Here is a 144,179-nt window from a genome sequence, read left to right as displayed (position 1 = left end):
CCTTACCTTAGTTTTCTGGTGTAGTCACTCCCTACTGGAGTTTGGTACCTCAGCTCTGGGACTCATTACTGTTGAATGGCTGATTTCTTATCTTCAGGAAGAGTGCTGAAAAATAAAAGACCAATATATGGTTACTTTATATCCTCCTTTTATTTATTAAACTCTGGAGTTAGTTTATGCAAATAGCCTGGCCAATTTTCTTAAAGCTAGCCATTGTTTTTCAGAATCTATTTTTAGTTGGATCTCTGACAGTATTAATTTCAGTCTGGGGCCCAGCAGAAAACATAGCATTCTCAAAAGGACCATTTAGAGAGATATAAGAGAAGGGTAAGGAAAATGGTAATGGATGTTGAAGCACTCATAAAACAACAATGGTGAGAAGTCAAAACTACTAGTGACCAGAAGAACCAACAGGAGAGAATGAAATTACATGGGTGCAGCAATTTCTGGAAACTCAAAAGAAGTATTTTATAAGAGGTGGCAAGGGAATGCACTGTCACAGACACAAGAGAGACAGTAAAAATAAACAAACAGCTTGTTTCCAATATTCAGCAGGTGTCTAAGCCTAACTTTTCCAGAGAACAAAGTGTCCACAAAGTTGATTCCATAAGAACTTCATCCAGTGGGCACTGTGCAAGGCAAAGAAGGTAAAGAACAGATCTTGGGATCAAAATGTGATTAACCAGCCTAATTCTCAAAATGTGGTCATCAGACTATGTAGAAGTAAATTAATAGCTGCATAATTTTACTTGGTCTGGAGTTCGTACTCTTTTAGTAATATTATGTAAGAATGGCTTGTCACTATGTGGTATTGGAAAAATAATAAAAATAATAACAGCTTATCTTTTATATAATAGCTTAGAAATAGAGGTCAATTGATTTTCAACAAAAGTTCTAAGCTAATTCAATAGGGAAAGGATAACCTTTTCAATGAATGTACTAGAAAAATTGGTTCACTAATTACAATAGGAATCTCAACACTACTTTTAATAAAAAAAATAAACTGAAATGGATTACAGACTTAAATGTAAAGAGCTAACAATACAAAACTTGTAGAAGAAAACAAGATAAACTATTAGTAACCTTGGACTGGACAAATATTTCTTAAATAAGATGTAAAAACACTATAAATTTGAACTTTGAGAAATAAAAAATCATTAGTTCTCTAGTAGACAATGGTAGGTAAATGAAAAGATAAATTTCAGTGTGGGAGAAAATATTTATAAAACAAATATATTAAAAATTATTTTTATCGAGAAAACATGGGCTGTTACCACTCAATATTAAAAGCAACAAAAATGCAAATTAAAAAAAAGGGCAACTAATTTAAACATTTTGCTGGAGAACATATATAGAAGGAAAATGAGCATATATAGAATTTTAAGGTATCTTATGCATTAGAGAAATGCAAATAAAAAAACAGAATGAGATACCACTATAAATCTATTAGCAGAGCAACAATTAAAAAGACTTCACGAAGATGCTGAGAAAATGAAACCTGGATTTTCTGGTGAAAATGCTAAATGGTACAACCATTTTGGAAAATAATATGGTAGTTTCCTATAAGGATAAAAAGCACGCCCACCCTATCACTAACCTATTTTCTTATTAGGGTAAATATACACCTACCCTATTGCTAACCAATCCTGTTCCTAGATGTTTAACCAAGTGTAATGAAACATATGTCCACATCAAAATTTGTTAGTAAATTTTTTTTAGTTAGTAAATTTTTTTACCTTTTTTTTTTCTTTTGCAGTTTTACTAACAGAAGCTAAAAACTGATACATCTATTATGTGAATCAACTGATGGGTAAACAAACTGATGTGTATAATTGCAATAGAAAAGTATTCAGCAATGAAAGTGAACAAACACACATTGCACATGCAGAAACACAGGTGAATCTTAAATTATTCCTAGTGAAAAAAAACCACATTATTCGGATTCACAAAAGAATAAACGCCCTATGCTTTTATTTTCATGGTTCTATAAATACAAAATTACAGTGATAGAAAAGAGATCTATCACCAAGATCCAGAAGGCAGGGAAAGGGGATTAACTACAGATGAGTGTATGGAAACTTTTTCGTAGTGCTGAAAATGTTCTGCATCGTGGCAGTGTTGGTACTTCATTGTCTGCCAGACATAGTAATGGTCTTATAGTAGCTACCTATTCTACCTTTAATGGTTTAGTAAAAAAAAAAAAAAAAAAAATCTTCAAATTTTAGCTTTGTATATTACCATCAAGCAACAGATTCCATATCATGACATCACTTGCAGCAAATCTGGTCATGTAGCTAAATTCTGACTAATGTGAAACAAAATAAATGATTGCATTGATTTGTCATGTCCTTAAAATAATACGACTGCCTCTCCACTTTCCTCAGTGTTTTGAACATGTAAAGGAGGATAATACTTAAAGTTCATGATAGAGCAGAACAACAGGGAAGAAGGAACTAGATCCCTAACAACCTTACAGAATCACCTAGCCACCCTACACTGCTCAGTTACATCTGCTTACATAAAAAGAATGAAGTCTAGGATGTCATGTACATAATCTAAAGCATGTTAACCTCATTATATGTCAAGCTCATAGTTTTATCATCATATATTCTTCTTCTTCTTCTTTAGATTTTGTTTTTTTTTAATTTACTTGACAGATAGAGAGCACAAGCAGGCAGAATGGCAGGTAGAGAGAGAGGGAGAAGCGGGCTCTCCACTGAACAGGGAGATTAGTGCAGACTGATCCCAGGACCCTGGGATCAGGATGTGAGCTGAAGGCAGATGCCCAACTGACTGAGCCACACAGGCGACTCTGTACTTTCTTCTTGATACCAACATAATACTGGTATCTTCTATGTCTCTTTCTCTCCAGCCATATTGTAATAATTGTACTTGATATTCTACCACAAAACACATAAATGCAAGTACTATAGGGATTGAGGTTTTGTTGGGAGTTGGGTAAGTTTGTAGGACTACATTAGAACTGTTATCTTCGAAATTTAAGGGTTTTTGTTTGTTTGTTTGGTTGGTTTTTTGGGTTTTTTTTCTTTTTGCTTCAGGTATTTATATTTGCTTTTGATTCTCCCTGGAAAATACCTTGTCTGATCATGTAGTTCTTAGCTCAATACCATCTCCTCATAGATGCCTATGTTGTAAAATCTATCTTGTATTGCACAATCCGTCATTTATTTACTATATATTTTGCTTATAAGTACTGAAAATCTTATCATTGATTTATATGGGGTTTTGTTGTTATTATTTTCACTTAGCATATGATCTCAAAGAGTGCTGGAACTTTTCTCAACATTATATATCCCTCTAAAATATTAAATGATGTCTGATAATGTTAATGATGTCTATATAGCAGGAAATAAGTAAACACTGTGGCTTGAGGTTATTTAGGTAATTAATGCTTACAGACTAGAATTTGAATGTTCTGTGTCAGAGATAATATTATACATTTATTCTTCAAAAAAAATATTGAAAACTACTCTGTACTGAGGCTTTAGAAAGGCTCTTCCCTCATGGGGCTTACATTCCCAAAGAAAATAGGAGGTATAGTGATAAAATATATGTTTCATACATGATAATTATAGCTATAAAAAGAATAAGCATGAGGCTTTTGGTGAGTTGAAAGGGGACTACTGATTATCATGGGCAGGTAAACTGAACATATAAGCTGATATCTGAGGAGAAAACAAAAGGTAGTATAGGAAGGTAGTTCAGGCAGATGGAGCTGAATGGCCCAATTCACTGAGTTAAGAGGTATTTATTTATTTAGAGGAGGGGAATATTTTCTAATAATAGAAAGAAGACTAATATCTCTAAAGAGTGTCAGGGAAAATGAAAGTACTTATAGAAAGGAATGGAAAGTCCCTGGGAGTGAAAACATTTAGAACATTCTAGCTCATAGTAAAATGTTAGTTTTTACATTATATTAATTAGAAGCCATACACAAATCACGACCTTAACTGCTCTTAATATTTTTCTAAATGTTTGAATCTGGGCTGAATAATTTAAAGGCAGATGAATGGTGAGTTGGAAAAACATTTAGGAAGCTACTGCCATATCAAGTTGATATAAATTTGTGGGTAGGAACAAGATGAAAGCAATGAAGGTGGCTAGAAGTGCTGAGATTCTACTATATAGAAATATAGAGTGTGCTGAAAGATTACAAGCCATATATGAAAAAGAGAACAATAGCTGTGATAAATCTATATTTTTCCCACAGAAGATGGACAACTATAGAAGCTTAGGGCAGCCATTTACTGGAATGAAGTAGCCTGCAAATGAGTAGGCTTGGATGTGGAAGAAAGATCAAATTTTGTTTTCTTATGTGCAGCTTTGAAGAATCTTTTAAGCATTAGATTGAGTAGTTGTGTAAGTGGCTTTGAGCTTAGGATAAATTTCTTGAGCTTATGTGATAAGCCCAAGAGTAGACTTACTAAATTGCATTGACCCCCACAGAGGTGGAATGTAAAGCCGTAAGATTGCATGAGATCACTAACGAGTGAGTGAACCCTTCTGTATCACTCAAACCATTTGGACATTTTAGAGATGAAGAAAATTCCTGTATATGAGATACTGGAGTAGCAAAGTCATTAGGAACAAGATATAGGGTATGATCATATGAACGGATGGCTGACATGAGCTGAAAACATCAACCCTGGGAGGAAATATATCAAGGAACTGAAAGAACAAAGTTTTGAAGTCATTATCTCTGTGGAACTCATCAAGAATTGTGATTAGAGTGGAGTTGAATAAAGTTGTAATGATCCAGTAGCTAAAGTTTTCAAGGAATGGTGAGGGCTAGATCTGGAATCTATAGATAAGAGTAATGAGAAGGAACTACAGCAAAATATGCTTATCTGCTTCTTAATCTGGCTGATTTTTAGTTTAATAGACCATACATTCTTTGGTTCTTCTAAGGTAGGTCATTGGCAATTATGCCTGGTCTCCTTTAGAGATGTAATTCTGAATTATAATTTTATGTTTTCATAAATCATAAAATGTGAAAACAAGTGTAAATGGATTAAATATTAGCAGATAATTTTCATCAAAATATATAAATCCTTAACATACTTCTTAAAATTAAGCTATTATATATTTTTCAAATTTAATTTATTGCCTAATCAAAACAAAAATTTTGATCCCAATAATACCAACAAATCATGGTTATTTGCAAATACAATATATCAACAGGGTGTAAGTATTCATGTACCATATTATCAATAACTTTGTGTTGTTACTCACAGATTAATGAGATCAATATTCTCAAGCTACATTATTATTTGGGAAATATAGGGAAATTGGGCCCTATACATTTCAGTTACATAGAAATATTTTGTAGCATGGAAAAAAAATTCTGCCTTTTGCTGGAAGTAATTTCTAATCATATCTTAAACTATTTAATATTTTGGAGTAGAATGAAGGCATAGAAGTACATATTATGTTCTTTTAACATTAAATAGGCAAATGAGAAAAAAGCTCTGAGAAAAAAGCTCCAAAAATAAAATTCACATTTAAGCAACATAGCAACTTTTCAATAACTAACAACTAAATATAAATATATTCACATAGATGACAACAAACAAAAGTAAACCACAATGAAAAAAAGAAATCCAGGAAGTGTCTCTGGTTCAAAATTGAAAACACAGACCTGATAAAAATTATTAAGATTTCCTTGAACATGCAGACAGCAAAACTGCATCATTTTATTTTTATAAAAACAAACATGGTAATGGTAGTACAATTCCGTAAATATCCTAAAAAAACATTAAATTGCATCTGTCAAGTGGGTGAACATTATGGCAGGCAAATTATATTTAAATAAGACTGTTTAAAATATATATGTATATTTATATATGGGTGTGTGTATGTGTATGTATCTCTAAATATGGATGTGTATACATGCACATATATGTGTATAATATGTATGTAAAACCATTACCAAAAGTTGAATATATGATGAAAAGCATTTAGAACAATCTTTGTAATACTACAAAAGGTGAAAAGACACCAATGTAGATAAACTTCTATTTCCAAAGGGATCTAACAACAGAAAACACACACACACACACACACACACACACAAGTTAACCTATACAATTTATATTCTACCAGTGGTTCATGTAGGGTAAAAAAAAATAAAAAATAAAAAACAAAGGCAACTAAAAGAAGAGAAACAACAAAAGCCCCTGACGATTAATTTCATTTATTTCTTTGCTATAGAAACAGAAAAGTATAAATTTCAGGAGGAAAGCATAGGTTGAAAGTGGAACTCATCTCATTCTAGTGTTAAAATGGAGAAACGTCTCCCAGATAATTATGGTACAGATTATTTGAAAAGTATTGAATATAATAAAAAAGAACTTAGATGACCTCAAAATAAACAAAAGTCATGAGCTTTTACACACACACACACAAAATTAAAAATAAATTAAAGACCTAAATGTGAAACCCAAATCCATAAAACTAGCAGAAAATAGGCAGTAATCTCTTAGACTTGGCCTTAGCAACATTCTTATGGTTATGCCCCCTCAGTAAGGTGACAAGAAAACGAATATAAACTATTGGAAATACACTAAATAAAAAGCTTTTGCATAGTGAAGGAAGCCATCTACAACAATAAAAAGGACAACTTATTGAATGGGAGAAGTTATTTGCAAATGATACATTCAATATCCAATAAGGGGTTAATATCCAAAATATATAAAGAAGTCATACAACACAACAGAATAAAAACAAATAATCTGATTTAAAAATAAGCAGAGGACCTGGATAGACATTTTTCCAAAGAAGACACACAAATGGCCCAAAGATATGTGAAAAGATGCTCAGCATCACTAACCATTAGATAAGTTTACATCAAAATCACAATGAGATATCGCCTCACACCAGTCAGAATGGCTAGTATAAAAAAAAACAAGAAATAATAAGTGTTGGTGAGGATGTGGAGAAAAAGAACCTCTCGTGTACTGTTGGTGGGAACATAAATTGATGTAACTACTGTGGAAAACAGTATGAAGGTTCTTTAAAAAAATTAAAATTAAAAATCCCATGCAATCCAGTAGTTCTATTACTGGATATCCGTCAAAAGAAAACAAAAACACTAATTTGAAAAGGTATATGCACCTCTATGTATATTTCAGCATTATATACAATAGCCAAGATATAGAAACAAGGCAAGTGTCCACTGACACATGAATGCTTAAAGATGTGGGACACATACATATATATGTGTATATTACATATATATACACATTATATATTTGTATATTTTATATTATATATATATAATTATTCAGCCATAAAAATGAAATTTTGCCATTTGCAACAATATGGGTAGACTTAGAGGGTATTATGCTAAGTGAAGCAAGTCAAAGAGCAAAAGACAAATACCATATGATTTCACTTATATGTGAATTCTATAAAATAAAATGAACAACACAGAAACAGGTTCATAAATTAAGCAAAGAAACTTGTAGTGGCCAGAATGGGGGGAGTGGGGAGATGGACAAAACAGGTGAAGGGGAATAAGAGGTACAAACTTCCATTTATAAAATAAACAAGTCAAGAGGATGAAAAGTATAACATAAGGATTATAGTCAATAATACTGTAATAATGTCATATGGTGATAAGTACACTTATGCTGAGAATTGTGTAACATTGTATGTCAGCTATTCTTCAATAATAATAATAATAATAATAATAATGTTTTAAAGCCATAAAAAAGGCAATTCAATGTAGATTAGCTTAGTTCTCCCTTGTTTTAACTATACTCTATGCCCCTCAGTCCCTAGTCCTACCTTCATTGGCTTTTATTTTCCTAGTTGTTCATACAAATATTTAAATCATTTTACGTTTCTTAAATGTGTATTTCACTAGGAAAACAGATTTTCCTTGAAGATTATAGAGCCCAAATTCAGAGTTCTTTACTTTCATGGCTTCACCCTGTTTCTGAAAGATAGTAGCTTTTTCATCTAATATCTAATGTCATCAATTCATAGAATATTTAAGATTAGATAAGATCCATGAAAACCTCTGAGCCCTAATATCCTAAAGCACATATAAGAACAAGTTTGGTATATTTTCAAACTTGAGAGTTGTAAAAATGTTCATAAAACTAGAGCAGTTAATTAAAATAGGTTTATGTATTGGAGGTTTGTAACATTTTTGGTATTTCTCAGCTTTTTAAAATAGGTAATTTGTGTGATTTATTTTCTAACTTTCAATACATATTAAGTCTCATATTAATTTAACATTCATATTTTTGAATTTTAAAAAACCCATAAACTTGTTGATCTGTGGTGATTCCTCCCCATATCTCTAATTTACGGTGTGGTTTTTGTTCCCACTGGATTCATGGACTCATCCCTTGCCTCCATTCTTCCTTCCATATTTCCTCTTAGTATTGCTTCCAAAATGTGTCTTTCCAACATACAATTTTGATTCCAAAAGATCATAAATTAAATTCCCCAGTTTTTTTCTTTTTCTTCACATGCAAATTCCAGAATATTAAATACAATGTGGCTTTTCTTTTGTGAGGTGTCTGTTAAGGTCTTTGGCCCATTTTAAAATTGTTTATTGTTGAATTTTAAAAGTTCTTTTATATTTTGTAAAACAGTCTTAACAGCTACGCATTTTGCAAATACTTTTCCTAGTCTGTAGTTTGTCTTCTCTTCTCTTGACACTGTCTTTCATAGACAAGAAGTTTTTAATGTTAATGAAATCCAGCATGTCAATTACTTCTTTGAGAAATTGTGTCTTTGGTGTTAGATCTAAAAAGGCACCACCATCCCAAAGTCATTTAGGTTTTCTCCTTTGTAATCTTCTAGGAATTTTATAGTTTTGTGTTTTACATCTGGGTCCATGACCCATTTTGAGTTAGTTTTTGTGAAGGGTGTAAAATGTGTCCAGATTATATTTTTTTTCTTTTTGCATGCTTCTGTCCAATACTTCATAGATTTGTATTTTAAGGATGGATCATTTCAATACTACTATTTATTATAGTTTATTCTATCATTGTCTTCTATAGTGGGCTTTTTTTTTCTATAAGAAATTATGCTGTCTTTTTAAGATTTCAAGTAACATTTCAACATATATATTTCTTTAAAAAGTGATACTGAATTTGTAAAACACACATCATTGGCAATATTAAAATAGCAAATATAGAAAGAGATCAAGATACATATAAGAATTGGGGAATACAAAAAATGAATGAAATGTTCAATCCTATTACATAATTTTAAAGATGATAGTAAATATTTGATTTCTCTTTTTATTATTTGTATGTTGGTAAATTGTAGTGAAAAATTGTCAAATGACTTGCATTTTTGTTATTTGTTAAAAGCTTTTTCATGTGGAAAGTTGTCCTACACTGTGTCAAAGGAATAAGCTGTCAGATTGCTAATGTTTAATACATTCTGAGAATAACTGCCATATACTATACTAATTTGACCTTTTCAGAACTGGAAATTTGATTGGATGGATAATTTCTCTCCTATTTAAAAACTCAAACCCCTGTTGGGAAGAGCTAGAATGACCATCTGTTGAAATTCAGAATACTAAAAAGGTTAAAGTACACAACCGAATGCTTCAGAGGATATTTCATAATTAAATTTTTCCATCTCATTTCCTGTCAAAAATTATGAAAACTTGAGATGATGGTAGGAATTCAGCTTTCATTATTCAGAAAATATAAAATAAGGTGAGCATGTTGTACTAATAAGGGTTATATTGAAGGTTTATATAAAAATGTTTCATACTTTTAAGATGTCAGGGATTAGTCTAAGATATAGCTACCCTAGTACAAAAGAATACTTTATTCCAGTTCAGAATGACATTTAGATAAAGAAAAACATGTTAACATTTGTCCTTCATCAATTCTAAGAATTTAAATCACCTGCTTTGACATTGATCATGTCAATGTTTAATGATAGTTTATATTATCTCACAAACTTAGATTAGGAGAAATTAAAGCACAACAGCTGATATAGCAGAAATCATAAATAATTATTTTATTTTTAAAAAATGCCAAAGCTGATTTTTTAAAAATAGAATTATGTCTTAGACTGGGCTTCCCGAACAAAGTACCATAGACAGGGTAGTTTATAAAAAACATAAATTTGTCACATTTTTGGAAGCTGAGATCATGATGCCAGTATGGTCAGGTTCTGGTGACAGACTTTTCCAGCCTCTTGTTATCTTGCTGACTTTCATGTATCTTTGCCTCTTCTAAAGGAACTAATCCCAAGCATGAGGCTCCACTCTCATAACTTAACTACCTTCCAAAGACCCCACCTCTTAATACCATCACAATGGGTACTAAGTTTCAATATGTAAATTTTGGTGGAACATAGATATTAAGTCCATATCATATTATATAATCATTTATATGATTCAAATATGATTTCTGTATATTTCATAGTAATTATAAAAAGAAATGTTATTAGCATGATCATATAAATTTCATAAGGTTTCAAAATGTATAAACTATTAATAGAATTTGAAGGCAAATTTAGTGACTATGATTTTTTCCATTAAATAAATATAATTAAAATAAATGCCATTCAATAATTTGGTAATAATAGATGTCCTTATATTTGCTGAAAAAAATTCAGCAAAATTGACATATTTTAGCAAAAGTTGAGAAGTTTTAATAATATTGATTTTAATTAGAAAATAGAACTCCAGGGGTGCCTGGGTGGCTCAGTGGGTTAAGCCGCTGCCTTCGGCTCAGGTCATGATCTCAGGGTCCTGGGATCAAGTCCCACATTGGGCTCTCTGCTCAACAGGGAGCCTCCTTCCCTTCCTCTCTCTCTGCCTGCCTCTCTGCTTACTTGTGATCTCTCTCGGTCAAATAAATAAATAAAATCTTAAGAAATAAAAAAAGAGGACACACACGAGATGGCGGAGAAGTAGCTGGCTGAGACTGCTTCAGCTAGCCGGAGATCAGCTAGATAGCTTATCTAAAGATTGCAAATACCTGAAAATCCATCTGCAGATCGAAGAGAAGAAAAACAGCAATTCTGGAAACAGAAAAACAACCACTTTCTGAAAGGTAGGACCAGCGGAGAAGTGAATCCAAAGCTACAGGAAGATAGACCCCGGGGGGAGGGGCCGGCTCCCGGCAAGCGGCGGAGCAACCCTACACAAAATCAGGAACGGGAAAGCCGGCTACAGAGACAGAGCCGACAGTAAGCTCGCAGCTCGGGGTGACCTTGAACCGGTTGCAGGCTCGGTGAGCTCGGAGCACGGCCGGAGGTCAGGCAGACGGGAGTAACTGGGTGCTGTTCTCTGAGGGCGCACTGAGGAGTGCAGCCCTGGGCTCTCGGTTCCTCCGGGCCGGAGACCAGGAGGCTGCCATTTGTATTCCTGTCCTCTGGAACTCTACGGAAAGCGCTCAGGGAACAAAAGCTCCTGAAAGCAAACCCGTGCGGATCACTCACCCCGGCCCCGGGTAAGGCCGGTGTAATTCCGCCTGGGGCAAAGACACTTGAGAATCACTACACCAGGCCCCTCCCCCAGAAGATCAACAACAAATCCAGCCAAGACCAAGTTCACCTACCAAGGAGTGCGGTTTCAATAATAAGGACAGCAGCAGAATTCCAGAGGAGGAGAAAGCCAAGCACGGAAATCATGGCTTTTTCCCTGTGATTTTTTTCTTAGTCTTGCAGTTAATTTAATTTTTTTTCTTTTTCATTGTTCATTTTTTGTTTTTTTTTTTTTTTTCTCGCCTTCGGGTAAAATTTTTTTTTAACTGTTACCTTTTTCTTTTTTAAAGATTTTTTACTAGTTTATCTAATATATATATTTTTTCTTTTTTACATTTTTCTTAGGTGTTTTCTTTTTTTAATTCTTTTCTTTTCTTTTTTTCTTTTTTTTTTCTTTCTTCCTTTTTGAACCTCTTTTTATCCCCTTTCTCCCCCCTCACGATTTTGGATCTCTTCTAATTTGGTTAAAGCATATTTTCCTGGGGTTGTTGCCACCCTTTTAGTATTTTACTTGCCCCTTCATATACTCTTATCTGGACAAAATGACAAGACGGAAAAATTCAACACACAAAAAAGAACAAGAGGCAGTACCGAAGGCTAGGGACCTAATCAATACAGACATTGGTAATATGTCAGACAATTCTCAAGATTCTAGCTGGGCTCGAAAAAGGCATGAAAGATATTAGAGAAACCCTCTCGAGAGATATAAAAGCCCTTTCTGGAGAAATAAAAGAACTAAAATCTAACCAAGTTGAAATCAAAAAAGCTATTAATGAGGTGCAATCAAAAATGGAGGCTCTCACTGGTACGATAAATGAGGCAGAAAAAGAATTAGTGATATAGAAGACCAAATGACAGAGAATAAAGAAGCTGAGCAAAAGAGGGACAAACAGCTACTGGACCACGAGGGGAGAATTCGAGAGATAAGTGACACCATAAGACGAAACAACATTAGAATAATTGGGATTCCAGAAGAAGAAGAAAGAGAGAGGGGAGCAGAAGGTATACTGGAGAGAATTATTGGGGAGAATTTCCCCAATATGGCAAAGGGAACGAGCATCAAAATTCAGGAGGTTCAGAGAACGCCCCTCAAAATCAATAAGAATAGGCCCACACCCCGTCACCTAATAGTAAAATTTACAAGTCTCAGTGACAAAGAGAAAATCCTGAAAGCAGCCCGGGAAAAGAAGTCTGTAACATACAATGGTAAAAATATTAGATTGGCAGCTGACTTATCCACAGAGACCTGGCAGGCCAGAAAGAGCTGGCATGATATTTTCAGAGCACTAAACGAGAAAAACATGCAGCCAAGAATACTATATCCAGCTAGGCTATCATTGAAAATAGAAGGAGAGATTAAAAGCTTCCAGGACAAACAGACACTGAAAGAATATGCAAATACCAAACCAGCTCTACAGGAAATATTGAAAGGGGTCCTCTAAGCAAAGAGAGAGCCTACAAGTGGTAGATCAGAAAGGAACAGAGACCATATATAGTAACAGTCACCCTACAGGCAATACAATGGCACTAAATTCATATCTCTCAATAGTTACCCTGAATGTTAATGGACTAAATGCCCCTGTCAAAAGACACAGGCTATCAGAATGGATAAAAAAACAAAACCCATCTATATGTTGCCTCCAAGAAACTCAGATTTAAAGTGAGGGGGTGGAAAAGAATTTACCATGCTAATGGACATCAGAAGAAAGCAGGAGTGGCAATCCTTATATCAGATCAATTAGATTTTAAGCCAAAGACTATAATAAGAGATGAGGAAGGACACTATATCATATTCAAAGGGTCTGTCCAACAAGAAGATTTAACAATTTTAAATATCTATGCCCCCAACGTGGGAGCAGCCAACTATATAAACCAATTAATAACAAAATCAAAGAAACACAGCAACAATAATACAATAATAGTAGGGGACTTTAACACTCCCCTCACTGAAATGGACAGGTCATCCAAGCAAAAGATCAGCAAGGAAATAAAGGCCTTAAACGACACACTGGACCAGATGGACATCACAGGTATATTCAGGACATTTCATCGCAAAGCAACAGAATACACATTCTTCTCTAGCGCACATGGAACATTCTCCAGAATAGATCACATCCTCGGTCCTAAATCAGGACTCAACCGGTATCAAAAGATTGGGATCATTCCCTGCATATTTTCAGACCACAATGCTCTAAAGCTAGAACTCAACCACAAAAGGAAGTTTGGAAAGAACCCAAATACATGGAGACTAAACAGCATCGTTCTTAAGAATGAATGGGTCAACCAGGAAATTAAAGAAGAATTGAAAAAAATCATGGAAACAAATGATAATGAAAATACAACGGTTCAAAATCTGTGGGACACAACAAAGGCAGTCCAGAAAGGAAAATATATAGCGGTACGAGCCTTTCTCAAGAAACAAGAAAGGTCTCAGGTACACAACCTAACCCTACACCTAAAGGAGCTGGAGAAAGAACAAGAAAGAAACCCTAAGCCCAGCAGGAGAAGAGAAATCATAAAGATCAGAGCAGAAATCAATGAAATAGAAACCAAAAAAACAATAGAACAAATCAACGAAACTAGGAGCTGGTTCTTTGAAAAAATTAATAAAATTGATAAACCCCTGGCCCGACTTATCAAAAAAAAAAGAGAAAGGACCCAAATAAATAAAATCATGAATGAAAGAGGAGAGATCACAACTAACACCAAAGAAATACAAACTATTATAAGAACATACTATGAGCAACTCTACGCCAATAAATTTGACAATCTGGAAGAAATGGATGCATTCCTAGAGACATATAAACTACCACAACTGAACCAGGAAGAAATAGAAAGCCTGAATAGACCCATAACCAGTAAGGAGATTGAAACAGTCATTAAAAATCTCCAAACAAACAAAAGCCCAGGGCCAGACGGCTTCCCGGGGGAATTCTACCAAACATTTAAAGAACTAATTCCTATTCTCCTGAAACTGTTCCAAAAAATAGAAATGGAAGGAAAACTTCCAAACTCATTTTATGAGGCCAGCATCACCTTGATCCCAAAACCAGACAAGGATCCCACCAAAAAAGAGAGCTATAGACCAATATCCTTGATGAACACAGATGCGAAAATACTCAACAAAATACTAGCCAATAGGATTCAACAATACATTAAAAAGATTATTCACCACGACCAAGTGGGATTTATTCCAGGGCTACAAGGTTGGTTCAACATCCGCAAATCACTCAATGTGATACAACACATCAATAAAAGAAAGAACAAGAACCATATGATACTCTCAATAGATGCTGAAAAAGCATTTGACAAAGTACAGCATCCCTTCCTGATCAAAACTCTTCAAAGTGTAGGAATAGAGGGCACATACCTCAATATCATCAAAGCCATCTATGAAAAACCCACCGCAAATATCATTCTCAATGGAGAAAAACTGAAAGCTTTTCCGCTAAGGTCAGGAACACGGCAGGGATGTCCATTATCACCACTGCTACTCAACATAGTACTAGAGGTCCTAGCCTCAGCAATCAGACAACAAAAGGAAGTTAAAGGCATCCAAATCGGCAAAGAAGAAGTCAAATTATCACTCTTTGCAGATGATATGATACTATATGTGGAAAACCCAAAAGACTCCACTCCAAAACTGCTAGAACTTATACAGGAATTCAGTAAAGTGTCAGGATATAAAATCAATGCACAGAAATCAGTTGCATTTCTCTACACCAACAGCAAAACAGAAGAAAGAGATATTAAGGAGTTAATCCCATTTACAATTGCACCCAAAACCATAAGATACCTAGGAATAAACCTAACCAAAGAGACACAGAATCTATATTCAGAAACCTATAAAGTACTCATGAAAGAAACTGAGGAAGACACAAAGAAATGGAAAAATGTTCCATGCTCCTGGATTGGAAGAATAAATATTGTGAAAATGTCTATGCTACCTAAAGCAATCTACACATTTAATGCAATTCCTATCAAAGTACCATCCATCTTTTTCAACCAAATGGAACAAATAATTCTAAAATTTATATGGAACCAGAAAAGACCTCGAATAGCCAAAGGGATATTGAAAAAGAAAGCCAACGTTGGTGGAATCACAATTCTGGACTTCAAGCTCTATTACAAAGCTGTCATCATCAAGACAGCATGGTACTGGCACAAAAACAGACACATAGATCAATGGAACAGAATAGAGAGCCCAGAAATAGACCCTCAACTCTATGGTCAACTCATCTTCGACAAAGCAGGAAAGAATGTCCACTGGAAAAAAGACAGCCTCTTCAATAAATGGTGCTGGGAAAATTGGACAGCCACATGCAGAAAAATGAAATTGGACCATTTCCTTACACCACACACAAAAATAGACTCAAAATGGATGAAGGACCTCAATGTGCGAAAGGAATCCATCAAAATCCTTGAGGAGAACACAGGCAGCAACCTCTTCGACCTCTGCCGCAGCAACATCTTCCTAGGAACAACGCAAAAGGCAAGGGAAGCAAGGGAAAAAATGAACTATTGGGATTTCATCAAGATCAAAAGCTTTTGCACAGCAAAGGAAACAGTTAACAAAATCAAAAGACAACTGACAGGATGGGAGAAGATATTTGCAAACGACATATCAGGTAAAGGACTAGTGTCCAGAATCTATAAAGAACTTAGCAAACTCAACACCCAAAGAAAATATAATCCAATCAAGAAATGGGCAGAGGACATGAACAGACATTTCTGCAAAGAAGACATCCAGATGGCCAACAGACACATGAAAAAGTGCTCCATATCACTCGGCATCAGGGAAATACAAATCAAAACCACAATGCGATATCACCTCACACCAGTCAGAATGGCTAAAATCAACAAGTCAGGAAATGACAGATGCTGGCGAGGATGCGGAGAAAGGGGAACCCTCCTACACTGTTGGTGGGAATGCAAGCTGGTGCAGCCACTCTGGAAAACAGCATGGAGGTTCCTCAAAATGTTGAAAATAGAACTGCCCTATGACCCAGCAATTGCACTACTGGGTATTTACCCTAAAGATACAAACGTAGTGATGCAAAGGGGCACGTGCACCCGAATGTTTATAGCAGCAATGTCCACAATAGCCAAACTATGGAAAGAACCTAGATGTCCATCAACAGATGAATGGATCAAGAAGATGTGGTATATATACACAATGGAATACTATGCAGCCATCAAAAGAAATGAAATCTTGCCATTTGCGACAACATGGATGGAACTAGAGCATATCATGCTTAGCAAAATAAATCAAGCAGAGAAAGACAACTATCATATGATCTCCCTGATATGAGGAAGGTCAGGAACACGGCAGGGATGTCCATTATCACCACTGCTATTCAACATAGTACTAGAGGTCCTAGCCTCAGCAATCAGACAACAAAAGGAAATTAAAGGCATCCAAATCGGCAAAGAAGAAGTCAAATTATCACTCTTCGCAGGGTTGCTGGGGGGAGGGGGTTTGGGAGAAGGGGGTGGGATTATGGACATTGGGGAGGGTATGTGCTTGGGTGAGTGCTGTGAAGTATGTAAACCTGGTGATTCATACACCTGTACCCCTGGGGATAAAAATATATGTTTATAAAAATTAAAAAATTAATTCAAAAAAAAAGAATACACTCATTTATTAAAAAGATTAAAAGAAAAGAAAATAGAATTCCATTAACTCCTGATCAAAATTATTATACTTAGCTATATCATATAAAAAATCATGCTGAATTCTTTGTCCCTTTTTATGCCCAATATAAATCATCTACTTAAATTACAACTGTTCATATTTTAAAAGGAGATTAAAAGCAAAAAATAGCCTTTTAAACAAAACAGTCATAAACTACTAAATTTGAAAATAAATATGTAATATTTACTTAAATATAATTCATTAGTTATAGAATCCAGAATACAGTATCAAAATTGACCCAAGAAAGCCCATATATGTACAAATACACACACACACACACACTTCTTCACAAAAAAATATATAGAAATCATACTTCAGACTGCTCAAACACATTGTGTCAAATTAAGTATGATAGTTCTTGCTACCTAACATAACTGTAAACAGAATTTGTATGATTCCTGGGATAAGGTGATAAACAGTTTCAGTAATTAACTCAGATAAAATGGATTTTATGCTCTCATATATTTCAACCCATGAATAGAAAACCTCTAAAAGTCCATTTCTGACCTATGCCAGTTTCATCCTATATGATACGAAGATAAACAAATACGTTAATCTCATTGTGGAAAGTCACATTTTTATTTCTAGCAACATGTCAGACTAAAACATGGATAGTCCTTCAGTTACTATTTTAAATACATAGGAATGTTGTATAAAATGTACATTAACATATTAAAATGTACAATGAGATTAAAGAAGGAAAGATAAACTTCTAGTTGATGAGAGAAATACGTACCTAAATTTATGATACATTGGCACTGAGATGTGTGGTAATAAGTTAAACACAAAAGCACATATTGTAGAGTAAAGGCTGAAATTTTAATGCTAAACTAGGCACATAAAATAAGTATATTCTTGAGAATACAAAAAGAAACTGCAAGTGGGGATAACAGAAAAAGTTAGTGGAAAGGAAGGGAAGGAGTGGGAGAAAGGTTATTAATTGGTCTAATTTCTTTTCTTTTTTTTTTTTTTTTTAGATTTTATTTATTTATTTGACAGACAAAGATCACAAGTAGGCATAGAGGCAGGCAGAGAGAGGAGGAAGCAGGCTCCCCAAGGAGCAGAGAGCCTGTTGCGGGGCTCGATCCCAGGACCCTGGGATTATGACCTGAGCCGAAGGCAGAGGCTTTAACCCACTGAGCCACCCAGGCACCCAAATTGGCCTAATTTCAGTACTGTTGTGTCTCGGGGTATAGGAAAGCCTGGGGAGATATGGAGAGACATGGGAATGACCAATGAGTGGCACAGTAAGAACACACACATTTATTGACTAAGTCTGGGTGTGGGTATGATTCATGGTGCCCCCAAACAATTACAATAGCACCATCAATGATCTTTGATCACAGACAGCCACAACAAATATAATAACAAAAATGTCTGAGATATTGTAAGGATTACCAACATGTGGCAAAGAGACACAAAGTGAGCAAAAGCTCTTAGAGAAATGGTGCTAACAGACTTGCTCAACACAGGGCTGTAACGCTCAATTAAAAAAAAAAAAAAGAGAGAAAGAAAAGAAAAAACCCAAAACAAAAAACACAGGATCTGTGAAACACAAAAGGAAGCACAATGAGGTATGCCTGTATACGATTTAAAAATTCAAATAATAATACTGCATTTAAGTTTTTTATCAGAGTTTCTAAAGGGCCATCCATTATATTTTATTACTTAATTTTATTAATTAATATATACTAATATAGATTGAAAACACTTTGTTTACATAAAAAGATCAGGTTCAATAGTGGTCTAGGTTCCCTAATGACCCATAAGTCTCTCCTAACAGTTTACACAGGGCAATTAACCTATGTAGCCCTTCTTGTGCTGTAGTAGAAAGACAGAGTCCTCCCACCCCACAGAGGGCAGATACCATAGTGGTGTTGGTCCAGCTGCCATATGAGACTCAAACTTCAAGAACAAAAGAACATTTTGAGCCTGAAATAAGACATTACCACAGAAGGGATAAACCCAGCACAGGTTGTGTGGGCTCTTTATCTCCTGCTAAAGAAAAGTTCCAAACCCAAGATCCATTCTTATGCGTCGGAGTGAATATAAAAGACTGTACATATGATCTACCTTTTCCAACACAATGTATTTAATTTGAAAAAATATTTTGCTTTATTAAAGAGAAAATTGAGACTATCAGAAAATAACCTCAAATCTCATTTCACTACTAATCCAGATTTCTTTCTGTTATCTCCTTATTCAATTATGAATGGAAGAAGAAAAATTCTCTTCATGTCTTAACTACCTCTATTTCCTATGAGATCCTACTCTATCAATTATCTTTTGTCTCGTTTTTCTTCCTTTACTACCTCACCATTGACACATGCATTAATAGTCTTAAGATAGAGGAGATTTCGGGATATAGCCACATTTTTCACTTTCCTTCACAGCCCAATGATATTTGTCTACCTCCAAGCCAAACCTCACCCAACCCACAAAAATCCAACATCTGAGTTCACAAACACACTATTTTCATTAAATTCATTTTTTGGTGGTAATTGGTAAAGTCATATGATTCAGTTTTTATATTTTTAACAACCTCTTCTCTGCACCTCACAGATAAATGCAAACACTGACAAGATAAAAATATATGTTTATAAAAAATAAAAAATTAAAAAAAAAAAAAACACTGACAAGAGACTCAGCATCAGACCAACTAGACTGCTTAAGTAACAGATATTTCCTCCTTATTTCCAAAGTGGCAAGTACATAATTCAACATTTGTCTGGTAATTTTATTCTTTTTTGGTGTCACCCGTGTGCTCCTCTATTTGTGTGTATATATAAAACAGGACATGCCATCTCTATACATAATAGGCTTTAGAAATGTAACTACAACCCTGCATTTTAAAAACTCTAGTAGGGGGCTCCTGGGTGGCCCAGTGGGTTAAGCTTCTGCCTTCAGCTCAGGTCATGATCTCAGGGTCCTGAGCCCCACATCTGGACTCTCTGCTCAGCAGGGAGCCCGCTTTCCCCTCTCTGCCTGCCTCTCTGCCTCCTTGTGATCTCTCTCTCTGTTAAGTAAATAAATAGAATCTTAAAATAATAATAATAATAATAAAAGAAACCTTGAACAGAACTTGAAAGAATAATGATAAAGCACAGGACAAGTTTTCAGAGAATGAAAATATTGAGGTAATTCATGAAATATTTTTGAAAGTGTTGAGAAACTATTGGCTAAGTCCCTGAAATTCCATAATTATTACATCTGCAATCAGATGGATTACCGTAGCCTTATTTAACACTGATTTTAGCAGGTTGTAGGGTTCCAGTCCCAAACAATTTGGTTAGGGACCAGAATCCAGAGTTGGAAATGCTTACTAAGGAAAGCCAAGTGATTTGGTTTAATAAGTTATGAGATGCATGGGCATATACCCACTCATCTGAATGGAATGATCATTGTGATTACATCAAATAAGTAGACTACTCTTGAACTATTGAAGCCAACTCAATTCACTCCATTATAATTGCTCATATAATATCTCTAATACAGCAGACAGCTTAGAGTGAATTGTCATTTTAGGATTTGTCCATGATTCTGCAACACATAATTTCAAAGAAATGTCCTCTAGATATATGCTAAATCGCATGTGGTTTGATGTATTTCCAGAGGTAATTAGACAAGAAATGTTTTTAAAATTGAGAAAACAGTTATCTGGGACATGAAAATCTTTTTTTCAACAACAACAATAAAACTTTAGGACCTTACTATTTTATAAACAGGTATTATGCTAAATTGTTTTATCAATACTCAGAAAATATATATTAATACATTTTGTGTACTTATGTATCTCTATAAAATATATTTAATATGTAGGTATTATACTAAATTGTTAGGTATTATACTAAAAATTCTTAGATCTAATTTGTCTCATCAAGTTTCCAAAATATTCACATTTTCAATCAGTACCTTACAAGTGATTTTATAGTCATTATTTCATTGAAGAATTGCCAAGAAATAACCAAGACCACATTAAATGTTTGAAAAGAATGTATTTGAAGTATTTTGTATCCCAATTTTTTAAAAGGAAATAATCATTGTAGTGACTCATATTTAAATTACTTTTTGTTAAATGTCTAAATTATTTATCTCTAAAAATGTACTTATAAATTGACCTAATATCTAACATACACTTGATATAGAGAAATATAAATTATAAAATTTATTCAAAATAATATTTATTTATTCAAAATAATATTCAATGATAAAACATTACCATGAAGGATAATTAAATGTTAAACAGTATTTTAAATCTAGATAAATTATGTAAAATTAGCATTAAGAAACATTTTTCCAATTGTTTAAAGTGTCAGAAGTTTCTGTTCTGTATTGTAAATAAAAGAACCATCATTTTTCTATCATTACAAACTATTCCTGTCCCTCTGATCATCATGTGCATAAGAAGCTTGGCTCTCTATCAGCTATTGGCATCATAAAGAGTATAAAGTATCAAGAAATCTGAGAACAATTTCATATTATCTGTGAAAATCTTCTTCACAGGTTGTTACCTTGAGAAATTGATTTTCCCAAAAGTAAACTTCAAGAGCCCTGAGATATTTATTTATTTTTTATTGGGGTATCCCTAGCACACAGAACAGTGTGAAGCTCATGGAAGGCATTTACTAAATAGTTTGGAATTAATTTTAAAAGAAAAAAATCACAAGTCTATTGAGTTGACTTAGAATCATTGTTTAGGTGATTATAATGTGATTAAAGAAATGTACAAAATTATGAATAGCTTATGTCTGTCAACATACACATGATTACAACCAACATGACTTTATAAATTATGCAGTAAAATCACAGATAAATGTATATAAATATTTATTTTATGTTAAAGCTTATTCTCTTTTTACGTAATATGTCTAAAATATAAAGTTAAATATTATATAAAGTTAAAATGACCTGTTAATATCTTGAGCTATCATTCATTCTTTCATGTGGAATTAAACATTGAAAATATTCATATTAATGCTTTTTTCACTTGATTATTTCTCTTTTGAATATCATCTTTATACACAGTTCCTATTTTTGATGGGTCACATACTTTAAGATTGAAACTCACTGTATAATCTGAAAGAAATATGATTTTGTGAAGTCTTTTGGGCTTTTAGAAGTTGAAAGTTGATGTATGCCCTCCAAGTTCCCACTGCTACTTAATATATGGCTAGTTTACTATTTTCTCATTTTATTCTTTTTTGTAAGTCAAAAACAATTTTTTAAAAATTTTAATTGAATTTTATTTTCATTGTTCCAAAATCCATTGTTTAGGGAGAGAGAGAGAACACAAGTGGTGGGGGGAGAAAGGGGCAGGGAGAGAGGAAGAGAGATTTTAAGCAGGTTCTACCCACATTCAGCATGAAGCCCAGGATGGACTCAGTTTCACGACCCTAAGATCATGACCTGACCCAAAATCAAGAGTCAGACCCCTAACGAATGGACTGAGCTACCCAGGCACACTCCTAAGTCAAAAACTATTAAATAAATAGGTTGATTATATCACTATGTCATTTTTATGATATCACATCAGACTCAAAATCAAGGGAAATTAATTTTCTATAAAAATGAATTTATAGTTTTTTTTTTTTACTACAGAAGTATATCTTAACTGGTAAAAATATTTTGATATAGGCACAATGTTGGAAAAATATGGCTCATGGCTACATTCCTTCGCCAAATATGTTTATCGATACATTAAAATTAACACTTTAATGATGACATCAACCTGATTTTTAAATGTTTTAGTTATAAAATATGACACACATAAAATATAGTATATTAGAAGTATTTATATAAAAGAGAAATAACCAAATAAATACATATTTTTCATTTACAGATTAAAGCAACTGTGCTACACACTGATACACTCTCTTCCCACCACACAATAGATTTTACAACACATAATCATTAGTTCCATTCTTTCAAATGTTTATATAAAGGAATGGTATACATTTTTTTCTAAAAAAAAGTTTTTTAAAGATTTTATTTATTTATTTGACACAGAGTGAGAGAGCACAAGCAGTGCGGAGCAGGAGAGGGAGAAGCAGCTTCCCCACTGAGAAAGGAGCCCCATGCAGGACTGGATCCCAGGAGGCATCACGGCCTGAATCAAAGGCAGATGCTTAACCAACTGAGTGACCCAGGCATCCCTAACATATTCTTTACTCATCATTTTTGACATTCATTCTCTTCAATAAATGTAGCTTTATTTTATTTCACAACCACATATTATAATAATGAATACTTTATTCATACACTTAAATTTCCTTGGTCATTTTTTTTGTTATTAGAAATGATAAGTTATTGTGTAGAAGATGTAAAAGAAGTACAATTTTATTTACATTATGAACATGCTCAGATTTATTTGTTAATGATTTATTGTTTCCTAAAGTATGTTTTCCAAACGTAGACTTACCAACATTATATGACTATTCATTGGTTTAGTATCCTTACAACACCTGTTTTATTTGTTCGTTTACTGAATCATGTGCTATTACATGTGACCATACTTACTTTTTTGTCTTGTGTATATTATTGTCTGGCAGAGGGAGAGGGAGAAGCAGGCTCCCCACTGAGCAGGGATTCCCCAACTTAGAACTGGATTCCAGGACCCCAGGATAATGACCTGAAACGAAGACAGATACTTAACGACTGAACCACTCAGGTACTCCTATCTAACATTTTTTTGGCTTTTGTTTGAAGAAGCATTTTCTTTCATTTTACTTTCAACAAATAAGTGACATAATATTTAGATATGTCCCCTTTAAATAGCACAGGACTAAATATGTTTGTTTTATAAAGTTTGAGACTATACAATTTTGAATTGAAAAGTTAAGTCCCATTGCCTTTATTGTGATTCCCCCCACCCTGCCCCATATTTGGATTATTTTCTATCCTTTTATTTTGTGCTCTCTTTGTTTTGCTTTTCTATGTTTCTTGCCTCCAGTTTTTTGAGCTGATGTTTCCCCCACTTGATTATTTTTCCTCCAGAATTTTGAATTTTGAATGTTTTTCGCTGTATTTAGTTCCAACTTGCATCAAACTGGGAGCTTCAAGTATAAACAAAAGGCCTCTGTTGGGGGTGGTACTTCTACAAAGACTCCAAAAGAAGTCAGTCTTTTCTGCTGATTGTAATGCTGGAGGCTTTGCAGGGCTACCATACCAGGGGGTTCAGGAACGTGAAAAGTTGGGAAGAGCACCAAACCAAAATATCACAGACTCCTCTGTCTTACTGATGTATCCCTTAGATAGATGATATCCAGTTCTTTTTGTGAATTTGGTCAATTTCCAGAGTTCTAAAATGGTTACTTTTAGTTGTTCTGCCAGTATTTTCATTAGTTGGTGAAAGAGTAAATATACCAAAATCCTACTTCTGCCATTCCAGGAATCAAAATCTTCCCTTCATTATTAACAAATAAATGTGTTATTTTTTCTGCTAAGTATTATACCATATTATACCATATTATACAACAATAGTTGATTATTTGAATACAAAATTCAAACAAGATAAATTGATACAGACATAAAGATGACAAGAAAAGAAGGCTACAAAGTGTTCCTAAACGCCACAAATTCTTTTTTTTTCATATATTTATAGATATAATCTATAGACATGGCTATCCATATCTACATATATCTATAGACATAGATATGTCATATGTCTTTGTCAAAATTTGTAAAAAAGCGATCATACATCATGCATATATGTTGGAGAAATAAAGGGAAAAGAAGAAATCCTAAATGCAATCTTGAAAGAAAAAAATATGATTGTCAGGCTTCCACCCACTTAAGGACATAAGGTCTTTTATAAGAATAAATTTCAACTAATTATAAGATGTCAAAAATTCTTAGTTTCTTGGTTCATGTGTATAATAGTCATGTGTTTTGAGGGGACCTGGAGTACTACTTCTTTAGCTGCCCCAGTTATTTGAGTTATTCACTATATCCAATTGCCAGCAAAAAGCAACAACAAAACCAATGGCTACAGTAACATAAACCAGGTATTAATTTTGTGTAACTGGGAGTATTATTAAAAAAAAATCTTGGGGCACCTGTGTGGCGCAGAGAGTTAATTAACCCTCTGCCTTAGGCTCAGGTAATGGTCTTAGGGTCCTGGGATGGAGCCCCGCATAGGGCTCTCTGCTTAGCAAGGAGCATGCTTCTCCCTCTCTCTCTGTCTTCCTCTCTGCCTACTTGGGATCTCTTTCTCTATCAAATAAATAAATAAAATATTAAAAAAATATATTTCCTGGTCAGTAAAATCTCTCTATATTATGAGCTGCTAGGTTTCAAACCAAGTCTTTTTAAAAACACATGTATTATTTTATTGATCTCTTTTTGTTAGCCGCACTACACAATACACAATTTTTTTCCTTTTTTTTTTCCCCCCCTCTGGTCTCCTGAGTACTGACTAGAATAAGTTTGGGTATGCCAGCAGCATGATTTTTTTCTTATTATTACATTACATATACAGTTGAATCAAATCAAACTGGACAAATCACCTGCATTTAATTATAAAAATCTCTTACAGAATTATAGAATTTTAAATTCTTTCACTTATGGAACCATAAAGCTATGCCAAAACAAATCAGCCTTGATAACCCAATCACCATCATTTTAAGGAATTTCTATATGCTTATGAATAAATTTTAAGAATCACTGGCTGAAGAAAGTGACATAATTTACAGCCATGTTATACTTTAACTAACATGCTCTGATTCTATACAATGATTTCAACTTGCTACCAATCTTCTCAGCTGAAAATGTTGCATTTATTTAGAGTGTACTGTTTCAGTTATCAATAGATCAACAGCTCCTAAGTCAATCTTTCATCTGTTCTTTGATGATGGAGCTGGGTTTATAATATCTCTTCTTTGTATCCAGAAAAATATTATCCTTCTTGGTAAATGGCAATGTAGAGACATTAGGAGAGAAATATTTTATTTTTGTTCCTTTTCTTCTTCTAGTATACCCATCTAGCTGTGCTTCTTCACAGTGGCTTTTTACATCAGTGATTCTCCAAGTGGCATCTCCTCATGAACTTCCACCAGGATACACATCCTTCTCTCATAGTATCTAGGGTAAGTGGCATCTTTGTGTATTTTAGAAATGTGAATTCAGTGAAACTCTCAAAGTCAGCTAATGAGTCATATGAGGACTCTAGCTCCCTATCCAGATATTTCCCAGTGATGCCTTTCTCATGGCTCAACACTCCTACCCGCTTCTCTGAAGTCCTCCTGATAACTTGTTGGTCGACAACCAGTTCCAGTACTGACTTTTAAGTAAGGTAAAGGAATCCCCATAAGAAATTTATTGGCTAATTTGCCAACCTCCCAGAAGGTTTTTCTCTGCTTCCCATAAAACTCTGCAGACCGTGGACCAGTTGTTGTCGAGGACAATCCAGAAACATGTAGTGGGCGTTTAGCACATCTTGTCCAGTGAAGAATGATTCTGAGTCTTAGGAAACGATTTTTCCTTCCAAACTTCTCCCTTTCTTGGGTACATTCATTCAGCCTTAAAATATCCTTTAGAGTTACCTGTTTTTCTCTTAGACAATTTCCTGTTATTTAATCCCCTGCTAATAATCATTTACATTAATTTCCTCATCAAATTACTCTTTTGTTTCTGTTTATGGAACTCCAAATAAAAGATAATTGATAACAGAAGTAGTTCTTAGAGATTGACACAAAAGATGAGGTTTCGGAAATGATTTGGTCATGGCATTTGGCTTGAGTGCAGTGCTGATCTCCTTGCTAATAGGTAATGAAATGTTAGCAATCTATTATATCATAATCTATCAAGCTATCATGTGTGCTTGTTTGTGATGAAGTACTGAGTAAAGCACATACTTTGGAAACCCAAGGAGCTATTGCATTTGACCCTTAAAGTGATAATGATAACTATTAGACTATGCTATAGAATAGACTGTTTTAGAGCACACAAGAGCTAACAAAGCAAAATGGCAAGTTCAGGTCCATCAGGTTTTTGATCAAGTCATGGTGCAATGATCAGAGATCTTCTAGACAGTCCTAAAAGAATGCAGTATTCCTGGAGACACAGGAAAAATACTGCTGTAAAAAAACCACAAAGTTTATCTTGGAAGTTACAGAATTAAAACTACAGTTATAGAATTAAAACTACAGACTATAGTCTCCCCAAATTTCTAGTGTGAAATTTAGGGCATTTCTTGGTAAATGATTGGATCCTGAAAGCTGTAATGAAGACATTTGGTTGGGCTAAGATAAAACTGACACTGTGAACTCCCAAGTCACTCTGAGACCCACTTATCAGCAGAGCTAGTTTGCCTTCCAGTGTCTGACAAGATTAGCTTGCTTCTGCTCAAAAACCTGGGATAACCTCAACTAGAGAGAATGTCTTGAAAAGGGATACAATTTCCCTAAAGACCCACCACAAGCATACTCTCTTGCCACTAGAACGATGACTAAAATAAAACTTAACATCTCAAGGAACATATAGTCTTATCTGAAAGAAAAAAGCATATAAAAACCAAAAGGCATTGTTAAATATGTGAGTGAGCAGAGCACCCGCATCCATGAAAATCTCTGCGGCTGCTCTCTTTTGTAGGCAAGGTGAAACTGTGGGGGATGTCACCACTGAGACCAGCTCACTAACTCCAGTGGGGACAGAGAGTGTCTTAAGTGGCAGAATGCAAGCAGCAACACTTAACCATCAAAGCAAGTTTGCAACCATTATACTAAAAAGGGCAGCAAGGGAGAACTGGTAGTCAGCGTGCCTTGGCCCACAGTTATCTTTCTTGTTGGCTAATTGATCATGAGGTCCCTGGGAATGAACTAGATGTAATCTACAAGAGTAATTCTTGATATGTATATAGCAGAAAAACAAACACATAAAGTTCTGGTAGCCAAGACATCTAACTTGAGTCATCACAGTAGAAAATTGTAATTTCCTAACCAGCTTGCAGACTTGAATCAATTCACAGATCCAGAGGACACTGAATAATGGAGGTTGGTTCCTCTTGAAATAGGACCCTGCATCTTTGGTGTAAGTTTGCACTATGACTCTTACTCAGGTCCCTTACTTAAAGCGACCATAGGAGAGCTGGTAGTGCATTGGGGAAAAGGGAATACTCAAAATTCTCTGGGATTATGAGACATGAGCTTTGAATTAAAACTTATACTTGGCCACAGTGGTTCATCAGTTAAAATGGGGACTTGCAAAGACTGTTATGATGGAAGATGCTAAGAAAACTTCCTAGAAAGATAAGATCTTATAGATACCTTTGTATCTCTCCCACTGACAGAATATATGAGTCTGAAAGCCGAGTGTAGGAATTGGAAGACATTTCTCTCAATATAACACCTATTAACTAATTTGTAGATGATTTTTTTCTTTTCCATTCCAGTGATGTTGCGCTTTGTTTTTGCTGTTTGATTGTTTTAGTATCCACTAAGAGAATCCTGCCACGAGGGGACACAATAATAGATCTACTGAATTGCAAGATGAAACCTAGTCATTTTTTAACTCTTTGTGTCATAAAACCAACATAGAGAAAATAGGTTTCTCTGCTGGCTTGAGTAATTGATTCTGATTAGTGAGAGGAAAGTGAAATAAAGAGCACCAGGACTGGAAACCAGAGCATTCTCCGGCATCTATTAACTTTTCAATGCCCAATAATAAAGGTAAATGGAAAATTATAGCAACTTCCCCAAAAAGAAAGGATATTTGAGGACTCAGATATTCTGTAATTCAGGTTTAGGTTATTCCACTGGGTGAAGAACCTCAATCAGTTGATGTTTTTGAGCAATGTGGGGAGAATACAGAATGGATGGTGGAAGAAGAAACCATCCATATTCATTATTTCCAATCAAGGAAAAAAAAGATTGTAGTAGTTGTTGATATTTTTTGCTTTTTATGTGCATGCATTTATTTGTCTTTGCTGATGAATTTTTCCCCCTATTTAAAAAAAATATGTATAAACCTCATGGGAAGTTAACTGCCAATTTAGTGTTAGGTAACAGAATATTTAGTGGATGGAACTGTGACAGAACTTGAACAGTAAGTCATGTAGCCAGGGTAGATGCAACAGCTTGCAACTGAGAAAATCATTTTTGAGAAAATGATGAGAACTTTATTTGTAAGAAAGGTAGCTATATATTTTATTTACTTTAGGTGGAAATACAGGCTGCTTGGTTCTACAGGGAAGTTTAAATGTGTGTAGACTGGTGCATATAAAATCTGGATAATTAAATAGCCAAAGGTGCTGCGTTAGGTATTAATGTATTGCCTCCCTACTCTGTGACAATGGAGTTAGGGCTTGTATGTATGTATGTATGTATGTATGTATTTACTTATTTGCCAGCCAGCACAATGATAAGCCTTGTCAGCAGTGAATGCTAGAATGATTTTCTCGGGTGCCTGGGTGGCTCAATGGGTTAAGTCTCTGCCTTTGGCTCAGGTCATGATCTCAGGGTCCTGGGATCAAGTCCTGCATCGGGCTCTCTGCTTGGCAGGAGCCCGCTTCCTCCACTCTCTCTCTGCCTGCCTCTCTGCCTACTTGTGATTTCTCTCTGTCAAATAAATAAATAAATAAATAAATAAATAAATGAATGAATAAATAAATAAGATTTTCTCTTTCTGATTGGGATGGTACCTGTGCTCCTATGGAGTTGTGGTATTATTTAACAATGTCCTGATGGCCAGCAGCAAGAGGCACCTCCCCCTTGTTCTCCCAGGGCACACTTCCCCACCTGTCTGGTTTCCAGACATAACTGGCACTTCAGCATGGAAGACTTTGGGCCAGCCAAGAGATCAGTGGCACTCCTAAGGACACCTCAACTGGCCTGCCCATATTTTCCAAGGGACAGTTTGTTTCTATGTGAGTCAATACCAACTCCCCCACTTCCAACCCCAATATTTCCAGGAGCTTTCTGGTGAGTTTAGTGTTTTCAACTGGGTTTCCCGCAACTCTGGAACAACTGTACAAGCAGCTTGCTAGTGAATCGTATTCTCTCAGCAGGTGTTTCTCCACCTGTCAGCTACTATCTCTGGCCAGAAATAGTGGAAAATGTCTTCCACCTTTCTGTCAGTTTGGACCACTCTTTCCAAAGAGGTCTAATCTGATATTCTCATCCATTTTGAGGATTCTTTCTTCCAGCATCCTTGAGAATTCTCTCTCCAACCCCACACACAGACTTAACCAATTTATTGTTATTTTAATCCCATTAATAACTCTTTACATTAAACCTTTTTATTCAAATTAAAGGATAGTTTCTCTTTCTTTACTGTACCCTAATTAATATATTAAATTTCTTTCTTTCTTTTCTTTTCCTTTTTTTTTTTTTTTTTGCATAATTTACTACTAAAGAACAGATTTTACAGAGATTGGAGGGCACTACATAAATGATAGCATCTCCATGTATAGATTAATTCAGCTGTATGCTTCAGTGGAAAACTTACATAATAATGCTTTAAAATTTGATTTCAGTCTTCAATGTATTGTTTGTTACTTGCTTTTCATCTTTTAGTGAGTCCACTCTGTCTTTTATATTTTCCAGAACTATTATCTAATGATTTATTTACTTATGTCCTAACTTCTTAATTTACATCTTTTTATTATTTTCAAGATTTATAATAAAAGGGGATGGCTGCAGCCTGTACTCAGTATGCCATTTTAAACTAGAGGATGTGGTGGATACTTTCACGACTATGTTCATTCATTACTTACACACTTAGGAAATATATATTTTTATATATATATATATGTGTGTGTGTATATATAATATTTTAAAGAATAGTTTTAGAAAATTTCAGCCTTCATTCTCTAAGTTTATTTTCACATCTTGTTGCGATTGCTGAGTTTCATATTTCAGTGATTTTAATTCATGGGCATAAGTTTTTAAAACTCAGCAAACACTTGTCATAAGACACTACAGTATATCTCTGAAAAATAAGTAATAATTTTCTCCATGATACCTTTTTCTTTTCCCTTTCATAATTTATCTATTTATTGTCCTTCCTAAGTAGCATTTCTGTTATTCTTTGAATGCCAAATGACTACAATTTAACTCTCTTTTATATAATATTTTGATAAGATAATACTCTATTCTAAAGAAAATTTGTGTTATTCGTTAAGTAATTCATCCTTGTGTCTTTTTGTCAGCCTATGATTGTATTTATCATCCTCACTTTGGGAGCAAGAGATTAGAATTATTTTCTCTGAAATTCATGTTATTTTCTATGGCATCATTTTCAACGGAATTGTTCATAAATGTTATAGCTTGTTATTTTTAACATTGTATTTCTATTTTGTGAACTTTGAAACAGAAGAAAAGATAGCAAATATTTATATATTTCAAATGGCAGTGTTTTTATAAAACTGAAAATTTTTAAAGAGTTTTATTTAATCAATGGAATCCTTATTAAGAGTTGATTTGAATATTGACTATTTCTTTTTTTTTTTTTAAGATTTTATTTATTTGACAGATACAGATCACACGTAGGCACAGAGGCAGGTAGAGAGAGAGAGAGAGAGGAGGAAGCAGGCTCCCCGCTGAGCAGAAGAGCCTGATGTGGGTCTTGATCCCAGGATTCTGGGATCATGACCTGAGCCAAAGGCAGAGGCTTTAACCCTCTGATCCACCGAGGCGCCCTGAATATTGACTATTTCATAATGAGAGTGAAGGCAGAGACTTTTAATAACAAGGAGAGTAAAAGAGAACATAAATGCTACTCAGGATTATGTTAAGCAAAAAATATCCTTATCTTTTCATTTTTTTCATAACATTACTAGAAATAACATTATTTTAAAAATTATCTTAAGGAGTACTTTCTGTTTGTTTGTTTGTTTGTTTTTGTTTTTTCTCCAATCGGAACGTTTCTTTTCAGGATATTCAAGCAAAACTCATGGCCTGGTAGCCTACCTGCCTAAAATTCTCTTCTGGTCCCTACTTAACTGCCAAATTTCAGTTTCTAAAATGTTAGAAATAATGTTTATTCCTCAAATAGTTGTTTTGAAGATTAACTCAATGACTATAAATTCCATATCATAATTTTTATTTTGTTAAACCCAGCTATTAGATATCTTAAAGATTATTTTCTTTACCGATAGAACAGTATCAGTATGATGGGACAGGATGAGGCAGGATGTAAAGCTTTTCAGAGTGAATTTAAGTGCGGACATATTCAGAAATGTTTCTTACTGAATTGCAGTGTGAGAATGCTCAATATCGCAGGGATTCTGGGCCGGTTTCTGAGAAATAGAGATTGCTTACAAGTGAGGCTAAGGTTTGAGAAACAGTGGGAATGTCTTGAGACAAAGGGGGTGTTATCATTGTTGTAAGTAATGCATCCAGGGTAAAAGTCATGGGTGGCACAGGATCTTTCCAGCATGTGAATCTGTAGAGGACATCAAGGGTTGTGAGACTGACGAATGTCAGTGTTGAATGACATCTTGAGAACATGGGAAATAAGGGACAGGTAGGATGCTTTGGAATTGGATCCCTTGTGACAACGAATTTCCTTCTGGTCTTTCGACTTTTTTAAAAAGAATGAATTGAAGGAGATTTGACTTAAGTATCCCTATTTGAAGAAGAGCAATAGCAATCGTGCAAAATAATACCATAGAAACACATAATATGGTGACAAGTTTACACACAAATTGCCAGAAAATTTGCAGCTTTTTAAGTTTTAACTCAGGTCTCTCGAACCTCAAGGCACCAGAATTTGGAGAACACTTTAACTTACTAATTAACTTATTTTAGTCTCTTTGTGTTTTAAAAGCTTCTATGATTCTGTTCTATAAACTTGTCCCTTGGGGAACTTCCAATTTTCATTTTTATTTCTGTTTTGTTTTTGAAGTGCATATAAATGATAGAAGGATTGCCTGATTCTGTTTGTAACTGGAGGATAATGTTGCTATTTCAGCTTAGCTTTTTGTGTTGTTTTCAGTGTAGTCCAGGATCCCCACTGGAAGTCAGACAGTCTGGTCATCTTCATGGGTGATTTGCATTCTTGTTCCCAGAGGAGAGAAAAGTTTGGTTGTTGCTATCTTTCCATTGTTGCTAAAGATTTTTTAGTCATCCTCTGTTAACATGCTTAAACTGCAGACCTCCGAGTGCACACATTTCATTATGCCTTTGGATAAAGATTAGCCTCTTATTAGCCTTTGCTATCTGTTGCCATTGCCCCTTTTCAGAGGGCTCTCTGGACGTTGGCCCTCAATTCAGTGAACCCTTCATCACTCACAGAAATGGGGAACTTCTGCACTTATTTCATAGCAGAAAATCATTTATTAAGATTTAAGTCTCTTGGCTCATTCATCTTTCTCTGTCTACCCATGCAATACAGCTATTTTTACTTTGCTATAACTACACTTTTGTTATAAGACCATCCTGATTGACGTTAATGAATGTTTTTAAGGTTTCAGTTACCATCCTCTTCAGAATTTAAATTTGCAGGTTCTGTAGCCACGACACAATCAGTCTCTGACTATATGCATCCCTCCTGATTCTATCATTTCTCACCCTTTCCACTCAGAAGAAAAGGAGCAGGATTTTCTCACTTCTTGAGAAAATAAGGGCTACTTTTCTGATGATATGCTAAAGTCTTTCGACATGATAATGCTGAAATTCAAATAGGTTTGGCTTTTGTATAAAAGAATAGCACATTTTAAATATTTTTTTAAAGCACGGTTTTCAACAATGTATGACCATCAGCACTTCAAGGGTTTTCAAGGGCTGTGATATCTAATACAGTAGTCATTAGCCAAAGTGGCTACTGAGTAATTGAAATATGGATTGTTCAGATTCAGATATTCTGTAAGTATAAAACACACAACATACTTTGCAGATTAATGAAAAGCCTAATATCAATTACCTCAATAATATTCCATATTGATTATATGTTGAAATAATTTTTAAGTGTACTTGGTTAAAATTATTTTAATGTTTCTTTTTATTTTAAAAAAGTGCTTTCCAGAAAATTTAAATCTGTCTATATTGCTTACATTATATTTCTATTGGACATTGCTGTTCTAGGAACTGAAATGTGCCATCTGTGTGCCCAATCTGGACATTAACTCCTCATTTCTCTTTCATTTCCTCTGTAACAAACCTAATTTCTCCTGTGGCTTCATCTGGCAGAATAAATAACTGGAAAAGAAAAAAGCATGCTAACATATATATGTAACATAAAATACATACACATACACACACACACGTATGTGTGTGTGTGTGTGTGTGTGTGTATACACACACATATATATTTAAGCTTTTATTCTTTTTTCAACTATAAGCACAGAGACTTTGTAGGCACCTGGGGTACCAGAGATTTCCCTACAAAGTTTCCTTCAGCAATTCGATTATATGGTTAAGGCAAAAGGAACTACTGAAGGAGAATCACAGTTGAAAATTTTCAGTTTCACAGCCTGAAAAACACAAGGCATGTTAGGAGCTTACTGGCTATAGATGTTTGAGATCTTGAACCTAGAGGACATGATATTTATATTTCACTACTCATTATTTATATATATTTTTATGGAGGTAAAAATCTATATAATATAAAATTAACCATCAGTCCTTTTAAAGTGTCAGTCATTACAATCACAATGTGGATGTAACGTGGATATAGAACCACCACCCCTACCTAATTTCAGGGTATCTCTAAAAGGTTTTGAAAGCAGGCAAGCTCCTGCTCATAAGAATTCCTGTTCTCTCATGGGAGCCCATTTCATTTATAATCCTTAAAAATGGTATCAGATTCTTTTTAATATATATTTCTTCTTCAGTTATCTTTGGTAAGGTAATTATTTGGTGGGATTTATCTATTTTATAAAATTGTAAACTAATGTTGTTTATAATTTCCAGTTGTTATTTTCTGGACATCTGTAAGACATGGAGTGATACCCTTATTTTAATACTAGCATCAGTAACTTGTATTTTCTCTATTTTTTCTTATTATTTTACAGGTTTAGTAATCACATTTTTTCAATAGACTGTTTTAGCTTTGTTGATTTGCTCTATTGTATGTTTGTTTTCTCTTTTATTGTTTTCCTGCTCTTGATTTGGTTATTTATTTTCTTTTTTCCTTAGGTTTTATTTCCTTAATATTTTTCTAGCTTCTTGAAATGGAAGATTTCATCACCAATTTTCTTCCTTCCATCTTCTCCAGTGTATACATTTAAAGCTATTAATTTCCTTCTAAGTGGTACTATAACTGTACCTTGCAAAAGAACTGTTATGACTTATTATTATGTTCAAATATTTTAAAAATTTCTAATTTGTTTTATTATTTAGCTCATTAATTATTTAATAGTGTATATCTTTTTTTACCTGCAAATAACCTGGTTATTTTCTAGTTATCTATTTGTTCATTTTTAGATTCAATTCTAATGAAACACAAATGATTTTAACATTTTAAAATTGTTAGTTATTTGCTTTATGGCCCAGCATATGGAGCATTTGATAAATAGTGGGTGTATATGTGAAGAGAATGTGGATACTGTAATTTTGTATAAAGTGTCTGTGTCAATTAGGTGAAATCTGCTAATACTTATTTAGATATTGTATATCTTCATTGACTTTTTGGTTAATTCTATCAGCTATTGAGAGAACTACATTAAAGTTCCCCACTGGAGTTATGGGGTGTCAGATTTGTTTTTCTTTTTCTCCATAACTTTTTTCTTTCATGTATTTTGAAATCATATTATTGGGTACATTCAGAATGCTTGCTTATTATAAAGGTAAAAAACAATTTTAGAGGGACTATAGAAAGACATCTTCATGATATTGGGCTAAGATAGCTTTTCTTTCTTTTTTTTTTTTAAACATGTTATGATAAGCACTGATTGTAACAAAAAAATGAGCTACAATAAAATTAAAAATATCTGTCCCTCAAAAACCACAATTAAGAGAGTACAAAAACAAACCTATCAAATTCAGAGAAGATAGTGGAGGTTTCTAAATCTGATTTTTGTACGTAACAAATGAATAATAGATGGCCCAATAGAAATTAAAAAAGATCGAAAGATTACGTCACATAAGATGACATTTAAATGGACAGCAAACATATGAAAAGATGTTGTTTCATCAGTTTTCAGTAAAATGACATAAATTTACCCACAAAAAATGTTAAAATGAAAATAACTGACAGTTCCAAGTATTGACAGGGATATGGCAATACAATAACTTATACATTGCTGGTGAGTGTAAATTTGAAAGTTTACTCTGAAAAACTCTTTAAGATTATTTCCTAAAACTGACTTTATGCATCCCCTATGGCTCTAAGGAAATCCATACATTTGTTAACGAAAGCACATGTGCTAGAATGTTCACGGTTACACTATTCAAACAGCTCCTCTCCCCCCGCAAAACAAAAACAAAACCTAAATGCTCACTAAAAGCTCAAGGTGTATATAGTAGAGGCAGGCGAGGAGCGACTGGCCGCAAAATAGCACAGAAATTTCTAGCACTTGCCTATCCCGGAAGCATCAGTTTGAACGACTGACTGTGGAAGAAAATACCTTCGCAAGAGCCGCAGAGTCCAGGGGAGGGACTGCAGCACGTGGCTGAAGCACGGGAGCGAAAGACGCACGGAAGAGGGTAGGAGAGAGAGACTCCTCCAGGCACATGAGCCCGTCGCGCCTCGCGCAAGCCCAGCGGGCCCGCCATGACAGACACCGGCTCTGTGGGAGTTAGTGAAGTGAGAGCCCGACCTCCCAGGGCACCCGAGTCAGGCGGCCCAGCACCAGGCGGGCTCTGCGGCCCGGGGCGGCTGCCTGCAGGCTCCCTCGGCGCCCGGCCCACCGTGGCACCCGCCAGCTCCCGTGCCCCCAGACTCCTGGCAGCCTCCCACAACGCCAGGCCTCCGGCTCGGCCTGCCGGCTCCAGAGGCCCCACCCAGCTTCCGGGGCCACAGCTTCTGTTCCCCGCGCTCCTGCGAACGCAGCCCCCGACCCACCTCGGCGTCTGCCGACTCCCGTGGCCACGAGCGGCTTCCGCCACACCCGGCTCCCGGCGCGCTCCCGCTGTGCCAGGCTGTGGAAGCCGGGCGTCCCCGCGAACCCAGGCTCCACGTTCTCCTCGGGGCCCGCAGACTCCGCCGGCCCCGCAGCTCCGGGGACAGTCCAGTTTTGGGGGGGGCTTCCACAGCCCCGGGGCACCCCCAAGCTCTCCGTCCTTCCAGCTCCGGGTGACCACCTCCGCTGACCCCGGGGTCGCTGCCGGCCCAAAGCGCCAGGCAGGCCGCTGCAGACTCAGGCTTTCCACTCACCTCAGCACCCGCAGCCCGGCTGCCCTACACTGGACTGGCTCCCACCGCCGCAGGCTGCGGGCCCCCTCAGCACTGGGCCACCTCTAGCGGCCCCAGCACGGACGTCTGTCCCCACAGAACCAGACTCCCGCCAGCTCCAGAGTCACACTAGCCCGGGAAGATCCAACGTCCAGGCCAGTCTCAAGGGCCCACAAGACAGGCTGCTTCCCATAGGGTCCGGTTCCGGACTTGCCTATCCCACACTGGCTCGGTGTCCCAGCAGCCCCCGCGGCCCCCGCAGTCCCCGCAGCCCCCGCAGCCTCTAACGAGGTTCCTGCAAAGCCAGGTTCCTGACTGTCCCGGTATCGACCCGACCGGGCTCAGAGGATCCGGACTCCAGGCCCACCCGGTGGTCCCCGCCACCTGGCTGGCCCCTGTGGGCCCAGGATCCAGGACCAGACCTGGACGTACTGCTAAAGGTAAGTTAAGGTCAAGTTTAGACTACTCCAGTATTGTAATAGGGCAGTGTGCTAATCACTTAACTAGAGGATCCAGGCTCAGAGGACACAAGTATTAAAAATAACTATGGTGACAACGACGTGGATATGCCACATGAAAAGGTGAATAACAACATCAAAAAGAAATTATGTGGGATAGGAGTACAAGGGTAGCATTTTTGTATGTGATGGAAGTTAAATCGTTACCAGCTTAAAACAGTCTGCTATCTAGAAGATGATTAGTGTTTGTCTCATGGTAACTACACAGCACAAAGCTACAGTAAATACACAAAAGATAAGGGAAAGGAATCACCTACCACTAAGGAAACTTTGAGAAGTACAAAGGCATATGAACGTTTATAGCATCATTGTTTATAACAATAAATCCCTGAACATAGGAGACTGTATTGTCTCTGAATTACAATGTCATAATCAAGAATAATAATCTTGATATAAATCTATGTTTATATGGAGCTGAAAAGCATAATTTTGAGTGGCAAATGCACACTGCATAATTACATGTTTGTATATCACATATGGAAATATAAAAATCCATTATAATACCAAATCATTTTTAGAATTCACACATTGTATGCAAAGGTAAACAATTCATTTGAAGTATTAAAACTGCATTTTTCATAATAGACCACTTTGCTAAGAGAAGGAAAGTAATTGGTACAAGATTAAACCGGGCTTAATTTCTTCTGTTAGATTTCGCTTTCTGTATAGAAAACATAATCAACTCAAATAAGAAAAACCTGAAGAGATTAGGACTCTCATTTTTGGCTGCACAAGTGATTTTGGTTTATTTCTGTGGCCAGAGACTAGTATTAGGAGATTTATATACTAGTTCTTGTTCTGTCAATGAAAAATTTATGAACAGGGAACGAACTTGGGCTTTGTGGTAAATTTCCTCATGTGTAAAATGGAGGACTTGACTTATATAATAAATAGTACCCTTTCCTACTGTATCTATACCTTTTTACCATTCTACTATAAACGTAAGTCCAAAATAGGTTATAAGACTCTTCAACTGAGTGTATGTAATACTACTAAATCTCACATTCATTACATAGCTCTTTCCCTTGTTATTCACAGAGCCAGCACGGACCTTATTTGAAACCTTATTTGATTAGTATATGTCACATGGTAACTACAAAGCATAAAACTACAGTAGATACACAAAAGATAAGGGAAAGGAATCACGTACCACTATGGAAACTTTGAGAAGTACGAAGGCATATGAATGTTTATAGCATCATTGTTTATAACAATAAATCCCTGAACATAGGAAAAAGTATTGTCTCTGAATTACAATGTCATAATCAAGAATAATAATCTTGATTTAAAACCTTATTTGAAATTAGGTTGTAGACCCTAGTGAAGAAAATCAGTGATGTTGTTTTAGTGCAAAAATGCATTCATATTTTATTATGCAGCAATAATCAATTATATCATTTTCTTACACCTGCAAAAATTCACTCCTATAGTGCCTCCTAATCCAAGACCGTCTTTGTGTCATTTTTAGAGCAAACAAAATACAATAAAATTTATATGTTACATAAATACACTATAGTTTTAGCTTTATATTTTGCTATGCATGGGGTCTCTACTGAGTTTGAGAAAGTAAAAAGGGCACTATAGATGTTCTTTCTCTGAGCAAAGATTTATATACCTATTGTAAACTCAAGCTAGTTTAGCATCTTATATAATAATACACAGAGGAAAGTATCTTTAGCTTTTGCAAGAGTACTAAACTTATTTTTATGAAATATCACAGAAACGTTAGTCAAGGGTAAGACTGATTTTATTATCTTGTATGATATTTATATTTATGTGTCATCTTGGCTGTGCCGTTGTAGCCAGTTACTGGTCAAACACTATTTTAGATGTTTCTCTGAGAGTGTTTTTGGTAGAGATTGACACTTATATTGGTGGCCTATGACTAAAGCAGACTGACCTCAGTTCATGTGCATAAGCCTTATCCAATCAGTTGCAGACTTGAACTGAGCAAAACTGTCTGTAGCAGACAGCCTTTAGATCTGAACTGCAGCATTCTCTGGGTCTCTAGTCTGCCAGCCCACCCTCAATATTTTGGACGTGCCAACTACGATAACTGCATGAACCAATTCTTCAAAATCCATCTCTTTCTGTATATTCATGTCCTTTTGGTTCTTTGTTTTGATTCTCTGGAGAAACCGGACTTACACATCTTATCAGGATCTATATCTATCTGTTTTTTTCAAAGCATTGCTGCATAATAATAATCGAAATTGGGACACATGGATTTTTAAAGGAAATTTCTTAAAAACATTCAGATTCTTTATATTATTGCAAGTACAAGTTTTGATACTTTAATCTTCTCCTTCAGTCATGGTCAATAGTCCCTTCCTGAGTTCCTGTAGTAGATATCAAAACATGAACAGGGGAGCAACCTCTAGAACATCAGGTTGAAGAGCATCAGGAAGGTCCCTGACATGAACATGCCAGTCCCTTTGCACAGACTTGTGTTAGACATAAACAGGGTAATCTGGAAGTTTAATTCTTGTCTTAGAGCTTTTGCTCTCCACAGAGAAGGGCAGTGAGCACAGTAAGAGTCCAATATTATTCACCAAAGTATCTTCAGACTGAGACCTCCCAGACTTGACTAACTTTTGAAGCACATCCTGGCTTTTGCACAACTAGCTGTGTGTCATGGTGAGGGTAGTGCATGAAGAAATGGGTATCTTTGTAGAAGCCATGTTATCCTGGCATTTCAGTTCTTGTCTCTAAAGATGTGTATACCACAGATAGATCATGATCATTCCCTTTCTTTCCTTTCTTCTTTTGAATATATTCATTATTTATTTATTTCTATCTATAAAATTAATATAGGTATACATGCCTCATTTAAAAAGTTTTGTGTGTGATCATTTCTCAAATGCAGAGCCACAGAAGTAGAATATGTTGGTTGAAGAAATATAATAATAGACACTGATTTCCAAACTATTGTTTCCAAAAAGGCTTTACCAGTTTACATTCATATAGGCTATGTAGAGAATTCCTCTTTTACTCATATTCTAGTGAGCATTGGATCTTAACAACTACTTACATGTGTGTCCAACTGGTAAACTATGCTTCCCCATCCCTTGTTTTGTTTTGTTTTTTTTTTTAATTCCATTTCCCAGATAATATAACATTTTCTATTGATTTGGAAAGGCAGCTAAATTATTTTGGAAAAGGCACCAGTCTTACCACTGTGCTAATTCTTATTCTTTTGACAAATAACATGTTTTCCTTTTGATTGCTACTCTCTCTCATATATATATATATATATACATATATATATATATATATCTCCTCTCATATATGTACATATTCTCTCATATATATATTCTCATGTATATATATTCTCATATGAGAGAGAATAGCAATTGAAAGAAAAATATATGATTTTATATTTCATTGGCTAGTACCTATCATTAGCATCTTTAATATCTCCTATTCTCATGGAGCTTACATTATAATAAAAGAGCCAGACAAAGAATAAGCCATATGTCAGAAAGGAATAAGGAGTAGGAGAAAGGATATAGCAGAAACCGAGTAAATTTTGATAGGTGCTGGGTGCTAGTGTAGTGCTATATATCATTAGAGTCCTCATTGCAGGCCTCCATGATATGATGGAATTTCAGGAGAGGCCCGAAGGCAACAAACAAGATCCTGAATCAGACTCATGGAACTATCAAGTAGAGGGATTCCATTTAGATTATTGAACATGAGCAAAGGTCCCGAGGTAAGAGAGCATTGGATGCATTTAAGCAACAGAAAAATATAGAAGAATAAAGAAGGTCAGAATGGCTATGCAGAAATAAAGGGAGGTGAAATATAATTTAAAAAACTTTTGTTTTTAAATTTGCTTTTTCTTTGTGTTTAAAATAAGAGTGCATCCTATGTACTGATAAGATCTAAGAGAATCAGCATAGAGAATTTATGGCAAAGAAAGCCATTTTCTGGGGAAACTGCTTGAACAGGAAAAAAAGGGATGAGACTGAGTTCAAAAATGGATGTTTGTCTTAGCAGAGAGCACAGATAGTTGGCCCATGTTAACAGGAGAGAATGGTCAGTCTGCTCAAGGTGTATTAAGGCATTCAGTAGTGCATACATAGGTCCATTCTCCTTTGTTGATTCCATAGTCTCAGTGAAAAGGGAAGCAAAGAACCAGCTAACTGTAAGGAGGGGGGAGTATTGGGGATTTAAAGACATATATATAAGGCTATGAAAGAATGATAGAGGAGAGTGAGTAAATTGGTAGACAAAGGGAATGTGATAAAGTAGCACTGAGGGTCCAGTGGGTTATTGGTCAGTTTTTAAAATAAGAGTAGTTAGAATCATTTTGTGTTTTTCTCCAGTCAGACTTTAAGATCTGGGGAAAGAAGGAGTTAGATGAACAAAATCCTTTTGCTTTGTTGTTATGAGTGTCACATTTTTTTGAAAAATATAATTTGAGAATTTGAAACAGAGACTTTAAACATTATCTTCCTCTCTTCCTTTTATATCTTCTCCATGATTTCACTGTATTTTCTAAAGATTTTTTTAAGCATTCCTTTTCAAATGTGGCCTTTTCCTTGCCCCCAGTAATTTGCCAAAACTGTGCTTTTCTGAGATTTGTTTGCACCTCTGAACGGCAATTCTTCAACAAAGCCTTTGTTATTATTTCAAAATCAATTGGCTCTAAAACTAGAGATTGTAAAAATCTTATGACACACATATATAAGAACCAGAAATCCCTCACAGTCTTGGATAGGTTCCCACAGGTAATGAGTTTAAATTTATTTCTCAAGGGTGAGCAATATCGTATTACTTCAGATTTTTAAATCAGATGAAACTGTTCTGCACTCCCACTTGAATTTCTGGAAAATGCAATAGTAGATTGACAAACTTACCCTATGTGGTATCTCAATTATTAGTGGTTGGTGTCAAAGGAAATGTCAGTGACTTCTCGTCTTTCTGATTCATTGTGATGTGAATCATTTATTCCTTCTGCTGAATACAACAGTGCCAAGCAGTGATTTTTCAGCATTGATTTGGGCAAACCCAGAGAAGACTCTCACATTGAGTTGTTCAACTCCTTGTAGAATTCTTCAGTGATCCCCTGTTGCTATCAAACTATTCCCATCCTTTGTAAATCTCACCTGCATTATATAAGTTGAGGTCCAACCACAGATGGGATATAGGTTTTGTGTTTCTTTCTTTTTTTTTTTTTAAGATTTTATTTATTTATTTGACAGACAGAGATCACAAGTAGGCAGAGGAAGGCAGAGAGAGAGAGAGAGAGAGAGAGAGAGAGGAAGCAGGCTCCCTGCTGAGCAGGGACCCTGATGCGGGGCTTGATCCCAGGATCCTGAGATCATGACCTGAGCCCAAGGCAGAGGCTTTAACCCACTGAGCCACCCAGGCGCCTCTAGGTTTTGTGTTTCTTGAAGTTTATTCCTTTGACAGGGGAGGGGAGTCCATCAAACTAAATAAGAAAATATGACTTATATTAGTAAAAAAAATTGTTAAATACCACAACCATCTTAAATTAAGAATAGTAGCCTAATATTTGTACTAGTTAACTACCTAACACACTTCTAGAATAATGCTTGGCAACATATCCTTTGATGCTGTCTTCACATACAAACACACACACACACACACAGACACACACACACACACAATTTTAGTCTATTTTTTAATGCTTAAAATAGAACATTACTGGAGGTGTCCAATTAACAGGATTGATTGATTTGTTTTAATATTACTAGTTACGGATTTTTTCCCTAGTTTTTGCTTCATTATATGTTTAATTAAAAAATTTAAACTTAATTAACATATAGCATATTATTATTTTCAGAAGTAGAATTTAGTTGATTCATCAGTTGCATATAACACCAGTTCTCATTCCATCAAGTGCCCTTCTTAATGCCCATCACCCAGTTACCCCATCCCTCCACCTACCTCCCCTCCAGCAGCCCTCAGTTTGTTTCTTGTAGTTAAGAATCCCTTTTGATTTGTCTCCCTCTCTGATTTAATCTTATTTTTTCCTTCTCTTCCCCTATGATCCTCTGTTTTGTTTTTTAAGTTCCAAATATGAATGAAATCATCTGATAATTTCTTTCTCTGACTTACTTCACTTAGTATATTAGACAGTATTAAATCCATCCATGTTATTGCAAATGACACAATTTCATCCTTTTTGTGGGCTGAGTAATATTCCATTGTACATGTATACCATATCTTCTTTAATGGTTCATCTGTCAGTGGACATCTGGGCTTTTCTCATAGTTTGGCTTTTGTGGACATTACTGCTATAAACGTTGGGATGCATGTACCCCTTCGAATTATGATTTGTTTCCTTTGATAAATACCTAATAATGCAATTGCTGGGTCATGAGGTAGCTCTATTTTTAACTTTTTGAAGAACCTCCATACTGTGTTTTTCAGAGTGGCTGCACCAGTTCACATTTCCATATTTGTTAGATTTTAAGATTTCCACATTTTGGAATATTCAGAATATATGGAATATCAACCTTAAAAATAAAATATTTATTTAACCACAAAAATGTTATTTAACCACAAAAATTGGAGCCTCCTTCTAAGAGGATAAAGAAGGAGGTTGGGAGAAGTTGTTTTAGGAAGTTCACTGGAGGAGAGTTATAGAGTTCAGGGGTGTGGTGGCTTCTCATTTGTTGAATTGTGGCAGTTTCTCATTGGCAAGATTATTGACCAGTACCTGATTCCAAGCTCCCTTTGTTCCACCCATGTTTGGTTAAAGGAGACTGACATCTGTAGACATCTAAGGATGGTTGTGTAACTTCTTTTGTCCTTGGGTCAGTTGATCTTTGCCTACAGCAATTTGGTCGTGTAGTTCCTATAAATCCTAAAAAATATAGTAGGTTTTGTATGTACTTTCTTATCTCCCTAGGTGAGGTAACTTTTGGTTAAAAAGCAGTTTTTGCAAAACTGTCTTAGCCATAATATGCCGATGGGCGGGGCTAAGCAGAAGTTTCTTAGCTATGAGTCACAGCAGCAAGAGAAATAGAAGCAATATGGAGTCAGACATGCTAAGTATCTCCCCGTTATAGCCAGACAAGGAGAAAATCTTCTTTCTTCCTGCTGGGGTATGTAAAATAGAAAGAGAAAATCTTCCCTCTTCTTGCTGAGGAATGTAAAGTAAGTTGCGATGAGTGATATGTGAGTGAGAACCTTCCCTTCATTTCTTCTTGACTCCCTTTTGAATTATGCTTTCTTTATTCATTTTCACTGAAACATGCTATTTCACAGACAGATCTACTACCATTTTGTGGTAATGATACAGTTTTTGTCCTATAAGCACAGAGAGGATTTTTTCTTTTTTTAGTCAAACAATTCATATTGTGAAATAATATGTATCTATTTATAGATGTAGTTTTATAGATATTTAAAAATTTTCAAGTTGTGTGTCTTAAATCATCAGTATAATCCTGTCAAAAAATACATTCTTTTTTGACTAGACAAAAATGAAAACCATATATTCCTTTGAAAGTTTACACATTTAATAAGTTTTTTTTTTTTACAGACTCGAGTCAATTTAAACATAATATCCTGCCTTTTCCTCAGCTAACCCCATATTTTCAATGATTAGTGCCATGGAATAACATATTTTGACATGATCTTGAATCAGGCTCTGTCCTTTTATGATTCTAGCTGACTTATGAGACTGGGTATTAGAATTCCCAAGACTATTATTTCAAGGGAGAGATTAAAAAAAAAACTATAAATGGAGATGGTTCTAATTCATATAAATATATACCATTATACCTCTAATTAGTGCATCTCTAACTTAACCTCCTCTTTATCAGTTACCAAAAAATGCAGGTGCCCTATTATGTTACCAGACACAATGGGAAGAATGATGGAGGGGAGTGGTAGTGGAAAAAGGCAAAGATTCTAATCAAATATAGGTTATATACTTTATATATTTTTAAAGGAATCACAATAATAACAAAATTTTTAAAAATAGTATACTAGATTCTCCAAGATAAAATTAAAGTTTTCTAGTTAAGCTTTTTGTCTACACAACTTTTTTTTTTTTTTTACTGGATTGATTTAAATTTTCTTTTTTTATTCTATTCCATTGTGTTTGCATGCCTCTCCATCTTATAATTTCATGGTTCCCTACAACTATTTAAGGAGTTTCCATTTTATCAAAATTCATTTTTTAGGCTAAATGGAACCACAATACGAGATATTTTTTCTCCTTTAAGTGTTATTTTTATTATTTATTATTCAGTAATTATTTACTTTTTAAAACTCTTAGTTTCTGTGAGTCCATGTTTTAATGTTGTCTTTTTTTAAATAAACTTTGGAAGTATAGGAGCCACGTTCTTTTTTTTTTTTTTAAAGATTTTATTTGTTCATTTGACAGACAGAGATCACAAGTAGGCTGAGAGGCAGGCAGAGAGAGAGAGAGGTGGAAGCAAGCTCCCTGCTGAGCAGAGAGCCCGATGTGGGGCTCGATCCCAGGACCCTGGGATCATGACCAGAGCCGAAGGCATAGGCTTTAACCCACTGAGCCACCCAGGCGCCCTAGGAGCCACGTTCTTAATGCCATCCCACCCCTCAAGATGCAAAAGCCTTACTGTTAATCCTAAGCCTTTCATAAAAGCTATTCTTTGCAGTAGCTATAAAGTAAGTAATTTTTGATTGTCAACCAAATCATCCAGTCTTGTCATCTGTTTTATGTATTTTGTGGGTTTTAGTTAAAATGTATACTTATGTTCTTGTGTTTATTCTGCAACAACAAGATGACAAACATAATGATATAAGTACATAGTAAAAGCGAGAATTTGGACATTGGAAAAGTATTTGGGACACACACTAGAATAGATAAAAAAAGAAACTATGTTTGTCGTTGTTTGTAGTCAACAGTACTGGTTTTGCTTTTATCACCATCTCTTCATTAGCAATGTTATATATAACATTTAAATTAATGTAAAATGGAAATAAGAATATGTTTTCCATAGGGTTGTTTTCAGAATTAAAAGGAACCTCATTTCTAAGTTTCAATACAACTTCAGTAAACATTACATTGCATTTTCTCTAAGCCTTTGTGAAAAATAATAATTCCATTGTCATTTTATATGGAAAGATCAGATATTGTCTTTCTTAGAGACATGAAAGTGATGCAGAGATTTTCATATTAGGGCTACTGAAAGCTGTTAAAACACATAAGCATAAGAGCCACAGTCAATTCATGAATGCCCTATATGCCATTCATGGATGGCACAAACATCAGGGTAAAAAAAAAAAAATCTACTCTGAAAGATGTTAAGAGGGAAGTTGATGAAAAAGTAAGGCTCTAAGATGTGTGCCAGGGTGGCTCAGTTGGTTAAGCATCCAACTCTTGATTTCGGCTGAGGTCATGATTTCAGTGTTGTAAGATTGAGCCCCATTTGGGCTCCTCACTCAGTATGGAGTCTGCTTAAGATTCTTTCTCCTCCTTTCCCTTTTCCCCTCTCCCCACTCATGCTCTCATGCTCTTTCTTTCTCTAAAATAAAATAGATACATAAAGTCTTAAAAAAAAAAAGAAAAGAAAAAAAGAAAGTAAGAAAAGAAAGTTTAAGAAAAATATTGGCCAGATGTTCCTTTCTTAGATTCATATAGTAGTCTTAGTCTTTGGGATTTTAAATTGGGCATAAAATAAATAAAGTAAAATCCTCACAAATAAGCCTAATTAATCAGCTACTAACTAGGTAAATAAGTAGAGAGATATAGAGAAAGAGAGAATAGTATTCACCCTCCTTATTCCAAGATAAGTGAGAAAAATAACAATTCCATATTTGATACAGGTGGCTGGAGACTATGTAGGTCTGGAAATAAAACGTGAGGCTTAATAGTTCCTACACTTAGAATGTGAGTTCCTTCTGATCTTTCTTTCTAAAATTATATGTTACCTGGATGTGCTCTGGTCCACTTGTTAAAAGAGGCCTGAACTAGAGCTGAAGCTTTGCAACATTCTATAATCAGTACACTTGGTGTGTGCAGGGAGTTTGTGCTGGTCTTCTGGGGGATGGACCAGCTGCTGCTCTGACTCTTGGGCACACACCCTAGTGAAGAAGAAATTGGAGAGAGCCAGGGTGTTGAGCTTGGTGTAAGCAGCTGAGGCCTCCACTGTACATGCTTTGCTGCTCAGTGATGCTGATAGGCTGGGAAGAAAATTGTGCCTCCTCCCTCTCTCTCATTCCTTGAGAGGGAAGTTGATGCCCACCACTGTCTGTGGAGTCCTCACGAAAGACTAAACAATCTCCCCTCATTTGTTCCAGGCATCCCTCAGATCCCTGTCTTCACCTGTCTGTGCCCAGGCTGTCTGCGTGGTTGTCAGCACAGTGCGCTCCGAACTTTAGAGACCCAGTGCAACAAAGGTCCCTGGTTGGTCCTTTGTGGGAGCACCTTCCATGGTGGGGCCAGTGCACTCTTGTCCAGAAGGACAGTCACACCAATGCACAGGAACTTCGAGTTTAAAGCACAGCAAAAAAAAACAGTGTCCAGGTTAGCTGCCCTCAGCAGATGTTTCTGCTCCTAGGGAACAGGGCAGCACAGTGGTGCCTGCCAGCTCTTTGGTCCCGAGAAGCAATTCCATCTCTTCCAGATGCACTCCAAGAAGGGGGATCCATCTCTCCCAGTTTGTCCCCAGGATCCACAGATCTTCCCATCTGCTCCAGGGCCTCTGCCCTCCTTCACAGGAGCACCATGTGCCAGCTAGGCTCCATGCTGGTGGACTTCTAAAACTTTATTCTTTGACCTCTGCTGGTTGTAAAAACTCGAAATAATCAGTCCCTCTCAGTATCCCAGTCAGTGGTTCTGGGGAAGTGTTTTTCTTGTGCAATTGCCGGTGTGCTGTGTGCTTTCTTTCTCTCCTCTATCTTTGATCAGGGCTCTCTCCCCTCTGTAGCACTCATGGTTCTTTTCTTCCCCAAATCACATCTCTGCACCTCCCAAATTCCACAGTGTGGCCTCTCACCTCCCTCTCAGTGCAGTTTGTTATCTCAATTCTCAGATCAATGTCTGGGGTGTTCAGAATGATTTGATGTTTATCTAGCTTTATTCAAGTGGTGAGACAAACATAGGGTCCTGTTGATACTCCACTATCTTAAGCACACTCCTATTATATTAAAATATTTCTAGTATGATTGTGATTTGCATGGTTAGTACCAGCATATATATCATGGTGAAGAAAAAGGAAGTGAGGCTGGAGATGTGGATCATTTACAGGGAAGGATGGCATCAAAGGTCAGGCTAAGTACTTTTAGACCTTAACAGTTGAGGAGGTGGGGCATGGTGGGAAGATGGAGAGGTAGGAGACACCATAGTTTTCTTGGGGTTTGCACCAGAACTTGATCATGTGGTGGCAGTGTGCATAATTGACTAGAGCTTGAAATTAGAAAACAAGTTGGGAAGCTAGTTCACTTCCCAGGGCTAGAGACAGTGGGAATTTTATTTAGACAGTGAAACAGTTTGAGGTTAGCCTGGGATATATAAACTACATGTTAATATATATAATTTAAAGTATAAGTTGTTGTATTTTATAAATATAATAATTATTAATAAACCAGGGCCATTAACTATTAACCAAGAAAAGAAAATGCCAAATGAACAGACATAGATAGCTAAAATACAAAAAAACGAGAGAATGTTTATAGCTATAATTATAACTTGGGTTCTTTTAACACAACTATATAGAGAAAGCTACTTTTTACTAATTATCTATAGTAGTTAAGAATTATTATAAAAGTAAAGTAATTTTATTTTAATAAATAAAATTTAGAATAACATTTTATTTTAATCTTTATATTCATTTTTTCTAAGTTTTGTTTCCCAAATAAACTGAGATTTTTCCCCCCAGTGTATCTTATAACATCTGTTAAACATTTTGAACCCTCTCCAGCATCAGAAGAATACCATGCACATCTAAAGTCTTCAGTAATTGTTGATCAATGGGTTATTCAAGTGGTGGGCGAAGAGGCATTGCTGAAAGTTATTTAAATGTCTTAGTAGCAAGTCATTGTATAGTTTAGTGAATCCAATTGTCAATAGTGGATAACTCTCAGTGCAGACTGAGATTAGGAATTTAGAAGCAATCGGTATTATTCATCCCTATAATTTTTCCCCTAAGTACTTTTATTTTCATTTTCTAATATTTATCAGCTATACATGGATTATCTACATATCATTTATCACTTGTATGTCTTCAATATCTGTGTTTCTTCAAAATTTTAAAATAAATTTCAATATAACTAGAGTATATAGTCTAACCTACATATTGAACATGATTTCCCCCCTCATCTTGGATTGAATACATTTCATTATTGATGACATCATATACAGTGCCTAGTTTCATTTATCTTTATTTTTTCTTTTATACAAAGAACAGATTGCAAGAGAATTTATGATTTCATAGTTCATGCTCAAGGCTTTTCTTCACAATTGATAGCACACAAACATCAAGGAATATTGAAATTCATTTTCATGATGACCCTCGTCTTTTGCAATAAGCCATATCACCTTTAGCTTACACTGCAAAGATAAAAATGATTGGCAGAAAAGACAGACATTTACCATTTATGTGAAGGACAAAGCCATATTTTTAAAAATGTTCACTATGGCTAGAGAACAGTAGTGCTTATAGAAAGAAAGCATTGAAAAAAATCAAAGGGTAATATAGTTCAAGTTTAATTCACTATTTTATAGACAGGCCTCAAACCCCAAAATTTTATATATGAAACTTACACATTCTATTTTAAATAGGCCCATCATTTGTCAAAATACAAAGTAGATGGATTGAGTCTATAATGCTTGTAAGGAATCATTGATTTAACATTATGGGTAGTTAGAAACACCTGGGTTCACATTCTTAGTTGTTTAATTTTGATCTTGATGGAGTTACTTGTACATTTTATCAATGTCTCAATCTACAAAATAGGAGTTACAATAGTAACAGTCTTACAAGGTGATGTGTATATTCAATTAGTTTATTCCTGAAGATTCTCTATATATTTATTAGTGCATATATTCTCAATAATTGACAACTTTAATAATAATAAATTATACTTTCTTAATAAAAAGAAAGGTTTACAGTAAATCCATGTTTATCCTTTATTATGGAAAGGACATACAAAGGAAGTTCTAAAACCTTAATTATGGCCACAGACATTTAAAATCATCCAGCTAAGTGATTCAACTTTGATGTGCCATTAATGTCTCCTAGGAATACTGTATTTCTAAAATTCTTAATTAATGTTGAAATATCATGAAATTTTCTGCTTAGTCAGAAATTAAACTTGAGGTAACAGTAAAAAGACATTCTCAGTATGAAGAAAGGAAAAAACAGGCAAATACTTATTGTATCATTACCCTCCCTCAGTTAAAACTGGAAACACTAGCTGTTCTCAAGTAGCCACCATACTTCTACAACATTTATTGAAGACCTCCTCATAACTTTAAATTGTGAAATAAATATAAACAATTTTTAGAACAGTTCACAATGTAAAATATACTTTTTTTTTTGGCTGAAATGTATTCTTACCAGTTATAGCTTAAAAAAAAATAGTGGCTTTCATTCTGTTTATGTGGACAGAAGCAGTTTATTACTTTAATAGAATAATAATACTGAATATAATTATGCAGTACATATTTTGCCTGGCTTCAAGTTATTACTGTAGAAAAATCTTGCATTTAATCATAGTAATAAATTCATTAATTTCAAATATCACTTTCTTACTTTAGAACACAAGTACATTAATGTACCCTCAAAAGAGAAATCATATATGATATCTCCTATGCAAAAGAAGCATTTTAAAACTCAACAAAAATTAATAATCATATGTTTCATGAAGCAATGAGCCATGGCCAACATTCATTACAGGGAATAGGCCACAAAGTAATCTTTTGTTTATCAAAAATTTTCCAAATTTATTCAGTCATAGGACCTCTTCTTATCCCCTACTTCTACCTACCCTCCCATTTTTCATGTATAACAACTAAATAGCATTGCATAGAACACATACTGGAGATAGTAATATTAATTAGCAATCTAATTATGACAAAGACCATAGCTATGTTGTTAATGAATTTCTGATAGCTTCTCCAAAAATTTATAACAAAGAAAATGAAAGCAAAGCTGTATAGTTTTTGTGCACCAATAGCAGATATTTACTTTTTTAAAACCATATAGAAAAAAAAAGAAAAGTTCTCATATTAATTAAAGGGAATTTTTTTCTATAGTCTGGCATAAGGTAAATCATAATTCTCTGGTGTTCCTTAAAGAAGACTCAACTTTCAGTAAATTTCAAAATATGTAAATCAAACTGAATAAAGCCAACACCAGAATGATGCATTTTCTGAATGATCCTTTATTTAACACCTACTTCACAGTAATGTGAATAATACTCGATTTCAAATCTACTAACCCCAAATTACTGAGGATTGGTGCCCCTAAATCTGTGACTTGGTGAGAATTGGTGTCTCTAAATCTGTGATTTAAACTGTCCTCCCAAGTGTTTCTTATACACACAATAGATTGAGTGCTATTGCTCCTGTCTTTAAATAACATTAAATTTTAATTTAACACACATTACTAAATTTATATTTATATGTTTATAATCTGGCATGCTTTAAAATATTACATTTATTCTTTTCAAATTGACAACATTTTGAGATACAATATGGTATCTTTGTGTTAAGATTTACATCAATATTACCAATATAATAAATGAAAGTATTTATAAGTAAGTAGGATATTTTTAATAGTTAAGTGAATTTACCTGACTAAATATTCCAAACTTAGTGTCTCAGGAGAGAAAACATTTTTAAAATTTGAAATCCTTATCTTAAATTTGTGTTTTCTTGCTGTTTTGTTTTGTTTTGGTTTGGTTTGGTTTTTTTGGTGGGGGGAGGTTTAGGGGGCAGGGTATCTCTATTTAGAGTTAAGTATGCTGAAATGGTCAATTAGTTTCATTCTATTCTCTAGGAATAAGAGATAAGTAAACAGAAATAGTATACACAATATTACACTGGACTTTTAGTTAGAGGGAGGGTAAGTTCAGGATGCAACATTTAATTAGATGTAATGGAATCGATTTATCTATTTAAATCTAAAATCAGAGAATATTTTCTTTAATGGGAGAATAATTTAAATTCATGTTATTATATTACAACAGTATGTATTTTAAATTAAACCTTATGAAGTCTTTTAGGAAATGGATGGAGATATAAATAAAACTGTAGATATAATTGATATGTGAGAAAAATATTAAGTATGGCAATTACTAGGGAATGATATTTTTGGTGATGTCTAGGCAAAAAGTATGAGCCTTATTAAAAAATGGAGAAGTGAACATTTAACAAAAGCCAAAAGCCACCTTCAGTAATCGGCAGACTGCCAAGCATACCAAATGAGATACTGGGGATTAATTGGCAAAGGGGAGACTGGAGTGTGATGACTTCAGAAGAAATCTATTTTTCAGAACTCTAGTGAGGCACACGGGAAAAATAATATGGGAAGTCACCTCTGTGAAAACATAAATTGAAAACTTCATTAGTGTCTTCATTTGGACTGGCAAAGTGTCCTTAAGAAAATCTCCCTAAGGGCAGAAACTAAGTACTACCGTGTATGTAGCAATATCTCTTTTCCCAGATAATATATAAATGAATTTCAGTGAGTGAGGTTTTAAGTGCAGAAAAAAAGGAACAGAAAACAATCGTTTCAGGGTGTTTTGTTTTGTTTTGCAAAAAGCTATCTTAAAAATCTGTGTAATCACTGTTTTATCTATCTAAAATTTAACTTTGCAGAATGAAATCACATTTTATTAATTACTGTGGTAGACTGAATGAATGTACCATTCTAATTTCCAGAAAATGTAATGATACAAATTTATTTTTGCTTCTCTTGGTACCATTAGACTTTATTTAGGGGTGATGATGGTAATGCTCCCTAAATCCATATGAAAAATCAGGCAGGCCTTTGACTTCCCAGGAAGGTAACAGACTTGAGTCCCACAAGATGTGATTAAGTTAAGGATCTTGAATTAGGGAGATTTTAACCTGGATTAATTTGGTTGATATGATATAAATTCAGGAGTCTCATCTGAAGGAGGGAGAAGGTAAGAGAGGAGGAGCCAATGTGATGATGGATGGTCAGAATGGAATGTTGTGCTTTTAGGATAATGGGAGCCAAGAAGTACAGTTGGTCATTAAACTGAAAAAGGCAAGGAAAAGGATCTTTTCCTCAGGGACTCCAGAAGAAGCAGAACTATTGTCGATACCTTAAAATTGATTTTGAGCTTCTGACTTTCAAAATAATAAAAGATGAAATGTGTTGTTTCATGCAACTAAGTTTGTAGTGATTTTTTAAGAAAAAGCTTAAAATTTTATTAAAAATATCTTCATTTGATTTTGGTCATATATTTTTAATGAACATTTGAATATTGAAGATGTATGGGAAAATTATGACTATAAATTCTAAATTGCAAAGTAAAAATAGGTAGGTTGGTATAATGAGAAAAGTAGTAGCTTTAGGATTTTTATTTATGTATTTTTTTTTTACATTGTGTTATGATTTTTATTTTTTATTTATTTTTTTTTTTAAATTTTTTATTTTTTATAAACATATATTTTTATCCCCAGGGGTACAGGTCTGTGAATCACCAGGTTTACACACTTCACAGCACTCACCAAAGCACATACCCTCCCCAATGTCCATAATCCCACCCCCTTCTCCCAAACCCCCTCCCCCCGGCAACCCTCAGTTTGTTTTGTGAGATTAAGAGTCACTTATGGTTTGTCTCCCTCCCAATCCCATCTTGTTTCATTGATTCTTCTTCTACCCACTTAAGCCTCCATGTTGCATCACCACTTCCTCATATCAGGGAGATCATATGATAGTTGTCTTTCTCTGCTTGACTTATTTCGCTAAGCATGATACGCTCTAGTTCCATCCATGTTGTTGCAAATGGCAAGATTTCATTTCTTTTGATGGCTGCATAGTATTCCATTGTGTATATATACCACATCTTCTTGATCCATTCATCTGTTGATGGACATCTAGGTTCTTTCCATAGTTTGGCTATTGTGGACATTGCTGCTATAAACATTCGGGTGCATGTGTCCCTTTGGATCACTACATTTGTATCTTTAGGGTAAATACCCAGTAGTGCAATTGCTGGGTCATAGGGCAGTTCTATTTTCAACATTTTGAGGAACCTCCATGCTGTTTTCCAGAGTGGCTGCACCAGCTTGCATTCCCACCAACAGTGTAGGAGGGTTCCCCTTTCTCCCGCATCCTCGCCAGCATCTGTCATTTCCTGACTTGTTGATTTTAGCCATTCTGACTGGTGTGAGGTGATATCTCATTGTGGTTTTGATTTGTATTTCCCTGATGCCGAGTGATATGGAGCACTTTTTCATGTGTCTGTTCGCCATCTGGATGTCTTCTTTGCAGAAATGTCTGTTCATGTCTTCTGCCCATTTCTTGATTGGATTATTTGTTCTTTGGGTGTTGAGTTTGCTAAGTTCTTTATAGATTCTGGACACTAGTCCTTTATCTGATATGTCGTTTGCAAATATCTTCTCCCATTCTGTCAGTTGTCTTTTGATTTTGTTAACTGTTCCCTTTGCTGTGCAAAAGCTTTTGATCTTGATGAAATCCCAGTAGTTCATTTTTTCCCTTGCTTCCCTTGCCTTTTGCGTTGTTCCTAGGAAGATATTGCTGCGGCAGAGGTCGAAGAGGTTGCTGCCCGTGTTCTCCTCAAGGATTTTGATGGATTCCTTTCATACATTGAGGTCCTTCATCCATTTTGAGTCTATTTTTGTGTGTGGTGTAAGGAAATGGTCCAATTTCATTTTTCTGCATGTGGCTGTCCAATTTTCCCAGCACCATTTATTGAAAAGGCTGTCTTTTTTCCATTGGACATTCTTTCCTGCTTTGTCGAAGATTAGTTGACCATAGATTTGAGGGTCTATTTCTGGGCTCTCTATTCTGTTCCATTGATCTATGTGTCTGTTTTTGTGCCAGTACCATGTTGTCTTGATGATGACAGCTTTGTAATAGAGCTTGAAGTCCGGAATTGTGATGCCACCAACGTTGGCTTTCTTTTTCAATATCCCTTTGGCTATTCGAGGTCTTTTCTGGTTCCATATAAATTTTAGAATTATTTGTTCCATTTCTTTGAAAAAGATGGATGGTACTTTGATAGGAATTGCATTAAATGTGTAGATTGCTTTAGGTAGCATAGACATTTTCACAATATTTATTCTTCCAATCCAGGAGCATGGAACATTTTTCCATTTCTTTGTGTCTTCCTCAATTTCTTTCATGAGTACTTTATAGTTTTCTGAGTATAGATTCTGTGTCTCTTTGGTTAGGTTTATTCCTAGGTATCTTATGGTTTTGGGATCATTCCCTGCATATTTTCAGACCACAATGCTCTAAAGCTAGAACTCAACCACAAAAGGAAGTTTGGAAAGAACCCAAATACATGGAGACTAAACAGTATCCTTCTAAAGAATGAATGGGTCAACCGGGAAATTAAAGAAGAATTGAAAAAAATCATGGAAACAAATGATAATGAAAATACAACGGTTCAAAATCTGTGGGACACAACAAAGGCAGTCCTGAGAGGAAAATATATAGCGGTACAAGCCTTTCTCAAGAAACAAGAAAGGTCTCAGGTACACAACCTAACCCTACACCTAAAGGAGCTGGAGAAAGAACAAGAAAGAAACCCTAAGCCCAGCAGGAGAAGAGAAATCATAAAGATCAGAGCAGAAATCAATGAAATAGAAACCAAAAATACAATAGAACAAATCAATGAAACTAGGAGCTGGTTCTTTGAAAGAATTAATAAAATTGATAAACCCCTGGCCCGACTTATCAAAAAGAAAAGAGAAAGGACCCAAATAAATAAAATCATGAATGAAAGAGGAGAGATCACAACTAACACCAAAGAAATACAAACTATTATAAGAACATACTATGAGCAACTCTACGGCAATAAATTTGACAATCTGGAAGAAATGGATGCATTCCTAGAAACATATAAACTACCACAACTGAACCAGGAAGAAATAGAAAGCCTGAACAGACCCATAACCAGTAAGGAGATTGAAACAGTCATTAAAAATCTCCAAACAAACAAAAGCCCAGGGCCAGACGGCTTCCCGGGGGAATTCTACCAAACATTTAAAGAAGAACTAATTCCTATTCTCCTGAAACTGTTCCAAAAAATAGAAATGGAAGGAAAACTTCCAAACTCATTTTATGAGGCCAGCATCACCTTGATCCCAAAACCAGACAAGGATCCCACCAAAAAAGAGAGAGCTATAGACCGATATCCTTGATGAACACAGATGCGAAAATACTCAACAAAATACTAGCCAATAGGATTCAACAGTACATTAAAAAGATTATTCACCACGACCAAGTGGGATTTATTCCAGGGCTGCAAGGTTGGTTCAACATCCGCAAATCAGTCAATGTGATACAACACATCAATAAAAGAAAGAACAAGAACCATATGATACTCTCAATAGATGCTGAAAAAGCATTTGACAAAGTACAACATCCCTTCCTGATCAAAACTCTTCAAAGTGTAGGGATAGAGGGCACATACCTCAATATCATCAAAGCCATCTATGAAAAACCCACCGCAAATATCATTCTCAATGGAGAAAAACTGAAAGCTTTTCCGCTAAGGTCAGGAACACGGCAGGGATGTCCATTATCACCACTGCTATTCAACATCGTACTAGAGGTACTAGCCTCAGCAATCAGACAACAAAAGGAAATTAAAGGCATCCAAATCGGCAAAGAAGAAGTCAAATTATCACTCTTCGCAGATGATATGATACTATATGTGGAAAACCCAAAAGACTCCACTCCAAAACTGCTAGAACTTATACAGGAATTCAGTAAAGTGTCAGGATATAAAATCAATGCACAGAAATCAGTTGCATTTCTCTACACCAACAGCAAGACAGAAGAAAGAGATATTAAGGAGTCAATCCCATTTACAATTGCATCCAAAACTATTTATGTATTTTTATCTGTTTTATTTTAATTGATTTATTGAGGTATACTATATATATATATATATATATATATATATATATATAGTGTGTGTGTATATACACACACACACATATACACATAATTATAAATAATTAATGCATGTAGCTTGATGAGTTTAGACATATACAAACCACCATATCATCACCATAATCAAGGAACTATACATATCCAGCACTTTCCAGAGTTTTCTGTGCTCCCCTTTTTTGTGGTTAGAACACATGTATCTTCTTAATGAATTTTGAAGTGCACAGTATTGGATCAATTCTTGTGATAATGCTATTCTGATTCAATGTGAAGACTATGATGCAGGTCTAACCACTGTGAAAAAAGAGAAAGAAGGAAAAAAGAGTGTCTCAAACTTGAATACAGTTCTAAGGGATTGTCGGTAAAATAAATTAGGAGGCTCAAGCCAAAGTCACCCACTGAGCTGGTCCAGATTTCAAAGGAATAGGTCTGTTTTAGTAATCCTACCATGCATCTGTCAATTGATTTGAACAGGCCATGGAAAGTATGGCTTTAGTGCAAACATAAGGTAGCTATGGGTAGCTATAGAGTACAGCAGCTGGGGATATAAATCAATTATATTTTCTTTTCTTAATTTATTTTTTATTTTTTAATTTTAATTTTTTTTTTTTAAGAAAGAGAGAGAGAGAGCAAGAAAGCATGCAAGCAGTGGGAGGGGACAGATGGAGAGAGAGAATCTTAAATGGGCTCTCCATACCCAGCATTGAGAAAGACACAAAGAAATGGAAAAATATTCCAGTCATGGATTCAAAGGACAAATGTTGTTAAATATCTATGCTACCCAATGCAGTCTACACATTCAATGCACTTCCTATGGAAATATAATCAGCATTTTTTGCAGAGCTGGAACAAACAGTCCTAAAATTTGGGGCTCAATCTCATTACCCTGAGATCATGACCTGAGCTGAAGTCAAGAGTTGTATGCCTAAATGCTGAGCCACCCAAGTGCCCAAATCAATTAGAGGGATACTTTCATGACTGCCAGGGAACTGTTTTATAATGTATATAGGCTTTGAATGTTAGGGGCTTATTTTAATGATAAAAGAATGGATAGGTAAGGAAATTAGCATGAACTAATAAAGCCCCAAAATCTGCATCAGGGAACAAAAGTGCGTTTTCTTAAGAGGTAATCTGAACACACACATAGTTATTTTCCACTGAAATATTTGAGAGTGTGTGTTTTCATACTATTAAATTGAACTTAAATTAATATGATTAACTTCCTGATTCGTACCTAGATAATTTATTAAAACAAGTACTAAAAATGTCAACAGTTTACTAGTGTTCCATTATCACTCTTTATGACCCTGATAAATAACATTTTATCAAGTTTCAAAAAATATAAACTGTTCTATGTCAGATAATAACATTTTTCCATTAATTCATTTATAAATGTTGGCACATATGCAAAAAGTGTTGTATAACTTAAATACATAGTACACATTTACCAAATAATATTATATGTACCTTAATAACATGTAATAACGTGATGGATATTAGAAAGAAGTGTTACTTATTCCTTATAAAATTTCTTTCTTATAGTTATTCATATAAACGTGAGTTGCAGTAAAGATAAAATTGAAATTAATACCAGTAAGCAAACATGAATTTCCTTTTCACAAAATATAACCAAGATCATCCCCCTACCTTGGATATAGTAATGTGTTGTATTTTTTCTTCTTTTTTGTCTTTTAAGTTGTATTGTTATTGGGAATAATGTAGGTTCTAAGATGTTGAAAAACTTACATACAACATTTGAGCATCAGATACATTAGGTCTTTGTTTCTAGTCATGAAAAGAAAAAACAAACGTATGTCTTTTGGAAGGTATCATTGAATACTATTAATGAATACATGTAAAGAAAAATCCACACTCACATGAAAAACCAGCATTTCTGGTTTCATACCAATAGAGTGCCCTATTCAGCCATAACTTACTCCTTGATTTTAAGCACATTTATATAAATACATAAGAAGCATTAATACTATTTTTTTCTAGTGAAAATATTTTTGTTGGATTTAATTCCAAACTGTCATCTTTTCCTTGGAAATGATTTACAAATATAAATCTTTTTCTTATTATAAGTTTTATATAATTGAATTGGCTAAACTGTTCATTGCAAATGATTTGCCTACTGATTATTCTTCCAAAAATTTCAGATATTCAATTGAAGGGAAAAAAAATGTTTCTCAGTGTATTCCCAATTTTAAAAAGTCTGCTGTTAAAAAAAAAATCAGTAAAGGAATTTCTTTTTTTCTGAAAATGCAAGGAAAGGATATGAGTAGAGAAATGTTTGGTTGGTTATTATTTACAGAAATATTTGAGTATATTTTTCCAGATAAAAATATGACTTTATAATAAAAATCAAATTAAATATATATTTCTAAAATACAACATTTGAACCAATTTAATCTGCAGGTATATAACCTACAACAAACATGTGAAAGTGGGGAAAAAAGAAACCCTTAAATTGTTAAGCTTTAAACACACGTACATACTTGAATCTTAAAATATACTTTCTTTAAGAAGACTGAAATCTTAAATTTAAAAATCAGACATGTAATTTTACATATTCGATATAAATTTAATTGTTTAGCTTCTTTTCTTGGCACAGAGAGTAGTAAACATATTGAATATTTTCTCAAGTATGAAATCATTAAGGGAAAAATAGTGATCATTGTAATTTTTTCTTCTCTACTTTGACATGCTTAAAAATTAATTTTTCACTAAAAACTTTAAAATAAGTTGTCACTCAAGCAACATAAGTAATAGTATTTTTCCATCTAAAGTATGTAATATCAAAAAAATATATAAATGAGAAAATGCAGTCATCAATAAACAACTAATTATAGTGTAGGGATAACGTAAACATGAAAAGTATTTATTTCCATTTAATTATAACTGAAGGAAGAACAAAGTCTCTCATACTTAATTTTATGGTAAGGTAACATACAGTGTAATATTAGTTTAAGGTATAGAAATTAGTGATTCAAGACTTCCATCATCACAAGTGCACTCAATCACCTATTTAACCCATCCCCCTACCCACTTACCCTCTGGTAACCATCAGTATTTTCTCTATAGTTAAGACTATTTATAGGGCATTTTAAAGACAATGAGAAAAAAATAAAATACATTATGAAACACATTTGATAATTGTTTTTTATTTGCTAGATTATTTTATAGGTTGTAAAGATTTAGTTCTCAACACTGAATAAGGAAACCTATTTGCTGCTTATTATTTCTCACACTTTACTGCACTCAAATTATCAATGTATAACATTAAGAGTCACAAAGAATTGTAGAATAGATACAATTTTACAGCAATAAGTATTTTAACAGAAAATGTTAAAATGTATTATTTCCACTTACATTCCTTTTTTTGCCTCTGCTGAAATTTCATGGCACAATTTGTGAATGGCGAGTTTAACTGGTCCTATATAAAATTAAAAGTAATTGGTCTCTTTTTTTTTTTTTTAAGATTTTATTTATTTATTTGACAGAGATAGACCATAAGTAGGCAGAGAGGCAGTCAGAGAGAGGACAAAGCAGGCTGCCTGCCAAGCAAAGAGCCTGATGTGGGGCTTGATCCCAGGACCCTGAGATCATGACCTGAGCTGAAGGCAGAGGCTTAACCCACTAAGCTACCCAGGTGTCCCAGTAATTAGGCTCCTTAATGAAAAACTGGTTCTAAACTATAACATAAAAACAATAAACTTCAATTTTTTTGGAAAAGCAGATGACTTTATGTACTCAGGGACGGCACAGCTTAATTTCCAACTGAGGGAATCAAAGAATTAGAACATTGAGAAAGTTGACATTTGTGTCATAAACACTGAGTGGTATTTAGACATAATATAGGTAGAAGAAAAATGAGAAGGGAGAATTTTTTTTTTAAGATTATTTATTTATTTGAGAGAGTGAGCACTTACTCAGGGTGGGGGAGGGGCAGAGGCAGATGGGGAGAGAGAGGCTTCAGCGGACTCCACACCGAGCTGGGATCCTGGACACTTATGCCACACTCAGGACTTTGGGATCATGACCTGAGCCAAAACCAAGAGTCAGACGCTTAACTGACTGAGCCACCCAGGCATCCTAGGAGAATATATTATTTTAAGTAATAGTTTGACTATTACACTGAGATCTTCATTGTCTTGATGTTATTCCAGATAATATTGCATAAGCATAATATGCATGTGTTAATTGTATTTTAATGACTTTTATAATTTATGCCATTACCCACTTCAGTACCAAACTTGGAGTTCTCTATAATCTGCCTTGTCATAAATTCTAATCAATTCCTCATGATAAACCTCAAACCTACTATGGTTCAAGCCATAGTTTTCTATCCTTGGAAACATTCATACCTATTATTTTAATATAATATATCAATATTTGAGATAATTCTGCCTCTGTTGATATAGAATCTATGTCTATATTATTCATATATATCATATTTACCCTCTAGATCCTGAGCAACATGCAACCAGGTATTTCTTTGTAAAAGATAGAGTTGTCATAGTCATACATTATATTAATTATATTAATTGTAAGAGAATATATAATTCTCTTACAGTTTGGAAAGACAGGAGTCTGAAACCAAGGTGTTGTCAGGAGTGGTATTTTTTCTAGAGTCTGTGAGGCAGTCTTTTATATATTTAATTTATTTATTTGAGATAGTGTGTGTGTGTATGTGTGTGTGTGAGAGAGAGAGAGAGAGAGAGAGAGAGAGAACGCACAACGTGGGGGAGAGACAGAGGCAGGCTCCCCACTGATCAGGGAGCTCCACACAGTCTGGGATCATGACCTGAGCCAAAGGCAGGTATTTAACTGACTGAGCCACTTGGCTGCTCCTGAGGGAGCTTTTTCCATTCTTCTTTCTTAGCTTCTGGAAGTTGCCTGCAAACCTTAGTTAGCATTACGTGACTGATAGCTACATCATTACAGTTTCTGTCTGTCTTCATATGGCCTTCTTTCCTGAGTATCTCTGTATCTTAGTATAAGGACAGTAGTCCTTTTATTAAGTAATTATACCTGTAAAGATGCTATTTCTAAATAGGTCCCATTCTGATAGTCCACCTGGACTTGAATTTTTGGGAGACACTATTCATTACAAACATGCATTCAGTTCAGTGAGTTTTGTATTTCTATCAGCATTGAAACACATTTATATGGAACATATATTTCACATATGGAACAGCTTTGAATTCATATTTACTATTTGATCTTTAATCCATTCCAAAGAAAAAAAAATTAAAAAAATATGGACTCCATTTGATTTTTTAAAGCAATTTACTTTCCTGGAACATCGGGGTGTCTCAGTCCATTAAGTGTCTGCCTTCGGCTCAGGTCATAACCCCAGGTGATAGGATCAAGTCCTGCATCAGGCTCTTTGCTCAGCAGGGAGCCTGTTTTTCCCTCTGTCTTTTGTTACCCCTGCTTTTGCTTACTCTCTCTCTGTCACATAAATAATTCTTTTAAAAAATTTACTTTCCCTATGTTATTTATGCAATTTGAAGTAGCCTATTAAAATATATTATGTTGTTAATTTGCATCATAGTCAATAAATCTGCATTGACCTGATATCAATTTTAAAACTTAACTGGTTCTTTTTTAAAAATTCTTAATTTTCTTATAAAAATGTTTGCACTAATAATTATTTTATATCTTCAAATTTAGTTGGACAGATGTTTCCTTAATTTCATCTAAAATTGATATGGAAAGTAAAGATGTAGGGCTAAATATAAAACATTTCAATATGAAAAGGAAAAATCCTTAGAAGCCCACTTGTACCTCCAACTTTCAACTTAAAGGGTTTACTCCAACCACCACTGGTTAATGGAGTACTTTAAAAAATGTGTTAAGTCTTGGGACTTTACCAAAGATACCATACCATAAAACTTTAGTAGAAATAACCATGATTTAAAAAGCTAATGTATACAAAGGGTCCTTCCCAGACATTGAAACTTGAACCAAAGATGTGACTTAAGATTCACATAAAAAATTATCAAGGCAAACCATACTTCTAGGATGTTGCATGTAGCCAACATGCCATCATGCATACAGATCATGTAGATATAATTGATGAGAAGATAGTAATTATGAGTTTGAACACATAGAAAAGCTTATGTGTATCACTGGTCTCAACTTAGAAGTCAATCAAGAAAAAATAACAATAAAAGAAATATTGAAAATTAACCTCTCTTCTATCCATTTTCACCTCGGTACTATAATATTGAACTGGAGCTTCCCTAGGCTGACTGACTTCATGTCGACTACTGAGTAGAGTCTCATAGTGCATTCTCCTTTCCAGTTTATAAAAATATCGTTTAATGACAATCTCACTTAGTACTGGCAAAATATTATTGCTGTAATTTCACCATTGTCTTTATTAGATAACTTTCATTTTCTTTCTGGAAACAAAATTAAACCAAGTCAGTCTGGTTAGAATTAGAAAGCTTTATAGTATCTTCAACACCACTGTGGTGCACACTTGAGAGAGCAAAAGGGTACTATCACAATTAGAATACTTTCATCTCCAGTGGGTAGAGGTTGCTTCCAGAGGAGTTCCAGGGAGGGAAAGCTTGACTAATAGAAAGAGAAAGACATTAGTCTCCTCACTCAGAAACACATCTGTGTCATAATATTCATCTGTGGGTCAGTCAGAATTATTTCAGTTAATTGCTAAGAGTGAAAGAGGGAGGGAGGGAAGAAAGAAGAGAAAGGGAGAGAGAGATTGAGAAAGATGGAGGGAAGAAGGAAAGGAGAGTGGTGGAACTAGGATGTGAGGATATTTCTTGTAGAGCTATGACTCCAAATCATTGCTATGCCATGGCTAATCAATACCATAATGACGACTATCAGATTTAACTGATAGTTCAAAACATTTCCAATTACACAGTGATGTTGCCAATTAATTAAATTAAACCTATGCTCTTTTGACATATTACAATGAATATTTTACTAACTTTCTATAACACTTAAAGACTGTATTTCTAGTTTGAAATGAGTTGAAGTTAGTACATTGTGGCATAAGTATTTATTTATTTATTTTATTAAAGATTTTTAAATTTATTTGAGAGAGGGACAGAGAGAGGAGCTGAGAGGGAGGGAGAAAGAAATCCTCAAGCAGAGTACCTACTGTGTGAAGAGCTATATGGGGCTTGATCCCAGGACACTAAGCTGAAATCAAGAGTCGACCATTTAACTGACCTTAGCCACCCTGTCCCTGAGTATTTCTGTCTTTTCCTTTTATGATCATAATTTCAGTCTATCAGTCAAGTGAAGAATACTGCAAATTTTCCTGTACTCTTTTTATTTACTGTGCCTTGGCACCCTGGTTTTTTGTTTTGTTTTGTTTTGTTTTTTTGTTTTTGTTTTTAATTTCAGTTTCTAGTTTCCTCTTAAGGCTTTTTTTCACAACAGGGAAGATATCTCAAGGTTGTATTTCTTTTCCTTTTTTTTTTTGTTTTAGATTTTATGCATTTATTTTATTTGAGAGTGTATAAGTACACATGAAAGAGCACAAGCATCAGGGAGGGAAGAAGCAGACTCCCCACTAAGTGGGGAGCCCAAAGAGGGGCTTGATCCCAGGACCCTGAGATTATGAACCTAGCCAAAGGCAGACACACAACTGACTACATAATGACATAACAGTTTTAAATTAAGCAGTCACTTCTATCACCACAATCATTGCCATCTGTGATATGTAAGTGAACATATCATCAGGAGTGTACACAATCACTATCTAGAAGGAAGTCATAAAGTTCGGGTTGTCAATTAATATTGACCAGTCTCCAAGGCTCAGTATTATAAATTAAATATGTGGTAATTTAATTAGCATTTCATGAAAACTCAAAGCCAAAAGATAGAAAAATACTAATAATAAAGAAAATGGAAAACAAAGATTAAAAAGAACTGAAGAATTTTAAAATCAGTGAAATAAGGCACTCTAAAAAATAGTGCTGACTGTGCTTGAATCATTTTCCTAAGTGCTTACTATCAGTGATGACATTTTAATTCTCAAAAGAATCATTTCTGTCACAATTTTAAATATGAAGAAAATGATGCTTTAGCAGTGTATATTTGCCCAGATTCACACACACGAGAAGTTATAAGGTCAATATTCAAACACAAGTGGTCTTATTCCAGTGCCTACAAGTAGAATAAAAAAATACACACACACCGACACACTGCTAATGATTTATAAGCATAATCTTCAAATCAATTTTTGTGGTGACTAATAAATTATACTAATTATAAATTAGTAAAATCAATACATATTAACATTGGGTCAGTAGGTTTTGTATAGAATTTGCATTTGAAATTTGATCTCAGCATTCACACAGACTTAAAATTTATTTTGGATAGTTGCTTGAAGATGTATATATACACATAATTATATATATACACATATATAACATGTAATATATAATTTAGATATATATGTAGCACAATATATAATTATTTGCATTATACCCATGTATATTTTAATATATAGTCGCTTGCATATTGCACATGCATTTTATTCATCCAGATTTTTTTAGCCACCCTTTCTAAAATAACAGAAGTACATTCATTAAAATAGTCTTTCTAGTAGGATTAAGATTGCTCTATATTGTGCCACAAATTTAGGGTTATTTTCAAATCTATTTTTTTCAATTTATGTAATGTAAAATATAAATATACATTATAACATCACTATTTCAGGACTAAAATATACTATTTATTCAAAAATTTTGAATTTATATTATTTGAAATTAAAACATCAGCAAGTTATTTTTTCTGAAATGTGGTATCTCTCTTTCTACTTAATTTGGATTAAAAATGTGGGGTTACAAAAAATAAGGTAACCAAGAAAGAATCATGGAAACAAATATGGATACCATCTATTGTGTCATTTGATTTTATATATTGTGCTTTCTATAATATCTTTCCAATAAATATTTCACATGCCTAATGAATACTCTTTGTCAGATAATAAAGCATAATATAGTATTTACAAATATTAATAGTGGATTAATGGTATATTTCATGTATTATTGTAATTGCTATGCATTTTCAAACAAGAGAACTAAATAGAAAACATTTTGGGATACTTCAGAAAAAATTTGAACAAATAGTCTTATAAAGAGTTTTTTGCATACCACATTGCTACAAGTTTTGAAGGGATGTAATTATAATGAGGCAGGTGGTTTAAGATATCACTTTCCAGACAGCTGGTAGAGCTGAAGTAAAAACTAATTATTCAGTTTAGGTTCTAAATTTTTATTTGTTTATTCTGGCATATAGTGGTATTTTCTTTCCCATTTGGACTTCGTAAGTTTCTTGAATAAGGGGGAGAATTAAATCAACCCGCCAAATTTTGATTTAAACTTCATTACTTTTGGGGCTCCTGGGTGGCTCATTTAGTTAAGCATCTACCTTTGGCTCAGATCATGATCTCAGGGTCCTGGAGTCAAGCTCCACATTGGGCTCCCTGCTCAGTGAGGAGTCAGCTTCTCCTCCCTTGGCCTGCCCCTCTGCCTGCTTGTATACACTCTCTGTGTCAAATACATAAATAAAATATTTTTAAAAAAGTAAAATAACATCATTACTCTTGTATGTAGAGATTTTTCTGTATGACCTTTCTGAGAAACAAATGTATAAATTCCTAGATAATTAAGTGATTTTGAATTTTATGTGACATTATCATGTATGTCACAAGTTTATTCTCTAAGAGCAACAATACATGTTCTAATAGAGTATTTCATGAGTCTCACAAATTAGTGATAAAACATACAAACACATAAAAGTCCCTTAATTATTAAATTTTTAAAAGGGAAACATAATAAAGCATGCTGCAGTAACATACAAATAAAAACATCATGATATTTGCATTGAAACAAACCAATCAACAAATAAAGCTAAGTGAGGAGTTCCATTTTTTTTTCTTCTATAATAAGAAGTTGGTACATGTTAGAGGTGGCACCAACAATGAGGAAGGAGACTTCAGCTGATTTCTGAATAGAAAAGACTAGTAAAAATTTACCCAAAAAATAAACATTAATTAAAGTTGGAGAAAATCTCATAACAAGTAAAATGTACTCTTCAAATGAATTAAAAATCACAAAAAGAAAGCTAAGCCTCTAAATAGAAAAGGAAAGCATTATGCTAGCTTGATAACTTTTTTAAATTATTTTTTTAATTAACATATTATGTATTATTTGCACCAGGGGTACAGGTTTGTGAATCGTCAGGCTTACACATTTCATAGAACTCACCATAGCACATACCCTCCCCAGTGTCCATAACCCAACCACCCTCTCCACACACCCCCTCCCCACAGGGACCCAGAGTTTGTTTGATGAGAGTAAGAGTCTCTTATATGGTTTGTCTCTTTGCCGATCCCATCTTCTTTCATTTTTCTTCTTTACCCCCAAACCCCCACTCTGCCTTTCAAATTACTTATATCAGGGAGATCATATGATAATTGTCTTTCTCTGATTGACTTATTTTGCTAAGCATAATACCCTCTAGTTCCATCCACATTGTTGCAAATGGCAAGATTTCATTTCTATTTATGGCTGCATAGTATTCCTATATATATATATCACTTCTTCTTTATCCATTCATCTGTTGATGGACATCTAGGTTCTTTCCATAGTTTGGCTATTGTGGACATTGCTGCTATAAACATTCGGGTGCAGGTGCCCCTTTGGATCACTACATTTATATCTTTAGGGTAAATACCCAGTAGTGCAATTGCTGGGTGGTAGGGTAGCTCTATTTTCAACTTTTTGAGGAAATTCCTCGCTGTTTTCCAGAGTGGCTGCACCAGCTTGTATTCCCACCAACAGTGTAGGAGGGTTCCCCTTTCTCTGCATCCTCTCCAACATCTGCTGTTTCCTGACTAGCTTGATAACTTTTATTGACAAAGCACTTTTAAGTTCTAAAATGCTTGCGTTTTATGGTTGACAGAAAGGATTACTTTTACTATAAAAAGAAGTAGCTTTTATGTAATGAAATGGATATAACTATTCAATTACAGGGATAATCTGAGACAATATAATTTCAGTATCTACATTATAAAAGAAAACCATACAATTAGTTTGGATAAAAAGGGACAATTCAACTATATACTGTTTCCAAGAAACATACTTTAAATATGAAGATACAATTAGGTAGAAATAAAAATGTGAACATTACATACCATGGAAAATAAGCATAAAATACCTGGTATTGTTATAAAAGTGGATTTTTAAAAAGTATATTTGGACATAAAAATGGACATTTCATAATTCTAAAAAGATCAATTCATGAGGAACTAATTGAACCTGAATTGTTTTGTCAGGTTTTGCTCCATGTATTTTGAAGATGTATCAAAATGAACCAAAAACTGACAAAATAAAAAGGATGGATAGATAGATGGATAGATCAATATTATTGGGGCAGAATCGCTAGCTTTTCTCTCTGAGTAACTGAGAAAACCAATTAGGCAAAAAATATATTTCAGTATAGATATGGAGATTTAAGGAACACTCTCAAGTAGCTTGATCTTATTGATATTTACAAAGAAACTCACCCAAACCACATACTTTTCAACTGTACAGGAGATATTCACAAAGATAGACAATATTCTGAACTATATGTCATGAAGTTTGAAATATACAGAATATGTTCTTTGATACAACAAAATTAACATACAGATGAATAGCAATAAGATATTTAAAAATGCCCACATATTTGGAATTTGAACATCATATTTCTAAGTAGCTGATGGCTCCTAGAAAAATGAGAAAGGAAATTATAAAATCTTTCAACTGAATAATTAAACTACAACATATCTAAAATTGTGAAATAGAAGTAAAAAATTCCTAGATGGAAAATTAGAACATTAATTATCTATATTAAAAACAGGAAAAATTTGGAATCATTATTAACATTTCACCTTGAGAAGTTGGTAATCCTAAATGGAATGTGGTAACTTGGTTTGACAAGGGTGGAAAAGCAGGTGAATATTAAATTGTGTGTAGAATTCAGCTAATAGTAATTTACCTATTTAATTTCTTAGTTTGGACAATGGCATTATAGGATATTAACAGTAAGAAAAACTGAGTAAGATGTTTACACTTTTCATACGGTCTTTGTAATTTTTTTGCAAACCTGAAACTATCCTATAATAATGAAAGAAAGAGAAAAAAAGAGAAACTAGTGATATAAACCAAACCAAACCTACTAAACAAAACATAATATAAGTCAAAGAAAATGTATATAGTAAATATCAGAATAGAAGTAAGTAAATAAAATAGAAAATATATGTATAATAGAAAAAAATTATCAAATTCAACAACTGGTTCTTTGAAATTTTTTAATGATGAATACATAGAAGATTAATGAAAAGAAGAAAAATACATTATTAATATTGAAAGAGTGAGTATCGTTACATAAACTAACAACATTAAAAAGAAATATCCCCTTATTTCAGTAAGTTTAATAACATAAATAAAGAGAACAAATACCTGGTAAATGGCAGTTATCCACAGCTGTCTGCAACTGACTGTAAAACAACGTATTTCTGGTTTTCCTAAAGAGCCTTTTACATATTAAAGAAATCAAATCTACATCCAAAAACCTCCCTTCAAATTCCACCTCACATTATTTCACTGGTAAATCCAATCAAAAATTTAAGAAAAAAAATCAATTTTCATAAAGTCTTTCAGAAAACACATGAGGGCAATATACTTCTAATTCATTTCATAAGGCTGACATACCTCTGATTACAAAACTTGAAAAAAAAATTACACAAAGCAAAGCAAAACAAAACTACTCCTAAAACCTAGACATAAACCTTCTTTTAAATCTTAATAAATAAAATCCCTCAGGATATCAAAATGATAATACATTGTGACCAAGTAGGCTTTATTGTAGCAATGCAAGATCAGTTCAACAATCCAAAATCAATTAATGTAATTAACCATAAGAACCAAGAATAAAAAGGAATAAAAATTATGTTATCATCTAGGTAGTTATTGAAAAGATAAATTCTATATGCATTCATTATTTAAAAAATCAGGAACTTGTGAATTAAAAAACTTGACCTAATAAAGATTATTTATAGAAAATTTATACTCACCTATTAATAGTGAAAATCTGAATGATTTCCCCTATCATCAGGAATAGGTGATCCAGGATTTTAGCTCTCACCACTTCTGTTCAATACTATTGCCAATACTAGCAAATTAGATAATAGAAGAATTAAATAATTGGCATTCATTTTATAAGGGAAGAAAAAATAAACTAAAAATAGTTTTTAAAACATAGGTATTCTTCTTAGGGACTTCTTTTGTCTTGCTGCTTTTAGGAACTTCTCGTTAATCACTGTATTCTGCAAATTTTATTATAATATATCTTGGTGTTGGCATCCTCTGATTCATTTTGATGGAAGACCTCTGTGCTTCCTCGATTTGGATGTCTGTTTCCTTCCCTGGATTAGGGACATTTTCAGCTATGATTTCTTCAAATAAATTTTCTGCCCCTTACCCCTCTCTCTTCTTCTGGGACTTGTAATGATATGAATGTTATGGAAAACATAAGGTTTTTTTTAATTTTTTTTTTTTTACGATTTTATTTATTTGACAGAAAGAGAGAGACAGTGAGAGAGAGAATAAAATCAGGGGAAGCAGGAGAGGGAGAAGCAGGCTTCCCACTGAGGAGGGAGCCTGATGTCTGGCTTGGTCCCAGGATCCTGGATCATGACCTGAGCCAAAGACACATGCTTAATGACTGAGCCACCCAGGCACCTCAGACATGAGTATTCTTAAACAAAACCTTTGGCATTATATTTGAGTAACTAAGGAATGTTGTCTTAGTCCAAGAGCCAATGGTGAAGATTATCTCCTTGACCAAACTTGAGTCAGGCTCCTCTGAGACTCTTATAAAAAAAAAAAAAAAAAAAAAAAAAAAAAAAAAAAAAAAGAAAAGATTGAAATAAATGGAAGAAATAATACACTGTGTTCAGGTGAAGGGGTGGGTAATACTAGACAAGATGCCTAAATCAATTCCTTTATTTGTGTTGAATTATTTTCAGAGTGAAGAGAGAGGATATATGTGGGCAGGATCCTTTAAAGAATCACAAAGCAATTCCATTCATACCATCTTCTCAGTCATCCATCTTAAGTTCTTACAGTTTCACGATGGCTGTAGTCATCGTTTTAGTTTGCCAAAATACAAGTGGATTGGTCGAGAGAAGCATGATAGGTTTTATTAATAAATATATAAAAGCAATGTGGTAATTTTACAAAAGAACACACAATCCCAGATTAAGTTAGAGAGGAAGAATTAAAAAGTCATGCAGTTGTTACAGACTCCAAAGCTAAGGAGACAATTAAAATAGAATATTCTGGGGGTGCCTGGGTGGCTCAGTGGGTTAAAGCCTCTGCCTTCGGCTCAGGTCTTGATCCCAGAGTCCTGGGATTGAGCCCCACATCGGGCTCTCTGCTCAGCAGGGAGCCTGCTTCCTCCTCTCTCTCTGCCTGCCTCTCTGCCTACTTGTGATCTCTGTCTGTCAAATAAATAAATAAACAAAATCTTAGGGAAAAAAAAGAATCCCTTGGATTCCTTTAAAAAAAAATACTCTGGAAAACTGTTTCAGGAACTGTATTTGCTCAGAAACTTTTCAAAAAATTGAATTTTTAAAAAATTTTTATTGAGAAAAATTGTATGATAAAATTTCCCATTTTAAGTAGATTCTGATGAATTTGACAATACTTATTTTGAAAATACCTGTCTTCTTGTGAAAAAAGGAAGATGAAAAATTGAAAAAAAAAAATGGAAGCCATGATAGAGTAGGGAGAGTTTTTGTTAATTACATGGATGCATTTTATGACACATTTTGAGGTTTCTGAAGCCCAAAATGATACTGCTCATTTGAGGTCTATGGAATATGCACAGAAGAACAGTGGTTAACACTTAGAGACACCCTTGTGATTTGGGGAACAGCAATACCTGGTGGAGATGAGAAGGCCCAATCTATAGACTAAAAGCTTAATAGTTGAGAAATAAAAACATTGGGGAATGATGAAGGAAAATGCTGTTCCTTTATTCATTTGGTTTCTAGAAGGAGGAGGAAAATTTGTAAACCTACCTTTTCCTCCCATGTTCTCCTCCCCACAGAACAGGAATAAGAATACATATCAAGATAGGACATAAAAATGAACAAAACATAACAAAAATCAAGCTCTTTTTACTTGGTGACACAGTAACCACATTATGTCACCATACGCAGATACCCTTCCTTTTGTTTCAAACACCACAAAGGAAAAAAAAATTGACTATATATATATAGCAAATAATGTGGATCAATACAAACTCCAGTTTAAACTTAATTTTGGAGGCTTCACTTTTAGGATAGGCAATTGTGCAAACTTTGAAGAGGATAACTATACACATATGATCTATCATATAGTCTGTATCTTGAAAGCAAAAAAGACTAGACCCCAAATGTGATCTAATAATGTACTTTTTTTTTTTTGAGAGTAGGAGGGGCAGAAGGTGAGGGAAAGAGAAAATCTTAAGCAGTTTCCACACCCAGGGCAGACAAGATGTAAGGCTCTATCTCACAGCCCTGAGATCATGACCTGAGCCGAAATCAAGAGTCAGATACTTAGCCTCCTGAGCTACCCAGGTGCCCCTAAAATGTATTTTTTTTAAAAAGATGTTATTTATTTATCTATCAGGGGGAGAGAGAGAAGCAGAGAGTGAGCACAAATGGGGGGGGGCAGGGCAGAGGGAGAGGCAGACGCCCTGCTCATCTGGGAACCTAATGCAGGATTCAACCCCAGAACCCTGGGATCATGATCTGAGCTGAAGGCAGATGCTCAACTGACTGAGCTCACCACTCCGGCATCACTAATTATGTATTTTTTAAAATTATGTATTTTTAAAATCACTTTTATAACACCTTTTGATGTGGGGAAAATTCACGAGACTTAATTACATAAAAGAAGTAATAACTGTATAAATGCTCAGAATTTTTTAAAGAGTATTTTGTGAGTATGGTATATGGATATCTCAAATGTCAAAGTTATTTTACCAAATACTTCAGTAAATGGAAATTGTAAGTTTTCCAGAAGCCTTTATTTACTATTCTTTTTTTCTTCGAGTCCCTTTATTTTTCTTTTAAATTAATTCATATCTATAATAGAGCTAAAATATTAATGGGTATTTTTCAAGCTTTGATTTTGTAGTTTCTCATTTACTAAATAAAAGAAAGGGGAAAATCTTTACTAATTATTATTATGAAATTACATAAATTGTAAGATTTCTATTTAGAGTACCTTTGTTTATGGAAGGTATTTTTAGTTAATACCCAATGAAAAAATTTCACTGAAAGCTACATGCATTCACACCACATATTAATTAGGTTATGAATTATTTATTGAAATATCAGTTATCACCTTGTAACTCTATGAACCTAGTGAAAGTACATTTTTTTTTCAAATTTTAAAATAGTTTTATGAAATGTACTTGTGCTCTGGATTCACAAAATTGGATACTCCAGTTAAAAGATTATTTTCCCAACTTTATAAATAGTCAATATAAGTAAACTTCTAATTTCCCACAATGCATTTCTTAATTTAATCAGTAGTTATTTTATTTTTTGCTTAAATAAGACAGATTTTCTTTGTTAAAAATGTAAAACAGTTTCCAAGACATTGTTTTGCACAAAAGGAATTTCAGAGAGCAATCCAACTTAAGAAAATAACTAACTTCATCTTTCTTTTACGTTCCCATAAAATAAGCAGACAAGTGTGTCATTATGCTAAAAAAAAAGAATCTATTTTTAGTTTAACTGATGGTTTCAGGCAATTATAAATAACATAAGAGTAGAATTAAAAGCACAGCTTTGAAATTCAACTAACAAAGTGATAATGATAATAAACACTGTAACATTAATTGGAACATTCCATTATTTTTAATAACTTAAGAGTTCCTCAATTCAAAGAGACCTTAAGAAATTTAAGCATTACAATGTTTAATACACACTGTAAATCAATCACTACTGAGAACCAAGTTACGGTTGTATGTTTTTATGTATTTACATTTTTATTTATAATTAACCAATGCATTTTTAATAGAAGTACCATTTTGACATACAATACTATATTTGTTTCAGGTGTATTCATAGATAGTATGAATATAGTAATTTGACATTTATATTTGTGACTTTAGAAACTCTTACATTTGATTCTAGTACACTTCTTCCTCTTCCCAAAATAAGCATCCATTGCTAACTTGCCTAAATTAAATTACTATTAAGTTTTGTGAATTCAAGCTGGGAAAAAATCTCCATCAAATTTTCCTTGTCAGTAAAAACTAAATAAAGCCTAAATTAAAATTAATTACTGTTGATAAATTTATTTATAACAAACAAACTGTAAAGCCCTATTAAATTGGGGGACAAACTGAGAACATTTTCTTAAATGTAATGAAATAAAGGAAAGAGAACTTGAAATAAAAATTATTCTCTTTCTTGCCCTAGAACAAGTTTTAAAATCTCTATTTGTCTTAGGTTCATGATTTACAGGATCATTTTTTACCTATAAACTCTCATTTCTTTGAAGGTAGACTTACCTGGTGCTATATACTGCAGACTTGAAAGTTGGCTTTCTATACAAAATTTGTTTACAGAATATGCAAGATCTAAAATATTTATCTTTGCTAATGTTAAATTGTATATTCTTTAATATTTATTAGCCAGGAGTCACCACTGTAACGTATACACATATATTGAGGTGAAGAATAATTTCAGTGAGCTATCAACAAAAACAACTACACACAAATCATGTTTTGTTTTATGATCTACAAATTTAAGGGATGTTTTAAATCATAAGCATCTAAAAAGATTATGTGAAAGCCATAGCCCCTATTTAATATGTATTAAATAAGAATGCGGTATTTTCTTAGAAGTAAAGATTTTTTAGACTTGTATGTTGATCATGTTTAATTTACTTTCACCTTCAAAATCTTAGGGTTAAGATATTCAATCACAACGTTGAAAAGATGTGGAATTTAAGAAAAAGATTATGAAAACTAGTGAATGCATTTAATTGATATTTCATTTTTAATTGGACCACCTACACATAAGAGTATTTGTGAAAAGTAAAAAGTCAACAACTACAGATTAACAAAAAGTTAGAAATGATGGGAATTAATTGGTTGTATTAGACCACTGTCTTTATAATCTACTTAACTCTTCTATTATATATTATCTACTATGCTTTGGTAGAAATTGAACAATTGCAGGCCATGTTGAGAGTCAAGAGGTTGAATGGGAATGAATATATATATATATATATATATATATATATATATATATATTCTCTTTTTTTTTACTTTTTTTTTTCTTGCTTTCCTGAGGTGAATGAATGAGGTATGATGGACAGAGGTGTCTTACTGTACTGGTCCATATAGGGACTAAATTTTAAATCAACTAGTTGAACAAGCAAATGACGATTTTTATAAATTTTTAAAATATGACAGTGTTAGCCTTGAGTTTAACTATGTTAACCTTAATTCAATAGTAATACAGCATCAAAAAAAACCCCACAATTCCCTGAATTTGTAAAGTACTTTAATTAATGATGACTAGCACTCATACTAATAACATTGAAAAAGAAAAAAAGAAAGTTGCTGAAAATGGAGTTACTAAAATAATTTTCTAGGCTTTCTCTTTAGAATAATTGAGCATTTTGTGTACTAATAGATTTTCTATACTTTTCGTAAAATATTATCACTGATATTGTAATAGGTTAAATGATAGTGCTGCCAAAGTTATGCCTACCCAGACCCTGTGCATGTAAATGTATTTGGAAAAGGGGTCTTTGCAGGAGCACTTAAGTGCTTATCAAGATGAAATCATCCTGGAATTACCCATGTAGATCTTAAATCCTCTGACAAATGAACTTAGACGAGAAGAAAAGACACATACCCGATAAGATCATGTGAAATGGAGATGTAGACTAGAATGATGAGTCTACAAGCTGAGGAATATCAAGTATTGTTATCATTTATCAGAAACTAGAAGAGAGAGGCATAGAACAGATTTTCCCCCAGAGCCTGCCGACATTATAGTTTCCAACTTCTGGATTCCAAAACTGTGGGAGAATAAATATATGTCATTCACTTTCTAGTCATTTGTTAACGAATTTCTAGGAAACTAATATAGATAACTTTATAAAAAAATATTTTGAAAGCAGTATAATGTTTTCTAAACCTACTGTTATTATACTATCTTACTGTGAAAAGACAAAACAAAACACTCAGAGATAAAATATTTAGCTACCATGCCCCACTGCCTATATAAACTATAAGGACAACTACAGTGATAAAACACAATATTGTATTTCCTATAATCTGGATAAGACATCTGTGATGTTGATGATTTTCCTACTATGTACACACATTATTACTTTTTTGTTTAGATAAGTATATTATTATTTAAAATATGAAATGTAAAAATAATTATAAAGAATTAAAACATAAATAAATACCCTTAGACTGACATCCCTGAGATTACCGCATTTAATGTTTCAATATTGAAGTGGATTTTCAGGTCACCACAGCAATATCGGCATTCCCATATACCTTTCCACACATTGTCACTTCTCTTCCCTATCAAGTGTTGGAACCTATTTTGTTTCTTCTCGAATTTCAGGAGAGAGGGATTGTGACTCTCAGGTACAATGTGCATGGCAAGAAGTGGTATTATTTGACAGGTGGATCTAGGTCATTAAAAGTAATCCACCAAGCCCTTTCTCTGAATGATCAACTGTGGAACCTACATATCATGTATTCAAGGTGTTCTAGTCATATGGCTGGTTACACGTAGGTATTCCAGCGACAGTCCCAGCTGAGGTCTCAGCAAACAGCCAGTTATCAGCTGTCAGCCAGTAAGCTAGTAAGCCTTCAAATTATTCCAACTTTCAATCCCTCAAGGTGAAACCCTAGCCCTTGGGGAATTAAAATAAGCTATTTTGCTGTTTCCTATCTTAATTCCTGGCCTATATAATCCATAGGATGATACATGGTTATTTTTTGTCTGAGTTTTAGAGTCATTAGGCATACATCACAGCTACTAGAACAATTGTATTTCGTATATAACTTTCAGTGGGTATCATGACACTGATAACTCATATACATAATAAGGAGCAAAAAAAGGCACAGTAGCCATAATGTTGATCGAATACCTTTCAAGAATATGACAATAAATTAGGAGAGTAGGGGAAATTTAGTACAGTGAAGAAGAGGCTCAGCAAATACTTGCTGAAGTTTAAAAAAAAATGAAAAAACAAAATGTTAAATATATAAGTAAGTGAGAATCTTTTAAGATTTGGTTGAGAAATATTTATCTTCATATCTTTAATGGAAGTGATGAGCTTTTTGTAGTAAGAAAGAAATATAAGCATATGTTTATATTATATCAGAGTTTTTAAAGTCTTATCTGTGTTATACACTTCCCTATAGATTAGAAAGAAGACATGTGCAATGATAGTTTTGGGATTTTGGATGTCTAAGTTAAATGTGTTCTTTAATGATTCACAGATCCTAAAATATACCTGTATGTTTTTTTTTTTTTCTGGATATTCTTTTTCCAATCATTTTAGGCACATATAAAATTTAAAATATCATTTTTATCAAGATTTATGTTTATGTTTCAAAATTACCAATGGAAAATATCTCTGTTTGATTCTGAGTAATGGTGATAAGATTATGACAAGCTGTTGATTATGTGTCTATGCACACACATATTTGACATCAATATAATGGAACATTTTTCTCTATATCATATTAGATATAGTTCAGGAAAAATTTAATATTTTAGAAGAAATTATAGATCAATATCCACCAGTTGTTAGTAATAAAATTATATCTTTTAAAAGGTAACAATGGAAATGAGCACATGAGAAGTAATAAATTAGAGAAAGAACGCTGAACAAATAAGTTACATGTTTTATAAAAAAGTAATTATTATTATAAATAAATCTAAGCAAGGAAGAAAACAAGAACACATTGTTTATAGTTATTCTTATGCATCATATGTTTTCAACTATGTCAGATGTTTCTAAAGTTATACAAAGCAACAAGACTGAAGTATTGTCTGGAAAACAATTATATTTTGAGTGAGTATAGAAAGTTTTATATTAGGAATGTGTTAAGTTTATTTTTATCAGTAGAAGGATGAGGATAATGATTATAGTTAGCATTTATGACATTTCTTTATGGAATTTGAAGCCATTAAGCATGTGATAGATGTTATTGATCTCTTTTTTAATCCTTTTTTATAAAAAAATAAAATTATTGTTTTCCTCATCAGTCATCATAAAAAGAGGTAGAATTATGTTTTCAAATGCAGTTCCCATCATCCTAAGTTATCAAGAAAATTAATTTGTCAAATTTTAATTATCTAGGTTTGGTAAAATATTTGAATTTTATTATTTACTTTAAATGGGAAATTGTAAAGCGATAAATGATATGTATTAATTTCACTCTTAGGCCATTAATGAACTCCTAATTGTCACATCTAATAGCTATTTGTCAGTCTTCAAGTTACTTTTACTCTCATCTTTAATCAAAGCTTCTTTCTTCTTTTTTTTTGAGCTCTCTCTTCCATCTGTTCTGATTCTCTCTCTGGGTTTTGGAGCTTCAATCTCTTTCACCATCTTCTCTTATTTCATCTACTGCTTAAGTGTTGGAGTTCCTGAAATGGCTCTTTTCACTCCACATAGTCTGTCAGGGAGAATCATAAATTTGTCTAGGTTTAATTTATACTGGTCCCATTTAGCTTACACTCTGGCTAGAAGAATTTATGGTGGAACACATATTAATGCCTTCTCACATGGGCTTTTTCAGACTTCACTTATAATAAGTTTAAAGTTTGAAATAGAACTTACATTCTTTTTTTTTTAACATCTTAATTTTATTTTTCACATGTTCCAAGATTCATTTTTTATGCACCACACCCAGTGCTCCAAGCAATATGTGCCCTCCTTAATACACATCACTGTGCTCACCTATCCCCCTACCTCCCTCCCCTCCATAACCCTCAGTTTGTTTCCCAGAATCCATAATCTCTCATCTTTTGTCTCCCCCTCCGATTTACCCCAATTCACTTTTCCTTTCCTTCTCCTAATGTCCTCCATGTTATTCCTTATGCTCCACAAGTAAGTTAAACCATATGGTAATTGACTTTCTCTGCTTAACTTATTTCACTCAGCAAAATCTCTTCCAGTCCCATCCATGTTGATACAAAATTGGGTATTCATCCTTTCTAATGGCTGTGTAATATTGCATTATGGACCATATCTTCGTTATCCATTCGTCTGTTGAAGGGCATCTTTGCTCTTTTCACAATTTAGTGATTATGAACATTGCTGCTTTGAACATTGGGGTACAAATGACCCTTCTTTTCACTACATCTGTATCTTTGGGGTAAATACCCATGCAAATGCAGGATCATAGGGATCTCTATTTTTAATTTTTTGAGGAAAAAAATTTGGATAACACTGTTATCCAAAGTGGCTGCACCAATTTGCATTCCCACCAACAGTGTAAGAGGGTTCCCCTTTCTCCACATCCTCTCCAACACTCGTTGTTTAATGTCTTGTTGACTTCGGCCATTCTAACTGGTGTAAGGTAGTATCTCAATGTGGTTTTTATTTGAATTTCCCTGATGGCTAGGGATGATGAACATTTTTTTCATGAGTTTATTAGCAATTCATATGTCCATTTTGGCAAAGTGTCTGTTTATGTCTTCTACCCATTTGAAAAAAAAATTAAATATTTTTATTTATTTGACAGAGAGAAACCACAACCAGGCAGAGAGGCAGGCAGAGAGAGAGGAGGAAGCAGGCTCCCTTCAGAGCAGAGAGCCCAATGGAGGACCCTGGGATCATGACCTGAGCCGAAGGCAGAGGCTTTAACCCACTGAGCCACCCAGGCACCCCACTTCTGCCCTTTTTTTCACGTGATTATGTGTTCTGTGAGTGTTGAGTTTGAGGATTTCTTTATAGATCTTGGGTATCAGCCCTTTGTCTGTAGTGTCATTTGCAAATATCTTCTCCCATTCTGTGGGTTGCCTTTTTGTTTTGTTGACTGTTTCCTTTGCTGTGCAGATGCTTTTGATCTTGATGAAGTCCCAAAAGTTCATTTTCACTTTTGTTTCCTTTGCCATTGGAGATGTGTCTTGAAAAAAGTTGTTGTGGCTGATGTCGAAGAGGTTACTGCCTATGCTCTCTTCTAGGATTTTGATAGATTTCTGCCTCATGTTGAGGTCTTTTATCCATTTCAGTTTATCTTTGTGTATAGTGTGAGAGAATGGCCAATTTTTTTTTCTATACCTAGTTGTCCAATTTTCCCAGCACCATTTATTGAAGAGACTGTCTTTATTCCACTGTATATTTTTTCCTGCTTTGTCAAAGATTATTTGACCATAGAGTTGAGGGTCCATGTGTGGACACTCTACTCTGTTGCATTGGTCTATGTGTCTGCTTTTGTGCCAGTTCCATGCTGTTTTGGTGATCACAGCTTTGTAGCGATGTTTGAAATCAGGAAATGTGATGTCCCCAGCTTTGTTTTTCTTTTTCAACATCTTCTTAATGATTTGGGGTCTTTTCTGGCTCCATACAAATTTAGGATTGTTTGTTCCAGCACTTTGAAGAATGCCAGTGGAATTTTGATTGTAATGGCATTGAAAGTTTAGATTGCTCTGGGCAGTATAGACATTTTAACAATGTTTATTCTTCCAATCCATGATCCTGGAATGCTTTTCCATCTTTTTGGGTCTTCGCCAGTTTTTTTCATGAGTGTTCTGTAATTCTTCGAGTACAGATCCCTTACCTCTTTGGTTAGGTTTATTTCCATGTATCTTATGGTTCTTGGTGCTATAGTAAATGGAATTGATTCTCTACTCTCCCTTTCCATATTTTCATGCTAATGTATAAGAAAGCGACTGATTTCTGTGCATTGATTTTGTATCCTGCTACATTACTGTATTGCTGTATGAGTTCTAGTACTTTGGATGTGGAGTCTTTTGGGTTTTCCATATAAAGTATCATGACATCTGTGAAGAGAGAGAGTTTGACTTCTTCATTGCCAATTTGAATACCTTTTATTTCTTTTTGTTGTCTGCTGTTGCTAGGACTTGTAGTACTATGTTGAAGAACAGTGGTGAGAGTGTGCATCTAAAACTTACTTTCTATTTATTTTTTATTAAAAAAAAACAAACTAAGAGTAAATATATAGAGTGGATTATTATTGCCAACCTTTAGTTTCTTTCCTATAATGGAAGTATAGATCCATACACTTGGCCATGTAAATTGTCTATGTGTTTTTCACTAGAACAGATCAAGTACATTTTCCTGTCGCCTTAATATTTGACATAGCTAGGTGAGTTGTTTTTTCAAGTGAACTTTATGAGAGCCAAAAATTTAGGTGTGCTTGTAAGCTTTGGTTTACTCTCATATTTTTCTAATCCACTATGAAGGAAAATAGGCATTGGTCCTAAAATGAGGAGACAAATAAATAGACTTGAACCCAAATTTCAGCCTGAAGGCAAACAAGGGTGAGCCAGGGAAACCATTACTGACCCATATATCTGTGTGTAAATGATACATTTTAAATTTCTAAAATTAAGAAGTTGTTATGCATCATTCTTACAATAAAGAATAAGACAGAAACAATGAATGCTGATCTAAGATTTTAATTTATTATTATTTGTATAAGCAAAATGTGAAACACAGTAATTCTACCCAGGACCCATATTACTTTTTAAAGCAGTATTACCCTCCTTTCTTATTCTGTAAACTCCAGTGTCATTTAAACAAAAGCACTTGGGGTGCCTGGGGGCTCACTGGGTTAAAGCCTCTGCCTTAGGCTCAGGTCATTATCTCAGGGTCTTGAGATCAAGTCCCCCATTGGGCTTTCTGCTCAGCAGGGAGCCTACTTCTTCCCCTCTCTCTCTCTCTCTGCCTGCTTCTCTGCCTACTTCTGATCTCTGTGTCAAATAAATAAATAAAATCTTAAAAAAATAAAAGCATTATTATTATTATTTATTATATTAAGTTTTAGTAAAAAGTAGTATGCTAAATTTTTTGTTTTTTGCTTATCGAAGCAAATTTTAGTAACACGTTTACAGAAATCTCCCCACATTCATCCCTTCTTACCAGGACAATCACAAAATTAAATACTAAGAGAAAATTTAAAAAGCCCAATTCACAGCCACAGGCTAAATTTTTACATTTTTATAATAACTATAATTTTTAGCTAAGTATTGCTATCAGTACCATAATCTCATAAAACCCTAATATATTCCAAAAGAGAATTTTAAAAATATCCTTCTTATGCATCTATCCTTATATTTATTGTGTTAGATGGCACCCAACCAGTCAGTCAAGCTGGATACCTGGGAAGTGTTTAAATAATTAAACAAGGAGTTTATTTGACTAATGTGGCTCTAATGCTGTGGTAACCTATGTCAGTGAACTAAAATCTAACCTTGTAAATGCCCAAGATTACAAACTTTAAACCTAGAGACAACTAATCACATATACTAACTAGGCTTTAACCTATAGCCAATCCATAATTTCTTGTTTTGCTCCTACCTTTTCTCTATAGAATTCTTTCCCAGAGTTTCTAGATTGACACTGTCAAGTAGATTTAGTTTTTACTGAAATGAAATTTTGTATATGTCTCAGTTTATCTTTTCTTTTTATTTTATTGTTTTTTTTTAAGATTTTATTTATTTGAGAGAAAGAGAATGAGATAAATAGCATGAAAGGGGGGAGGGCCAGAGGGAGAACCAGACTCCTTGCAGAGCAGGGAGCCAGATGCTGGGGGACTTGATCCTAGGACTCCAGGATTATGACCTAAACCCAAGGCAGTCCCTTAACCAACTGAGCCACCCAGGCACCTCTATTTATCTTTTAACAGAAGGAAACTTGAATTTTAATAACTCATATTAATTGTGTATCTTTATTTGTTTTTTAATTTATCTTTTTCCCTATCCAAATGACTAAAACCAAAAATACAGCTCTCTCTTTTTTAAAATATTACCATATTATTCTAATATGGCCTTTCTGCATACAGTATTATTATACCCTCTTGAAAAAAAAACAATACTGATGGTATTAGTAACAGTTATATTTAGATAGCTAACTAGTCTATCACATTTATTTTATATTTCAAGCATTGTTCTAAGTATTCTATATTAACCCGTTTTATTTTTAAATTTTTAAATCTTTATGTTTTTATTTCAAGTTTTTATTTAATTCCATTTAGCATATTAACTTAATGTAATCCACTTGACATGAGTTGATGAAATTGAGGCACAGAGGTACTACGTCATTACCCAAGTATACATGGCTAATGTGCAGCAGAGCTGGAATTTGAACAGAACTTACTATTTCAAAAGTCCAGCAGTTAATGTAATCACTATCCATCCTATATTGCTTCTTCATATATGTGAAATAGAAATTGGAAATAGGTTGGATCACTTCTCTTTTTGAAAGCCTTCTTTGAAGTTCTTAATCATCTTTGAAATGATATTATGTAGACTTTGTGATGTGGCATGGGTCCTCCGTGATTTATTTCATTCCTCTTTAGCTTCATTTCAGATGTTGTACCATTCCTCTCAGCATATAGGAACAGATTTCTTCCACCATGCTGTTTCTGGCCTTTCTCACTCTCTTCTTAAGATGTGTCTCTCCATCTTTTTTACTTTGAAAAGCCTTCCTCTTTCTTTAGGATTTAACCCCAAGCTGAACCAAGTGCTGAGAGATTCTGAATCAGGGAGCCAAAGTGAGATAGGAAACCTTCTTCCAGACTCCCAAAAGTCTTTATGTTATAAAAAGTTCCTATAGATACTTGTTCTTCTCCATCTTTCACTCATTAGAGTTTGAGCTGTTGTGAATCAGGGATATTAACTTCTTTATCTTTGTTCCACCAGACCCTAGAAAGCATAAATTCTAAATCATTCTGATAGTTGTCTGGTGAGGTAGAAACACAATAAGATGATGTGAAATACTACAGAAGTATGAAGTATTATGATGATTAAATATCTTAGTTACATTAATTTTTTTCCTCCACTTAGTGAGACTTTTAGTGTCTTGTGTTCTGGCAGGGTCAGAGGGAGAATGGAGAATAGCTAAAGATTCAAGTGAGGTTATAGATTTTACAAAAGTCTCACCTACACTCAATAGTGCTTTTGTTAGAATAGGGCCAGTGAGAATTGAAAAGTAAAGTATGACTTTTAAAAAAAATAGAGGGTCAGAATAAAAAGGATTGGAAAATACATATTGTGAATACATAGTGAGACTTTCAGTACATTGAAATGAAGGCCCCCTCCACCATTAGTCTTTATGTAATGCAGAGCTTTTGAAAAGGATGTCATAATATGAATTAGGTTATAAGAACTCTTTCAAAGAGATTTTGAGGATATATCTCAGCAAGAGATAAATAACAGGTGTATTTTTCCTTTGAAAGGAAGATACATTAACTCTAATACTTCTGTTTGCTTGTGGTTCTGAAGTCACCAAGATTTTAAGAGCAGCTTTTTCCTTACTATTTCTGTTTTTTAAGGCCAAGTCAGTAACTGAATTAATCACCTCCTCATTGCTCACAAGTGATCAGGATGACAATTTCATGACATTTTAAACTGTCCAATTAACAAATGATCAGGGACTATTTTTGACTTGGATTCCTATTCTTAAATTGTAAACCTGATACCCCATAAACATACACAGAATGTGTGGGAGTTCCTGACATCAAGGATGATATATCTATATATTTGTTCATCCAAGAGAACTTGTCTGAGGTGCCGGGTGGCTCAGTGAGTTAAAGCCTCAGCCTTCAGCTCAGGTCATGATCCCAGGGTCTTGGGATTGAGCCCTGAACCTGGCTCTCTGCTCAGCCGGGAGCCTGCTTCCCACCCTGCCCCCTTCTCCCCGCCCTCTGCCCCCCGCCTCCCTCCTGCCTACTTGTGATCTCTGTCTATCAAATAATTCAAATAAAATCTTCAAAAAAAAGGAGAGTGCTTGTCTAAGATTTTCCAATACTCTAAATTTCAGAGGGTACATGTGACATCACAATTATGTGGTGGATATAAAGAAGAGGGTGAGATAGGAGAACCCTTAGATTTCACAGAACCTACAGATTGTCAAGATTTTTTTTTTCTTCTTTTTGTGTTTACCATATCTCTTTGGAACTGAAGCAGAATCTAATTTCTACTCAAAAATTCAAATATGGAAAAAGGGGATATATATATATATATTTTTTTTTTGGCAAGTAAACTCACATTTGCTTTTCATTCTCTAATCTGTCTAAGCAAAATTATTTTATTTAACTTCAGTATATTTAGTCAGATCTAGTGATTTGATTAATGTCCTAGTCTTTTTCCAATTCATCGTGTAGTTACAGTCTGTGGTGTCTCTTCCTACTTCATGTGGCCTGTCTTGTCATTGCATACTATTTAGCGATCACCCTAGTGTTGGTGAAATAAACCTGGCCTTCAGTTATTGAGTCATTTTGTGACTGGTTGAATTCACCTTAGCCTATCTGGCCAGGAGATGTGCTGTTTGCCTTGTTCCTCTACTGGGTGTGACACTGGTTGCCAATTATGAAACAGCAAAGAATTCTGTATACCCTGGAAAGGAAGTTGTTTTCCTTTCCTGGATGCAAATATTGACTGATTAAGTCATTCTGTGTTTTCCAAAAAGGGCATTGAACTTTTAGATGTTTTCCTGCACTAGATTGGAGCAAGTAGTGTTGATGAAGATGCCCTCAAGATGATCCACACGTCCTATTTATTTGCTTTTGTTCCTGAGTCATATTGGATATTGGGTTTTCTCCAACTTTGATTATGATGGGTAGAATTCCAAAGTGTCACCTCAAGTTTTCCCACAAGAATCTATGTAATTGTGAGTATGATGAGATATGATGCCCCCAATGATTATGTGACCTTATGTAACAAAGGATTTGGCACATGAAATTGACTTTATTAATCAGTTGATTTTGAGTTAATCACAAGAGAGATTGTCTAAATGTACCCAGTATAACTATATGAGTCATTTAGAAGCAAAACTTATCAAATTTGTGGTAGTAAGGGAGACAAGAGAGATTTGAAGCATTAGAAGGATTCAGAGTACTCTGTTATTCGAAATAACAGAGAATACAATGGCCTAGAAGCCAAGAGCAGCTCCCACCTCACAGCAAGGAAACAGAGGGTGACATTAGCCCTGTAATAGCAAGAAACTAAATTTTATTAACAACTTTAATGAGCTAGCTTACATGTAGATTCTTCTGCAAACTTCTAGGGAAAAGCGTTATTCAGACAGTATTTTGATTTCAGCCTTGTGATACCCTAAGTCAAGAAACCAACAAAGCTAGTCTAGCCCAATATCTGGCCTACAGAATGTGAGACAATAAGCCAATAATTTACCCTCAATTCTGAGTGTTAGGATTTGTGTTATTTGACTAATTATGTTTGTGGTAATTGTTACATCTATTTTTTATGCAATGTTTCCTAGAATAATAAAGTCAAGTTGATAAAGACAACTAAATAGAAAGGCCATGCTAATATGGAAAATAAGCTGAGCAAAAGTCCATGGTTTCAGTTCTCACTGGAATTGTTTCTCATATTGCTAGAACCAAGTAGTCCATAGATAAAGATTTTTCAGCTCTAAAAATACAAAGATGACATTCATGCCACTAAAATGTTCTTTAAAGAGGAGGCTATTTTAAATATCATATTTTTCTGCTAGTAAATATAAAACACAGCTGCATTAGTGTGTGTGTGTATTTATATATATATGTGTATATATATATGTATATATATATATCCTATTCTAAAAGATGATTTTCAAAAATTGATTAGATTATCATAAAATATTTGCCTATAGTATGACAATGTGATGGATGGTTTGTACAAATCAAATTCTCTTGTATCAAATTTTCTTTCTTTCTCATTTTATACCAGAAACTAAATTTAATTATGACAGTATATTCATGTCATTTGTTTCACTCTTAGAGTCTTAGACTTCACTGATTGAAAAGGTAATGTCTAAGAAGAAAAAAAAGCCTCTTTTCTTACAAATCATTAATGATATCCACTGCAAATGTATATTCATTTTATGTGAAATTAAAACTAAAATATATAACATTAAAACTATATCATTTTTTCTAAACATTGTACTGGACATATATAAGAATTAAAATACTAGAAAGCATACATATATAATTTTGAGGTTAACATAACATAACTGTAGGGCTTAATGTCTTAAAGCTAAGGATTTGAATGTTTGTAAGATTTTTGTAAAAACAAAAATCTTTCTTTAAGATTTGAATTTTTATATTAGAAACAATTTATTGTTACAGTGAAAGTATGACTAACATAGAAAACTATAAAGAAAAAATAATCATCCATGAAACTATCATCCTAATAATCATGTTATTTTATCAGAGCACATTTTGGACTATTTCATTGCAAGAGACAATTATTTTAATATGTAAGATTTCAGTCTATGATGAATTTTCCACCTAATTTTATTTGATTAATTTTTTCATTAAAAGTTTCTAAAATTGGGGCGCCTGGTGGCTCAGTGGGTTAAAGCCTCTGCCTTTGACTGAGGTCATGATCTCAGTGTCCTGGGATCGAGCCACGCATCGGAATCTCTGCTCAGCAGGAAGCCAGCTTCCACTTTTCTCTCTCTCTGCTTGCCTCTCTGCCTACTTGTGATCTTTGCCTGTCAAATAAATAAATAAAATCTTAAAAAAAAATTTTTTTTTAAGTTTCTCAAATCGTTGTCATATATGTATATACATATATCAGACTATATGCTTAGGCATTTATTTGTTCAGGAAGTCTGTTAAGGATTTGTTATTGCCTTACGTCGTGTGGTTTTTGGCTACGTGTTTGTTACTCTTGTGGTTTATGACTAGTGGTAGAATTAGTACTTGGTTTCCTACTCTTCTTTACCCATTTAAAGTTAATATCTATTATTCATTTTGATTTGTATGAAAGATAGTAAATAATTATCTGTAAGAATACATATCATTCCGGGTTAATAACGTGAAATTTTAAAATGTTTGAACTGAATTGTTTTTCAAACTATGGCATTTAACATTATGAAAATAGCCTTATTGCTATACATATTTAATTCTCATTAATTCCTAATCCCAGTGGTATTCTGTCAATTTCTAGATACTTTAAATAAGGTTAAAAACTAGAGAAATATTAAAATGTGTCTTCATATTGCTAATCTCTCCCCAACACATAATCCAAAATATTTTCCAATTAGCTAGTTATTATGGAAATCATTTTTAATCTGAATTATCTAGTAAGTATCATTATACAAATTTTTTTTAATTTTTTAATTTTTTATAAACATATATTTTTATCCCCAGGGGTATAGGTCTGTGAATCACCCAGTTTACACACTTCACAGCACTCACCAACGCACATACCCTCCCCAATGTCCATAACACCACCCCCCTTCTGTCTACCCCCCTCCTCCCAGCAACCCTCAGTTTGTTTTATGAGATTAAGAGTCACTTATGGTTTGTCTCCCTCCCAATCCCATCTTGTTTCATTGATTCTTCTCCTACCCACTTAAGCCCCCATGTTGCATCACCACTTCCTAATATCAGGGAGATCATATGATAGTTGTCTTTCTCTGCTTAACTTATTTTGCTAAGCATGATATGCTCTAGTTCCATCCATGTTGTCGCAAATGGCAAGATTTCATTTCTTTTGATGGCTGCATAATATTCCATTGTGTATATATACCACATCTTCTTGATCCATTCATCTGTTGATGGACATCTAGATTCTTTCCATAGTTTGGCTATTGTGGACATTGCTGCTATAAACATTCGGGTACACGTGCCCCTTTGCATCACTACGTTTGTATCTTTAGGGTAAATACCCAATAGTGCAATTGCTGGGTCATAGGGCAGTTCTATTTTCAAAATTTTGAGGAACCTCCATGCTGTTTTCCAGAGTGGCTGCACCAGCTTGCATTCCCACCAACAGTGTAGGAGGGTTCCCCTTTCTCCGCATCCTCGCCAGCATCTGTCATTTCCTGACTTGTTGATTTTAGCCATTCTGACTGGTGTGAGGTGAAATCTCATTGTGGTTTTGATTTGTATTTCCATGATGCCGAGTGATATGGAGCACTTTTTCATGTGTCTGTTGGCCATCTGGATGTCTTCTTTGCAGAAATGTCTGTTCATGTCCTCTGCCCGTATCTTGATTGGATTATTTGTTCTTTGGGTGTTGAGTTTGCTAAGTTCTTTATAGATTTTGGACACTAGTCCTTTATTTGATATGTCATTTGCAAATATCTTCTCCCATTCTGTCAGTTGTCTTTTGATTCATTGAGGTCCTTCATCCATTTTGAGTCTATTTTCATGTGCGGTGTAAGGAAATCGTCCAATTTCATTTTTCTGCATGTGGCTGTCCAAATTTCCCAACACCATTTATTGAAGAGGCTGTCTTTTTTCCATTGGACATTCTTTCCTGCTTTGTCGAAGATTAGTTGACCATAGAATTGAGGGTCTATTTCTGGGCTCTCTATTCTGTTCCATTGATCTATGGGTCTGTTTTTGTGCCAGTACCATGCTGTCTTGATGATGACAGCTTTGTAATAGAGCTTGAAGTCCGGAATTGTGATGCCACCAACGTTGGCTTTCTTGTTCAATATCCCTTTGGCTATTCGAGGTCTTTTCTGGTTCCATATAAATATTAGAATTATTTGTTCCATTTCTTTGAAAAGGATGGATAGTACTTTGATAGGAATTACATTAAATGTGTAGATTGCTTTAGTTAGCATAGACATTTTCATAAAATTTATTCTTACAATCCAGGAGCATGGAACATTTTTCCATTTTTTTGTGTCTTCCTCAATTTCTTTCATGAGTACTTTATAGTTTTCTGGGTATAGATACTTTGCCTCTTTGGTTAGGTTTATTCCTAGGTATCTTATGGTTTTGGGTGCAATTGTAAATGGGATTGACTCCTGAATTTCTCTTTCTTCTGTCTTCTTGTTGGTATAGAGAAATGCAACTGATTTCTGTGCATTGATTTTTTTTTTAAAGATTTTATTTATTTATTTGACTGACAGAGATCACAAGTTGGCAGAGAGGCAGGTAGAGAGAGAGGAGGGGAAGCAGGCTCCCTGCTGAACAGAGAGCCCGACGCGGGGCTCTATCCCAGCACCCTGGGATCATGACCTTGGCTGAAGGCAGAGGCTTAACCCACTGAGCCACCCAGGTGCCCCTGTGCATTGATTTTATATCCTGACACTTGACTGAATTCCTGTACATGTTCTAGCAGTTTTGGAGTGGAGTCTTTTGGGTTTTCTACATATAGTATCATATCATCTGCAAAGAGTGATAGTTTGACTTCTTCTTGCCAATTTGGATGCCTTTAATTTCCTTTTGTTGTCTGATTGCTGAGGCTAGGACCTCTAGTACTATGTTGAATAGCAGTGGTGATAATGGACATCCCTGCCGTGTTCCTGACCTTAGCAGAAAAGCTCGCAGTTTTTCTCCATTGAGAAATGATATTTGCGGTGATATTTGTGGTGGGTTTTTCATAGATGGCTTTAATAATATTGAGGTATGTGCCCTCTATCCCTACACTTTGAAGAGTTTTGATCAGGAAGGGATGCTGTACTTTGTCAAATGCTTTTTCAGCATCTATTGAGAGGATTATATGGTTCTTGTTCTTTCTTTTATTAATTTGTTGTATCACATTGACTGATTTGCGGATGTTGAACCAACCGTGCAGCCCTGGAATAAATACCACTTGGTCGTGGTGAATGATCCTTTTAATGTACTGTTGAATCCTATTGGCTAGTATTTTGGTGAGGTTTTTCGCATCTGTGTTTATCAAGGATATTGGTCTATTGCTCTCTTTTTTGATGGGATCCTTGTCTGGTTTTGGGATCAAGGTGATGCTGGCCTCATAGAATGAGTTTGGAAATTTTCCTTCCATTTCTATTTTTTGGAACAGTTTCAGGAGAATAAGAATTAGTTCTTCTTTAAATGTTTGGTAGAGTTCACCCGGGAAACCGTCTGACCCTGGGCTTTTGTTTGGAGATTTTTGATGACTGTTTCAATCTCCTTACTGGTTATGGGTCTGTTCAGGCTTTCTATTTCTTCCTAGTTCAGTTGTGGTAGTTTATATGTTTCTAGAAATGCATGCATTTCTTCCAGATTGTCAAATTTGTTGGCGAAGAGTTGCTCATAGTATGTTCTTATAATAGTTTGTATTTCTTTAGTGTTAGTTGTGATCTCTCCTCTTTCATTCATGATTTTATTTTTATTTGTGTCCTTTCTCTTTTCTATTTGATATGTCTGGCCAGGGCATTATCATCTTATTAATTCTTTCAAAGAACCAGCTCCTAGTTTCGTTGATTTGTTCTATTGTTTTTTTGGTTTCTATTTCATTGATTTCTGCTCTGATCTTTATGATTTCTCTTCTCCTGCTGGCTTAGGGTTTCTTTCTTCTTCTTTCTCCAACTCCTTTAGTGTAGGGTTAGGTTGTGTACCTTAGACCTTTCTTGTTTCTTGAGAAAGGCTTGTACCGCTATATATTTTCCTCTCAGGACTGCCTTTGTTGTGTCCCACAGATTTTGACCCATTGTATTTTCATTATCATTTGTTTCCATGATTTTTTTCAATTCTTCTTTAATTTCCTGGTTGACCCATTCATTCTTAAGAACGATGCTGTTTAGTCTCCATGTATTTGGGTTCTTTCCAAACTTCCTCTTGTGGTTGAGTTCTAGCTTCAGAGCATTGTGGTCTGAAAATTTGCAGGGAATGATCCCAATCTTTTGATACCGGTTGAGTCCTGATTTAAGACTGAGGATGTGATCTATTCTGGAGAATGTACCATGTGCGCTAGAGAAGAATGTGTATTCTGTTGCTTTGGGATGAAATGTTCTGAATATATCTGTGATGTCCATCTGGTCCAGTGTGTCGTTTAAGGCCTTTATTTCCTTGCTGATCTTTTGCTTGGATGATCTGTCCATTTCAGTGAGGGTAGTGTTAAAATCCCCTACTATTATTGTATTATTATTGCTGTGTTTATTTGATTTTGTTATTAATTGGTTTATATAGTTGGCTGCTCCCACGTTGGGGGCATAGATATTTAAAATTATTAGGTCTTCTTGTTGGACAGACCCTTTGAGCATGATATAGTGTCCTTCCTCATCTCTTATTATAGTCTTTGGCTTAAAATCTAATTGATCTGATATAAGGATTATTCTAATGTTGTTTCACAATTATTCTAATGTTGATTCACTCCTGCTTTCTTCTGATGTCCATCAGCATGGTAAATTCTTTTCCACCCCCTCACTTTAAATCTCCACGTGTCTTCGGGCTTAAAATGAGATTCTTGGAGGCAACATATAGATGGGTTTTGTTTTTTTATCCATTCTGATACCCTGTGTCTTTTGATTGGGACATTTAGCCCATTAACTTTCAGGGTAACTATTGAGAGATATGAATTTAGTGCCATTGTATTGCCTGTAAGGTGACTGTTACTGTATATTGTCTCTGTTCCTTACTCATCTACCACTTGTAAGCTCTCTCTTTGCTTAGAGGACCCCTTTCAATATTTCCTGTAGAGCTGGTTAGGTGTTTGCAAATTCTTTTAGTTTTTGTTTGTCCTGGAAGCTTTTAATCTCTCCTTCTATTTTCAATGATAGCCTAGCTGGGTATAGTATTCTTGGCTGCATGTTTTTTTCGTTTAGTTTTCTGAAAATATCATGCCATCTCTTTCTGGCCTGCCAGGTCTCTGTGGATAAGTCAGCTGCCAATCTAATATTTTTACCATTGTATGATACAGACTTCTTTTCCCGGGCTGCTTTTAGCATTTTCTCTTTGTCACGGAGACTTGTAAATTTTACTATTAGGTGACGAGGTATGGGTCTATTCTTATTGATTTTGAGGGGCGTTCTCTGAACCTCCTGAATTTTGATGCTCGTTCCCTTTGCCATATTGGGGAAATTCTTCCCAATAATTCTCTCCAATATAACTTCTGCTCCCCTCTCTCTTTCTTCTTCTTCTGGAATCCCAATTATTCTAATGTTATTTCATTTTATGGTGTCACTTATCTCTCGAATTCTCCCCTCATGGTCCAGTAGCTGTTTGTCCCTCTTTTGCTCAGCTTCTTTATTCTCTGTCATTTGGTCTTCTATATCACTAATTCATTCTTCTGCCTCATTTATCGTACCAGTGAGAGCCTCCATTTTTGATTGCACCTCATTAATAGCTTTTTTGATTTCAACTTGGTTAGATTTTAGTTCTTTTATTTCTCCAGAAAGGGCTTTTATATCTCCCGAGAGGGTTTCTCTAATATCTTCATGCCTTTTTCGAGCCTGGCTAGAACCTTGAGATTTGTCATTCTGAACTCTAGATCTGACATACTACCAATGTCTGTATTGATTATGTCCCTAGTCTTCTGTACTGCCTCTTGTTCTTTTTTTTTGTGGTGAATTTTTCCGCCTTGTCATTTTGTCCAGATAAGAATATATGAAGGAGCAAGTAAAATACTAAAAGGGTGGCAACAACCCCAGGAAAATATGCTTTTACCAAATCAGAAGAGATCCCAAATCGTGAGGGGGGAGAAAGGGGATAAAAAGAGGTACAAAAAGAAAGAAAGGAAAGAAAAAAAAAAAAGAATTAAAAAACGAAAACCAATAAAGAAAAGTAAAAAAAGAAAAATATATATATTAGATAAACTAGTTAAAAAGGAAAAGGGTAAAATAAAAAAAATAATTTTAGCAAAAGAAGAGAAAAAAATGAAAAAGAAAATAATTATTTTAACTGCAAGACTAAAAAATCACAGGGAGAAAGCCATGAGTTCCGTGCTTTGCTTTTTCCTCCTCTGGAATTCTGCTTCTCTCCTTGGTATTCAAACCGCACTCCCTGGTAGGTGAACTTGGTCTTGGCTGGATTTCTTGTTGATCTTCTGGGGGAGGGGCCTGGTGTAGTGATTCTCAAGTGTCTTTGCCCCAGGTGCAATTGCACAGCCCTTACCAGGGGCCTGGCTGAGTAATCCGCTCGGGTTTGCTTTCAGGAGCTTTTGTTCCCTGAGCACTTTCCGTAGATTTCCAGAGGACGGGAATACCAGTCGCGGCCTCCTGGTCTCTGGCCCGGAGGAGCCGAGAGCCCGGGGCCCCACTCCTCAGTGCGCCCTCAGAGAACAGTGCCCAGTAACTCCTGTCTGCCTGACCATGCCGCGCTCTGAGCTCACTGAGCCTGCGACCGGTTCAAGGTAACCCTGAGCTGTGAGCTTACTGTTGGCTCTGTCTCTGTCGCCAGCTTTCCCGTTCCAATACCTTCAAGCTCTGCGACACTCAGACACCCCTGATCCTTCTGTGACCCTGCGGGACCTGAGGCCACGCTGACCCCACCTGGGCTTTGCCCCGGTTTAGCCTCTGGAGCGACGTTCCTCAGCGGAACAGACTTTTAAAAGTCCTGATTTTGTGCTCCGTTGCTCCGCCACTTGCCAGGAGCGGCCCCTCCCCCTGGGGTCTATCTTCCCATCGCTTTAGATTCACTTCTCCGCCAGTCCTACCTTTCTAGAATTGCTGTTTTTCTTCTCTTCGATCTGCTGATGGATTTGCAGGTGTTTGCAATCTTTCGATAAGCTATCTAGCTGATCTCCTGCTAGCTGAAGTAGTCTCAGCCTGCTACTTCTCTACCATCTTGACTCCTCCCCTCTCATTATACAAATTTAAACTATATATTTCATATCTAAATTATAACTACTTTTGAATGAGCATTTCATATGCACAGAGCACACAATTGAGACAAGTCTTAATAGTACTGCTATAACTATTACTTCTACTAATGTAGTTGACCCTTGAATAACAGGGTACTTAAGGAAAACAACCTGCTATGCAGCTGAAAATTTGCACACTACTTTTGACAACCCCCAAGCCCAAGAATACTAATAGCTTACTTTTGATCAGAAGCCTTACTGATAGCAGTTGGCTAATACATTTTGTATGTTATATGTACTATATATTGAACTCTTACAATAAAGTAGGCTAGAGAAAAGAAAATATTGTTAAGAAAATCACAGGGAAGGGGTACCTGGGTGGCTCTGTTGGTTAAGTGTCTGCTTTTGGCTCGTTTGAGGGTCGGCTGTAATGATAGCTCAGATACTGTATTCTGAGGAGCAGGTTTACTATCTACATGAATGAAGCAGGTTTAATTATTTTTTTCTCTGTCTATACATATAGCAAAAAAAAAAAAAAAGAAAAGACCTACTTTTATTATTAATGATTTCAATTGAACCAATGCCTTTCATAATATTGTCAAAAACTTTAGATTGGTAATAATTATATCTAACAAAATATGAATGTGATGAATACACAAAAAACATATATGCAAGCATCTTTAACCCCCAAGTCAAGGACACCCTCAAACACAGGTGTTGGTGTGACTTGGCATCTGTTGTTTAGCACCTCTCGTCTTTTTCCTTTTTCATTTGGCATGGGAGAACTGAGATATCAAACTCCTGAGGATAATCCATTCCAGAAAGAACCTATCAGGGAATTGTGCTGCCAGCTATGCCTCTGGAAATGTCTTCTTAATGTTGAAAGCTTCCCTGGGCTGATTATCTAAGTGATATATTCATTTATTTTTTTTATAAATTTATAAAAAACTATTGTGAGAAACTTTCATATCTATCTCATACAGAATATCTATTTTTAAAAACACATTCACTTTTTCAAACAGAGAAAACTGAATCATCCTAGATTTGTGAAAGGGCATATGATATTTCTGTTTTAATGATGGTACAATCATGCTGTTCCCTACCAAATTCATCTTTCCTTCACCTTAGGCAATTTTGACACTTTAGCCAATATTATTTGTCATTTTTTCAGAATTTCTGCTTTATACTAATGTGTGGTTGGATGGTATATATCATTCTTCTGTATTTGATATTGACTCTCAGAGACAATTTTGTGTTTGTTGTGTTTCCTGCAAGTTGTGCTGGTAATATCCCTGATCATCTGGGTGCTACTTTAGAGATCTGTGTTGGGGAAAATATTTCAAGTAGAAAAATACTCAAATGTAAGAATAGAATAAGTTTCTTTCTTGCTTGCTTTCTTTCTTTCTCTCTCTCTCTCTCTCCTTCAATTATTCTTCCATTTAGTCAGTTACATGAGGCTATTCATTATAAACCACAATGTTAGTACTAAACACCTGGCAGTTATGTAAAACATGACCCTGGTCTTCAAGGAGATTACAGTTTGTTCAGGGAAAACAATGGTAATGAGGCAAACCATAGAGCATCATGAAATTTATGATGATTAAAATATAGGATGCCCTGAAACCAAGAAGAGAAGGAGATAGAACATTAAAATGGGTTTATAGTATCTACTTAAAATAAGAAGTACCTTTTCCATTTGTTTTTAATTCAATTAATATTTTAATAAAACAAACTTAGATTAGTTAAATCATTTTGTGCGTGTGTGTGTGTGTGTGTTGAAAGAGTAAGAGTATTCGCTTGTTAGATAATGTCATAATTTTATTTTTTATTATTTTTGTTCCTTACTGATATACTTAACTCTCCGAAGCAAATTATTTGCATTTATCTGTTATTCAGGGTGTTCCTCCCACACCCAAAAATCTAGTTTGACTCGTTTCTAACCATGCATGTGCAACCGTTGCAGCCCATGTTTCAGCAGTGACAGGCATAATTTTACTAGATGTCTTTTTCACGTTATCAATTATGATTATACTTCTTTCCATAATTTCAAATATGCTCAGTATATTTTCTTAAAGGTAGATCATTTTCAATTGAACTGTAGTTTTTAGCTGGTAGTTTGAGTCATACTAGTGATATTCTTAAAAATAACACATATTTACACAAAGTATGTGCACATTCCAAGTATAATTTCTACTATTAAATGGTACTTTGTATAAAAAATTCTAAAATAATAAATAAATGAATAAATAAATAAATAAATAATGGGTGCTTTTACATAAGGACAAATTTGTGCTGACTTTACTGGATTCTTTATAATATAGCTTGATAGCTGAATGCTTAAAAATTACTAGTTTTTTAAAATGTGTTATATAAAGTTATAGGGAAAAACATTGTCTTACTTTGATTACATATATATGTGTATTTGTGTATGTCATACATACATATATACATATGGATATACCATGTTTTATTTAAAATAATGTTTTGGTGTGATATGGAATGTGTTTCAGTACTTGAAATATCCCCCTTAGCAACCCTAGACTCCTGGGCACCAAGATAATAGGAAAAAAAAAAAAGAAAAAATGTAATGACAAAGGGAATTTGTAGAAACTTGTGGGATTTATTATCTGCTGAAGAGGAAAAAAATAAAATAAAAAACAAACCCTCTGGAGAGAGTGATATGATTTCTCAAGCCTTTGTCATTTGAGTATAAATCGCATAAAACACTTCCCCCAAGGTATCCTATTGGGAATTCCTTAATAGTCTTTTCCTTTGGTTTCTAATAATTTGTATGATATTCATAGCAAATAGAATGTACTTTTTGAAAATCACAGTTTATCTAACATATATCATGAAACATGAAATTCAAGGTTTTTTTTCTTTTTTTCTTTTTAAGAGACATAAGAGGCTATATGTAAGGATAATGTGACCTCTTAAAATAGTTTCTAGATCATGATCTCAAACTGGAGTCATTAAGTGCAGGGGACTTTCAGGATAATCCATTGCGATTATGGTGCAGAAATCATTAGAAAGTAGAAATTAGAAATTTTATAATTTATACAGAAATCAGAAATTTATGTATTTGTGTGTGTGCATATGCACATGTGCACATATTATTTAGTATCATCTTTTCCTGTCTATTTTATCTATGTATTATAATATTAAAATAGATATTAACAAGGTATTATACACACACTTTTAAAAATTATATAATGTATGTGTATACATACATATGTGCATATATATGTATAAATGTAGACATATTAGAAATCAATGTTCCAGTTTTTATCTTACTAATTGGAGTACATGGACAAAATGTTTTTGAAATACTAATTGATAAAAAATAAATATAAAAAGAAAATGTTTATATGCATCTAGTTGGGTGGTCAGTCCATTCGACATGCAGATAGTGCTGCGTCCCTAATATTGATTTAAGATGCCGTGATGGGGAGAAACATGGTTTGTCATTGTAACTTTCATAATTTAGAACATCTTGGAATTATGAATTCCAGTCAGGCATGCAAGAAGGTTGGAAGTTGTCATTGTCATACCGACAAGTAAAAAGCTGAAAAACTTAGGTATGTTAGAGAAATGATGTCATAGGGAAATCTACTGCCCCCAAAACTGGAGAGGCAGGCAAACAGGCAGGGAATTATAATTTTCTATAGGAGAAACCCATGTGCAGAAATCATTGTTGGAACCAGTTTTGGGGTAGGAAAACCTAACCCGCAGTAGGCAAATTTATGAAGGCTCGGTGTAGACAAGTCTGAGTTAAAAAAATCCGGGGGATCTTTGTCATAGGAGGAATGAAAATTTGTAACTTTTACCTCCAGGAACTTGACCAGTTTTTCAAAGTGACTATTAGAGAAAATTCCTCTCATGCTTTCCTGAGGGGGGCGAGAAACATAACCATTTTGATTATGTACCAGTATTCCATGCTTCTTAACGAGGCCTACTTTGGGGAGAAACTATTTTACTAGAGTTTAAACCATTGGCATTTTTTTTCAGAGTCTGACTGACCTGGGAGGAGCAAAATACCCAACTTGATCCTACTTGAGGAAGGAAAATACCCAACTTGGGCTCCTGGGTGGCTCAGTGGGTTAAGCCTCTGCCTTGGGCTCAGGCCCTATCTCAGGGTCCTGGGATTGAGCTCCCCTCTCCCCCCAATCAGTCTCTCAGCTCAGCAGGAAACCTGCTTTTCTCTCTCTCCCTGCCTGCCTCTTTGCCTACTTGTGATCTCTCTCTCTCTGTCAAATAAATAAATAAAATCTTAAAAAAAAAAAGAAAAGGAAAGAAAAGAAAATACCCAATTCTATGAGCTCATGTAGCCATACTGTCCCACCCAAGGGAAGGAGTGGGAGCTAAGACGCACTTGTGAAGTTTATCTTTTAATTTTTTAAAAGATTTATTTATTTGAGAGCAGGGGAGGGGGAAAGGGAGAGGGAGAAAGAGAATCCTCAAAGAGACTCCTTGCGGAGCAGGGAGCCTTATGCAGGCCTCACCCCAGAATTGATCCCAAGATCATGACCTGAGCCAAAATCAAGAGTTTGTTGCCCAACTGACCAAGCCACCCACACACTCCATATTTATGAGGTTTATATACCAGAAGCACAGGTTCACCAAAAGACTGAAACCCAATCCCTAATTGTAGGACTACAGACTATAGACCAGGTACCCTCCGCCTACACACTGTCACATTTCTAAAAGTGTATGTCACAATTCTTTTTACCCAATACATTATGTACAGATGTCAGGAAAAAAAATAAAAACAAAACTACAAGACGTATTAAGAGGCAAAAAGCACAGTTTGAAGAGACAGAGCAAGGATCAGAATGAAACAGATACTACAAGAGTGCTGGGATATAAAACACCTATGGTTAATATGCTTAGGATTCTAATGGATAAAATAGCATGTGAGAACACATGGGCAATGTAAGCACAGAAATGGAAATCCTAAGAAAGAAGAAACAATAAATGCTGGAGATCCAAAACACTGTAGAAGAAATGAAGAATGTTTTTGATGGACTTATTAGTAGACTAGACTCAACAAATGAGTCTCTGAGCTTGAGAGTATCTCAGTAGGAATCTCCAAAACTGGAGGAGCCTGGGTGGGTTAGTCATTCACTTTAGGTCATAATCCCAGGTTCCTGGGATTGAGCCCTGCATCGGGCTATCTCCTCTGTGGGAAGCCTGCTTCCCCCGTCTCTTCCTGCCTCTCTGCCTACTTGTGATCTCTGTCTGTCCAATAAATAAATAAATAAATCTTTAAAAAAAAAAAAAGGAATCTCTAAAACTAAAAAGCAAAGATAAAAGAAAAAAAAGGACAAAATATGCAAAAACTGTGGGACAACTACAAAAGGTATAACACACACATAATGGGAATATTAAAAGTAGGAGAACGAGAAAAGAACAGCAGAAATATTTGAAACAATAATGACTGACAATTTCCCAAAAATATTGTGACACCACATCATGTATCTATGGTGCTCACAGCACATCACTCAGAATAAATGCTAAAGGAACATTGTATTCAAAGTGCAGAAAATAAAGGGCAAAGAAGAAGTCTTAAAAGGAATCAGAGGAAAATCTCTGTTTGAAAATAAGACTTGCATTTGACTCCTCCTCACAACCCATGCAAACACAAAGAGAGTGCACTGAAATATTTAAAATATTAGGAGAAATATAAAATAAAATAAAACAAAAACCCTAACAACCTAGAAATTCTGTATCTTGAGAAATCTTTAAAATAGTAATGGAGAAATAAAGAGTTTTTCAAACAAAAATTGAGGAAATTAATTGTCAGAGATTTGCTTTGTAAGAAATGTTGAAGGAGTTTTTCAGAGAGAGGGAAAATGACACAGGTCAGAATTCCAGATCTACATAAAGAAAGAAAGAACATCAGATACAGAATAGGTAAAGATAAAATAAAAATATTCATTTTTCTTATTTTTAACTGATCTAACAGATAACAGTTTGTTCAAAATAATGTTAGTAACAATGTGTTATATAGTCATAAATACAGTGTATATCTCTAAGTGAAATTAATGACATAAGTGAAACATAGAAAGGAGGGAGGAATTGAGATTATTTTATAATTATAAAATGCTCTTACTACAAAAAACACATGAAGTGTTTTTTGAAAGTGGACTTGGATTACTTATTTTGCCTAACATGATTCCTTCTAGGCCAATCCAGGTTGTTACAAATGGAGGTTACTTTTTAACTATAAGACCAGTCACCGTCCATGAAAGAAAGAATTGACTAAAATTTAAAATGTTCTCCTCTACAAAAGACAATGTCAAGAGAATGAGGAGACAAGCTATAAGCTGGGAGGAAACATTTGCAAAAGGACATGCATGATAAAGGAATGTTATACAAAATATACAGAGAACACTTAAAATTCAACAATAAGAAAATGAGCAACTCTATTAAAAAATGGGCAAAATATGTTAACAGACATTTCACTAAAGAAGATATGCAGATGACAACCATTGGAAAGAGACGTTCCAATCATGGGTCATTAGAGTATTGCAAATTTAAACAATATTGGGATACCACTATATACCTGCTAGAATAGCCCAAATTCTAAACATTAACACCACCAAATGCTGGGGAAGATACATGGCAATAAGAACTGCCATTCATTGCTGGTGGGAATGCAAATATTGCTGCTACCATGAAGGGTAGTTTGGCTGTTTTCTACAAAACTAAACACAGTCTTACCATATTATTCAGCAGTGGTGCACATGAGTGCACACAGATGATTATTGTAACTTTATACATAATTGCCAATACTTAGAAGCAAGCAAAATATCCTTCATTCGGTGAGTGAAAGCTGTGGTACATCTAAACAATGGTCTGTTTAAATAAACACTATAAATAAATGAACTATCAAGCCACAGCAAGACAAAAAGGGACCTTAAATGCATTTTACTAAGTGAAAAAGAAAAATCTGAAAAGGCTATATAGTGTATGATTTCAGCTCTATGACATTCTGTAAAAACCAAACTGTGTAGACAACAAAAGGAACAGAGGTTGCCAGGAGTTAGGGGGAATCAGTTATGAGTAGGGGAAGCACAGAGGATTTTTGCAATAGAAATTTCTCTATATGATATTAAAATAATGGATACATGTCATTATACATCCATCCAAACTCACTGAAGTACAAAAGAAAAGTCAACTTTAATGTAAACTATGGCCTTTGAGTGATTATGATGTATATCAATTTAGATTCATCAATTGAGACAAATGTACCACTCTGGTGAAGAATATAGAATAGTATAATAACAATAGGTGGCTATGAATATGTGAAAGTGGGAGATATAAGGACAATATCTGTATCTTTCCAGTTAATTTTTCTCTAACCCTAAAATTGTTCTTAAAAAAGTTTATCATCTGTCTATCTTTCAACGCACCCAACCCCTTTGTGCCCTACATTCATATTAAGTAAATAGAGGATTCTCATTTCTTTTATTTAAATTTGTAATTATTCTTTAATATTTAAGCAAACTTATTTATATTAATATAATACTTTAGAAAGAGCATATTGTTATCTGTTCATTTAATTGGTATGTCTTTATGTGCAGTTAATTATTAATGTCTTTTCATTTAAAATAATACTTATTGAAGAATATTAATTCAATATTTCAAGTAAAAATACCTAGTATGTCATGGGTTGCAAATTGGACCCAGATTTTAAGAATCATATTCCATCCCTTATGGAATTAATATGCAGTGACAAGATGGAAGGAAGCAATTTATTGACAACAGAAATTGAAAACTTAAAATTAGCCAGTCAGCCAAAGGAAAAATACATTTACTTTGATGTTCCCGATATGATTGGACAGGCTATCTATACCCCCTCTTCCCTCCTCTCTTCAGTCTTATGCTACACATTTTATTCCAGTGTATCCTCCCTTTGACTTCTCCAGACACCAGGTTGATGCTAATCTCATTCTTCTCATACATATATAACACTTGAAGACATGCTCATCATTCATAAGAAACTTACTCCTATTGTGCTTTAGAACAAGTTCTATATTTTTTCAGCTTTCCCTATATGAAAAAAAAATTTTTTTTCTGAAGAATCCTGTTTTATATTCTCACCTTTACTGATACCCCAAAGATAAGGAGGCAGCAAAACTATTCCCACAAATAATAAGATATCCCTTTAGAAGATATCTCATCTTTATTTATTATTATGTCTTTTATCACCTGAGATTATCAAAGAACTAGTTTCACCAGTGATAACTGTGATAAGTTTAGAATATGCAGTTGTAGAAATCTTTTTAAAAAGTCCTCACCTTTTGAGAATTATCTCATAGAGGGCTGACATGTAGATGTTTTTATTTCAGTATGGTGAGGTGACAATATGTTAGTGTGGGCCTAGTCTGTGTGAGGTCTGCTAGGTCCCAATATAGTCTACAGGAGTCTTGAGTGCTCTTTAAGAAGTGTAATTACCTTGTCAGATCATGTGGAAAGATTCTGAGACTACCTGAAGAGAAAAGACGCCCAGATTAGCCTAGATTTATAGCCTAGACTTATAGACTTATAGTCTGCATGTAATCCAGACAAGGCACCAGACGAATACCTCTAACATACCAGTCAATGCTGCATCGAACAAAAGAGTCACCTTACCAAGCCCTGGTCTGATTCCTGACTCACTAAGCTATGAGATATAATAATAAAGTGGTTGTTTATGCCACTGATTTTTGTTGTACTTCCTTATGCGGCAATAAATAATGGAAACAAAATTTATTCCTGACTATTCCTACCAAATTCGCTAATTTTGGGGATCTTTCCTACAATAAAGCTCACATTTCCATGTCAATGATCTAATGGTATGAGAGGGTGGAGGAGAAAGGGATTCTTCTAATTTGTAACTTAAGACTATTCCGATTATGCATTGCATATCTGGGAAAATAAACACAAATGTGGATCATCTATGTGTTGGTCCCACTGTGCATTAGACTCAAGTGAAAACACAACATTCACCCAAATTACTATATTATTGTAGCTTACTATAGCTGTAGTGATTAGCATTATCTCATTAACTGTTAATTCCCCCAAAGCTGGATCAAGTCACTTTCCTAAGGACCTAGTGACCATGTAACATGGCCACAGGTATCTTTAGGGACATATCTGTTGTAATGCATTATGACCATTTTGAAGGATCCCTGTCTCCCATACTATTAAGGGAGTTACCCCTTTGTCCCTCAAATTCATGCACTGAATTGTTAAAACTTAATTGGCCGCAGCAGTGATTTTAGTTCAAAGGAGTCTGGTTTTTAGTCATATTTTTTTTTCCAAATAGAAAAAGAAGTGAAATGATTGAGAAAGATAATAAATATCCATCAAAAAAGTATATTTGGATTTTAAATAACAGTAACTGGTTCTGATTATATTTTTTAATTTTTACTAAAAACTTTGGTCTTTAAATTTGTAATTTACTTTCTAATCATAAAAATTAGATTATGTCACTTATGTTTTCACATAATTCTCTCTTTCAGCATTTATTGGTAATTTTAAACTCTATAATTCCAACAGGTATTTATTTTTCTATTTCCACAGAATAAATGCACATGTGTACATTAGAATATGCTTTTTAAAATTCAGGAACACTTGAATTAATTGAATTTTCAGCTTTTTCTTCTTTTGGAAACCACTTGATATCAAAACATTATACTCCTTATATTGCCTAATTTCCTGGGTGGAGATTTTTACTCCTTTCTTCATCCTATTGTCAGTTCTACACTAATTGATCACCATACTATGTTATGTCTTAAATTTTACAGGTACAAAATGAATCTGAAATGGATCTTATTCTGAGAACATAGTTATTTAATCATTTAAGCCATTCCATATATTTAAAAAATATGTATCTGCTACTTATCTCACCCAAATATTTTTTGAAATCTAAAATAATTATTGTGCATCATAAAACATTTGCTTTCTTTATTTCAAAATAATAATCCTGAAACTAAGAACTGTTCATAATTTCTCAGAAAGCTTTTGTTTTGCAAATTGGCACATTCCATCTGAGGTAAAAAAGGACTATCTGTATAAAATCTAAATAGATGTATTTTATGGGGAACTGCATTGGTTCAGAAACACTCAGTACTAATAAAATTATCATTATCTAGTCCTGTAAACTTGGACAGGAATCTTAACTGCTACAAATCTTGGTTTCTTTGGAAGTAAAATAGAATACTTTGATTTGGATAGCTAGATTAACATGTAGGTTTCTTCCGACACTAAATTTAGATAATAAGGATGTATATGTATCCCTGCAATGTGGTTGTATTTTAAGCCAGAAATTCAGCATTTATAAATGTTTATTTTAGATTTTATGCTTCATCTTGCAACAAATCTAAAGGGACACAGTAAAAGAATGTTTATTCTATTCATGAACCTCTTAATCCAGCTTCTTAAATGTTTACATGCTTAATTTCATCAATTGGGCATTTAGAATGAAATGAAAACCAACCCTCCAGAAAATTTTACTTCCCAGGTGGTGTTAGGATGTAATGTGCTGGAAGTAATATAAATTACTGATTTAAGAACCATTGGATAAGACAATGTCTTTTCTAGACAACACTAAAATTAACCAATTTTTTTCAAATTTAATTTACAGTGTGATATATATGATTCATTTTAAAGGCAAGTACTACATATAAGGAAAGATAAATATCAGTAAACATTCTGAATTATAATCTATTTCAAATAACAGTCTTCTACTAAAAAGAGGAAAAAACATTCTAAAACAAGAGTCTCTTCAAAGATTTCATGTATAATTATTATTACTTAAGTGAAGAGAGGAAATTAAGTTTCTGGGTTTCTGTAGCAATCTTTTCTAGCAAAAAAAGAAGGAGAAATTTCCAACATAAACAACAAGTTATCTGAAGAAAAGTCAATTTTCACTTTGAGAATAATGGCAAAAACAAATAGCTTTCTAATTTACTCAAGAGTGAAACAACAAAAACACTTTGCTTAAGCCATGAGAAAGTAAAACATTATTTATGGTTTTTTTGCCATAAGGTTTTGCTGAATTTGTTAGTTTTTATTTTTTTTAACAAACAACAACCGCAAATAGTTGAAAAAAGATAGTCTATTACATAGAATCTGCCTTTGGAGATGTTGTACTACTAAGGACTTTTTAAATGCGTGTACTGATGACTAATATGCTACTGAACAACTGTATCTACTTCTGGAAAAAACAAAACTCACTTTATCATTTGTTCCCTTCATCTTGTGACTCACTGACTGATTTTACCACTTACTATCTAGGTTCCATGAGTGAATATTCAAGCACATCTCTCAAGAAGTGACATAGTCAGTATTGGACTTGTGTTCATTTTTATGGAAGGTTAGATGGTATGGAATAATAGATTAATCTCAGTTTTTAAGTGCTCTGAGTAGTTCAGTTAACATATCTATTAGCTAGTGAATTTCAAGTAAAGTATTACATCCCAAATTTGTCCTGATAACATACTTATGTTAAATAAATACTTGATATAAATATTCAGAGTGCATTTTAGTTTACAAATTCCAATGACATAAAATGTATTTTCAAAGTCGGAATTATTTTTCATGTGATATAGAAGGTGTTATGTTTTAATTGTATGTATATGATTATCTATGCTAAGTATGCATTTATAAAAATATATGTATTTGGAACTGTTTATAGAATAAATATGTGATTTATTGCATACACTTTGATTCCAAAAAATATTTTGATCAAATAATGAATTGAAATTCATTTAGCTATTAAAATATGCTTTTATTGATACAAGCCTAATAAATGAAGAGGTTGAAAATTAGTATAATAGTAAAAATAGTAATACAAAGAACAATAAGAATAAGTAATATGAGCAATATTACTGGATTTAAAATGAATACATGTGATGATTAGAGAAAAATAATTGTTAAAAAGGCTATTTTAAATATATGACCATAGTATTTATTTTGCTAAATGTTGGCAAGAGGAATAAGCACTGCTGTAGCTACTCCAAAATTTTATGATATGAGCACTGAATCGGTTCAGGTGATTCTTTTTTTTTTTTTTTTAATTTATTTGACAGACAGAGATCACAAGTAGGCAGAGAGGCAGACGGGGCGGGGCAGGAGGAGCAGGCGCCCCACTGAGCAGAGAGCCTGAAGCAGGTTTCATCCAAGGACCCTCAGATCATGACCTGAGCTGAAGGCAGAGGCTTTAACCCACTGAGCCACCCAGGTGCCCCTGCTCAGATGATTCTTTTGACAGGGTAAAAATCCATTCATAGGAATTCATTTGGTCAAGTAGAGAAATCAGGTTAATTTAATCACATAAACTTAAGTGAGTGGTCAGATATATAATCAATGTTTGTTATATATAGGGTGATGCATTCAGTATTCTTCTTCAGTTTTATGCCCTGAAGTATTCTAGTAAACTACTTCCAAGAGCATATCTTTTCCTATTGTCCTTGTGTTAATAGTGTAATACATTTTTTTAAATAACAATAACTAGCCCATGCCTGGAAAATAAAAATGAAGAGACTATCATTTTAAGATTTGTCTGTGTCTAATGGCAATAGAAGTAATTAATTTTAACATGTGCAGGCTTGCCTGTAATGTGGCCTGAACCAAATAGACATGCAGGTCTAAATACCATGTCTATACTTTTCAAATCATAAATCAAATAAATTATTTAATAAAAAAACATATTCTGCCCCATATTGACAAATACTTCTTGAAAATGACTTCAGAAGTAGGTTGGGACCCAGAATTCTTAGGCACCTTGGAGTTCTACAATACATTGTGTTAGCACATGGAGGGCAGAGCTCATTTTTTGTCCGCCACCCTTCTCTCCCAGCTTCTAGTTTTAGCCACCAAATATGTGCATATGGCATCTCAGACTGCATGTCCACAGTAACTCCCGCACCCAGGATAGTCACCATATGAACACTGCTGAACTCTGCATACAATGGAGACATTGGCCATTCTCCCAGAGTCAGATTCCTAATAATCAAGGCTGGTCCCATTTAGGCAGAGAATTCTGGCATCCTGGATACCTGAAGCACCACTGGTATATTAGTTTCCTAAAGGTACCATAACAAAGTAACACAAACTGGATAGCTTGAACCAGAGAAATGTGTTGTATGATGGATCTGAGGGCTAGACATCTAAGACCAAAGTGTCGGGGACATTGGTCTTTCTGAAGGCCATGAGGAAAAATATATTCCATGTCTCTATACTTCCTTTAATCTGACTTAGTCATCCATTTCTACCAAACTATATAGGTACAGGTACGATAGTCTTATCAGCAATGTTTTCATAAATTAAAAGTCTTTTTGAGAGTTTACTTTATTCCATCATTCTAACAAAACATAGCAGTATCTTTAGAATACTGTTTTGTTTTCCCTGTAAAGATCATTTTATAGACTCATTTGTTTCTAGTTATCAGATGGGATGACTAGAAACAAGACCTACTGAGGAGAAATACCTATGAGGGAATATAGAGAGGGAGCTAAAATAAAGACTGAAGAGCCATGAGATCATGATGTAGATCTTAGTCCTAAGAAGGATAGAAGAAAGGAATGGAATGAAGGAAAGGTAAAAGGGAAAGAAAGAATGAAAGGATTGAAGAAAATCTCTTTAGGCCAATCTGCTTTGCAATTCTAAGAATTTATCAGCAGGCTCACTGGGATCTTGAAACAAAATCACCCTTCAGAGAAGTGCATACTTTGTCCTTGGCTCAGAGCTGCACATGGGAGGTGTGGCTGCGTGCTAATGTGGAGATGAATTTCAGAGCACAGCAGGTGGGCCTAGCAGTCAGCTGTGTGGCAGATGTGAGAGGCACATTTTCATAATGGCTAAGTTCCTCTTGCTTAGTATAGTTTCTTTCTTTCTTTTTTTTTTTTTTTTCACGGTATTTGGAAAACTCTCACCTTAGTTTTCACTACTTATCTATATCCCTAGGGAATACTTTCATATCTTTCTGACCTTGAGGTATTTGAATCCCCTATGGTTCAGTCCTTAGGCATTTTACCTTATCTATATTCATTCAGTTCCTGGAAATTTTTATCCGGCTCTATGATTAAAATATGCAGAGGATGATATTTGTGCATATCCAGCCTGGTCTCTAATCTGAATCTGTACTTGTTTTGCCTAGCATTGGAAAACAGGCAATACAATACTGTGATTCCTGAGAGAAGGGAGATGTAGTTAGTAAGCACTACAGTCACTTGGATCTTCTTCCTGGGGAAGATGTTTTTCCTCTAGTCCCACAAGTTGGCGTGCATAAAGAGCTGGAGTCCTAATGAATTAAGAAAACAGATATTGGAACTCAGGGTCATTGATTCAACTATAACTTGTGATGAAAGGCAATGGAAAAAGTGCTCTGAAAAGAGGGTATGAGAGAAATTTCCCACAAGTCCTTGGCTGAATGTTGGGCTCCTGACATTCCAAGAAAGTTTACCTCAGTTGGCTTACTAGACAACAGTTGCTATGTTGTTCACAGTAGAGCCTAAATAAAAAACTGAGGGGAGCAGAACGGTACAGACACGGCAGGACGGAGAAACTTTGTTAGCTTCTGATAATTCTACAGGCGTAGGTTGCTATACCTGTGATGCTCCTAAGGCATAAACATAAAACTCTAGGAAAGCCCACTCTAACTCACCCTGGCAAAAACTGCAGAGAAACCCAAGTTGGGGACTTTAATGTCATTGAGTTAGGGAAACTTGGGAAATGAGCCTTTCATAAAGCCACCACATCATAGAATGGACGTGGCCTATACAAGTTCAAGAACAAAAGCCAGTAATTGAATTGCCTCCTGGAACAAACACCAATATTCCTTCAAGGAACATAATACAATTATGAAAATAATAATAGTAGTAATAATAATTATTATTCTAACTATCATAGTGAAGTTGACAGTAAGGAGACATGACAGTTAATATAGGGTGGTGCCATGGATAGAATCCTGGAATAGAAAGCATTGAGGTATTATTCCTGGAATAAAAGACATATCAGAAAAGCTCAAAGGGTGGGCAAAAGCTAGTGGAATTGCATTGTTTCTCAGAATTTCTTTAAGTGGAAGTGGATAACAGGACAGGAGGAGTGGGAGATATGAAGTATTAAGTAAGTATAGCAAGTAAAAAGTAGGAAGTGGAAGGTGTCAAGAATGTGGTGGGAATTTTAAAATGTAAATTTTCAATATTAACTCTAAATAGTCTTTGATAAGTGAATACCCTGATAGCCCTAGAACACCTATGTGCAGAATAATAAAAAGAAGTTGATCTAAAATGTCAATAGTAAAATCAAATTACCTAGTAAATTTAAATAAATGAATGAATGAATGAATAACTGAAGTCAGAAAGGAAGTAAGAAAGATAAAAATAGAAAGGACAAATAGAAATCGCACAGCAAGGTGGCAGACTGAAATCTAGTCACACTAATAATTGCTTTAAAAATAAATAGACTAAACAGTTTAATTAATTGACCAAAATTGTTAAATTGGATATCAACCCTGATTAACACATTGCCTAAAAGACATACACTTTAATCATAAAACACAAAAGGCTAAAACAAAAATGCAAATTTTAGACATAGATTCTCAGCTGCTCTTCAGCTGAAAGTATATTTAATTTCCTCTCATTTATGTTGCCCCAGCGTCCAAATAGGTCACAACTACAATATGTTTAGATCCTACTAGCCATAAACAGAATGTAAAGTGAGTGTGCTTTTCAATAGACAAACAACAGAAAATATTGCTCACATATTACTGCTGAAAGCCTTTTTCATTTTTATTTAGAATTACTTGGGTTTTCTCTCCTCGTTCTTTTAAATTTTAACAGACTTTATTTCTCACTAGTAGCAATGGGAGTCGGTTGAGCTTCTGTGTAACTACTTTATATGGTTGCCTGAAGTTTGTTCCTATGTGCTATGTCAATATTTATAAATCAGGCTCTGCATTAGACCCACCTAGTAGCTTTGGGAAAATACAAATTTATGGCCTTTCTTTTGGTCTACTGTGTGTGTATGTCTGTAGTGGGGAAGTGTTGGGGGCATGGAAATCAAGGAAATGGGTTTTCTATGTTCTTTAATAACACTTTTTTATTGCTTATCTCTGAACTGGTATATAGAAACTATTATAAGTTAATACTGAAATAAAAATATACATATTTAAGTGAGTTCATTTTTGATTATTTGATGAGGTAACATGCTGAAAGACTTTGGATTTTAACAACAAAAAAAAAGCATCCAGTAAAATAATTCAGAAGCTAGGTAATTAATAGAGTCTAAGGTAATGTTATATATTGCATTATTTGTTAAAGTCCACATGTTCAGAGTGTGGGAAGTATTTTGAAACCTAACAAAAATACAGCAGACACTGAGCTTACTTTTCATTATAAGACTTAAGATCATTCAAAACACTGTTTTCTCCCCCTTTTAAAATGAAACAGAGTCTTGGTGATTAGAATAAACCAGATAGAAACTGTTCTCAGAAATTGGAAGTCTTTGTAGTTGTCAGATAGAATAAACACATTCTTGATGGAGTGGCTAAGTGACAGCAGCCACCTTTTGTTTATTATATTACTAGAAGATGCCCAGTGAATGGCAATTTCTGTGCTCCTCAACCTGAATTGTTATTTAAAAAAAAAAAGAAGAATGACTTATGAAGTCCTTAGCAGTAATGATGCTTGTCCCAGTGGTGAGAGAAAAAGCCAAGCAACTGCAGGATGCAGTGTTCAACGAGAAGGATTATGATTAAAGAAGAAACACATCAGGGCTTTTATAAACCTGATAGAGGGATTACTTGAACTATAGAAAATAATGGAGTGTTAGCCATCATGATACTTCTACTTGATTTACTGAGACTTAGGGGGCTACTGAAATCATTATCACACAAAGCATTTCAAGTTACATAATATTCCAAACTGAGTATTTCTTTTTGGATCAAAAAAACATAAAATATTAGGCAGCAATGAGACATGATTTGCAAAACTAAATGAAAGTGAAAATCTCTTTGAATATGATTATAACATAGGTATGCATGCATTATGCTATTATCCTTAACTGATTAAAGTCTTTAACCAATTAAATGCCAAATATCAAATAATGAACATAAGAGTAGAAGTAATGCTATTCTGATTTAGTCAATGAAAATAATATTTGAGCCTGTATTTTTAATGGGTTAACAAAAAGTTTAGTAAGATCCAAGTTGTTCACTAGCAAAACAATAAATCTGAAAGTTCCCTATCTGTCTGTCTGTCTATCTATCAATAGATAAAAGTATGGAAATGAACATTGAGTACCAGGAAAGTTTAAATAGTTTTTTATTTGTTATATCCAAATGTCACTCAAAATTAAATTTTACAGTCATGAACTTTTTTATTAAGGGAAGTGGACTCACATGGACTTATAATGATACTGTGGAATGAAATAAAATTTTTAGAGAACTTTCTTTGCTTTGAGGAAAAATATGTAGGTAGAAAGCAAGATATAGGGGCGTCTGAGTGGCTCAGTCCGTTAAGCATCTGCCTTCCACTCAGATCATGATCTAAGGGTCCTGGGATCAAGCCCCATGGTGGGGGGTGTACTCTGCTCAGTGGGGAGTCTGCTTCTCCCTTCCCTCTGCCGCTCCCCCAGCTTGTGCTCTTTCTTTCTGTCTCAAATTTAAAAAAAAATATTAAAAACAAACAAACAAAAAAGCAAGGTATGTGGGGTAAATGTCAGTTTCAGAAATAAACTAAATGCAGATTCTGCCACTTGGAAGTCATGTTGTTATACGTAAGTTATTAAACCTGAGACTTAAATCTATATTTAAGCCTGATACTCATCTAAAATAGCTAATATAATTTCTGATATATAATTCTCAGTCAATAAATGAATGTTTATTTTTTTATCAGTGAACTTTCAACAATATTATATTATTATTGTTTATTGCTAATGCTAAATTTTGAAAGTAATGTGTATCACTGGGAGCATTAAATGGCTGAATAATGAAGTCTGTCTTCTTATAATGTTCCAAAACTACAGAAACTACAGAAAAATTAGCATATCATGATGCTGTCTAAACCAAATACAGGTTCTGAATTTATGTAAATTAAATATTTTCATATTTATATCCTACCTCTTAAGTATACTGCCTAAAACTAATACTGAGCTACTTTATTTTATTGACATCACTATAAATTTCTGTATGCAAAAATGTAATAAATGAAAAATAAATGAAATTACACATTTGAGATTATATAATTAGAAAAAATGCTACTTAACTCTTTACCATAAATGTTATTATTTCTATTGCATACAAATTTTCAAAATTGTTCATTTAATGATTACCATGTAGTTTGAGGAGCCAATTATTTTGAATCCTATTTGAATTTTCTATTTTGAGTTTTCTGGGATTGAGCTTACCCCAACATAATATTTAGCTCATAGGGAGTTTTAACATTATAGTACACAGATATATTAAATGATACATTTACAAAGCAGCTATAGTTCTGTTATTTCTTTTATAGTGTGATTAAATTCACTAAAAAAAGAAGACTCCTTTGTATGAAACATACTTAAATATATTTAAGTATATTACATATGCTTTATTACATAAGCACTATTACATATGCGTGCTGTCATGTTCATTAAAAATAAAACTGTCTCTTCCTTACATTATCAAAAATAATCTTTTTCAAAGATTCAGTCAATAATAGCATAATGATTACAAGTGGTGATGATTGTGGTCAGAATGAGTTACAAGGTAGAGAAACTATGCTATTAAGATTTTTTCTTTAACTTTACAATTTCAAGTGAGGTCAATCAACTCTGCTTGTCTATCTATCTCTCCATCACCTACTGTATTTCAAAATTTATTTTTTCACATTTATTATAATTCATTATCTCTAAAATACTAAGAAAATAAGCTCTTTGAACTTTGTCAGAAATATATATTTCATTAGTAAGAAATGACTTGAAAATATTGCTAGCATTTATTCAAAGCATATATTGGATGTCAACTGGTTTAAATTAGGTTGTATTTGAATACCTACACACTGATTTTTTTTTTTTTTTACATTTCTTCTAGCTTCTATTCCATGTACACTGACTGGCATTCCTCACTTTACCCCTTCTATATACAATGAACATGTTTCTGATGAATGAGGTTATAGTTAATGAGCAAACATGAAGCACCATTATTATAAAGAATAAAATGTGCTCTTATTATATCTTTTATAAAGAAGAGAAAATAATTACTGGCGATAGTCATGGCCCAACTTGAACCTCTCTTAGGTCTATTTTTTGCCTATTGATCCTCTAATCTTGTGCATAGTTAAAACAATAAGAATGACAAAAAGTTCATAATTCTCCAGATTTCATAATTGGATTTTCAGTGACCTTTAAAAACATCTTATTGAATGCCATTTTTTATGTTATTGGGGAAAATTGAGATCAATGGAACATTAAGTATTTATAATGGATCTCTACCTCATGAGTAAAAATATGTCTAGCAAGGCAGACTCACAAATTTATTAATTCCAACAAAATTATTATTAACTAATCTATTATAATAAAATTAATGACCTTAAATGTAAATGTTAATGAAAAGGAATCTGGAAATGGAAGGTATATTTATGAGATAGTTACAAGTCTTCAGAAATAAGATGGGGTATAGGGAGTACAAGTATCCAATACTAGATCCTCTCTAGTTATATAAACTGTAATAAATACTATTTTAATCTTTCCACAGCACTGTTAGATGCATTTCATATTTTATTCCTTTTTCCCCTAAAACTTTAGGAACATCATGAGAGACTGATTATACTTTTCATTTTCTAATTTTGAGACAACTAGAAATGGACATCCTCATATAAATGATTCTAATATAATCACAGCATCTTCAATGAACAGTGCACTGAAATTGACTTCACCATTAGCTCCAACAGTTAAGAACCTTCATACTACACTGGTTTTATGACTTCTCTAAAAATTCTAAATCTTCACAATTAAGCTGACATAAGTGAAAGCATGAATTTTTCATTAAAACAGTATAAATGAATTTCATTTTCCTTGCTTCTTAGGACATACAACAAGAAATTCTATATCATAGTTTCTAAAACTTAATAAAAAAAGACTCAGTTTTCTTGATCCACATGCATACAAAGCTGATATGTGTGAGAATAAAATTCCTTGGAATGTGAACACTTCATACAATGGTGTTACCAAGATTTGTAGGAAAGCAATGTTTAAGTTAATTTGTGTTATATTGTTTGGTACATCATCTGTTACATTTATGTTACATTTTACAAAGGATTTTAGTGTTGAAGCAAATTATCTTTAATGGCTAGTTCTCTTTGCATGTTCTAGCTAATTTTCTTTGATGGGGCAAGATTTTTTAAAGGATATTTTTGATAGTTTTCCACTTACTGTATTTCTTTTTTTGCCCCCACTTACCATATTTCTAAATGCTTTTCTCTTTCAATTGTCAATGTGATATCCCTTATGCCTGTCATGAATTTTTCTTTAAGAATCTAATATGTCAAATCCAACCTAGGGCAGCATTTCTTAAGTGAAGTCCTTATGCTAGTATCAAAGATAATAAAGTGCTCATCAAACAAAGTGATAACAAGGAAAAGGGTGACCATTTATAGTCCCTTTCAGCTGTATTTGTTGACCTCAGTGACTTAAGCAGTTCAAATCACAATTTTTGACAGTTGGGATTTTTGAGCAGCTTTTCTGAAATGCCAAATGAAACAAGGCTATAGTTTTGAGATTCATTTTTATTTTCCTTCAGGAATAAGGTCACATTCTAAATGAAAATGAAAACATTGAGTGTCTGTGAATTCTCCAATGGGGAAAATATGTATCTATATATAGGATTATATTTCCAAATATAAGCTGCTGATTCCTAGAAGTTTCTAAATATTGCAGAAAAAATATGAATAACACATTTAAAATGTTTGTAATTTTACTTAAATTTTCAAAAATGTTTTAGAGGTGCTCTTCAATAGTATCAATGTGTATAGGCTTATTTGATTTTGTGAAAAGAAAATTTTGAATATACCAGAGGCCGTTGACATGGCAGATCAAGTCTGGCAAGAGTCTGACTGACTTTCATCAATATGAGAAATCACACCTTAGTCTTTTCAACCAGGAGCTCCAGATTCATGAATCTTGTTCCAATTAAGTGATATTTCTTATTTGTGCAGAATGTATAAGAAGGTTTTGATACCTTTCTTTGTTCAAGGCCATTTATCATTTAGAAACAGAATTGAAATGCTTTGATAGACTAAGGCAGGATTTGTCCTTCCACTGTTTACATGTGAAGATAGACATGAGCACTTATTCTGTGATAAAGGATTGATAGCACATGGCTTCCTTTGTTAAGTAGCTTGCATGGTCTTTAAAGGATGAATACATGGTAAAATTGCAATGAAAGACAAGTAGAAGCTCTCCATGAATCTTAGAGAAAAATAAATAAAATGTTACTAAAAGCATTTAACTGATAAAAATTGTTGAAATACATGATAATATAATAAATTTAACATTTTATATATATGTCTGATTATGGGTTCACAGACTTGCAAATAAATTTTGATATGGTAAATTTCTTCCAAAATAAAACTTTTGCATACGTTTTACATGGGATTGATGCTATACAATGCCAAAATAATAGTCCAAAACAATCCAAATAAAAGTATTAAAACTGGTAAAATGTATATATAGATTAAATTTTTTTCTCATCAGTGATTCAGTTAACAGGATAATTTCATAAATAGATGTACGAAAATTTATCCAGACAAAAGAACAAACGAATTGTTACATATTTAAATAAAGTAAAACCATCAGCAATTCAAATCCAAATATATCATTTTAAAAATTTTATTTATTTATTTGACAGAGAGAGATCACAAGTAGGCAGAGAGGCAGGCAGAAAGAGAGGAGGAAGCAGGCTCCCTGACCAACAGTGAGCCTGAGACAGGGCTCAATCCCAAGAACCTGGGATCATGACCTGAGCTGAAGGCAGAGGCTTTAACACACTGAGCCACCCAGGCACCCCATCAAATTTATCATCTTAATAATTGTTAGTTTAAATGATAATGAAAACACAATGGTTCAAAATCTGTGGGACACAACAAAGGCAGTCCTAAGAGGAAAATATATAGCGGTACAAGCCTTTCTCAAGAAACAAGAAAGGTCTCAGGTACACAACCTAACCCTACGCCTAAAGGAACTGGAGAAAGAACAAGAAAGAAACCCTAAACCTAGCAGGAGAAGAGAAATTATAAAGATCAGAGCAGAAATCAATGAAATAGAAACCAAAAATACAATAGAACAAATCAATGAAACTAGGAGCTGGTTCTTTGAAAGAATTAATAAGATTGATAAACCCCTGGCCAGACTTATCAAATAGAAAAGAGAAAGGACCCAAATAAATAAAATCATGAATGAAAGGAGAGAGCACAACTAACACCAAAGAAAAACAAACTATTATAAGAACATACTATGAGCAACTCTACGCCAACAAATTCGACAATCTAGAAGAAATGGATACATTTCTAGAGACATATAAACTACCACAACTCAACCAGGAAGAAATAGACAACCTGAACAGATCCATAACCAGTAAGGAGATTGAAACAGTCATCAAAAATCTCCAAAGAAACAAAAGCCTAGGGCCAGAAGGCTTCCCGGGGGAATTCTACCAAATGTTTAAAGAAGAACTAATTCCTATTCTCTTGAAACTGTTCCAAAAAATAGAAATGGAAGGAAGACTTCCAAACTCATTTTATGAGGCCAGCATCACCTTGATCCCAAAACCAGACAAGGATCCCATCAAAAAAGAGAGCTATAGACCAATATCCTTGATGAACACAGATGCAAAAAACCTCACCAAAATACTAGCCAATAGGATTCAACAGTACATTAAAAGAATCATTCACCATGACCAAGTGGGATTTATTCCAGGGCTGCAAGGTTGGTTCAACATCCGCAAATCAGTCAATGTGATACAACAAATTAATAAAAGAAAGAACAAGAACCATATGATCCTCTCAATAGGTGCTGAAAAAGCATTTGACAAAGTACAGCATCCCTTCCTGATCAAAACTCTTCAAAGTGTAGGGATAGAGAGCACATACCTCAATATTATCAAAGCCATCTATGAAAAACCCACCACAAATATCATTCTCAATGGAGAAAAACTGAAAGCTTTTCCGCTAAGGTCAGGAACATGGCAGGGATGTCCATTATCACCACTGTTATTCAACATAGTACTAGAAGTCCTAGCCTCAGCAATCAGACAACAAAAGGAAATTAAAGGCATCCAAATTGGCAAGAAGAAGTCAAACTATCACTCTTCGCAGATGATATGATACTATATGTGGAAAACCCAAAAGACTCCACTCCAAAACTGCTAGAACTTGTACAGGAATTCAGTCAAGTGTCAGGATATAAAATCAATGCACAGAAATCAGTTGCATTTCTCTACACCAACAACAAGACAGAAGAAAGAGAAATTCAGGAGTCAATCCCATTTACAGTTGCACCCAAAACCATAAGATACCTAGGAATAAACCTAACCAAAGAGGCAAAGTATCTATACCCAGAAAACTATAAAGTACTCATGAAAGAAATTGAGGAAGACACAAAGAAATGGAAAAATGTTCCATGCTCCTGGATTGGAAGAATAAATATTATGAAAATGTCTATGCTACCTAAAGCAATCTACACATTTAATGTAATTCCTATCAAAGTACCATCCATCTTTTTCAAAGAAATGGAACAAATAATTCTAAAATTTATATGGAACCAGAAAAGACCTCGAATAGCCAAAGGGATATTGAAAAAGAAAGCCAAAGTTGGTGGCATCACAATTCCGGACTTCAAGCTCTATTACAAAGCTGTCATCATCAAGACAGCATGGTACTGGCACAAAAACAGACACATAGATCAATGGAACAGAATAGAGAGCCCAGAAATAGACCCTCAATTCTATGGTCAACTAATCTTCGACAAAGCAGGAAAGAATGTCCAATGGAAAAAAGACAGCCTCTTCAATAAATGGTGTTGGGAAAATTGGACAGCCACATGCAGAAAAATGAAATTGGACGATTTCCTTACACCGCACATGAAAATAGACTCAAAATGGATGAAGGACCTCAATGTGAGAAAGAAATCCATCAAAATCCTTGAGGAGAACACAGGCAGCAACCTCTTCGACCTCAGCCGCAGCAACATCTTCCTAGGAACTTCGCCAAAGGCAAGGGAAGCAAGGGCAAAAACGAACTATTGGGATTTTATCAAGATCAAAAGCTTTTGCACAGCAAAGGAAACAGTTAACAAAACCAAAAGACAACTGACAGAATGGGAGAAGATATTTGCAAACGACATATCAGATAAAGGACTAGTGTCCAAAATCTATAAAGAACTTAGCAAACTCAACATCCAAAGAACAAATAATCCAATCAAGAAATGGGCAGAGGACAGACCATAAGTGACTCTTAATCTCACAAAACAAACTGAGGGTTGCTGGGGAGAGGGGTGTTGGGAGAAGGGGGGTGGGATTATGAACATTGGGGAGGGTATGTGCTTTGATGTGTGCTGTGAAGTGTGTAAACTGGGCGATTCACAGATCTGTACCCCTGGGGATAAAAATATATGTTTATAAAAAATAAAAATTTAAAATTAAAAAAAATATCTGCACATCATACATCATTAAAGAATTGCAATTTAAAACAAAAAGAACATACCATTACACAACTGTTAGTATAGCCTAAATCTAGAACACTGATAATACCAAATACTGGTGAAGATGTGAAGTTACATGATCTCTCATTTATGACTGGTGGGAGTGCAAAATGGTATAGCCACTTTCAAAGATAGTTTGGCAGTTTCTCACAATGCTAAACACAGGCTTAGCATATGACCAGTGATCATGCTCCATGGCATTTACCCAAATGAGTTGAATAATATGTATATACAAAAACCTACACCTGAATGTTTACAGGAGCTTTATTCACAATTATCAAAACTTGGAAACAACCAAGATGTCCTTCAAAGGCAAATGGATAAACAAACTATGGTACATCATACAATAGAATATTGTTCAGGATGAAGCAACAAAAAGATACAGAAAATATCTTAAATACTTCTTGCTAAGTGAAGGCAATGTGAAAAGATACGTACTGTATGTTCTCAAATAGACAACATTCTGTAAAAGGTGAAACTAAGAAATAATTTAAAAAAAAAATCAGTAGTTTCTAAAGTCCAGGGAGGATACAAAAGGGTAAAGAATAAGTGAATTTTAGGGGATTTTTAGGGCGGTAAAACTATTCGGTAAAGTTGTAATGGTGGATAAATTACATTATGTACTAATCAAAATCCATAGAACTATACAACAAAGAGTGAAATTAATGTAAAATATGAACTTTAATTCACAATAATATAGCAATATTGGTTCATTAATTGTAATTAATTTTACCATACTAATCTAAGATGTTAATAATAGGGGATACTGCGAGTTGGGGGGAATATTGGGGATTCTCTGTACTATACGCTTAATTTTTCTGTCAATCTACAACTTCAATAAAGTGACTAGAAAATAAAAAAAAAAAAAAGAAATGGGCAGAGGACATGAACAGACATTTCTGCAAAGAAGTCATCCAGATGGCCAACAGACACATGAAAAAGTGCTCCACATCACTTGGCATCAGGGAAATACAAATCAAAACCACAATGAGATTTCACTTCACACCAGTCAGAATGGCTAAAATTAACGAGTTAGGAAATAACAGATGCTGGTGAGGATGCGGAGAAAGGGGAACCCTCCTCCACTGTTGGTGGGAAAGCACGCTTGTGCAACCACTCTGGAAAACAGAGTGGAGGTTCCTCAAAATGTTGAAAATAGAACTACCCTATGACCCAGTAATTGCACTACTGGGTATTTACCCTAAAGATACAAATGTAGTGATCCGAAGGGGCATGTGCACCCGAATGTTTATAGCAGCAATGTCCACAATAGCCAAACTATGGAAAGAATCTAGATGTCCATCAACAGATGAATGGATAAAGAAGAGGTGGTATATATACACAATGGAATACTATGCAGCCATCAAAAGAAATGAAATCTTGCCATTTGCGACAATGTGGTTAGAACTAGAGGGTATCATGCTTAGCGAAATAAGTCAAGCGGAGAAAGACAACTATCATATGATATCCCTCATACGAGGAAGTGGTGATGCAACATGGGGGTTAAGTGGGTAGGAAAAGAACAAATGAAACAAGATGGGATTGGGAGGGAGACAAACTATAAGTGACTCTTAATCTCACAAAACAAACTGACAGCTGCTGGGGGGAGGGAGGTTGGGGGAAAGGGGGTGGGGTTATGGACATTGGGGAGGGTATGTGCTTTGGTGAGTGCTGTGAAGTGTGTAAACTGGGCGATTCACAGACCTGTACCCCTGGGGATAAAAATATATGTTTATAAAAAATTAAAAAAAAATAAGTGTTAGTTTTAAATGACTTAACATATAATGCTAATTATTCATGACATGTATACATTGTCTATGATTTTTTAAAAAAGCTAATCAGGGGCGCTTGGGTGGCTCAGTGGGTTAAGCCGTTGCCTTCGGCTCAGGTCATGATCTCAGGGTCCTGGGATGGAGACCTGCATCGGGCTCTCTGCTCAGCAGGGAGCCTGCTTCCCTTTCACTCTCTCTGCCTGCCTCTCTGTCTACTTGTGATCTCTCTCTATCAAATAAATAAATAAAACTTAAAAAAAAAGCTAATCATACATATATTTAGAATATGCTATGTGTAGCTTCTGTGTAAATAGTTGGACTGTCTTCAAGTTGTAGGAAAAACACAAGCAGAAAGTAGAGATTTCATGGTTTCAGCAAAAGAGATCCATAAATTTCTATTATGTACTGTATCATCTCCAAGTAATATCAATTCCTCTAGGAACCCTAAATACTAGTCACCACCAAATATTTTCATTTAAGGTATTTTCACATAAGATACAAAGGATGGTAAGGGAGAAAATAGAAAAGACACACTGTTAAACATAAATCATACCCACCAGTAAATGTTTATGTTTATGTTAAACATAAATCATAACTGCAGCTAATCTTGAAACCTAAATGGGAATGTGTTACTTCATTCTACAGATACCCATTCCACATTCTCACCCTCTCTGCCAACAACTCAGCTGGACTGGGTTCTTGGTCAGGTAACGTAACTTTTATTTTTGTAGAATCTGAGTCCTTGATGATATTGTCTAATTGGTTGATATGGTTTTACATTGGTCAGTAATGTAGTATGGTGGAGTATTACATGCCATCTCGTTGAATCACCAGGGCCCCAAAGATTATGTAGCAGAAACCAATTTTTCCCTCATAATCAGAGTCAGTTATACTCTCAGCTAAGTGACTAGAGAGCAATCTTAAATTGGATTTCATTTGCATCTGCAGTTTTCTTGGTGGACACATTCATCTATTGGTCACTTGGTTTTCCAGTCCTTATCAAAGACAGGAAGAGGCAGAACATGGTGATTGTGCTATTAAGGTCATAGTGAAAGAGGTTCATGTCAGTTTCACCCTATACTTCTCAAGGCTAAGGCTCTTGTCTCTGGGGGAGAGGGCATCATATATTGGTCACTGGTTTAAAAGACATACCATGTGATGTAGACTGTGACTCCCTTTGTAAGATTTTATCTTCTCATTGGTATCATAATTTAGCTTTCAATAAGGCATTTCGTATTTCTACCAGATTACTGTCTCTGGCTGATAAGGAACATGTTAATATTCAATAACACAAGCATTTCTTTTTAAAAAATAACTATGGAGTTATGATTGATATACAATAAACTATATATGTTTAAATTAAACATCTTAACAAGTTCATATGTACATATACCCATGAAACCATCATCACAGTTAAGGTAATGAATATATACAAGCATTATTGTGTATGTTTTCTTGCACCCATTGCAATTTTTTTTTTTTTTTTTTTAGGTCTCTTTCTATCACATACCTAACAGGTAACCACTCATCTGCTATTTTCTTTATTTATTGAAGAAGGATACATCTGGTCTCTTTTGCTTCTTCTTGGTCAGAAGTGGAAGTCTACATTTTTTATTCTGTAAAATATATCTCTTGAGCAGGAATAGTATTGACAATATTGAGTAGGACTATATGGCAATAGATAAAGATTGTTTCAAGTCCACGGCTAGTAATGCTGATAGAAGTGCTATTGCCAAGGAATGCAAATCCATACCAGAATGTATATTCTTATGAGAAAAAAAAATAACACTGTCCAATCCTTGATGCACAGGATTTAATCAGTCTACTACAAGGTAGCCAGCTATTTGCTCCATGATAACTGTGACATATCAGGTTATAGCATCAGCCTATAATGTTAGCAGGTTTCATACTCAGTCATAGTACTGGGGAGAGAAACCTTGGTGAGAATTCGATATATCTGAAGTCATGATCTTTCATTTTAGTTGCCCCTGACAGGCATATTCACTGAATATAAATAGCTCTACATAATGTGCCCATACAGAATATATCTCAGATCATCTATACTTCCACATAAAGTGGATCAGATATTTCACCCAAATATCTGTGTACTGGAAGGACTTCCTGTCACTAAAGTCATTCAAAGCAACCCAAGGAGTGTCACCATGCAAGAGGTATACATTTTCAGCTGGACTTGAAATATAATGCAGATCCATGTATAAATAAGGGTAGACCATAGGCAACTCCCCACAAGAACCTAGGTATGGGTTGAGAGAGAGAGAGAGAGGTGGCAAAGTACTTAGAGCAAGTACCATGGAGATCTAAACTGTCTACATATGCACATTATTTGTGTTCCCAGAACATACATGTATATTTTCAGCACATATGTGGACAAAATTTATATATCTGTATTATATAAGTGTATAAAAATTGATATATAATCTACCTTGAACTTCAATACTACTAAGCACATTTAACTGTTGGTTTAGTTCATCTTATATACTGTGTTTATGGTGATTGGTAATATAGGGACTTGGTGTCTCCTGGTCAGGAGTTTAGCTTCTACCAGGGCTCATTAGGAAGCTAAAACCTGGCATTCTTCCAAAGTATTGCTGGTCTGTGGTGTGATTCTCCAAAGAGAGCTCACCAGAGACCCCATTCAGAATTTATTACTGCTATAGATACCTCTAATATCGTTTGATATGCTGGATCATAAAGCAAGACAGCTTGCACCACAGCTTGAACCTAATTCAGAGACCTATTCTGCTCCACAACCCACTCAAAATTGGCAGCCTTTTGGGTTACCTGATAAATGGGTTAGGCAGCATAGCCAAATGAAGGATACATTTGCTCCAAGATCCAAGGAGACAAACCAAGACTTTTGCCTTTTTCTCATGGTGAATGGTGCAAAGGGTCTCTTACCTAAAAAGGGGACCCTAACATTCCTCTGCATGAAGTGTTTTATTTTTGTTAATTTATTTTTTTGCATGAGGTGTTTTAGAAGAACAACTTTCTTTTCAACTGTGCTATCATAAAGAGAAAATTTGCATGGTCCTTTAGCAAGACACCAAGTGTAATCTTAATCTAGCATAAATTAATGTTTTTTTTCCACTGATGGAAATTAGAAAAAAATGTTACATAATAGATGCTAGGGTTTGCATTTTTTCAATAGACACCACATCTGGAAGAGGAATTATAATTAGCATCATCAGCCAAGAATGTCATGATGATATATATCACTGTAATTCTTCAGGGTTTATCTGGATTTGGCACTGATCGAAAGATTTAAATGGAGATGACTAGTAAATATCAACTCTGCAATCCTCAAGCCTTTGGTGGTAATAGAAATTCTCCATAGCTCACATGCTATGGTTCACTACCCTTGTAGGATGTGGGCAGTTTTAGCCACTTCTAACTGGCCCTATATGTTGATTCCTGTCTATAACATCATTCCAAAGGTTACTGCACCAATGTGGAGACTTTACCAAATACTAAGCATACCTAATATGACTATATCCTCTAGAATAGGAGAAATGACTTTGGAGTGGATCTGTAGTCATATTGGATCCACTGCTAGAAGACCTTGGGTTCCACTTAATATGCAAGTACTCTGATTGGTGAACACCATGGTATTTTGCATCTCTGAAGATCAACAAAAGCTGAGTAGTTATACAGTATCTTTAGTGTGCATCTGAGAATGTCATTGGTTAATGACTGAAACTCTCTCTGGTAAAGTCTTCAGAGAACAATATTGGGATTTATATGAGGCCCCGATGTCAGGCTCTTCCTCAAAGGCAGCTTACCTCTTCCACAGTGGAAGAAATCCAGATAGTTTCTAAAATTTGGGGTGCTGTATTAGTTTCCTATGCTATCATAGCAACTTACCACAAACTGGATGCCATAAACAAACAAACAAAACAAATAAACAAACAAAAAAAAAACAAAACAGAACAAAACAAAACAAAAAACCCCCAGAAATTTCTCTCTTACAGTTCTGGAGACTAGAAGTCCAAATTTAGAATATCAGCAGAGTTGGTTTTTTTTCCTGATGCTTTCTTTTTTTTTTTTTTTTTTTTAAAGATTTTATTTATTTATTTATTTGACAGAGAGAGAGATCACAAGTCAGGCAGAGAGAGAGAGAGAGAGAGAAGCAGGCTCCCGCTGAGCAAAGAGCCCGATGCGGGGCTCGATCCCAGGACCCTGAGATCATGACCTGAGCCGAAGGCAGCGGCTTAATCCACTGAGCCACCCAGGCGCCCCTTTCCTGATGCTTTCAGAGAGAATCTGTTTTGTGCCTGTGTTCTAGTTTCTCAGGGTAGCTGGCAGTCCTTGTGTTCTTTGACTTAGAACTGGATCACCCTAATCTTTGCCTTCATCATCGCATGGCCTCTTTCCCTGTGTCTCTAAGTGTTTCCAAATCTCTCTCCCCTTATAAGGACAACAACCATTGGGTTCAGAGCTCACCCTAATATAATATGTCTTCCTCTTAATTTGATTACATCTACAAAAATACTATTTCCAAATAAAGTCACTTTCACTAGTACAAGGTATTAGGATTTCACTATATCTTATAGAATTACAATTCAGCCGATACAAGGGTATGTAGACCCTGCCAAAGATAGTGTAGTAACTCTGAACTTAGTGTGTCAGAAAGACAAATGTGGAGTAGACCAGGAAAGCCAAATGGAAGATATGAACTACACATGCCAACTGGATAGAATAATCAAGAAAGATGGTTCTTGAGAACAAAACTATGAGCAGCAAAAAAGAGTATGGTCAATTAATGCCGTATCAAGTTATACTTGGAGTATTTGTGCATTATGAGTTAAAATCTTCCATGTAGGGGCGCCTGGGTGGCTCAGTGGGTTAAAGCCTCTGCTTCCCGTGATCCCAAGGTCCTGGGATTAAGCCCCACATTGGACTCTCTGCTCAGCAGGGAGCCTGCTTCCTCCTTTCTCTTTCTCTGTCTGCCTTTCTGCCTACTTGTGATCTCTGTCAAATAAATAAATAAAATCTTTTAAAAAAATTTAAAAATCTGCCATGTAGCTATTGAAACTAATTTTCTAAATGAGAATTTTTATTGTAATATCCTATTTTTTTGCTCTTACTTTGCATAGCAGATATTTTGGTAGGAGTTGTAAGCTGTCCTTTATCCATGAGTTAATGAAATTAACCAGGCAAATGGATAGTCTTAAACTCTGAAATTGGGCCAGGATAACAAATTTTGGTAAAACTCTGGTTTACTCTCTTTTCAGTAAGTAAATAATATTATTTGATACTTTTTTGTCTAATTGTCAGTATTCTTTATGGTCACAACCATTGTTTATAGATGACATCTTCTCTATTTGATCACTGTCCATATGGTACTGATTATTAAAATTTTTGACTGGATATATGCAGTAGTGGTAGTTTCCTTTACATAGTACATATCTGGAAAAATAATGGATGTGTTTGTTTCATAGACAAGGTGTACATGAAAATGGATGTTTGATGTTTTGCTTCCCAACATCAGTTGTCAATTTCATCATGATAAAAACCTTCTTGCATGGCATTTGGAAGATTACCTCTACCATAATCAATGCAGCTAGGGGAGGTATTTATCAGGAACATTGACAGTTCCCAATGGCTGTAGTGATTAGCATGTTACCCAGGGAACATAATCACAAATGTACTGGTTTAGGGATGGCCATATAACACAAAACAAATGCAGTGGTGTTTTCCCTAGGTTTTAACATTGAACAGTGGGGACATCTGAAGTCTTCAAATAATGAGACTGCTGAAAGCTTAGAATTCCTGAAATCATCTTCCCTAACTTTCTCAAAACCACAAACAAACAAATAAAAAATAAATAGATAAACAAATCTCATCTTAGATGAAACATTACCCATAGATGGAAGATCTCAGAAATCCACAACTTAAGATTATTTGTCTCTCTCATTCATGCTAGAAATGAATTTACCAGGATTTTTAGAATGCACATGACAATAAATGTCCCTTTGGATTAAGATGGTCTGATTAATTTCCCTGATTTCCAAATAAAAATATCTTGACTAAATAGCAAAGTTAAATAAGTAGATGCATCCAACTGTATTTAGTATTAACACCAGATTTTACATCCATATTTTTCTTTTCTTAAATCATTGGCTTATTAAGTCCAGACCATAGTTGTAGCAAGATTTTTGGCATGCGGAACTGCAGGAAAAGTGGTAACCTTATGCAGAAGGAACTAAATCCTTTTGTGCTGAATAGAACAAAAATTAAACACAAGAATATATTTGTGCATATGTGTTTGTGAGAGGTGAGTTTCTAAAAATGTTCATTTCTGAATAGTTATTTCTCAGCTATACATTAGAAGTTTTCTATAATATAGAGTTAAATATGCACATCTAAGTCTAAATTAGACCTAGCAAAAGCATTTTAAAAATATTTGTCTCATTCTTTCACCTTTTAGGGCATTTGTATATTAATATTTTCTCCATGTTATACACAAGAAAGCTGACTCAGTAAGTTTAGGTAACTTCCTCAAGGTCATTTTAATGAGCAAGTGAAATTGTCATTTTCACACACATTTGTTCCAATGAACAAACAAACTGATCTAAAACAGTATCTGCCCTAGTGATACACGTTTGTACAAATCCAGACATTTGCCTTTCAATTTCATTTTCAGGGATGCGTTGTACCCCCAGGGAAATCAATCTAGTGTTCTCCCAACACCTGGAGATTAATGGAAACAGTAGTTACTCATCTTAGGGATCCTCTTTTTAGCACACTAACTTCCAGGACCTTCTATTGCTGGAAATGCCTGCCTTCGTCTATAATAAATCTATTCTGTAGGAATTTCTTCTGAAATGCTGCTGCTTATATTTGCATCCCTCCAATTATATTATCTCCTGGCTGCTTTGGACTAAGCTCAGTATTTTGTTTTGAGCAGTAACAGTTACACTAGCCAGTTATACTACCCTAACTAGTAAATGTACTCACATGCAAATAAAAGGATACCATTTCTATCAGAATTTAAATTTGAAGAATTCAGTATTTATTTCCAAATATTTAAATCTGTTGTTGATTGCATACAGTGTCAAGAGCCATGCAATATAAAAGTAATGAGTTCTAGCTGTCGAAAACTAATAGTTTATTAGGAAAACAAAGATACTAATGTTCTTTGAATATACAGGTACATGGATTATATAAGCTTATTATTTTATGTGTGTTTTTACACATATAAAGGGAAGAGGATTTTTTATAATTTAATTGATTTATTTATTTTAGAGAAAGAAAGAGTAGGCAGAAGGGTGGAAGAGAAGGGAAAAGAGCAAGCAGTCTTGGCGCTGAGCACAAAGCCAGAGGCAGGGCTGGATCTCATGACCATGAGATAATGATCTGAGCCCAAATCAAGAGTCAGAGACTTAACTGACCGAGCCACCCAGGGACTGACCCCATTGGGGAGATGATTTTAAATTTATATCCTATTTTATAAATATTTTTTAATGTTCCACTGAGAACATCACAGTGATATTGTGAGATTAATATTTTAAATAAGATACAAAGTATTTAAATAAGTATATTTTGATAAAAAGTATAGACAAATTCATTCTTAAGAGTTGTCATTAAAGTACACAGTAATTCTTCATCTGTAGGAGAAAAGATATTAATTAAATGTATTAGGAACTATGACCAGGTGAAGGAGAAAATTGCTATACCATGCTAAAGTAAGAAAACAAATGCTTTATACTGGGTATATTCTAAAAGTTTATATCATAAAACTTTTATTCGTAGAGAAATTTTTAGAAGTATTTTCAAAAATTTATTTTGAATTTTTAAAAAAGAATCGCTCAGATATCTCTGATATCTCTCATGACTTCAGAATTGATTTGATGTTTCTATAATTTCATGTAGGATTTTAGCTTTTTCTTCTATTCATGTTTATTCATTTGAATGTTTATAAGCATTACATTGGAACAAGAATCTTATTTTGAACCCAAAATGCTGTGTTATAGTTCTGGATCTGCATCTTTCCTCTCTATGGCCATGGATCATTTTGAGATCTCTGGGGCAATAATCTAGTTGGTGAACAGGACATAGCCCTCATGGACTTCAATATATAGAATTATAAGTTTGCTGATAATAGTGCCCAGTATAAAACCAAAATATAACATTAGCAAATTCCAAATCAAGGTGTTGATCTAAAGGTGTACTATTTCACAGTACAGTTCATTAGATCAGAAGTTGTGCATATCAGACCAGGGAAATTGATTCATATAGAAAACAGAAGGCATAGTCAAAGCTGTTCTCTGGATCACTAGGTTTTGCCCCCAGGTGTGTGGACTAAGCTATTGGTAGAGAAAAAAATGTGTAAATATTCTGAATAATTTCTGACTAGATATTTAATCTTGCCTTACTATGTATAGCAACACCACTTGTCATAGTGTTACTGCAGGTTTTATTAGTGCATGGTTAGTAGTTTTATTAGTGCAACTGAGATTACATATGTTTTATTTTTCCTCTGCAGTATAACAAATATCACAAACTTAATAACATAAAATATCATCAGTTTATTAATTCACAGTCCTGTAATTCAAAAGTCTGGCACAATGTTTCTGAGTTCTGGGCTTAGGGTATCACAGACTGAAATTAAGGCCAAGTTCTCAAAGAGAGTTGGGGAGAATTAGCTTCTAAGCTCATTAGGTTGTTGGAAGAATTCAATTCTTGTGGCAGATGGATTGAAGTCCCTGTTTTCTTGTTGGCTGTCACTCTTGGAGACTGCCCATATCCTTTGACATGTGATCCCTCCATCTTCAAAACCAACAATAGCATGCCAAGTCTTTCATGTGCTTTCAATCTCTGATCTTAAAGGGCTGATATGAATAGGTTAGGTCCAATAAAGTAATCTCCTTTTCTTAAGGTCAGCTGTGTCTGATAGTCTAATCTCCTAATACAAAATCCACTAAAAATCACAATCTCTAGGACTGTGTCCTAGAGACACAATCACTGTGTCTCTGTCCATCACTGTGTCCATCACTGTGAAGCCGTGTTACCTTGGAGGGGGTCATTTTGTAATTTTGTAATTTGTTATTTTGTAATTCTGACTACTACAATGTACCTGACCCAATTTTGTAAATAATAAATAATAAATAAATAATGTAAATAGATATAAATAAGTAAATAATAAAGACCTAATCAAACATATGATATAATTACTTAACCCACATTCAGATTTGGTGACTTAAAAATATGTAGCTTTACAGTGACCTGTATTTCATTCTTAATACTTGTTCTACATTTTTTGAAATACTGTAACATGCCATGATGCAATAAATATAGTTAAATCTTTCAGGGGAAAAATGCTACATGGGTTATTTTATATTTTCAGTCTATGTACTAAAACCTTATTAGAATTTCAGCTGCATGGGAATCATTGCACTATATCAAGTAAGTTGAGCAATTTAATAATGTTTCTTTAAGGTGTTCCCTGTATTTATTTTGATCATCAAAGCTTATTGGAGGATCTTTACTTATAGTATTGGTAGACTAGTTTATTTTCCACGTTCTAGAACAAGTTTCCCAATTAGACAACCTACTAAAAACAAACAATTAAAACACATACCAAAGGCATCATAGATTTACGAAGACAGTAAGAATTTGTGGAGCCAACATCAAGGATTAAGGGAAGTTCAAGGATGTGAACACAGCATTTGACACTACTTTTGCCCATGAGGCATTTGGTAATTCCAAAATTCATGGCTAAGAAACTGAGAAATCAGAGACAGCATCAGACAGACTTAAGAAATGCTGCACAAAAAATGCGGTTCTGGGGATCACAAAGAAACAGAGACTCTAAATAAGGAGGAAAGATTTCACTTAAAACACCAAAACTAGACATCTTTGGAGTAGGAAGAAGCAGAAACAAAGCTGAGGGAGAAAAATGCAGCTTTAAATTCTTTTATTGCTGTCAGTTTAGCTATTCTCATGAAGCAAAAAATAAACTTCCTTCAGAGGAAGAGAACATCATAAATCTTAATTTTTAGTATGCCATATAATATAATTTTAATTATAATTATTTTTTCATATGCCATACCTGACACTCAATCAAAATAACAAAAATCTAAAACTGTAGTCAAGCACATAAAAAGGCAAATGTTGACTATGAACTAAGAGAAAAAACAGACAGTAGAAATCATCACAAGTTCAGATATTGGGGTTACCATGCAAAAATCATAAATAGCAATAATTAATGTATTAAATTAAAAGCCCAAGGAGAATCTTTTTAATTCAAGAGAAAAAAAAACTTATAAGCCTACAAAAGTTGTTTAATGGACCCAACCAAAGAAGTACGTCAGAAAAAAAAAAAAAAGTTCATTGAACAGAAAAAGATGTATAATACACAAAGCATCATGTAAAGTTTGTGAGAATCAGATAGAAATCTAACATATGTGTAACTGGAGTCTCAAAGAGCAGAGGTTGTATTTGATGTGAAATACCTGATATTTTAAAAGACAATTACTATTAAAATGCTGAAAAGCATCATGCACAGATCTATACAATGAGCTCTAAGTAGGATGGATAATAATAACAGGCATAACTGTGTCTATGCATTTTGTAGTAGTACTTATTAGAACATTTCAAATATGAGATCATAACTGCAGTCTTCATAGAAAAAGACATATTAACATCGAAAGAATGGAGTTTTCACTGACTGATAAAGCCAAGGGAGGAGCCATCTAAGAAATGTCAAATATCCCTAGTCTTTCTCATAGTAAAATCACTTCTATTTTCTTCTCATTAAAGTATAATTAACATACAGTGTTATATTAATTTTAGATGTACAACATAGTGAATCAACAACTGTATACATTTTTTAGTGCTCATCAATGTAAGTGTACTTTTAATCCCCTTAACTTATTTCACCCATCCTCCCCCCACCCCCAACCTCTCCTATGGTAACCATCAGTTTGTTTTCTATATTTAAGAGTGTGTTTCTTGTTGTTGTTATTACTGTTCATTTGTTTGTTTCCTTTTTCTCTGTTCATTTATTTCATTTCTTAAATTTCACATATAAATGAGATGATATGGTATTTGTTTTTCGCTGACTGACTTATCTTACTTAGAATAATACCCTCTAGGTCCACTCATGTTGTTGCAAAAGGCAAGATTTCATTCTTTTTATGGCTAAGTAATATTCCATAGTAACGTATATACCACATCTTCTTTTCCTGTTCATCTATGGATGGACAGTTTGATTGCTTCTGAATCTTAGCTACTGAAGCTATTAAAGTAAGGATACATATACCTTTTCATTTTCTTTGGGTAAACACCCAGCTGTGGGATCACTGAATCATATGATAATTCTATTTTTAATTTTTGGAGGAATCTCCATGCTATTTTCCACAGTGTTTGCACTATGTGCCTTCCCACCAACAGTGTATAGTGGTTCATTTTTATCCACATCCTCACCAATAGTTGTAAAATATTTCCGTTCTTAATGATTTACTGAGATTCTAAATGTTTTAATAAATTCCTATTGCCTTAAAGTTAAATCCATAATATACCATTTTCTTGTATAAACAAACAAAAATATCTATTTTTATAACCTCAATTAGGCATTCTATTACAAAAAGATGAAATTACCCCTAACCTTTCAAATGTACCTATTTATATATTATAGAAAATTTCACTATGGTTTCTAAAAAGAGGGTATAATATCTACTCAAACAAAACAAAAGAAAACAAAACCACACAAGAATGTCAGAAAGAGTTTGAAAAGTGGAAGAACAAAGGGAATAATGAGTTGTTGTATTTCTCTTGTATGTTTTACTTCTATAACTTTCAGCTTTTTCTTTTGTATAACCTATTTTTTGCTAAGATTTTCTATTTATTTTATTTCAAGATAATTTTTACTTAATATTTTAATCTTTTTCAATGGCTCCTTGAAAATTCTTATCAGATAATTTCAACATCTAATTCATTTAAAAGCTGCCATTGGTTGATTGTCTTTTCATTTCAGTTGTGATTTTCATGTATCATTTTTAAAATGTGTGATCTTAGATTGTGTCCTGAATATTTTGTTTATTACATATGGAAGTCAGAGTCCTATTTAAAACTTTGATTATAACAGAAAGTCGCCCTGTTTAGGTTATCATTACAAGCCTTGGGTACTTTTGTTGACTGTATGGTTCAAAGGGCAGTTTGCTGGAACCTTCACCTTCTGGTGCTGCTGACCTCCCTCTAAATCCTGCTGATGTAGTCTGAGAGAGCTGAAGGGAATTGCCCAGCCCTCAATGCTGTATTTTTGTTGATGGAGGCAGGGGATATTGAGATCCCCTATAGTGCTCCCCAGAGGTTCTTGCATCTCACACCTGGAGAAGTGGAATATTAGGACCATGGGAACAAAGAACCTTCCTGGCCAGCCTCTTCATTGTGTCTGCTTTCCTCTTCTCATTTCAGTCCCTGTATCTCAGTGCCTCTGGTTAGAGGATGGGTTTTCCCAGAGAGAGCTCAGTCCCTTCAGTGGATTCCTTTGTCTGCTGTTTCATCTTCTCCCAGCAGGGTGGATGGTTTTGAGGAATCTCAGGTTTTTCAGATACTGGATAAAAAGGCTTTGGAGGTTAGAGCTCTCATATCAATTCTGCTTTTCTTTCTTTCTTTCTTTCTTTTTTTTTTCTTTCCAGTCTTATAACACATTTTTAGCCTCAGATTGCCCAGATTAGAAGCTTCCATTTACATTTTTCCCACAGATGTGGGCATACAGCTGCATTCTGACATATGGTTTGCCAGTATGGATAAATATTGTATCAGAGCTTCTAGGAAATTTCATAAGAGAAAGTAAAATTATGTCTTTTTAAAAACCTTTCCATTGGCTCCTAGAAGAGAAAAGTTAACATATTAAACTCTAAGGCTAAGGCAATGTGAAGAAAAGCAGGGAGATGGGAGAATCTAGTACCTTTGGCACTAGACTCCAATAGCTCCCCATTAGACCTAGACTCCCTACTAAAAATACACCCGTGAGAGATATATGTAATAGTACCACTATTACAGTTTTCCATCATTTATAGGTAAACTTAATCCTTACTAATACAAAATTTCCTGCCTAAAAGTAGGATCTTACAAAAGCTTAAGCTTGGCATTGACTCAGCAGGTGATTCAAAGATAAATTTTGCAGATGGAAAGCTATGATGTGTTTATTCCTGACTAATTTATAATACCACGAAAACCAGTCTATATCACAACTGAGATTCTAGCATTATGATTACCTGTAGGGAAAAAAAAAAAAATGGAAGTGATTGTGTGTTGGCAGTTTCTTACTGTTCTCAGCAAAATCACATGAGAGAGATGAGTTGAGAGTAGAGCTGGCTCATCCACGTACAAAAACATAATATCCACTCACTGGATTCAAAGTACAAAAGGCAAATTGTTTTTGACCCACAGATTGAAATAGGTAGAAGACTATGCCCTTCTTCAAGTTGTAAATCTACTTTCTGATATGGAGTTACAGATGTTGCTTTTCACCTGAACGATATTTTTATTCTCAGATGGCATAGTAGACCAAAAAAGGGCAACCTCTGGCTGACAAGGAGCAAGGAATCAAGAATCTTATTCCTACATCCTGTAGGGACTAGACTCCTCCAATCACCTCTATGAACTTACAAGCAGATACATCCTAGGGTCTCCTGGTAAGAGCCCAGCAGGCTAAACCTTGATTTCCACCTTGTGAAATTTGAAATGGAGCATGAATTTGAGCCAACCTGTATGTCTGACCTATAGAACTGTGAGGTAGTAAATGTGTATTGTTTTAAGCCAGGGCTTGTGGTGAATTGTTACAACAAAGATAAAAAACTAATACAAATGGCTCCAAGGTATCAAAATGAGGGAGCACAGAAACCAGGCAGAAAAAGACCAGAAATTCAAAGCAAAGCATGGTATCTGTACAAATTCTAACCAGACTCGTCTAGAATGTCTAGCCAAGGAACTTAGTTAAGTTCTAGGGCAGAGATTTGATAATTGTTGTACAGAGTAATGGCTGTTTCTCTACTCCCCACCTCAAACTGGTTGCTAGATGTGACTTTGATAGTAGTCATGTTGTTTCTGCTCCAATATGCACATTGGACATTGGAAATTGAGGTTAAATTATATAAAATTTTCAGAAAGTATATGTCATTTATTTTGTTTTAAGGTGTTTTCATTTTAAATATGTGATATTTCTATATACATTAAATTTAAAAATCAATTCCTTTATTGTGTTTTTTAAAGTTTTCATTTAAATTCCAGTTAGCTAACATACAGTATAATATTAGTTTCAGGTTTAGAATTTATTAATTCCTCATTTCATACAACACCTAGTGACCATCGCAAATGCCATCCTTAAAACCCATCACCCATTTAATGCATCTCCCACCCATCTCATCTCCAGAAGCCCTCAGTTTGTTATCTCCCAGGTAAGAGTCTGTTTAATTGTTTGCATCTCTCTTTTTCTCCCTTATGTTCATCTGTCTTGTTTCTCAAAGTTCACATGTGAATAAAATCATAAGGTATTTGTACTTCTCAGACTGACTTATTTTACTTAGCATAATACACTCTAGTTCTAACCACATAGTTGCAAATAGCAAAATTTCATTCTTTTTGATGGCTGAGTACTATTCCTCTGTGTGTGTGTTTGTGTGTGTGTGTGTGTGTGTGTGTGTGTGTGTGTGTACCACAACTTCTTTATCCATTCATTCATTAGTCAGTGGATATTTGGGCTCTTCCCATAATTTGGCTATTGTTGATAATGCTGCTATAAACACTAGGGTGCATGTATCCCTTCAAATAAGGTTTTTTTGGTATCCTTTGGGTAAGTACCATGAAAAAAATCAGGTCCTTTATTAAACATCAATTAAGTTTCTGCTATATTTCAGGCATTTTGTCAGGTAAGAGAGATATTCAGATTAATAAAACTTGCTTCTCCAAGTAATGTACAGTTTACTAGTACAACACCTAGATATTATATGTCTAAAATGAATTCATATTCCATAATCAGTGGGGCAAGGACAACTCACATATGAGGAAGTGTGACACAAAGAAAAGAAGGAGCAGGGTCATACAACCTGGTTTGTAAGTGGTGATTCTATGCTATTTAGATGTGAAATCCTAAAAAAATTATTTCATTTCTATGTACCTTAGTTTCTCATCTTTAAAATAGAAATATGACATCTTCTGATCGAGTTTGTGAAAGTATCAGCTCTAATAAAGGTAAAGGACTTAGCACACTATTGATTGTATTGTGAAGAGTTCACAAAGAATATCATAATCAAAGTGATCCAGTAGCAGTAATAATAGATATTTTGGGCTTTTTGTTTTTTTAACTTTTGGATCACTTGATCATGGGAAGCAACATTCGGATCTTTGAATCATATTGAAAGTCACTCAGAGGTGGTGGATTTGAGGTGGGTTCATTAACTGAAAGGATTTTCTGGCTGTCTTCTTTATTTTTAATTAATTGATAGTTTTGGCTGTCTTCTTTAGAGTATGGTGGCAAGAATAGTATACATTAAGAAATATAAGGATATGTATATTTAGATGTCCAAAAGGACGAAGTTGGCAAAATTCATTAGTTAGAATTATAGTAATTTATTTGGGCAAATAGCCACCCAAAATAAAGACTTTATTTACTCACCCTATTACCTGTGAATAGGTGTTGCCATCTGGATTAAAATTGTACTTATTGGAGACACCAGATGAAAGATTTTATTCCTGATGCATGGAGCACTTACCAGCCATTGAACTGCCTAACCAGACTTTAATATTAGAGAAAAACAGATTTATTTTATTTAAACCACTGTCATTCTAGGATGTCCATAACTGTCAGCTAAAACTTATTTTAATACTTATATTACTTAAATATTTTGTCAAATTGTCTATATTAACACCAAAAAAGAGAAATAGTTTCAAGTCATCCCCTACATGAAACAAAACCAGTTAGGAGGAAAGGTGGGACAGGAAACTTGTTTTTCATTTTAAGATCCCCAGTAAAAATTTGATATTCATTTTTTAAATTTTATTTTATTTAAATTAAATTAATTAATAGAGTGTATTATTAGTTTAAGAGTTAGAGTTCAGTGATTCAATAGTTGTATACAACACCCAGTCCTCATTACATCACATGCCCACTTAATGCCCGGGATCCCGTTACCCCATCCCTCCACCCCCCTCCCCTCTAGCAGTTATTGAAACAAACCCTCAGTTTGTTTCCTATCATTAAGTCTCTTATGGTTTGTCTCTCTCTCTGATTTTTTTTTTCAGCAAGATAATTTTATTATTTTTTTATGTTTTTATTTCTTTTCAGCGTAACAGTATTCGTTGTTTTTGCACCACATGCAGTATTCCATGCAATCCGTGCCCTCCCTAATACCCACCATACCCACCACCTGGTTCCCCGAACCTCCCACCCCCACCCCTTCAAAACCTCAGATTGTTTTTCAGAGTCCACAGTCTCTCATGGTTCACCTCCCTTCCTATTTCCCTCAACTCCCTTCTCCTCTCCATCTCCCCCTGTCTTCCATGTTTCCCTCCCTGATTTTGTCTTATTTTATTTTTCCCTCTTCCCCTGTGATCTTCTGTTTTGTAATTCCACATATGAGTGAAATCATGATAACTGTCTTTTCTTTGATTGACTTATTTCGCTTAGCATAATACCTTCTAGTTCCATGCATGTCATTGCAAATGGTAAGATTTCATTTTTTTGATGACTGAGAAATACTCCATTGTATACATACACACACACACCACATCTTCTTTATCCACTCATCTGTAAGTGGACATCTGAACTCTTTCCGTAGTTTGGCTGTTGTGGACTACCCTACAACCTAGCAATTGCATTACTAGGTATTTATTCATAGGATGCAAATATAGTGATCTGAAGGGGTACCTACACCCTAATGTTTATAGCAGCAAAATTTTATATTTACAATTTTATATTTAAAATTTTAAATGTAAGTTGTTTTATTATATATTTGTGAATGTCTAAAAATTAAAAACTAAAAATAAAAAGCAGGATACAAAAAAAAAAAAAAAGAAGTAGGGATAGTTAGGGGTTATGCATGCCAGGGATCACTGAAACCTGGAAAACAATAGAAGTGGAAAGATAGTTCCATGAGTTGAATAGAAACATTCTTTGTTCAGTTCCGTAAAGTAAGAAACATTATAGGAAAGCTGAGAATGACCCTTTAATAGAAATTTTATATTTTCGTTAACCCAGTATCATGAATTCCTTCCTACTTGGGATGATAGGCCTCTGTGTATTTATTATTGTGAAGGAGGTCCCCATACTTCCCTATGGAAAGCTATAGGGGAAAGCATCTATACCATTCCTTTTCCTCCTGGCAGCTACAATTTGGCAGCTTCAGGTTGATCTTTTAAGCCTGTTTCTTTGACCTTTGAAAGAATGATAGGAGGAGGATGCTTTATTATGTAGACGTGATATTGGTCTGGAGAAAGTAAAATAAATTGTGACTATTTCCTTAGACTGACCAGGTAGCACAATCATGGCTGTGTTAGTAGTTGTATCCTGCATTCTTCTTGTTCATTTTCTGAAATTGCTATACTTTTCCATTACATTTTTTTAAAAGATTTTATTTGTTTATTTCGAGACAGAGAGAGAGAGGGAATGGTGTGGGGGATAGGGGCAGAGAGAGCAAGAGAATCTAAAACAGACTGCCTGCTGAGCTTGGAGGCCAAGGTGGGGATCATGCAAGACGAAGACCTGAGCTGAAATCAAGTCAGATGCTTAACCGACTGAGCCACCCAGTCAACCCTATTATTACATTACCTTTCTGCCTAATTTAGTCATTTCTGATTTTGTATCATCCTGCTTGCTAATACACTTCTCTAATTAAATTTCATACTACTCCTTTCTCCTTCATTATCATTCAGCATCGCAGGTCCATTTTCTGATTCTTGAACACAGCACAGTTCTTTCAGCCACAGAGAACTGGGAAATGCTTCTCCTCTGCCTAAGTATATCTTCCCACAGAGTTTTTGCATGATTGCTTACATTCAGATCTCCTCTCAGAGACAGAATTTCTTCGCATTTTTTTCACAGTACTTAGAATCAAATGAAAATGATTTTGTTACTTGTTTATGTAAGTGTTTGTATTTGCAATCATTTTTTAGTTGGCTTTTTAATTTTTGACTTGTCCTTCCCATTAATATAAGCTCTTATATCTGGGACCTAGTATGGTTCTGTCAGACAAATAACCCAGAATGACTCCTAATATAGTGTTTTCTAAATAAAAAATAAAAATGTAAATCAAGGAAAAAGACTGAAGTTCAATAAAAAGTTATACTAGAAGAATCTATATAGTTGCTGAAAATAAATAGCATATTTAACTCTTGAGTTTTCTAAATATTTGCTTTTATTTTAATATTGATCTCTGTCATTACATGCTTTCTCTTTATATTTATATAATAGTTATTTGTCAGTTTATAACCTGATTTAATACATAGTTTGGTTCTATAAGGATTTATCTGAGACAATATGGGATGAGTTACTGGGATGAGCACAGACTAGATGAAGGGAGCTTGAGAATTGTAGCCAGCGGTGAATCAAATAGATTAAGTCCAAATGACAAGGTTAGTAAAAACCCAAAACCATGAATCTGTTCAGAGGGAGAGTAAAGCAAATAAAAACAAACTAACTAAAATTGGAATTTCCTATGTTTGGAAAGAAAGGTTTATTAAACCCTAAATGGAGCTATAGGTAGGAAAATATTGTTTCTTAAGTTCGTAGGCGGAACAAGAAGTTTCTCAATGATGATAAATGACAGAATTAAAATAAAATTCATAGGCACCACAAAATACTAAAAATATGCCCTCTTGAAATTTAAAGTTCTAAGGTATTAAAGTTCAAATGTATTAAAGATTGAAACTTTTCTTTGGAGTAAAGTTGAAATAAAGCACAAACAACAAAGATCAAAATGACATCCTTGGTCAGGGAAATGATCTTGATTTGTGGACAGAAGTGGATCATAAGGAAGCCCTTACACAGTTCCTTCTTTAGTCTTGAATACAGGGTAGTATACAGAACAGTTGGTGAACACTGTCCATTTAAACCGAGTACTAATGATAGAAGAGTAGGAACTCTTCAGGATTTTGTAGTACATGGGAATTCATCTGCCTTGCAATTTAAAAGCATCAAATGTTCTGGGTGGCCTGGGTGGCTTAGTGGGTTAGGCACCTGCCTTCATCTCAGGTCATGTCCCTGGGTCCTGTGATCCAGCCCCACATCTGGCTCTCTGCTTAGCAGAGAGTCTGCTTTTCCCTCTGCCCCTCATGCTTATGCGCTGTCTCTCTCTCCTACTCTGGAAAAAAAAAAAAAAGAAAAAAGAAAAAAAAAGAAAAAGAAAAAAAGCATCAAATGTTCTTTTGCTAAACCACCCAAAGCTGAAAAGTCCTGTCAAGATTTTTTTTTCCCCCTTAACTGGATTTTTGCCTCAACCAGCTACTCTTATAATCTGGGGCCCTGAGCCCTTCTACAGCCCTTGCTACTTTCTCTCTAAATTCTTGCTTCAGCTGGCAATACTTATGCAGACCTCTACGGCTATGAATTATCGGACATTTGTACCATCCCTCTAGTATTTCTCCACCTTATGCTGCCTCTGTAGACTTATTTGAAGGTCCCACCATATGTTTAGTTTTCAAAAGAGTCCAATAAAAAGTTTTTTCTTCTTCACTAGAATTCTGAGTGAGTTGGGAAATAAAATAAGGGGGAATCTGTTGATGAACTAAAAACACTGTTTTGGGGCGCCTGGGTGGCTCAGTGGGTTAAGCTGCTGCCTTCGGCTCAGGTCATGATCTCAGGGTCCTGGGATCGAGTCCCGCATCGGGCTCTCTGCCCATCAGGGAGCCTGCTTCCTCCTCTCTCTCTCTGCCTACTTGTAATCTCTCTCTATCAAATAAATAAATAAAATCTTTAAAAAAAATAAAAAAAAAATAAAAATACTGTTTTGCTGAAAGCAAGTTGGGAGTTTTAAGCCCAGAATTAAGAAGAGTACCTTTGCACAATTCAGTGCCACATGGAACTGATGCAGGTAGACCTTAGAGAGAGCCTGTGGCTGGAAGCAACTAAAGCCTGAGAAAACCAAAGTCAAGACAGAATTGAGCATTCCAGATAATTCAATCTCAGATTTGTAAAGCAATGATCATTTAATCTCTCCTTGTGTGTACACAGTAAGGGAGCAGAGAGAACTCGAATTGTGCCTGGGGGAGCAGTTTCTGCATGCTAACTGGGAAATGGGGAAAATATTTATACTTTTAGGAACATATGCTCTTCTAATTAAGTTTTAACCGTTTAGAAATTCTCTCTAATATCACCGGTTAGCTTGGCTACACTCTGAATTGTTAGAAGCTAGACATGAGCTGTGGAAGGACTGTCCTGATGCAGAGTCCCATGTCCTTGAATGGGAATGATAGAGATTTGCGCTGGAGGCAAGGGCAGTTATAAATAAGCTACACTTTAAAAGCCCAGGGGCACAACATCCTATCTGTGGCTTCCAAGACCTTGAGGCTGATAGATCAAGAAAGACAGGTGTGGAGCATGCATTCTACTCTCCCACTTTTGCCTGAGAGTAACTCCTAAATTCATTGTAACTCTTTGCATTGTAGTAATAGAGCCGGCCACCACCATGGAGAAAGGTGATAGGAGGGTTCTGGTACAAACCTCATAGGGTCAAAAAGAAACCCCTCCCATACTGTGGGAGGAATCCCCCAAATGACTGGAAAAAGCCTCCATTAAAGAACATCTCACTGTACATGACAGTTTCTCCCAGCCCAGAGAGACCTATAATACCCAATCCCAAAACAACTGAGGGCCTGGTTCACCTGAGGGAGCCTGCAGGTTCTCCTACCTTGAGAGAGTACTTTTGCTTTAATAAACTGCTTTGTGCTGGCTCCTTTCTTTCTGGCTGTATTTATTCGATTATGCAATCCCACGTAAATATTCTCATGGAGAATCCAAGGATATAGCCCTCCATTCACAGAGTGCATACTCTCCCACCAGCAACAGAACCATGATATATAATAAAATATAAAAAAGTCTAAGGGGCTCTTCAGCTGGGTTCAATGAAAATTTATACATAGATATACAGATGGGTGGCTTATTTATCACATTAACTTTAGCGATGCCCAGTGTTCCAATAAACATACATAAATCTCAAAAAAGGATAGATAGGTAAAATGATATAATTGTGTTATGTAGTATAGCCCATATTAAAATGTTCTTACACACACATGCACATACATACACCTATGTACATAATGCCTCAATGCATACTAAGGAGTAGGAAATCTTTAATATGTTTCACTCTCTTCCTGTATAATAATCTATCCCATATACTTTAGAAAGCAGTTACACACACACAAAAAAAGCTCTTATCTTAATCTGAAGAGTATAATCTGATCACTTCTATTTTGCTGTGTTTCACTTATTGTTTTTAATTATTACATTGAATTCATGAACCTATAATAGCTTACATGCAACAGTAGATATCTTTCATCAGTACCAATATAGATATACAAGTATTTCTATCTTAAAATTAACATGTAAATTTCAAATGGGCATTCTGTTTTTGATACTTCTTCAGGTTTCCACTTTCACTTTAAAAATATTTAAATATGTCTATTTTTCAAATAGCAGCAGTTCTATATTAAAACTTTGCTTCTCTCACCAATTACTGAGATTTTTTCTTAGTATTGGTAACAAATATCTATCTCCTCAATTATAATTTAAATTTAAATTTGTTATTTACCACACTATAAATACATATATCACAAGAATTTCTTTTTGTATTTCTTTTAATGTGAAGAAAAAATGCAAACTTTTATTGC

This window comes from Mustela putorius, unplaced genomic scaffold (genome assembly GCF_011764305.1).
Source record: "Mustela putorius furo isolate JIRA1106 unplaced genomic scaffold, ASM1176430v1.1 tig00000407_pilon_pilon_pilon, whole genome shotgun sequence".
Classification (NCBI taxonomy): Eukaryota; Metazoa; Chordata; class Mammalia; order Carnivora; family Mustelidae; genus Mustela; species Mustela putorius.
Note: the sequence above shows the minus strand (reverse complement) of the source record.